This window comes from Theropithecus gelada, chromosome 18 (assembly GCF_003255815.1).
Source record: "Theropithecus gelada isolate Dixy chromosome 18, Tgel_1.0, whole genome shotgun sequence".
NCBI lineage: Eukaryota > Metazoa > Chordata > Mammalia > Primates > Cercopithecidae > Theropithecus > Theropithecus gelada.
Window position 1 is genome coordinate 8,460,019 of NC_037686.1, and position 144,179 is coordinate 8,604,197.

Here is a 144,179-nt window from a genome sequence, read left to right on the forward strand (position 1 = left end):
GCATACTGGAAGAGTTGGTCACTTTAATATCTGATCCCCTCACAAGTCTGGTTCTACATCTTGTTTCTGCTGTTTTTGTTATTTCTGCTGCTTTTCTCTTTTGGTGACTTGTTGCCTCATTTAAAAAAAAAAGATGATAATGCTCTCCTGCTTTTTGAGACTTCATCTGTGTGGGGGTCTGAGAGCAGCTCTGAGATAGAATTCAATGGAGTGGATAGGAGTTTGCTTTAGTCAGTCTCCTGGGGGTGCTACCAATCCAGGACACCTTGTTTTTAACTTGTTATTTTGAAATATTTCAAATTTACAAAAACAACTGCAAAAATGCTACAAAGAACTTTCTTTCATGTACCTGTCACCCAGACCCCCAAATGTTAACATTTTGCCCCATTTGCTTTGTTATCCTTTTCTGAACCATTTGAGAGTAGATGCATGCACTATGCCCCTTGATTTTTAAGTATTTCAGCATGTTTTTCCAAGAACAAGAACATTTCATACAGTCCGTTATCAAATGTGGAAAATTTATTTTGCTACAATTAACATATAAAGTCCACATTAACATTTGCCAGTTGCTCCAATAAAGTCCTTTTCAGCAAGAAAATATTTCTAGTCCTACATTAGTTTCTATACCCCTTTAGCCTCCTTCTATATGAATAGTTTTATTTCCTTGACATTTCTGAAAAGTACAGTCGGCCGGGCACGGTGACTCACGCCTGTAATTCTAGCATTTTGGGAGGCTGAGGCAGGCGGCTCATGAGGTCAGCAGATCAAGACCATCCTGGCTAACACGATGAAACCCCGTCTCTACTAAAAATACAAAAAATTAGCCGGGCGTGGTGGCAGGCACCTGTAGTCTCAGCTACTCGGGAGGCTGAGTCAGGAGAATGGCGTGAACCCAGAGCTTGCAGTGAGCCAAGATCGCGCCACTGCACTCCAGCCTGGACAACAGAGCGAGACTCCATCAGAAAGAAAGAAAGAGAAAGAGAGAAGGAGAGAAGGAGAGAAGGAAAGAGAAGGAAGGGAAGGAAGGGAAAGAAGGGAAGGAAGGGAAGGAAAGGAAGGAGAAAAGAACAGAATAGGCTACGTATTTGTCGAATGTCCTCCTGTCTGGATTTATTTGATGTTTTTTCTTATGATTAGTTTCAGGTAACTGATGTAGCCATATAAATGATGTTCTCCCTTCAGTAGAAGACCACTTGAAATATATGTAACTGCTGACCTTGGCTTTTTTTTTTTTTTTTTTTTTTTTTTTTACTATAAAGCAGTATGCACTTTTACCTCAATGCAGTGTAAGGGCTAGCTGGTGTTCCCTGTAATCAGGGAGGATCTCTGCCCTTTGTACAGTCAATGTAAGTCAAACAGACCTTCTTCCCACTTCATTTTGCAGGATAGGGTTTTTGTTGTTGTTTTCTTAATTCATCCTTTGACACAGTTATGTCCCTTGACAATTCCCTACTTCATCTGCAGGTCTCTATGCTCAGACTGCTCCTATGCCCACAGGGCATCATAACTTCTCTGAGGTTATGAAAACCCGAAGCTCTAGGTTTTCTGGAAGTGGCAGCACTCCTCAGGGGTGCAGGCAGTCTTAAGTCTTGCTTTGTCTCATCTGAATTTGTGTTCCTCCTTAGTTGCAGGCCTCTGAGGTTTTTCCGGATGTTCTCGTAAGACTAATTATGCATTTAGAAGTATATTATCCATACCTTATGTTGCATTTTTAAGTGTTTTTTTAATAGTGTGAGGGTTTTCAGAATAGTCAGCCACATTGCCAACACATATTGAAGACATGTGCTTTCATGTCTATTTCCAAACTCATTCATTGATTTCCTTATTTCCTCACCTATTAATTTATTCAGAAAATACTTCTGAGGAACTTTGCCAGGCATTAGGAACCCAAAAGTAATCCCATCTCCTTTTTCCCTCTATTTGGTTATTCCCTCCCTCTGAATGAAACCTAGAAATGTGTTCTAAGCCAGGTGAGTTACAACCACAAGGCTTACTTTACCCTGATCATCTCCACAGAATCTGTTTCTCCTCTCAGCTCCACAGCACTCCTTTTCAAATTCAGTAAGTCCCTTTCCCCATCCTGCTTTCCATAAAAGCATGAGTTGAGCACTTAGTGTGTGTGCCAAATATTATGTTAGGTTGAGGGTAATCAACTTCCCTGCTTTAAGGAACTCATAGAATGATAGAGACTGCAAACATGTAAACTGTTGACTGCAAAGATGAACTGTGAACTTGTTGCAATAATAATAAATAATGATAATAACAAACACTTAATACAGTATAGCACTTCCCTGTGCCAGGCACAGTTCTAAATGCCCCTTGCGTATTAACTCATTTAATTATTAGAACCAGCCGAAGGTGGTTAGGTATTATTTTCTACTCATATTTTACCAATGAGATAACCGGAGTACAAAATGTTTGGTAGAAGCTAGGAAGCTTCAACTCACCTTTCCAAGGCTTGAATCATGGCAGTTGGACTTCAGGTCTGTGCTTTTGGTCCTCATGCAAAACTGCAATCAGAAAGTATGTACAAGGCACAGCAATTGATCTACAGGCCTCACTTATTGATGCAAGTGCCTTAAAAACAGCCTTTAACCTTCTCATATTCGCGTCCTCCATAGGATGTAGTTCATGCCTTGCTCCTGGCAGGTGTTAAGTGCATGTTTGTTGAATTGAATTTTCTTGAACTGGCTCATGGAGAGTGGGATTTAAACAGCACTGGCAGAAATAGAATTCTGTTGATATCACCCAACAATGGTCGTCTATCTCTATTGAACAGGCAAGGTGAAATGGAAGGCAATTCCCACGTGTTCGCTTCTGTTGCTTGCTGACCAGAAAGGACTGAGCTGCTATCTATGAAGAAAGACCCAAAAGTCACCTGCCCACCTGATTAGGCTTCCAACACATTGAAAGGCCCCTGCTCCTTAATGTCTTCTGAGGTCTTTTCAAAGAACCTGGAATTATTTAAGGCTCTTATTAAGACATTGCTGTGTCCAGAAAAATAGACATTTAGCAATTACCACCCAATAACACCTTATCTCTAATTAATTTCTTAATGTAGCATGTTTATTAAAGCTTCAGTACATATAATTTGACAAGGGAGGAAGGAGGAAGAAGCATGACCATAGAAAGATCAAAGAATGCAACCTGATAAAGTGGTCTTGGGTAGCAAGAAGGCACTTTTTTTCCGGCACTAACCGTCGATGGGGACTTGCTTAGAATGGAGAATGGTGTATAGAAGAAAGACAAAGATATCACCGATGATGTGCACTTTTTTCACCACCTGGACACTGCTTCCCTTTGCACACCTTTGCTGCTTTAGCCCAGTCAAAAGCCAACTGTCACTGGGGATTTGGGATTTGACATGGGAGAAGATTATGGGCTCATGAAGCAATTAATGATTTTTACTAATCCATAGCCATTTTTAAACCGTGTCATGTACTAGACCTAGTTACCTTTATGGAACAAGGCATCTCATTACAATTTTGTGTATATTACATTCAAAACATATTAACCTTATTTAGCCATAGTATATTTTACAGTATACAGTTTTACATATGAAATTCAAGACTGTATGACTTGAAGAAAATGCCACTACTCAAACAAACACTAAACTTTCTTAAAATTTTCTGCACTTAGAGTCTTCATTTCCCTATGCTTAACTGGCACTATTTCCTTGAATTAGAATCCCTCCACAACCTAAACCTTTGAGGAAATAGGGAAATATATTTATAAACTAACTTTGACTTTCAGCATCAGTCATACTGGCTGCATCTTTGTTCGATGTATGTGTCGTGTTTCTTTCATGTTCCTACTTATCACCGCTGTATTCTCAGGGCTCAGCAGACTGCCTGTTCTTCCAGTTCCTGTCGTATACCAGCTTCAGATCCTTGATCAGTAGACTATATGGTTCACTATGTGTATCCCAGTATACTACAGATGGCCAAAGGGTATTACCAGAATGAACATTTCAAAAATTCTATTGGTGATTTCTTCCTGCCTGGGCAACCCTCTCTCAACTCTCCTTCTCTTGTAAATCTTACCTGTCTTTTAAAATCCAGGCTCAGATTTGACCTTCATTATGGAATCCTCTTATCTCAACAGGTTTCCAAAATGTGTTCCAAGAAACATGACTTCTGGAAGATGCTAGTGAGGTGTTATAAACAAAAACAGATATGTGGTCAAAGAGATTTGGGAAACATTTTATTAAATAGAGTATTATCTGCAGATATTCTCAGAATCATTTTATGTCAGCGGATATACTGGGTCTTTAATAAATGAATGGGGAGTATTACATTTCTCAGGAATTTTGATGAGAGAGCTTTTTTTTCCCCATAGTGTGCCAGTCAGAGTGTTCTCCAGGCATATATTGAGAAATTTGCTGATTATTCACTCCTCTGAGCACCTATAGAAATTACGGTCTATAGTACACTACTTAGCACTTATTTGGTTACTAAATATATTTTCCTATTTTCCCAAAGATTAGTATTTATTGATTAAATCAAAGTACAAGATAAAAACACTTAATATGGATCTAAATTAAGTAAAAAGGAAAGAAACAGGAAATTTTAGTGAAAGGAATCAAACAGATTATAATACTTAGGGAATATAATTGCCTTTGGTTTTCTAAAAATACGTGTGAAAATTAATACGTCAGAGCGATTTATTTCTCAGGAGAATTATAGAAGGTAAATTTAAAATACTTTCTAACACCAAATTTAAGAATGAATATGGCAGAAGTATTTTTATATAAAGGACACTGAAAGATAAATTACAAATATCTTCACTCACCTTTTTCAAAAATTTGGAGAAGCACTATTTAAATGAGTGGGGCTTGGAGAGAAATGTATGGAGGAAATGATGTTAAGCTATAAAGCTATGAAGGAATTTCTGTGAGAAGCTGAGGCAACAACCAGAGTATTAGAATATACCATCAGCTGTGGGCAGTGGAAACCCAAAGTTAACTTTATTTCAAATAAACAAAATCTTGACTTCCCTTTTGCCTAGAGGTACAAAGCCTAGGACTGGCTCGTGGTTCCCTCCTGTGAACCCCCCCCCCCCCCCCCGTGGACTGGGCTTCTTTCTACTTTGTTGCTTCGCATCTCGAGTGTTACCTTTGTCAGCATCCAAGATGGCTCAGTTGCACATTCTCCAACCAGCCAGTGCAAAGGGAAAACCATGGAGAAGTAGCGTACCTCCCTTCTGCACACATCACAATGGACTATACGGTATCATGTGGCCAGATCCGGCTGCATGGAGATCAAGAGACATAGTTTTTGCATGGTTGTGAGTCTGATAAAATAAAGAGCCTCTGAAAAAGAAGAGACAATGGATATTAGAAGACAATTAGTAATCTCTGCCATAACTAGTTTCCAGCTCTCTTTCCTGGTGTCTAAATTAATGTGGAGGAAATAAATATGTACTTTACAGCATTTCTTGAAATGTCCTAAATGAGCTCTGGACAAACACTACATTTACTTTAAAATAATTCATAAAAACTACAATTAATGTAAATATTTTACGTCACTTGATTAGGTAGAAGTTCTCACCATTAGATTCCAGGTGGGAGGGAGGGAGAGTGGACACTGCTGTGGAAGAGACACAGGCCCTTCCATCTCCAGCTGAAGCCACGCTGGCATTGGCACCATAGTGGGGAAGTCACAGAGCTGCTTTAGGAAAAATCTTGGATTAGTCTCAAGCTTTTTCTCGACTCTAGAGATGCCCAGTTCTAGGCCATCTAGACGGTAGGACTTGACATTCCAGAAATACCACTTTAGCCTTTGCATCAGTTAACCATTACCACAGTGATACAGCATAGCAAACCACTTCCAAACTTAATGGCTCCAAACAACAACCACTTATTTATCTCCCAGTTCTGTGAGCCATAAATGTTGGCTGAGATCAGCAGGACTCTCTACAGCCGCCGTCAGATGTGGGTCAGGTAGGCTGCTCTGTGGCTGTTGGCCAGGCTCGCTCCCACGCCTGGCCTTGGCTGGGAGAACTAGGTAACTTGGCGCTGCTCCCCATGGTCTCTCATCCTGAGCAAGCCAGCCAGGCAGAGGCAGGGGTTGGAGAGAGGGAGGATGCCTGCAAGCCACTTCTGGCCATTTCTGTGAGCAAGGGCAAATCACAAGCCCTATCAAGAGTTAAGGCGTACGGAAATAGACTGCACCTCTTGATAGAAGGAGCTGTGAAGTCACGTTGCAAAGGCCTGGATAGACACAGGGAGGAGCGGAGAGATTTTGTTATTTATCTACCACCATTATTAGTTTGATGTTTTCTGGTTCTAGTAAAAATATAATGCTTTATGAAGGTTAAATGTCATTTTACCTTAGTATAAATAATTTTCTAGTTTTTTTCCAGAAAGTATGAAAACTTGAGGAGAGAGAATGTTCATTGCCATCGCTGGGTTACATTGAAAAAAATGGGGATATATAATGCAGAAAATACTGTTTGTTAAGATATAAATTACAGGCTTCCAATTTTTGTTCTCAATCACCTCTGTTGAGAGGTAGTATAAGTTAACAGAGGAACTTATGTTACTGGTGATGCATGTATATTCCTTTAAGTTATTATGAAAGCATTATTATATTACTGTGAATAAAGGGCTCTGAAATGAAAGTACGTGAATTGAATTCTCACGCTACTCCTTGTGGAAAACCACACAAAAATATTTATGACACCGGATACATTTCTAACCTCTGAGCCTCAGTTTCCTCATCTGTAAAATGAGATACTAATTGTATCAATCTTATAGAATTGTTTTGGGACTTAAATAAGATAATGAATGCAATGTTCTTAAGATAGTACCTGGCACTTTGTAGTGCCCAACAATGACAAGCTCTTTTTAAAATTATTATCACTAACACAGTGCCACTGAAGGGAAAGAGTTTGACTTTTCTGTAAATGCAGATATATGTAAAATTCAAAACAAACATTAGGACTTTCAGTAGAGCAAGCCACATTGAAGACACATGTTTACTGCCACTTTCTTCTTTAACAATAAAGAGACATTGGTATGAAAAAGAAGGCCATTATTTTGGAAACTGAGAAGCCAATGAAAAAGTAAATAACTGGATTCATGTCCAGAGAAAGCTGAAGACTTTGATGGAACTGTAGGAAGCCTGGACAGGCAGATTAGAAATAAGACCCACAGATTCCTTCTGAAGATACAGGAGCATGCATGTCAGAGAATTGATTGTGTACTCTAAGAAGTAAAAAGAAACCTTACTGCAAAAAGTAGAGATTTATGAGATGTTCAATATCTTGAGACTCTCAGGAATAGCTAAGGGGGGATTGCATTACTGAAAACAGAGAGATTCAGTGAAAAGTCTATGACTGAAAAGTAAGATTCCGGTCCTCCCTCTTCACTTGGATCTGGGAAGAATGCCCAAGGATCACCAAAAGTATAAGGGACCCTCTGATACGGAAAAGAAGGAGCAGAGATAAAACAAGAGACTCAGAAACAATAGACACAATGCAAGAGGCAAATGTAAAGTTCACAAAATTATGTAACTCAGATTTCTCAGTTAGATAACAGAAGATGTCACATTAGGGAAATAGGAAAGCACAGAAGAGGAACATTCAGAGAACAAAATAGTAGCCCTTGGAAATCAAATAGACATAGATCTAGAAATGCAAAGTTTAGTAAGAGGATTAGAAGGTAAAAATAAGGAAATCTCACAGAAAGTAGAGCAAACAGATAAAAGACGGAAAGCAGAGAGACCACATAAGGAACTTAGATAATGATTTCAAAAAAGTCTATTTTTAATTAAGCAAGTCCCAGGAAAATAGTGTCAAGAAACAGCAGGGAGAAATTTATCAAAACAGTAACTAAGGAAATTTCTCAAACTGAAGGATATGGGTTCCAGACTGGAAAGGCTCACCAAGTCCTTCAGCACAATGGATGCTTATATTTTAAGTTATGTAGAATGTTACGACTTTCTAAAACCATCTGAGTATATTTTAATAAAAACAAAATGTTAAAAAGAAACAAAATCACTAGTATGTTGAAAACAAAATAATACAAAAAAATGCTGAAAGACCATACTGCTCTATTGATTTTAGGTATGAGATCAGTGCAGTCTTCTGCCTGCAATTAATAAAGTAAAATAGTGGAGAGACCCTTATAGCCACAGGTTTCAAGTCGTGTCAGACTGCACCAGAAAATTTGTGAAAAACAAGCTTGAATGGGAATGGGTTAAAACCAGGCAAGCAAAAAAGAGTCGCTCAACTGGAATCCAAAGCCATGGCAGAAATCAGGAATATTCTATAAAATGCATCAGATTGTCTTGTAGGATTTGGCAAAATGCTCAGATTTCACAATCTTCAGTGTCATATCTTTAAAGCACAGAAATTGAGAGTCTAATTTGAAGCACGATATGTCTCCATTTGAATCTAGGCACCCTCTCTTACTGGCTGTGTGACTTTGTACAAGTTGATTAAACTCTCTGAGTTTAACTTACAGAGCTATTTTGAAGCGACATCTAAGTCACTTAAATTAGAGTCTAGAGTATAGTACATGATCAGTAAATAACAGCTCATCCTCATTATTTACTTTATATTAATTGGGTTTGATAATTTGCTGGTGTTTTCATATATTCAAACTTTAGATGTCAGTTTCCTCATCTGTAAAATAGAGATCATATTGGCATTTAACCAAGTTATGAGTATTAAAGGAATAAATATAAGTAGTGTTTATAGCACCTAGTAAATGCTAAACAAATAATGTTGATGATAGCAACAACATTACTAATTTTTAATGATTAAGAATCATGTTTTAGGGTATTTTATTTTGTGTCCAGCCTTTTCATTACAGGACAATTAAACATCTTGTCCACTAGTGACCGGTCTCTTTTTCACTGAGCAGTCTGTTACTTGTAGCCTCTTTGGTAACCATGCAGTCTAAGCTCTTTTTAGATAACAGAATATTATGAAAAATATGTCTTTCATACTAATATTTGTTTTCCCTAAAGGGAGCTTATTATTATATAAAATATATGACTATAATACATTAATTCTGAAAAATAAAAGTAGAAAGCAAAACATATTTAAAAAATATAGCCTCACCACCTGAGTAAAAGCACTATTTTTGGTGTAATACTTTTAGAAATTTATTCTATTTATTTTTATTTATATGAGAATGAGGAAGTAATGTGAATTTTTCTTCTAACTCCAAGACCATATCATGTGTATATTTCCATATTCTAAATATCATTTCTAATGCTTGCATAGTAGGAGTCATAATTTATTTCTTTTTCTGTTGAGAGTGGTTTAACTTTTTCCCTCACCTTTGTGTCTTATAATTTTTGATTAAAAGCTAAACAATTTGTGTAGAATAGTGGAAATGGGTCCACCTGTTTTTTTGGTAGGTCCTTGATGTAAATGGTTGAGTCCATCAGGTAAGCTGGGGTTGAGTTTTCCTGTTGCTGTAGTTACTTTCAGTGCACCCCAGATTTCAAATTCCTCCAGCTGTGGGCGGCTGCTATCTTGTACTTAGTGTGAGGCCTGGAGTGTGGGCAGGTATTTTTCAGGCTCCTGCTCCATCTTTGGTTTACAGTGGTCCCTTCACATCCAAAAAAGCAGTGATCTCTCTCTCCATACTCTTGGTCTTCTCTAAGCAGTGACTTGTTAGATTTCTTGTGAGGTTGAATATTTTACCAAACTGTTGGTTATTTGCTCCCTTTCTGTTCCTATTGCTTAGTTTATCATTGCTTTTGCTTCCTTGCTTGTTTATTATTAATAAGCACACTTATACAGGTGTAATAGAAAGTTGTTATGACGGCCGGGTGCGGTGGCTCACACCTGTAATCCCAGCACTTTGGGAGGCCGTGGTGGGCGGATCACCTGAGGTCCAGAATTCAAGACCAGCCTGACCAACATGGAGAAACCCCGTCTCTACTAAAAATACAAAATTAGCCAGGTGTGGTGGTGCGTGCCTGTAATCCCATCTACTCCGGAGGCTGAGGCAGGAGAATGGCTTGAACCCAGGAGGCAGAGGCTGCTGTGAGCTGAGATCGCACCATTGCGCTCTGGCTTGGGCAACAAGAACAAAACTCCATCTCAAAAAAAAAAAAGAAAGAAAGAAAGGAAAAGAAAGTTGTTATGAATTTCACCTTCAGAGAAACATGGTTTAAACAAATTAACAAGAAGAGCATCACATACCGAATTCATCTAGAAAATTCTGTATTATGTACACTTAAGAGACCTCTCCCTAGACTGCACCCTTGGGTTAGGTATGTGGCGTGTCAAATACCAGCCCTCCACTTTCTGCACCATGACTTTTTAGCCCTGAGAATCTCTCTGGAGAACCCTAAACCAGAACTGGAATAAACTATGCTGTTTTGTTCTCTCATTCTGATTTAGCTAAACAGACTTCAGACTTTAGGTAAAACCGACACTTGCTGAGTGTCCTTTCTCCTGCCTCCATCTGACTTTGGAATCCACCTCACAATGTTTTCACTCTGTACTAGCTTCCTTCATTCCTAGCATGAGGCTGAGGCAGTTTTAAATAACCCAAACTATATTTTTAATGTCTTTTCTTTCAATGCTGATGGATAATCATGTGAACTAGAAGCACAGACATTTCTCATAAGCAACATCCACATGGTATAACATTTTGAATAGTATATTTGAAAACCTTCCATTGCAATGGTTTTCCTCATAGTTCATTCACAATATGAGTGGTAAAACTTAGCCTGGGAAAAGTTAAGAAGGCTGAGGAACAACTTTTATCAGAAGAACATTTTCCTAGCACTGATTATTGTCACTGTTTAGTACTTTCTACCCTCTTTTGAGAAATTATTCTGATTCATTTCTTCACTTTTTACATTTATATTTATATTGCATTTACTTTTCGTATGGTACATCATAACATTAACTATAATATATTCATTTGGATCATATCAAGTATAGGAATACCTATTGATGAGAAATTTTTTCTAGCTTTATTGACTAGAAAATATGCACATTCCGGAAATTTCCAAACAAAAGTTAACTTTTTTTTCCCAGTGAATATCATTTTGATAATCTAAATCTTTCCTTTCTAAATTAAGAATCATCTTATAAATATAACAGGAACTGAATAACCTAACACATTCCACGTGGGTGATTTCATATTTCTTTTGCTTTTTTTGCATTAAAATTATTAATGAAATGTTAAGCTAATGCTTTTGCATTCAACTTCTTCAGAGGTTTATTTTTAAATGAGAAGGTGGGAAGAACAGAGTCTGTACATAGCTATCCACCTCTGCAGCAAGGGAGCAGCATGAAACCACAGCTACATAACTATTGAGGGGACTCTTTAAAATCTACAGTCAGTGAAATAATTATGTAACTCAAAATGTGCATAGGAATCTCAAATGTCATGAAAAGTTCCATATCCAAAATGCTTGTATAATACAATTGTTTTCTTATGTCCCCTTAAAAGCTTCCTATGACTATAGTCAATATGACAGTTGTAGGGATATAACTAAAGTTCAAAGCAAAACCTCATTGCAAACCCATCAGTGTATGAATTTGAGTGTCGAAGTTCATTACATATTGTCAAGGGACTCCAGGGAAAAGAGTGAGAGAAAATGCTGACTGAGGGGAAAATCTCTCTCTAGAATAATTTTCCTTAAATATTTTATATCTAGAACATTTAGAATAGTGTGAAGTCATGTGAAGATTTTAGTTTTTATTGTTAGATTAAGAATTGTATAAGTGGTCCCTTGAAATCACTAATGAAAATGCTATAAATATCAGTTTTGGTAGATTGTTCCCTATACAAAACACATTAAAATAAGTTGTAACTTATGGTATTGCCAAGTTTTACACTTCTACAAAAGCTGATTCTGTATTTAGCTAAAAATAAATAAATAAATAAAAACTTCTAGGGCTGAGATCAATTTAATAAAGGACCTCAGTCAGGAAACAGCTCCTTCTTAATTTCTCAGCACCAACATGAATTTGATGGAAGTTGATACCAACTTAAGTAGGATTGGCTTCAGGACAAACACGTGGTACTCTTTCTGTTTTGGGAATTACTAATATGTTTATTTTATTTGGAGATTGTTTTCAATAAACTTATATTCAATTGATTTTGTTCAGTTGAAGATATTGGTTCTTCGAAATACCAACCATTTCTGTCACTATGGAGACTGCAGTACTTAACCACAGTGGTAGCTAACTGGCAAAAAAAGAATGCTTTTTAATAGGCAGCAAAATGAATCTCATTAGTGCATGCCACAGCCTGCACAAAAGGTATATGATTGTCATTCTTCCTTCAAGTGAAGCACCTGGGCTAATGATGCAGCTAAGGCAAGGGGTCTTTTATCTGTTTTTGTTGTGTCTTAGTTTTTGGCTACATGTCTGCAAACTCTTCATCACCGACGTACTCCTTTAATATGAAGAACAATTATATACAGAAAGGTGTGGTCTTTCTCCATAGTCACAGTCAATGCATTGACAATCACTTGGAGTGACCTATTCCTGGAAGACATAAATGAGGTAACTGTCTACAGCCTTATTTAGATCCAGAAGCCCTCTCAGTTAAAATAATAAACATTATGCCTACCATTAGTTGGGGCAGGCACTTTATATATAGTGCTTCGTGCATGTTCATAGGAACTCTTCAAGGTACTATACGCATTTCCTCTTTACACGTAAGAAAACGGAGACTCAGGAAGTTTAATAATTTGTTCAACTAAGTGGCAGAGTCGGTGCTGATCTTAGATTACACCAGGAGATTCACTCTGTCCCTTCAATATTCAATTAAGGCAACCCCAATATAATACTTTTTACCTTGTAGAATAGCAACAGAAATAACTACTTTTTGAAAGTATTCTATTTTTCCCCCAGTGTTTGACATTCATCTTTAGTGCTTTTGCTGTTATTTCTTCCAGCTTCTAAATAGATGCATTTGAAAATGTTTTTTCTCCTCTAACATTTTAACTTTGTAAGAATTGAACAATACTGAAATATGCTATTTTATTTTATTTATTTATTTATAAAGTCTCCCTCTGTCACTCAGGCTGGAGTGCAGTGGTACTATCTTGACTGACTACAACCTCCACCTCCCAGGTTCAAGCAATTCTCCTGCCTCAGCCTCCCAAGTAGCTGGGATTGCAAGCGTGTGCCACCACACCAGTCTAATCTTTGTAATTTTAGAAGAGATGGGGTTTCACCATGTTGGCCAGGCTTGTCTTGAACTCCTGACCTCAGGTGATCCACCCACCTTGTCCTCCCAAAATGCTGGGATTTACAGGCATGAGCCACCATGCCTGTCCCTGAAATACGTGATTTTAGACTAATAGGAAGTCATGTATTATTATGCTAGCATATTTACATGTATTACCACTTGTTACAGGGTGAATTGTGTTCCCTAAAATTCATATGTTGAAGACCCAACCCTCAGTCCTGCAGAATGTAAGCTTATTTAGAGACGAAGTCTTTTTATTTTAAAGTAAGTTTTATTGTGCGTACTTAAAGTATCCAGCATGATAATACAGAATACATAATAGATGGTAAAGTGGTTACTATAGTGAAGCAAATTAACATATTCATCATCTCACAGTTACTCATTTATTTTTCATTTGTTTTTGTGGCAAGAGCAGGTCTTTAAAGAGATAAGTAAATTAAAATGAGGCCCTTGGAGTATGGCCCTAAGCCAGTGTGGCTGGTGTCCGTAAAAGAAGAGGAAGAGACCAGGACTGGGTACACACAAAGAAAAGGTCACATGAGGACACAGAGAAAAGGTGGCCCTCTGCAAGCCCAGGAGAGAGGCCTCAGGAGAAAACAACCCAGACAATACCTCGATCTTGGACTTCTGGGCTCCACAACTATGAGAAAGTAAATTTCTGTTGCTTAAGCACCCCAGTCTATGTATTTTGCTATGACAGTCCCATGAAACTAATAGTCTACATAATATGCTACTTATGTATATTCCTGGTATCCTTTTAGGGAAAAAATGTAAATGGGATCCCAGTTCAAAGGAGGTGCTTGGAATCTGTTATCTCTTGGTTAAGTCTATCTATCTGATTCCTGAAGAAGTGTGCTGTGTATACTCTATTCTAGAAAAAGAGAGAGAAGGAATCCGAGAACCTTCACACATTTTTAAATGTGAATAGCACCTTAAGAAAGAAAAATTTCAAACAAAAAAACCAAGTGTCCATAAGCACTTTCTTCTTGAAAAATAGATAGATGATTGGTCTCTTAGATCTTGTTCTTGATATAAATAAAATACAGAATACAGAAGATAGGTGACTTTTAGTCTAGAATGGGGAAAATGCAAATATACTTACAGTGACTACTTTTTCTACATCCTTGACACTGCATCTCAGTTCTCCCTTTGTCCTTGTTTATATCCTAATGGATTTTTTTTTTTTTCAGTGTACTTTCTGCTAGGGATCTTTTATCTTCTGAAGGTAAAGGCAAATTTCTTGATGCTGTCTGAGCTCCATCAGTGAGCCAGAAAGGGTCTTACCTTTTGAGTTAAGCCACTGGCATGTTTTGTTTGTTGATGTGTGCGTCGTTCAGTAATATGGGGAATGAGAATCCTCTCTAGACTGTGGTAGGAGGCAGTAGGCAGGGTGGGGAACTGCACATCCCACCCAGCATCTTCAATTCTGCACAGCTGATGTTTACTGCTATTCGACCCACGATCCCCATTATTCTCCTCAAAGACGCAATCAGAAAAAGCTTCCAAAAAACCTATGTGTAGTTAGAGGCAAACCACAGGCAAAAATGGAAAAGAAGAATTTTTTTTTTTTACAAAATTTGGGTTCAGGCGCAGGCATGGTAGCTCACGTCTGTAATCCCAGTGCTTTGGAAAGCCGAGGCAGGAGGACAGCTTGAGGCCAGGAGTTCAAGTTTACGGTGAGTTATGATCGCACCACTATTGTACTCCAGCATGCGTGACAGAGCGTGACCCTGTTTCCCCATCTCTAAAAAACAAAAGGATGGGTTCATGATGGCTCCTTCCATTTGTTTCAGGAGATCATCTGTCTCCTAGGTTCCTAGAAGCCTGGAGTAATGATGCACCATTTCCCAGTTCTTCACTTTTCCATATTAACTGTCACAGAGGGGGGAAAGGAGTAGTAGAGGAGGAGAAAATCCCACTGACAACATCGTTAATCTCCTCTTTAAGGCTAGCTCACATGCTACGTCCTTTATAATACAAACTCCATGTCCCCAGCTGGAAGTAATTATTTTCCTCTCCTGGATTCCCATATCCCCCCAAATCCCTCAAAATGCAAACTCTCTCATGGTCCTTGTTACTCTGTTTTGCATTATAATAACCTGTAGTGCCACTTAGTAAGCTATTGTCTTTCAGCTCCAAATCCTTCTGTTCTTCAGTCCTCTGCTTTGTGCTGCTGGCTGGGGCTGCCACTCTGCAAGCCACAGCACACTTATGCCAGCTGCTCCCTGTTAGACTGTCTAAATACGGAACAATGGCAGGAGACAGGAGAGCTAGAGGAGACAGGAGAGACTCACTCTTTCCTCTTAGCTTTCTGTTTCTTGTAGCAGTGAACTACAGGCAGTGGAAGTTCATTCCAGTTGCAGGGGTTGAATCCACTTTGCAGTTTTTCCCAAAATTTGCAGAATTAGCTTCACTATGCCCATGTCAGAGACACAAGCCTAGCAGCACTCTCTCTTCAGAGATCTGACTTCCGATTTCACTGGCCTTTTCCTCCTTCAAACTTCCAAATTTTAACAATTCCATCTTATTTGGTTGTTCTCACAATCCTCGACCTGCTTCCGGTAGCTACCAACTCTGTGATAACCTGGTATTCTCTTTTTGCCTTTTCTGTTCTTACATAACCTAGCTAATAGTTCTTTTTCAGCAAATTGTCCCTGTTAAAATAACAGACGTGATTTCTGTCTCCTTTGAGAAGTGTTCATGTTTTCTTGCCTACTGATCCATGAGTTTCTGAACCATACCAGATAATAATGAAAATGATACTATCAGTGTTAAGCAATTGTTACATGCCTTGCTCCATGCCATATCTTTACATGCGGTGTCATTTATTCTTCACAACGTTCTAAATCATGTTTTATTGGCCCCATTTCACAGATGAAGTCATTAAGGCTAAAAGTTAAGGATGAAGGGTGATTCTAGAATCAGGATTTTAGTCTGACTCCAAAGCCCAAGCTCTTAAGTATTCCATTAACTTGTCTATTTCATGTTTGCACACTAATTCTCTGCTTCGTGTCCCTATCAGACACATAGTATACTGCCTTTCTAGAGTAGACATTCTGGGAATGGTTGCTAAATAATGAGTATGGTAATTAAATATGCTGGCTAGGCTTATAATGCATTCCTTTGAGAAAATAAATCTTAAACCTATTTGTTGTAAATTACATCTTGTGGTCCAGAAGATATTTACCTTCTGCCAGTAAGAAGCATGTGATACCAGGTTGACAACCCATTCATGTCCTTAGTTGCCTAAATGCTTATCTTTGTAGGCAGGGTTTGAATTGTAGGATCAATCATTCCTCTCTAGATGTAGACCTGACCTTTGAACAAGGTTTGAACTGTGCAGGTCCACTTCAATAAATCTCTCTTGCCTCCCCTCCTACCTTTTTCACCTCTTCTGCCTCTGCCACTCCTGACACAGTAAGACCAACCCCTCCTTGTTCTCTTCCTCCTCAGACTACTCAACATGAAGGCAGCCAGGATGAAGATTTTCATGAGGGTCCACTTCCATTTAGTGAATAGTAAATATATTCATTTTATTTTTCTGCCTGTCTGCGAGTGGAAAGAAGAAAATTTCGTTCACTTAAACTATGTCAACACATGCAAACAATTAGAACGAATATAGTTTTAAATCATATACTACAAAATAACCTATGGAAACATGCAGGTGGCTAGAGTGAAATGTTCATGTTTCATTAGTTGGCCATCTTCAGTACCAATGCTTTCCAGACTTCATTTTGCATATGAATAACCTGAGGACCTCATGAAACTGCATGTTCTGATTCAGAAATTCTGGTCTGTAGCCCTTAGTCTGCCTTGGCCAAAAGCTCCATATCATGACTGTTCCCGGTGGAACAATGACAGTATCACTTATCCATCACTTACTACATGCAAACTACATTATCTCTAATCTTCACAAGGATCCCACAATTTTATGATTAGTATTCTACCTTTGAAAATAAAGAAACAAGCTGGGCGCGGTGGCTCAAGCTTATAATCCCAGCACTTTGGGAGGTCAAGAAGGGCAGATCACGAGGTCAGGAGATCGAGACCATCCTGGCTAGCACAGTGAAACCCTGTCTCTACTAGAAATACAAAAAATTAGGCAGGCGTTGTGGCGGGCACCTGTAGTCCCAGCTGCTCGGGAGGCTGATGCAGGAGAATGGCTTGAACCTGGAAGGCGGAGTTTGCAGTGAGCGGAGATTGCACCACTGCACTCCAGCCTGGGCGATAGAGCAAGACTCCGTCTCAAACAAACAAACAAAAATAACAAAGAAAAAACAAAGAAAATAAAGAAACAAAGACTGGGAACAAGTTTAGTAACTTGTTCACATAGTCACACAGCTGGAAAGTGATAGAATGGGAATTCAAACCCTTGTCTCCTGACTTCACATTTTTGCTCTGTGCTCATCCAACAGTGCAACACCGTAACCAGCAAAGTGGTAAAAATAGGACATGAGACTTACATCTGTAGGTTAGTGCTGTAAGACATCAGAGTACTTATTTTTGGTAAATTCTTTGGTATTTTGAAGTCAAGTGGTTTTAAAGGTTTTGTGAAATTCATTATTTAAATTTTAAACTCTTGTTTACAACTTGTCTAAAAATTTCACAACAATTTCAGTAGGGTTGCATAGTTCAGGGTATTGGTTCTAATTGAGCAATTTATTAGAATAAAACTGTGATGTAGTTAAAGGGTGTGTGTGTGTGTGTGAGTGTGTGTGTATATATATATAGATATGTATGTACTTTTTTCCTGTCAAACTAGGAAAAAATACAGTTGATTGGGAATTGGATGTGAGCATTAGTGTGCCATGCTAATTAAAGGCTAAATCCATATTAACACCAGTGACTTTTAACTGCTCTATCAGTTATGGTCTACAGGCTGAAGCCAGATTAATGAAAAAGAAATTTCACCAGCAGCCCCAAAAGATTTTACCTATAGATGTAGATAATGAGTGTTGCCATGGATACAGTATAATTGTATTACCTAAATAGAATCTAAGGGAATTAGAAAACAAGAGACAAAGAAATAAGCTTAATTATTCATTTTTTGAAAAATCTCTACAGGCAATTTAACAGTAAAGTAGGGTGACTAAGGAACACATACATTTCATGCCCATATGCCACAGAAATAACTAATTAGGCACAATGTGCCAGTACTAATTATAGAAATGATTGCTGGAAGAAGGAAGGCTGAATATAGAGTATCTGGCAACTTGATGGTCCTCTTGCTATGTAGAGTGTGCTGAATGTTGCAAGTGGCTGATTGGTTGTTTTCTTTTCTGCATAAGAATTGGATTGTAACTGGTTTAATTTTTTTTTGGATAACTTCCTGATTACTGAAGAGGATGCTGAGGCAAAGAAAGCAAAGTAAGCCTCTGGGGATGAAGAAAAGAGGAAAAAATATGACTTGGTAGTTCTTATTCAAGAGCAATGCTCTTGTGTATTTTCTTTGCTCAGATGATAGAACCCTCAACCCCAGGAGAAGAGGGTGGTATGAACATTGTGGTCAAAAGTTACACATAAGCTGGATGCAGTGGCTCATGCCTGTAATCCTGCCACTCTGGGAGGCTGAGGTAGGAGGGTCATTTGAGCCCAGGAGTTTGAGAGCAGCCTGGGCAACATAGTGAGACCCTGTCTCCAAAAAAAAAAAAAATTAAAAAAAAAAGTTACTCATGGCTTTAATGTAAGTTCTACCTCCCAACTTACCTGTCCTCAAATGTCTTCAAAACATTGCCAAACATTCCACAAGGAATCATTTTAAGTTAATGAGCTGATGTCATTGAAGACTAAGGTTATCAAAATAAGCTGTTCTTACACATTAGCCTGAATTGAATTAAACCACATTCCCAAAACCTACATGAGAGAGAAGAAACTATTGTTAGTAGAGGGGTGTGTGGTAGGCAGGACTTTGAGATGGGCCCAAGATTTCCTCTCCCTGGTGTACATACCCTGCCTACTCCCCAAGCCTGTGAGTATGATGGATTTTACTTTAATGTTTACATTTTGTTATATGACATTGTTGTCCTTAAGTTAGAGAGAGTTAGTCCCCAGTGGATCTGACCTTACAAAAAGAGCCCTTCAAATCTAGGTCTAGAGGTTGAAGATGAAGAAATTTGGAGATTCCATGCATGAGAAAGGCCTGAAAATGGACGAGGTTGAATGACAAGGACTTGGGTGACTTTAAGAGCTGAATAGCTCCTGGCCGACACCTAGCCAGGCAAGGGACCTCAGTTTTACAACCACAAGGGTCTCAGTTCTGCCAACAAGAAGAATGAACTCAGAAGCAGAGTTTTCTCTAGGGCTTCCAGATGAGAGTTTAGCCTGGCCTCACCTGGATTTCAACCCTGTGATCCCTGAGAGGTCTCAGAGTATATAACTATGCTGTGCTGGACTTCTGATCTACAGAACTGTGAACTAAAAAAGTCGATGTTGTTTTAAAGCACTGAGTTTGTAGCAGTTTTTTACATAGCAATAGAAAATTAGTACAGGAGTGTGGAGATGAAGGGGCCAGAGAAGACCTTTGAGTTGCAGATCAGGAGAGAACCTGTAGACTGAGGGGGTGAGTGGGAGGTGGCTGGAGGACAGCACAAACATGGACGGTGAAGGTGAAGGCTCTCAGGTGGACAGAGAGCTCTGGAAGAGAGATGAAGGATTCATGAGCTCTGAGCCCCTTTGGACTCTTCCCTCTGTCATTCCCCACGTTCAGTTAGCCCATGAGGCATACTACTTCTACTCTCACAGGGCTTTCTCCGTCCAGTTCCTTGTGTTAATCCCCTGGTATCTCCTTTTTTGAATTTGACCCATAAGTTGGGTTCTAGTTCTGATTTACATTATGAGTTGGTTAAATGTGGTTGAATCAGTATCCCAATCTAGAGCTCAGTTTTTCTTTTTTAATTTTTAAAATAAATGGATCGACTAGTAGGGATTTTGATATGGTTGGTTCTGTGTCCCCACCCAAATCTCATCTTAATTGCAATCCCCATATGTCAAGGGAGGGACCTTGGATCACAGGGACAGTTTTCCCCATGTTGTTTCGTGATAGTGAGTGAGTTTTCAGAAGATCTGGTGGTTTAAAAGTGGTACTTACCCTTTTATTCTCTCTCTTCTGCTGCCTTGAGAAGAAAGTGCCTGCTTCCCTTTTGTCTTCCGCCATGATTGTAAGTTTCCTGAAACCTCCCCAGCCATGTAGAACTGAGTCAATTAAACCTCATTCTTTCATAAATCACTCAGTCTCAGGTAGTTCTTTATAGCAGTATGAAAATTGACTCATACAGATTTGAGTGTTTTCTATCAATAACATTTCAAAATCAGAGACTACCGTCACTGCCCTGGACTTGTCTTCCCTATCTCTAGTTTCTCTTTCAATTGATTGTATAAATCTGATCTCATTATTCTTTTCCCCAAACCTTTAAAGTTTAAACTCCTTAGGATGTAGAGGTAAAGGGGGAAATGTTCCCCTCTGCCTTCTGAAGGCTCACTGGAAATAAACTGGCAATAGGGGAACTAATAGGAGAATAAAGCATACAAATTCATTTAACATGCATAAGCATGGTGGGGTGGGGTCACAGGAAAACGATAACCCAATCACACAATGAGGTTCACATGCTTATATATCTTTCTTCATAGGCAAAGGGGAGATGAGGAAAATGTGGCAATTTTGATGGGTAATAAAGAATTTTTAGGGAAATTGAATGACCCAGGAGACAGAAATTAGCTTGTAAATGATTCTCTTTGTAAATTAAACAGTCCAGAGAACAAACGATAGTTCAGGACAAAGTGTGCCTGAGCCTTAGGTATAGGGCTCAATTTCCATCTCTTTTCTGTGATATTAGATTTAATCTTCTCTGGTTAATGAAATTTCAGGGAAAGAATTCAAGGCAATACTGTTCCTCTTTGGCAAGTCCAGTTTCTAGGTAGATAAGAGAACTTCAGGAACAGCCTCATCCTGTGCTTTGAGAGAGATAAAGGGTTGAGAGGCAGGAGGTGGGGGAAGGTCAGAGAGACTTTGAGCTTGCCTCTATAGTTCAGTATGTCAAAGTGCCGTATTTGGGGGTATCAATTTGTGGGCCCCAACAATATTATTCAAAAATCTTTCATGAACTGACATCAAATGTCATTTTAGTATCATACACCACTATTCATCCTCAAAGCACTTAAAATTCTAGGCAGTTAGGATATTTCATTATTCTCAGATATAATTCCAGGTTTCCTCATGCTTCACTGATGTTTCTTTTGAAATGAAATATTCCTCAGTCTGGTGACTGAATTCAACTAATTCATTAAGATCTAGGTCAAACAATACCTCTTCCAAGAAGTATTTCCTATTCCCTTTAACTAAGTACAATAGCCACCTTCTCTGAATACTCATTTGACTTTGTAATTATTTTTTGTAACTTTCATCCTTTATTAGAGTATTTAATGGTAAATATATCTGATATATGTATGTGTTTATATATAATGCACATGTGCACCTTTATATCTGTTCGTCTCCAATTGATTATAAACTCCTTGAGGACTAGAAACTTACTTATTTGCTGAATCTCTGTATTTTCAACAGCATTTGGTAACAGGGCTTAGCTCAGCCAAGCATTGGATAAAATAAGAAATACTAATCATTTGCACCTGTGTTGCATCTGGTCTAATATTCTGCTGTTATAGTGAACTTAAAGGACATTTTGTAAATGATCTTTTGATCTATTTGGTATTTACCTTTGAGATTAGAGGTTTGCCCAAATAGCTTGGATTTCTCTTCTCTAATACTTACATGACTATGTATGTATGTATCTATATATGTATACAAACACACAAACATATGTTATTTATTTTTTAATTTTTTATTTTCTTTGAAATAGAGTCTCACTCTGTTGCCAGGCTGGAGTGCGGTGGCATAATCTCAGCTCACTGCAACCTCTGCCTCCTGGGTTTAAGAGATTCTCCTGCCTCAACCTCCCAAGTAGCTGGGACTACAGGTGTGCACCACCATGCCCAGCTAATTTTTGTATTGTTAGTAGAGACGGGGTTTCATCATGTTGGCCAGGATGGTCTCCATCTCTTGACCTTGTGATGTGCCCGCCTCAGCCTCCCAAAGTGCTGGGATCACAGGCGTGAGCCACCGCGCCCAACCTATATATGTTATTAATGCACCATTTGGAATTCAGCTTCTGCCATTTTTGGATATTTTAGGTAACAGAAATCTTCGGCTTAATTCCCAGTATGCAAAGACAGACTCCATTTTATGTATTTTAAATTTATTTCTTTCCAACTTTCCCAGCATCCTCCTTCTATCACAAACTTCATGACAATATAAATTTAAATTACATCTCTCTACTTCCATGACTGCACACTTGAGGATAGACCTTCTCAGTTTTTACTCATGGGGTAATCCTTCTTTCCACTTGACCATTTCATTTTCCTTGTTGTCGTACTCTTCTAGGGCCATCTATAGCTTACTTGAAGGTTGACACAAGTGTGAAGTTTTTCAAATATCCATCCATGATTATAAAACTGCCCTGTTGTCAGAGCTCAGCAAAATCATTGAATAAATGCCTATTGAACATCCTGTAAAAAAAATTGTGTGATATTGAACAAACATTTCAAAGAGAAACAAAAATGTCCAGTTTTCAAGAGACCCAGTTAGTTCATCAATAACTCCTCCATGTGACACACCAATAAACAGCTTGAAAGCTGGCAACTCAGCTGTCTGTAGTGCATGCCAAGGAAACAGATGGTAGTAATGCAGGAAGAATGGTTTCCATCACTTGGCATTAGGTTCTTTTGAGTACGCACCAAAATGGAGAAGAAATCGACAGGCACCGGGGTGCCTAAAGCAACCTTTATCGCCACACTTGTCAGCTGCAATATTTTAAACACACATTCATTAAAAACCCTTTGGACTCACTCTACTTTCTCCCAGGATCTCAAAGGACTTATGTAGAAAGAATTACCCAAGTGATAGATGGGAAAACTAAGATCTTGAATGAAAGATGATTGAAGGTAACTGGCTCTCAATCAAACGTTGAATCATTTCCAAAATCAGCCCCCAGAAGCTAAGCTTTCCATGTCCTCCTTTTATTCTAGTATGTTCACAGAAACAGCCACACCACCACACTGATGCAATTACATCATGTATTCCCACTTGTACTTGTTGTAGCAATTCCTTTTGTCTTCTGTGTTGTTTTTAAAGAAAGGAACCATGCAAAAAAGTAAAGCAGTAGAGCTAGCAGATGTTAAGAGAGCGAGGCTTGTTCTTTAGGATGTAAGAGTCTGTCTGTGATTACTTCTAAACTATTTCAATGCGTCTGAGTCAGTCAGTTATCAGCTCAGCTAGCTGAGTTGCAGAAGGAAGCAGGTGGTATTGCGAGAAGAATACACAGTAAAATGCTTTCCTGCAACACCAGAGTTTCCTGCACCTTAATACCTCCTATGTCAGATATACTGTATGTCCAAAATTGGCCCTGAGTCATATAACTGGAAAACTGAGGTTAAAGTCATTTCTAATTTGCTTGGTTTTGTATCCTAAGGTTCATAATCTGTTACCACTATAATAATAATAGAAATAACGGATAAATTATTGCTATGAATTCTGGAATAATTTTAAAAGAGGAAGGAGGAATGAGTGGGTGAGGTAGTTTTGTTTCCTAGCTCACTTTTTTCTGTAACATTGGACACTGAGGCTGGGCCTCTGCAAACTACTTCCCAGACACCCTTGCTAGCTGACTTTGGGTTAAGTTCTGCCAATAGAAGACACTATTGGAGGAGATTAGAACGTAGAAAGAGTGGAGAATTAAGTTCCTTCCCATTTTTCCTGTTCCCATCAGTGTCACTCCAGCAATGACCATTGACTTGGCAGCCACTTGGCTTCAGCATTTCCAGAATCGGCCTTATTTCTCCCCCTGAAAAGCACTAATACAACCTGGCAATGACCTCTCATTATGGTCTGAGCGCCAGCAACATGGAGCTGAGTTCTTGAGACCCTCCACTCTTTCTTGTTCCCCCAGCTGTCTTTAACCCCATAACCCCCATTTACAATAGGAAATAGCTGCATCCCTGCATCAATGCTGACTGAAAGAGTGGCAAAAAGACAAATTAACTTGGAACAGGAATGCTCAGGAAAGTTCAACAGGCAGATTTTGGCTCAGCATAAGGAAGTATGACTTGCTAACTGTAAGGGTTGTCCCTTAATGGGTGGAAAGAGCTCTCCGTGGATGGAAGCAGTCAGCAGGAGCTAGATGACTTGTCAGAAGTGCTATAGCAAAAACAATGATATATATGTTTCCTAGGAGGCTGCCAAAGGTTTAGAATATTGGTAATATATATATGGTTAGATTGGTGATACATACGGTAAGATTAACATGCATAAAATTAATACGTTGATGGGGAGTAGAAATTGGTACAGCATTCTTGAAGGTGAATATGACAATTATTCAGTTACTATTTCATTCTGGAAAAGAATACAGAAAATAAGTGTAATATCACTTTAAAAGTGAAATTATCAGAAAAAAATTCTAAGGATGTATGTATTGTTGACAAAAAGAGTCAATCTCTGTGAAATATTTGAAAAGACTTACTCTGAGCCAAATATGAGTGACCACAGCCCCTGACACAGCCCATAGGAGGTCCTAAGAACGTGTGCCCAAGGCGGTCGGGGTATATCTTGGTTTTATATATTTTAGGGAGGCATGAGACATCAATCAAATACATTTAAGAAATACATTGGTTTGAGGGGCCGGGCGCAACCCCCCACTTTGAGTTCTTCCGCCTTTCTGAACCAAACCAATCTATTTCTTTTCTTCTTCTTTTTTTTTTTTTACATGGAGTCTCACTCTTGCCCAGGCTGGAGTGCAGTGGTGCGATCTCGGCTCACTGCAAGCTCCGCCTCGTCGGTTCACGCCATTCTCCTGCCTCAACCTTCCGAGTAGCTGGGACTAAAGGCGCCGCCACCACGCCCGGCTATTTTTTTGTATTTTTAGTAGAGACGGGGTTTCACCATATTAACCAAGATGGTCTGGATTCCTGACTTCATGATCCGCCCGCCTCCGCCTCCCAAAGTGCTGGGACTACAGGCGTGAGCCACCGCAACCGGCCTTTTTTTTTTTTTTTCTTTTTTTTTGAGACGGAGTCTGGCTCTGTCTCCCAGGCTGGAGTGTGGTGGCCTGATCTTGGCTCACTGCAAGCTCCGCCTCCCGGGTTCACGCCATTCTCCTGCCTCAGCCTCCCCAGTAGCTGGGACCACAGGCGCCCGCCACCACGCCCAGCTAATTTATTGCATTTTTAGTAGAGATGGGCTTTCACCGTGTTAGCCAAGATGGTCTCGATCTCCTGACCTCGTGATCCACCCTTCTCAGCCTCCCAAAGTGCTGGAATTACAGGCATGAGCCACCGCGCCTGGCAGAAGATAACTTTTTAGAAATTATTGTAACCCTGGTGAGTTCTTCCTGACCATGCACAAAGACGAGTGCACTGCAGTAGGGACAGAATTTGATGGACATGGGTGGGCCACTCCGTACAGGAGACGGACTTATTACTCAAATAGACCTCAGTTAAGGCTCCTACTAAGGGGTTTTTCAAAGGTAATTCGGGGGAATGGGTGGGATGGCTGTGCAATGGGTGCTTGCTGCTGATTGGTTGGGTTGGAGATGAACTCCTAGGGAATTGAAACTGAGCTCTTGTGCTGAGTTGCTTCTGGGTGGGTCCAGATGGAGCCATGGGTGTCAGACATGCAAAAAACCTGAAAAGATACATCAAAAGGCCAATCTATAATAGTGTTGTTATCTGCAGTACTCATTGAGGAAGTTGCATGTTTTGTGCCTAGTCTACACCTTAGTGTAATTTAGGCTCCTCACCTCCCCATAGGCTGGTGGTCTCTCATTAGGTTTACTAAGGTACTTGAGTTTTGGGGAAGGGCTAGTATCATTTAAACTAAGTTAAATGTCTTCCAAGTTAGCTTGCCTACTTGAAGGCAAGAGGGAGATAGGCTACATCAGGTCTCCCCAACTGCCATAATTTTCTCACTGATGATTATGTCAGTGAGAAATCGCAAAGACAAATTCATTATCACTTGCCAAACATTATCCCAAGCCCTTTTTGCATATCGATTTTTTTAATCTTCATAATCTTTCCATGAGAGGGATATTATCCCTATTTTGCCAATGAGAAAACTGAGGCATAGAGAGGTTAAGTATCTTACCCAAGATATGAAGGGGCAGAGCCTAGATTTTAATCCAGGGAATCTGGCTCCAAAGTCCACATTTGAACCACTTGGTTATAAATGAAAATATAGCCACAGTATAACTTTCAGTGAAAAAGGCATATTATCTAACTGTGTGCAGAGATTTTCATTCTAAAAATATAAATACATCTTTAGATTTGCATACACACATGGTAAAGTGAGTATAGTGGATATTTCTTCTTTGTATTCCCTGCATATCCTCCTTTACTTGGGAAACAGCCCCTGTGCCTTGTGGAGACAACGTTCCATCCTTCACTTTGCCTCACAACTCTACGTGAGGATTTCAATCAGAGCCCCTGACTGGGGTTCTTGACCCACTGGGTGTAGGAGTGAGTACAGATAAGTCTCACCTGTCTAGGACCATCACCTACCTTCCTAGCTTGTGCTGATTTATCCAGGGAAGATCATGCAGCCCACAGTGGCCAAACTCTCTTTCTCAGAAACTGAAACCAAAAGCCATTCCCCGAAGCCTGGACATTGTTGGAATTGAGCCACAGTAAAGACAGCTGACCCCTGGAGAGTCCATATTTTCTGGTAATCAGATTTAAGCAGTGTTGAACAGTGCTTCCCTGAAGCCTGGCAGCTCGGCATTTCCTTTGATTATCTGAATAATTCCAGCAACAGTCAATGAAATTTTGGGGTTTGTTTACATAAGCAAGGATTGTTGCTGCTGCTTCCAAAAAAAAAAAAAGAACTTTATCTGATCTTGTCTGGAAGTATGCAAAATGTTAACAGTGAATGAAGGAATTTTGCATAATTTTTGTCTTTTTTACATATGACAAATACACAAAAGTGAGGTTAAAAATGCCTAAGTTGATTTTGCTTCCTATTTATTTATATAAAGTTCTCTGGGATCTAATTGTAGTTAATAGAGCCTAGAGCACACATAGGCCGGACTCGAGTAAAGTAGACTTACAAGACTTTGGATGATGATAAACACGAGTCATGGAAATGCCTCAGAGTGAGATTAAAATTCAGAAAGTTTCAGACCAGAGGGTAGAACAGACAGTAGAGAGTGGAGGTGGATGTGGGAAGGGAACTCATGACAAACCATATTTCAAAATCTCTGTATTATCTTTTAAGCTATGACTGATGTAATAAGCACTCATGGAACTTTGTGGTTTGCCTACCTGAACACATTATTAAAACCAATTAGCTTTCATGATTTGTGTTACAAAGAGCATTTGCCATACTTTGCCTGTGTTGGAACAAACATGCCAGGGCATCAAGGTTTTAATCTTGCATACCAACAAAATAGGCAGGCTGATGATGTAAATGAGTTATGAATAAAATAAGTGTTTGTGAATGGAAATTAACAAACAAAAATATGTATTCAGTCATTTCTAAGCAATGGCCTTTTTGATTTACCGCCTATTTAGTTTGGTATTCAGCAAATCTTAAAATTCATTCATAGCCTGTAATTATTTGAAGTTTCTCCAGACCTTTTGAATTAATTCCACAAATGGCTCTTCGGTGCTCACTATCAGTCATGGTACTAGGGAGTGGAGATGCAGAGTCACCTAAGACTCAGCCGCCATCCTCAGTACCTTCACACTGGAAAGGGGAGATGTGGGAGACAAATTTCATTACATACCAAAACTTTTAAATGTCCAAACATAAGACTATACAACAGTCATACTGATTTAAACGAAAAAACTATGCTCTGTGCCTACTGCTTACATTTTTACAACACTCTTTAATAGCAGATGCTATTATTACCATCCTCATTTTACTGGTAAGGAAATTGGACACAGAGAGTTAAGTAACTTGCTAAGTTTACAACATTCAAACACTGTGGACTCAGGATTACACACACACACACACACATACACACACACACACACGTCTGTAGCTTTGAACCACTGCATATAATTTTTCCCAATCTGTACTTCAGTGAGGGAAGATTAACTCTATCTGCAGGGATAGAAAGTCAGGATCTATTATGGATAGAATGATTGTATCTCCCCATATTCGTAAGTTGAAACCCTAACCCAAATGTGATTGTATTTGTAGATGGGCTCTTCGGGAGGTAACGTGGTTTAGATGAGGTCATGAGGAAGGGGGCCTCATAATGGGACTAGTGCCTTTAGAGTAGAAACTCCTGGCAGTGCACTCTCTCTCTCTCTCTCCACCAGCATGCACTTGGGAAAGGCCATGTGAGCACACAGCAAGAAGGTAGCTGTCTGCAAGTTAGGAAAAGAGCCCTCACCAGAACCAGACCATGCCGATACCCTGTTCTCAGAGTTCCAACCTCCAGAAATGTGATGAATAAATGTTAGTTGCTTAAGCCACTGAGTCTGCAGTATTTTGCTATAACAGCCCTAGCAAACAAGGACAGGATCACATTATAAAAAGAGACACGAAGGCACACACATTCTTTCTCTGTCATGGAACCCTTATGTCTTGTCACTGGTCATTTCTCTAGGATGCAGGAGGTTTACTAGGAATGCCCTTGTGATCATCACCTACAGGGCAGCTCAAGAAGCAGGGCTGGATGGAGATCCACTTGCACCAAAGGCCTCATTTGATCCTCTCCAGAGCCCTACAGCTGGGGTGGTCCTCCAAATAAGGTGAGAAGTGGGCAACTTTACACCCCTGCATAGGCCACTCCTTGAATGGCAGCTTTCTACACAAGGGGCTGTGACCTTAAAGGAGGCATCTCTAATCCAGGGTAGGTGCCAGAGAGGGTCCCAGCTGAGGGTTGTGTCTGTGCACACTGCCAATTATAGAGATTTGGGGGCTCCTATCCTGGAAAGGATCTGGGTGGGACACCACAGCATTCCCTAAATCTCTACCCTCTGTCTCCTGGGCCCCAAGGTTTCCATGGTTTAAGATCCAAATATAACTTCAAGTGGCATTCGTGTGCACTTTTGAATGATAGGAACATTTAAGTTCTGGAGTAAAATCTAAAATAACTTCACTATGTGTTTAAAGACTCACAGACACTAATGTGGATTTAAATCTCACATTTTCACCACTGCTCTCTCAACGTCAACGTTAAGGCAGCAAAATAAGATTGTATTGTCTGTATAATTTCGCATTAGCTGATGATCACTATAAGTAAGATGAATCTGGAACTTCCAAAATTCTGGCAAGATTTGTGTCTAGAAACTCAAGGCAGGCAGGATTTTCAGGACTTTATATAATAAATGGTGAATAAATGTTGCCAATGTTCATTCACTTCTACTACTGTACAAATCAGGTCTCTGCCTTTTAGCTTTTTAATACTGTGATGTATCTTCCTGACATTTAGCATGAGAGAAGCATTCTTCTGCCTACTTTTCTGACATCATTGTAATTAATGTTGGTGATACTTGGAGCAGGTTAACCCCTTCTTTTTTGGAAGGCAATTGTTCAAAAAACAGCTTGTCACTTATGAATGTGGTATACTTATCTTAGATGCTAAATTAGGATTGAAATTCTAGATCCTTCTCTCAAGAGAAATGTATTTGGAAAAAAACACCAAATAACAATACAAAAATAAAATCACAATATATTTTGATAACTTTATAGTAATAATGAAGCTTGAAATGAAGGCATCATGGAAGCGGGCCTGCAGAATATTCAAGAATGTCCCTACAGAATCACTGCACCCATGTGGGATCATCACAGGGCCATAGGAGGGGCAAGTTGTATGTATGAGCCAGCTGAGCATCAGGAGGTAGTCTGGGACTCACCCACACTGCATATCCATGCAAGTCTCCTGTTAGGGTTTAATGGATCTCTTGCTAGGGAGAAGGAGAGGGGTGTTGGGTTTTTTCACCAGGGTTCAAGCTCACATTTGGTAGTCCTGGTCATTATGGCATAGTGTCTGATAATAGACAGTCAGGCTTGTTTCTGCTTACAGTTGGCCTGACTCACTAAATCAAAATGTGCAGATTCTGGATAGAAAAAAGAAACATCCCAATCTACTAATTTAAAATGGGAAACGTAACTACCAGGTAGATTAGAAAATTGAGTTAACATACCCCTGCAGGCTTCCCTTATAGGCAAATATACCCTTGTAACCTAACACTGTTATAATTAGTGAGCTGACATTGACATCCAGCCTGATACCCAGGACTGCCTTAGGTTTATACCTAACAATGATTCCTGGAATCTGTGTCAGCCATTCAGTGTTGTGACGCTGAAGGCACAAAGATCAGTTCTTGCTGTTTGACTCACCTTGCGTAATCACCATTCCAAAGACCCCTCTTTTATCCAAACTTAAAAAAAAAATAGGTTAGGAGGCAATTGGTATAGTATTCCCTCTTTTTACATTCCAAAGTGTTTTTCGAAAGCTATACCAACAAAACAAAAGACACAACAACAACAAAAAGTAAGTAATCAATAAAAATAGGTAATTCACAATATAGCAGACTGTATTTAATGATTGTTTCTTTGCCAGGAGAATAATAAACGATGTGACCACAGTTGTAGGAAGAAATTTATTTTTTGATGTTTCTTTATAATATAAAATGAAAGGTGGCTAAAGAATCTAAAATGTTCATTTGGGTGTCTCCAAACAGTAAAGGAAACTATGAAAGAGTGCGATTATGCAATAACTTCACAGTGATAATCGTGGTAATTAGTAGAAATTTGTCTTAAAACAGGATAGGTAATATCAGCTTGTAGCTGTATTGCGGTGTTTTGATATATATATGCACATAACAGAGAATGTGGGAGTTATGAGCCAGGAATCATATATACATATATATGATTTTATATATATACACACACATATATGTGATTTTATATATATACACACACACATATATATGATTACACACACACACACACACACACACACACAATGCTCCAAGGCAGGACTCTACTCTTCTCTCACCTTTCTACTGTGGGTCATAAGACCCTCCCGAGAGAGGGTTCCACCCTATACCCTGGGGGAAGGAAGGCTGCTGCCATGAAGCTTCCATAAAAACTCAAGAGGACTGGGTTGGAGAGCTTCAGGACAGCTGAATACATGTAGGTTCTTGGAGGGTGGTGCCCAGGGAGAGCATGGAAGCTCCATGCCCCTTCCCCCGTACCTCGCCCTACACATCTCTTCATTTGTATCCTTGGTAATATCCTTTATAATAAACTGGTACATGTGTTTCTCTGTGTTCTGTGAGCCACTCCAGCAAACTAATCAAATCCAAAGAGGGGGTCATGGGTACCCCAACTTGAAGTCAGTTGGTCAGAAGCTCTGGAGACCCAGACTTGAGATGGCATCTGGGTCTTGGGAAGTGTTGCGGACTGAGACTTCAACCTTGGGATCTGATTCTATTTCCAGGTTGACACTGTTGGAACTGAATCGGAGGTCACCAGTTGGTGTCTGCTGCAAGTGAACTGGCTGTTCACTTGGTGGTAGAGATGTTACTGGAAAGGGGTCCAGATTCAGACCCCAAGAGAGGATTCTTGGATTTTGTACAAGAAAGAATTCAGGGCAAGTCATAAAGTGAAAACAAGTTATTAAGGAGGTAAAGAAATAAAAGAATGGCTACTCCATAGGCCAAGCAGTCCCAAGGGTAGCTGGTTACCCATTTTTATGGTTATTTCTTATTATATGCTAAACAAGAAGCAGATTATTCATGCCTCCCCTTTTTAGAGCACATAGGGTAACTTCCTGACGTTGCCATGGCATTTGTAGGCTGTCATGGTGCTGGCAGCAGCGTAGCAGTGAGGACAACCAGAGGTCACTCTTGTCACCATCTTGATTTTGCTGGGTTTTAGCTGACTTCTTTACTGCAACCTGTTTTGTCAGCAAGATCTTTAACCTGTATCTTCTGCCAACCTACTGTCTCATCCTGTGACTTACAATGCTGTAAACTCCTGGGAATGCAGCCCAACAGGTCTCAGCCTTATTTTACCCAGCCCCTATTCGAGATGGAGTTGCTCTGGTTCAAATGCCTCTGACAGAGATATCCACAACATATGTTTGGTCACAGAAGTCTGTGTTGCTGACTGTTGTGGTGTGAGAACAGAGGAAAAACACTGTTTGAGAGAGTTTCCCAAAACATGTGAAGACTCATGAGATGTCTGGCTCAGGGAGCATTCAGCGTTTGTCTTCATGGCTTTACCATATTAACTAATATTTTTTCTCAAAACACTCCATGTCTTCCCCATTATCATTATTTTAACATTAGAGTCAGGCTTCTTATCAACACATTTCTAACTTTGATTTTGGTTTCCCTTAATGGTCACTTCAGATGGAATCAGGGATAAATGCTTAGGTCTAGCAAGTAGGGCTTTAAGCCAATGAGTCTCTCTTACTGCTGGGCTCTCAGTTAATCTGCATGTTTTCTCTCTGTCTCTATATTTCAACTGCATCTTTTCATTTTTTATGAAAAAAAAAAGTTGCCTTGTGACAAAAGCCACAAGGGCTTAAGTCAAGCCCTAAGAAAATATCATTAGTTCAATTATGGAAGAAGGACTGAGAACTTGCAAAGTGGGTCACAGAAGGAAGAAGAGGTTATTCTACTTGTTGATCAAAGTCTGGGGGCCCTCCTTTTTAATATTAGCATTTGCAGGAAGACTAAATACAGCAAATGAGGAAGAAGTTGAAATATATAGAAAAGGGAGACATGCCATAATTTTATGAGTCTTAATTTCTTCTTGGCGCTTATGTATATGTAATTTCCCAATATTCTGTATTAAATATATATCATCTTTGCAGTTAAAATGACTTTGAATTTCAAAACAACATTTAAAGTAGGAAATGCTATGAAGTCATAAACTGAGACTAACAAGGAAAATATCTCACCTTTACAAGACTGGAGAGATCAGAATCACTACCCTATCTATAAGCAGGTAGGAAGAAAAGACCAGTAAGCTTTGTTTATTTCATCTTATATTCACAATTCACAGTGCCTAGCCATGTGGCAGGCTCACATTATGTATTTGTCAAATGTCTTAATGGGTGACTCATTAATGGGTAACTTAATGAACACATTAAGGAGGAGGATATTGCTCCAAGCTGCAGTCAGTACCACTGGAATTTTTAGTACTGGATAGAAATACCTTTGCTCAAATTGTCCTCCTGGGGTCTAAGACATTTCTGGAATTTCCACATTTGCCCATCTCCTTGACTCTGTTGGAGGCATAGAGTATTCCTGTGGGTCGACAGGTGAGCTGCCCTGTGAATGAGGCACGCTGACTAAAGTGCTGATTTGGTATACATCTTTCACCGCAGGGATGCCAGAAATATCGCAGGAACAGAATGGCAAGTTCTGCCTGTTGCCAAATTTATTTTGTATTTTCTGCCTGTTAAAAATGAAAATGCATGCAAGCAAGAGCACTCACTCTTCTGACAGGAAGTGATTAGGAAGGAAGAGGCTTGTATCTGGGAATAAAATTTTTAAACATCCTAAAGAGTGCCATGAAGTATGCAAATTTTAGCATCATCCTTAGGCCCTGGCAAAAGGGGTTCCTGCCTTGCACTCTGACTTTAGGAGACCCCGCTCTGGCTCTTTACTGGCTACAACTCTTCCTATGGGATGAGAAGTCTGTAGAGCCATGGGTTGTTTTCCCCAGTAGTCTTTGCTCCCTCCCTTCTAGACCACACCATGGTGTCTCCTGCCCAGACAGCCTAAGATCACTTACAGGGCCTGTGCAGTACCTCCCTGGGAACCATTTTCTTAAGGGTAGGCTATGCTGTGGGTGTTCATGCCCGGGTTTGAGTGGCTACCAAGGGTAGCTGTTTGCAGTGGTAAGACTGAGAGTGGAAACCAGTTGGGGTGTCCACATCTGCTGTGAGGCCCCTGGTGCTGTAGGAGACCACGTGCAATGGAGCAGGTGTTGGCTATTGCCAGGGCAGGAAGAGCTGTGTGGCTGTGTGTTGCAGGCTTTCCTTACTGTGCCATATTCCTGAGTGGGCCTCCAGCGACTTTTGGAATTTAGGACATGGCCCCCCAGGTCATTATGAAGGCATTATTTTTCATAGTAAGAGGATAGAATAAATTTTAATGGTTGTATAGCTTGATTTATATCTTTTAAATATTTAGATATGTAGGATGAAAGCTTCTGTGTACTCTTCTCCCAGATCTGGCAAACAGTACCAAGACTGGAAACATAAACCCAAATACTATATATATTTGAAGATATTTTACCATTTCTTCTTTCCTTTTCAGGAAAGGTGTTTGGGTAGTAAAAACATACATTAGGGTATGGTGTTCCTTATTTGCTTTAGAAAGAAGAAATGAATTTGACTTGTTTCAATTTTAAAAGGAGCAAAAAATGAAAGACTGGTTTAAACCATTGTATCTGGGATTGTATGATCGTTTTCAGGACTGGTCTTTCCCGGGTAAAGCTAAGATATGGCCCAGCTGTGCCTGCGCTATCTTTTCCATTTGACCTCTCCTTCCTACACATTTGGGCTCAAATGCTGCCACTCTTCAGAGTGAACTTCTTGACAGCCACCTATGCTAGAGGGCTTCAAACTTTCTTTGTTCATGGTGTGTTCCCATCATTTTTCTATGGATCTCCTAGGCCAAAAGAAATACTCAACATTTCTACTTAGTGAGTAGTTAGGTTCAGTAAGTTTATTTATGTCTGGATGACTTAGCCATTTGAAAAAATAAACTGAAAGGAAAAATAACATATTTTTGAAAATTCTTAAATGACTCCAATTTCTTGCTAATGGAACATTGGTCACCTGTTGGACACCACACAGCTTCTCAAACATTGGAATCAGATTGGACACTCCCAGTCTCACTTTCCGTTCTGTGTTGATTTGTGTGCAGTACTTGCTTTCTCAGCAATTGCAGAAAATCCAGTTTGGCAAAGACAATGTTATCTAAAAAAAAAATGTGGTGCGATCTCATATTGAAACTGTGAACTTACTTGAACTAGTAGTTTGCACGAGGTCCAGCAGTTCTCAAGTACTGCGTGTTTCCCTCAAAAATGGAGAATATCCCATAGTACCACTGTGAGTCCACTGTAATACACTGTATGCCTTGGTGCACATTTTGAGAACCACAAATGTAGCCATTTGTAGAGTCAAGAGTACAGAAGAGCTTGAAAATGATAGGTGATCATTTTCCTTGTACACTGGAGCAAGCCATGCCAAAACTCTATTACTGATTTCAATAAATTTTGATTTGTTTCATGAAGACATTACAACATTATTTTAACGATGGTATATTTTTGGAAAGATGCTTTTGAAAATTAATATGTAATATTGATGATAATCTAACACTTGTTTAGTACTTGAAGTTTACAAGGGCTTTCATTATATTTTGCTGTGTTATAGCAAGTAGAACAATTCCAGAGAGGAAATAGGTCCTCTGCAGAGCCTCTTGCAACCCCACCTACCCAGCGAGGTCCTCCTCAAACCCTGCCGTAAGTTTGCCCTGAGACACAAGTGATTGTACTGTTTCCTTTCCCTAAATATTCACACTTGTTTGCTTCTAATTTCCCTGAGTGCGCTTTCCATATTCTGCCTTGAGTTTCAGCAAACTTTGTTACTTTTATGGTATCACTTCTTGGGTCATAAGCACTTTGTTTTCACAAATCACTTCTACTTTAATTTCCTGAAAAGCACCTTGATCTAGAGCACCATTAGCTCACAAAAACTATTTGTGGAGTAAGTGAATGAACAGTTGATGGAATAAGAAATTCCCCTGGGCATTTCACCCAAAGGACAGATATTGGCACTAATCTGGGGTAAAAGGAAAAATTGGTTTAATTTTCCTCACCTTTAGATCTATGTTCCAAGTGCTAGTTAGCCTATTTTAGAAAAGAATAAAAGAAGAGAGAAACACTAAGAACATTATTATTTCAGTGAAAATAAATATGTAGCTTTCTCAAGCCCACAATACCACCAGGAGTGTATTTAAAGCAAGGGCAGTTTCTTAGTATGTCTGAGAGAAGGAGGGTCATCTGGAAAGTGTATTTTCACCACTGTAAATTTAAGTGGAGAGCTACACTCACTCTTTCCCTAAACACTCAAAGAGTTTCTTAGTTATTTTGAAAATAGTTGGCATAAATGCATAAATTTTTATGGATCAGGAAGTTAAACCACCAAGAGACTAAAACTTTTGGCCCTAATCACACAGTTAATTTCAAAAGCAAGAACTGAATTCAGACTTTCCGTTTTGCAGTGCAATTCACAGACCACTGTGAATACTATGAAACAAATATTGCTTTCGAGTTCCTATTAATACAGTTCAGCAGAGCATAATACCTAAAGCAGCTAAAATTCAGTGTTTTGTATCTGTGTTCCCACATAATACAGTCAATTGTCTAGTGAGAAACATTTTAAATCAAAAAATTTAATTATTACTCCCAATTGAGAAGTGCATCAGCCTCACAGGTAAATCTCTGCCACTGTTTTGCATTTGTCTGCAAGATGGATTACTGGGAGTTTGGACTGAGAAGCAGGAAGGAATACTGAACAGGTGATTAAATGGAACTTTTTATAGTTTTTCCTGAATTAGAGGTTCACTGTTTGGATACATTTTGTCTTTAAAGTGGTATGGATTCCTAAAACATTAGACCAATGTATTTTTTAAAAAAATACAACTAAAAGTATATTCCCAAATCGAATACAAATGACTTAGATTTTTGACCTTTCTAATCAATCAGAGTTGCAGCAGGAAACAGAATTTACTCCAGATGTTTCAATAAAGAAACTTCAATGAAAGGACTGCTTTTGAAGATGTAGTCAGGATGAAGGGATGATGAAACACATAGCAACTATCAGAGGAGGAAGCTGTTACCCTCCCCTAGGCAAAGCTGGAATTGGGTCTGAGGGCTGCCTGGTGGGAGCTGGAGGAATGTAGTTCCTGGCAAATAAGTGGCACCAAGCAGGGTAAGAATTTGGAAAACAATCCATTTTCTCTCTCCAGGACAACTGTCTCTTGCTGCTGCCTCTCACTGACCCATCCCAACTGAAAGTTGGCTGCCAAGAGAACTCCAAAGACACAATGTACAGAATTGTGCCTCCAGGCAGATTAAAGGGTGTGCAATGGGAAAAGGGAATTCCCATAATCATTTATTCTTTTCACAGATCACTTACATACCAAATGTAAAACCATAATATGATAGAGCTTAAAGTATATTAAAGTCACCGATCCATCATATTAATAGATGAGAACACTATGATTCAGAAGCATAAGATTTGCCCTTCCCAAGAGTACTGCCTGTCCCCTCTGTTCAGGCTTCTTATTGCCAATAAACAGGACATAGGTAACAACAGAGGTTTGTGAAAATCATCTCAAATAACACACTGTGGAAGCTTTGTTCTTTCGCTCTTTGCAATAAATCTTGCTGCTGCTCACTCTTTGGGCCTGCACTGCCTTTATGAGCTGTGACACTCACCGTGAAGGTCTGCAGCTTCACTCCTGAGGCCAGTGAGACCACAAAACCACTGGGAAGAATGAACAACTCCGGATGGGAGGAACGAACAACTCCAGAAGCACCGCCTTAAGAGCTGTAACACTCACCGCGAAGGTCTGCAGCTTCACTCCTGAAGTCAGCAAGACCACAAACCCTCCAGAAGGAAGAAACTCCAAACATGTCCAAACATCAGAAGGAACAAACTCTAGACGCACCATCTTTTTTTTTTTTTTTTTTTTTGAGACGGAGTCTCGCTCTGTGGCCCAGGCTGGAGTGCAGTGGCCGGATGTCAGCTCACTGCAAGCTCCGCCTCCCGGGTTCACGCCATTCTCCTGCCTCAGCCTCCCGAGTAGCTGGGACTACAGGTGCCCGCCACCTCGCCCGGCTAGTTTTTTGTATTTTTTTTAGTAGAGACGGGGTTTCACCGTGTTAGCCAGGATGGTCTCGATCTCCTGACCTCGTGATCCGCCCGTCTCGGCCTCCCAAAGTGCTGGGATTACAGGCTTGAGCCACCGCGCCCGGCCAACGCACCATCTTTAAGAACTGTAACACTCACCGCGAGGGTCCGCGGCTTCATTCTTGAAGTCAGTGAGACCAAGAACCCACCAATTCCAGACACAATAGCATAGGTGTTTCATTTTTCATTTCCCTATCTATCTATTGATTGATCAATCATCTGTGTATCATCATTATCATCATCACCATCATCTAGCTAGCTATTGTACAAAAGTGTAACTGGAATAACATCTCAGATCCTTCACAATTCTTAGCACAACTCATATAAACATGCACTATTTTAGGCCTACACTTTGACGAATTTTGACAACTGTATGCAGCCATGAATGACACCACAACTACTACAGAAATATACTTCAAGCACTGCAAAATGTTTCCTCTTACATCTTCTTAATCAGTCCCCTTCACCAGGTTATAGGTCACCACAGATCTGTTTTCTATTACCATTGACTGGTTTTGCTGTTTTATACCTGGAATCATACAATAAGTGTTCTTTTGTGTCTGACTTCTTTTGCTCAGCATAGTGTTTCAGGGACTCACCCATGTAATTGTTTATACCAGTGGTTATTGCCTTGTCATCCCTGTCTATCTACAGGCTCTGCATCCATTGATTCAATCAAAGTTCAAAAATATTTTAAAAAAAGAAAAATAACACCACAGCAACAATAGAAATATAAAAGAATGCACTATGACAATTACATACATGGCATTTACATTGCATAAGGCATTATAAGTAATGTAGAAATGATTTAAAGTATTTGGGAGGATGCGAATAGGTTATATGCAAATATTACACCATTTATATGAGGGACTTGAGCATCCATGGATTTTGGTATCTGCAGGGAGTCCCTGAACCATTCCCCCATGTATACCATGGTATGACTGTGTATGTTAAGTGTATTTTTAAATATAACTTTATATGAAGCTCCCAAACTCTTCTCCAAAGTGGTTTTAACAGTTTACACTTAAGTTAGCAACAAATGAGAATTTCAGTTGTCCCACATCCTTGACAACACTTGGTGAGGTCAACATTTTTAGTTTAAGCTTTCCTAGTCAGTATGTCATTGAAGTTTTAATTTGAAATTCCTTGATAACGCATCATGAGGAGAACTTTTCCTATTACTTATTGGAGGTTCATGGATCTTCTTTTGTGATTTGTCTGTTCCAAGATTTGTCTCCATTTTTGATTGGTTTATTTACATTCTTATTGAATTCCAAGAGTTCTTTAAATATTATGGATAAAAATCTTTGTCAAACAGATGCACTGAAAAGATTTTCTTCTAATTATATGTCTTCTATTTTCATTATCTCAACAGTGTTACTTTAAGAGCAGAAGCTTTACATTTTGATTAAGTCAAATTCATCAAATTTATTCTCTTTTATATTGAGTGCCTTTGGTGTTCTCTTTAAAAAATCTTTGTGTAACTCAAGGTCACACAGATCTTACTTTACATTTTCTTCTAGAAATTTTATAGTTTTAGTTATTACTAGGTATATGATTCATTTTGAGTTAATTTTATGTATAAGGTAATGATTATGGTTGAAGTTCTTATTTCACAAAAAAGAACCAGCTAATAGCATATTTTATTAAAAATTCAACTCTTTTCTCATTGACTTACTTTAGCAACTTTGTTGAAAAGTTTGTTGAAAACAAGTGTATGTATAAGTGTAAAGCTCTCTCTTTCTCTCTGAACAGAGCATTTTAAAAGAGTATGTGTTCTGCCATTATATACAGTGTATATATGGACTCTATTCTCTTGCATTGATCTGTATGGCTACTTTTATGCATTTACTATCCTACATTAATTTTTGTAGCTGTGTTGAAATCATGCAGTACAAGTTCTCCGACATTATTATTATTATTATTTTTTGAGACGGAGTCTCGCTCTGTCACCCAGGCTGGAGTGCAGTGGCCAGATCTCGGCTCACTGCAAGCTCTGCCTCCTGGGTTCACGCCATTCTCCTGCTTCAGCCTCCTGAGTAGCTGGGACTACAGGCTCCCGCCACAACGCCTGGCTAATTTTTTGTATTTTTAGTAGAGACGCAGTTTCACTGTGTTAGCCGGGATGGTCTCGATCTCCTGACCTCGTGATCTGCCCACCTCGGCCTCCCAAAGTGCTGGGATTACAGGCGTGAGCCACTGCACCTGGCCTCTCCGACATTATTTTAATTTTTTCAAAACTGTTATTACTATTCTAGATATTTTGAAATTCCATGTAAGTTTTAGAATCAGTTTGCCAACTTCTACCAAAAAAAAGTTGGGATTTTGATTGACATTATATCAAATTTTTTGGAGAGAATTTATAGCTTAATGATATTAACCTTCTATGTATACTGTGAATGCAGTATATACCTTTTTTAAATCAGGTTTTCTTTATTTTATTTCATACACATTTTTCAAGTGTCAGTGTATGAATCTTAAAATATTTTATTGAATTTATATCTAAGTATTTCAAGGTTTTTGTGCTGTTGTAATTATAATTTTGTTTTATTGTGCAGTTGTTTGTTGCTGTAATTCATAAATGCAATTTATTTATTGGTTGACTTTTCATGTGTAGTAACTCCCTGAACAAATCAACTGTTCAATTCACTTAGTTTTAACAGTAGTTTTTGTTTTAGATTGTTTTGGATTTATCTCTGTGCTTAATAATATTGTTTGAGAATAAAAACAGTTTTAAACTTTTCTTTCCAATCTATATACTTCTTCATTCTTCTTCTTGCTTTATTGCTTAGACTAGGATCTCCAGCACAATGTTTCATAAAAGTGATATTAACAAAGTGTATGTTCTTCATTAGTCTTGATCTTAGTGGAAAAAGTTTCAATCTTTTTATTATATATAATGTTAGCTGCAGATTTTCTGTAGCTTTTCTTAAAAATTCAAGTTGAGAAAATTCCGTTTCTTTTTTGTATAAGTCATTGACGGGTGTTGAATTTTTCAAATCCTTTTTCTGGCATATTTAGATTTTCTGCATTTTTTTTCACTTTTAGTCTGTTGACTTGAATAATCATATTAATTAATTTTTGAAATATTAACCCAACTTTTCAGTCCTGGGATAATATCTACCTGATCATGATTACTATCTTTACATATTGCTGGATTTGCCACACTAACATGTTGAAGATTTTTGTGTCTATAATCGTGAGAGATACTTACTTATACTTTTCTTTTTTGGTAATATATTTTTCCGACTTTGGTATCTGGATAATGCTGGCCTCATACAATGTTTTAAAAACTATGTTTTCCTTTTATATTTTCTGGAAGAGTTTGTATAAGATTGGCATTATATACTTCTTTTAATACTTATGAACAAAGGTATCTAAACCTGCAGTTTTCTTTGCCAGCAGGTTTTAAATTATGATTTTGTTTTCTTTCAGTAGGTATAATATATTCAGATTTTCTACTTTTTTGTGTGTCGACTTTGATAATTGATGATAGCCTCAATATTTGTTCATTTGTTCTTATAACATTGTTCACTTTTTTTATTATCCTTTTAATGTCTTTAGGATCTAGGGTGACACATCCCTATGAATCTCAATTAGCCTAGTTGGGTGGTTGACAATTTTATTCATCTTTTCAAAGTCTTTTAGTTTTGAATTCCTGGATTTTTCTATATTGTTTTCTGTTTTATTAAATTTATTTTTTTATTATTTTCTTCTTTCTGATTGTTTTATGTTGAATTTGCTTTGTTTTTGGTTGCTTGAGGTAGGTATGTAGATATACAGTTGATTTTATAACATCTTTTCTAATACAAGCAATTAAAGCTGTAAATTTCCCTCTAAACATTGCTTAGTTACATCCCATAAATTTTGATTTGCTGTGTTTTCTTTAGAATTCTATTCAATGTATTTTCTTTATTTCTTAAGATTGCTCTTTTGATCCATGGATAACATTGCTTCTTTGATCTAAGGCTTATTTAGAACTATGTTGTTTAATTTTCTAATATTTGAGAATTTTCCAGTATCTTTCTGTTATTGATGTCTTTTGAATTTCATTTGGTCACAGAGCATACTTGAATGATTCAGTCTTTTGAATTCATTCAAACTTGATTTATTGCCCAGTGTATAGTCCATCTTTGTACATGTCCCAAGGGCATTTTAAAACAATGTATAATCCACCATTCTGGAGTATCATGTTCTATAATTTTTACTTTAGTTGATAGTGTTGTTCAAGTTTCTCTATCTTTACTGTTTTTTATAAACGTCATAGTATTTAATATTTTACCCACAGTAGAACTTCGTCAAAAATGTGAGTCAATCTCAAAACTTGCATCTGCTTTATTAACTAAGTTGGGGTAATTTTCTAAATCCTTTGTTGTCATTTTAACAATGTTCACAGCATCTTTACCAGAAGTAGACTATGTCTCAAGAAACCACTTACTTTGCTCATTCATAAAAAGCAACTCTTCATCTGTTCAAATTTTATAATGAGATTGCAGCAATTAGTCACATATTTAGGTTCTACTTCTAATTCTAGTTCTCTTGCTACTTCCACCACATCGGCAGTTACTTCCTCCAATGAAGTCTTGAATTCCTCAAAGTCATCCATGAGGGTTGGAATTAACTTCTTCCAAACTTTTTAAATGTTAATAGTTTGATCTCCTCACACGAAACATGAATGTTCTTCATGGCACTTAAACTAATCCTTTCCAGCTTCCCAATGTAATTTGCCAGGATCCACCAGAGGAATTACTATCTATGGAAGCTATAGCATTACAAAATATATTGCTTAAATAATAAGACTAGAAAGTTAAAAATATTTCTGATCCATAGGCACTGGGGCCAACCAATGAATGTTGTGTTAGCAGGCATGAAAACAACATTAATTTCCTTGTATATCTCCACCAGAGCTCTTGAGTGATGAGTAATATTTTGAAAGTAATCTTTTTTTCGAACTGTAGGTCTTAACAATGGGCTTAAAATATTCAGTAGACCATGCTATAAGAAATGTGCTGTTATTCAGGCTCTGTTGTTCTATTTATAAAGTACAAATACAGTAGATTTAGCTTGATTCTTAAAGACCCTAGGACTTTCAGAATGGTCAATGAGCATTGGCTACAACATAAAGTCACCAGCTGCATTAACCCCTAGGAAGAGAGTCAGCCTATCCTTTGAAGTTTTAAAGCCAAGCATTGCTTTTCTATCTCTACCTATGAAAATCCTGAATGGGATCTTTAAAAAAACTTTTTTTTAAAATTATACTTTAAGTTCTGGGTTACATGTGCAGAATATGCAGGTTTGTTACATACGTATATACATGCCATGGTAGTTTCCTGCACCCATCAACCCATCATCTACATTAGGTATTTCTCCTAATGCTATTTCTACCCTAGCCCCCCATCACCACCTGACAGGCCCTGGTGTATGATGTTCCCGTCCCTGTGTCCATGTGTTCTCGTTCAACTCCTACTTATGAATGAGAACATGTGGTGTTTGGTTTTCTGTTCTTGTGTTAGTTTGCTGAGAATGACGGTTTTCAGCTTCATCCTTGTCCCTGCAAAAGACATGAATTCATCTTTTTTTATGGCTGCATCTTATTCCATGGTGTATATGTGCCACATTTTCTTTATCAGGTCTATCATTGATGGGCACTTTGGTTGGTTCCATGTCTTTACTATTGAGAACAGTGCCACAATAAGCGTATGTGTGCATGTGTCTTTATAGTAGAATGATATATATACCCAGTATATACCCAGTAATGGGATTGGTGGGTCAAATGATATTTCTGGTTCTGTCATCGGGGCTGGAATGTCACCCAGGGAGGAGTGCAGTAGGCAATCTCGGCTCATTGCAACCTCTGCCTCCTGGGTTCAACTGATCCTTCTGCCTCAGCCTCCCGAGTAGCTGATATTAGAGGTGCCCACTACCATGCCCCACTAAGTTTTATATTTTTAGTAGAGACAGGGTTTCATCATGTTGGTCAGGCTGGCCTCGAACTCCTGACCTCAAGTGATCTGCCTGCCGTGGCCTCCCAAAGTGCTGGGATTACATGCATAAGCCACCACTCCCGGCCTTATTTTTACTGATTTTTTGACTATTTGTTCTATCACTTATCTAAAGGAGAATGTTGAACTCTCCAACTGTAATTGCAGTAAACCCCTTGAGTGCCTTCTAGTATTATTGTATTTAAACATTTTTATCACAGTTCTATAAATGTTATAATTGTGGATAGGTTAGTAAAATATAAGTTACTTTGCTATTAGGAGAATCACAACTCTCATCTAGGTTACTTTTAGTGTTTTCTAAGGTAAATAGTTTAAAATATATCTTATCTGTATTCTTTTTACTTAATACCACACATCCAGAAATTAGGGTAATAAAGCATTATAATTGTAAAAGAAATATTTTTCAATGTTATGTTGCGAAATTAACAAAGTCTTCAATTTATATAAATGTGTTTCCTGTTGTGGAAATGAATGAGAAACAAAATAGGAATTCAAATGGGAACAAACAGGTTATTTATTTAGGGCTTGCTATACAAAGGGAGTCAGTCACTATCCCTTGCTTTTAGCAGAAACTAGCAAAAGATACTGATTTTTCTAGTCTAGAGGCAGACTAAAAAAGGCAAAGCAGAAATCTGTTGCAAGTGAAGCAAGTGACTTGAGGTAGAATTGATGGCAAGATGGTATTTGTGCTAGATACTGCTGGAAAGCAAGGGATAACAATTTTGTTGGTGGCCAGGAGGCCTGGAGAAAAAGCTGATATCTTCATCTATTTGGTTCATGCACTGGCAGGATGGGAGTGTTACAGGGCTCATACAGAGTATGAGAAAATCTTTGCAACTAAGGCTTTCAGATGAAAAGTTTCAGCCCTTCCTTTGCTTCTGGCTTCAAAGGATATTAGGGACATTTAGGTAACAGTAGGATCTCCTTGAACTTTAATAGGCTCTGCTCAAATTGTTTTTCCTATGCCAGTGGAATTTTCAGCCCACAGAGTATCAGGTATGGCATCAAGGTCAGCTTCTGAAATATGCATCAAATATAATGGAGAAGAAAAAAGTATATGCAGAGCAGACACAATTGGTTTATGACTATAGGAGACCTCTGCAACCTCAAGAAATAGTCTCTCTGTTGTACATTCACTATTATAGTTCCATCTACAGAGTAAGTCCCTATTAGATTTGTGGGGGTGCTATCATGGAGCAGGAAGAAATGTTCTTTGCCCAAGGGTTACAGGGAAGGGCTAGGAGATAGAGAAAATATGTGGGTTATTTGAAATACTACCACCTGTGTTGTGTGTTTACACTGAGGAAAAGTAAAGAGCTTGAGCAGGGATGGAGGGTTGTTGTAGAAAGAGCAGGGCTCTTGTCTACCAGGAATTAATGAGTAGCCATCTCTATTTAGAAGTAATTTATCTTGAGTGTTTAAGGGTCGAGCAGTATATTGGGTGCTTTTTCCTTTCTCAGAGCACCCATATTGATCTGAATGATGGAATTTTTCTATGTCTTGGGTTTTCTTTTGTCAGCTAGGGCTATCTTTCTTCTCCAGTGTCCCTCCTATTTACGATATTTGCAAGTGACTTTGTCAAAAGGTGACCCATTGGGAAGGGAACCAAATAGCTGATCAATCTGTAGGGTCATAAATGTATTGAGGGACTGTCTCATTTTTGTTTTAAAGCTCCTTCAAAGTGTTTTGCCAGGTGTCGTAGACTACATAAAGGTCTTCTGTCCCATTCTAATTTATGCTTTGGAATTAGGTCTCTAATTTCAGTTTTAAGTCCCCTGACAAAATGAGATGAATTGGCCACTGTTTACATTGGCACCTTCTTTAACCTGTAAATGTTTTCAGAAGGTATTTTATAGCCTACCCCCCAAATCTTCTATAGTTGCATCTTCCCTCCCCTCCCCGCCCCCCACCGCCGCCCAAGATGGGGTCTTGCTCTGTCGCCCAGGCTGGAGTACAATGGTACAATCTTGGCTCACTGCAACCTCTGCCTCCCAGGTTCAAGCAATTCTCCTGCCTCGGCCTCCTGAGTAGTTTGGAATACAGGTGTGCACCACCACACCCAGCTAATTTTTGTATTTTAATAGCGATGGAGTTTCACCATTTTGGTCAGGCTGGTCTCGAACTCCTGACTTCATGATCTGACCACCTCAGCCTCTCAAAGTGCTGGGATTACATGTGTGAGCCACCGCACCTGGCTTAATTGTATCTTTTCTCTGTTTGCAGAGCAAATTATGTTTCAATCAATTTGCATTGAAAATATCTCGGTATAGTTTTTTTAGATGACTTTGCTCTACTTTTGGGCCCCTTTTGACTGATTTATTGTGGAAAGAGGGATCTTTTCAGTCTCTTTGCAGGTTAGCCTAATCAGCTTTTGCCATTCAGCATTTGGCATCTGAGATTTCAGCCAGCATGTATACAAGTCTATATAGGTCAGGTAACCCTGAGTTACCCAAAAGAGTTTGAAATTTTTCTATGAATACTTCCTGGTCTTCTCTGGGTGTAGGGAAATCCTTATTTGTGGCACTTATTTAATCTAGGGTCCAGGTTTAAATTCTATACTCGACACATACCTGGTTCATAGAAGGGATGAATCCTTAGAGAAAATGGCATTTTGGGAGTATTCGAAGAGTTGTTAGGGAAAGGTAGGGAGTCCGGACAAGGGGAAGAGGGAAGAAGAGGAACAGGAGAGAGAAGAAGCAGCAGCAGAAAGAGGGAGATTTGAATATAGGGAGGCAACGGGGGGACAAAAAGGGGGCAGATTTACTAGGAAAAGAAGTCTAGCTTGGGCTGCTTAAATTTGTCCACCTGCTTATTAGCTTTGGCCAAAGATTCTTTTATTAAAACAAATTTGAGTCAGAATTTTGTTTGGGAAACTCTGCATATCAATCAAGAAATGTTGCCCATTGGGCTTGTGAAATCTTATTTCCTTCTTTGTTTAAAAAAATAAATTTCAACTTTTAGTTTAGATTTATGTACAGGTTTGTAACCTGGGTATATTGCATGATGCTGAGGTTTGGGAAATGAATGATCCTGTCACCCAGATAGTGAACACAGTACCCCACAGTTTGCGTTTCAACCCTTGTTGCCACCCCTGCAGTAGTCTCCCATGTCCTTTGTTGCCATCTTTATGTCCATGAGTACCCATATCCCTTCTCTTCTCTTCTAAAGTGTCTCTCAAATGAATAATATTGTTCAATTCAATGTTTCTTAAAGGGACTCATGAAGACCTGAATCTTCCTTGGTGTATTTATGGCATTTAGAAAGATAGGTACGAGAATTAGGAGTGTTATGAGAGTATGTATAAGAAGCAGTTTTTCCTGGTGGTGGAGATGATGTAGACTTAGACCACCCATGAGAGCTGGTGATAGAATATAGCACTGTGCACTCGTGTCTCTGACCCTCACACCGTGACAGTTGGCCATCTCCAAATGTGGACCTGACAATGTGCACCTCCCAGGAAGCAGGAACCTGAAGAGAACACTCACAGAATCAGAGCAAGCTCTCAGGACACAAAATTGAGACAGGAGCAGAACCTCATATAGTTTTACTGGTGACCCAAAGCACAGTTTGTCCAGGTGGACACCAATTTGGAAGGACTGCATGCTTGTTAGTTTGTGCAGCTGGCTTGAAAACAGAGTTACAGGGTCTGTGCCTCTGTTCTATCTACCCCGCGATTCTCTTTTTTTATAAGGAACGATGCTTTTAAACTATACAGCACCCGACAGTAGCATAAAAGAGAACGAATAAAAGATTTAAAAGGGCCACCTAATTCTATCAAAAATGCCAAAGAAATGGGAATCAATAACAAAATGCTGGCCCCACACTGGGAATAAATAGCCGAGGGACACAATATGAAGGACATGGAGTTCAGACAAAGTTCTGGCCTCTACTAAGTCAGTGCTGACTCCATCAATCACAAGCAGCAAACAACAAGGGAATCCACCCGTGGGCAAAGCCTGGGGTCTGTGGCAATGGACAGAGCAGACTGGCTTGGGGAAACCTTCAGGGAACTGTGGAAATAGGTGAAGACCACCTCCATGAGTGAAATAAAGGCTATTTATTTAGCTCTTGCTATAGAAAGGAAGTCGGCCACTGTCACTTGTGTTTGGTAGACTCAAAGGCACGCAGGAGAGTGGGAAAGTGTGGTAGTGGGGAAGAAAGGAGGCTTCAGGTGCGCCCTGACTGGAGGCTGCTGGCCTGAAGAAGCTGCGGGCAGCTAACTGGAAGTAGGCATCTTCTGTGATTGGCATGGGGAGCATGTTTAGCTTATTCTGGTTAGTCCTATGTTGGAAACAGGGATAAAAATGGAGAAAGCTGGCAGTCATTGAGAAAGTACTGATTGTTGTGTCATGCAAAAGTTGTGGGTCGGAGTTCTATGGTCTCATTTGGTCTGGCTATTGTTCATTTTGTATATTCAGTCTTGTAAACCAAAAATAAATTTCTAAGTCCCTCAACTAACTGAATGGGCCCCCTCCTCTCAGCCAAGGGCTTTCCAAAGTTAACCAGAAAAACTAGTTCAGCCCTGATGGGAAGAGGAGCCAGAAATGCCTCATTTTATCCTACCCTCCTCCCTTTGGAGTTTAGACCAGCATTAACATTAAAACAGAGATTTTAAGACTGATCAAATAGACTCTTCATAGCAATAAGACACCAAATTCCAAACTGACTCTAATATAGCATCACACAACAGATAGCGAGCCCTGAAAGTACTTTACCCTAAAATATATTTCTTTGACATGTTTTGAAACGGCTCCGTAAAGCTGTCTCTTGAGAAAATCTGCATTCTGTAGAAAATCCCTATCCCTTTCCAGGTCTTTTCTCTGATCTCAGAGAGAATTAAATAAGAGTCTGGCACCGTTTTAAGTCTGATAAGAAACATTTACAATCTATTCTCTCTGAAGGCTTCATCTGCATAATAAGGACCTTGGTCTCCACAATCCCTTATCTTAGCCCAGACATTCCCTTCTATTGATTCCACATCTTTAGAAAATAAATTAACTCTTTCAACCAATTGCTAATCAGAAAGTCTTTGAATTCACCTCTGACCTGGAAGGCTAGCCTTGCAACCCCACCCCATTCCTTAATTCCCCAATCCCCACCAGTCCTGCCTTCCAGTCGAAGTGCCTTTCCTAACCAATGTTCATCTTACATTTACATTTTTTTTTCTTTTTCTTTTTTTTCTGTTTTTTTTTGTTTTTTTGTTTTTTTGTTTTTTTTTGTTTTTTTTTTTTTGAGACAGGGTCTCACTCTGTTACCCAGGCTGGAGTGCAGTGGCACAATCTCGGCGCATGGCAACCTCTGCCCCCCAGGTTCAAGTGATTCTCAATTCTTGTGCCTCAGCCTCAGGTGCAGCTGGGATTGCAGGTGTGAGCCACCACGCCAAGCTACTTTTTGTATTTTCAGGAGAGACGGGGTTTTACCGTGGTAGTCAGGCTGGTCTCAAACTCTTCGCCTCAAGTGATCCACATGACTCGGCCTCCCACAGTGCTGGGATTATAGGCGTGAGCCACCGCACCCAACTTATGTATTGCTTTATGTGTCTCCCTAGAACCTATATATAAAACCAAGCTGTAGCCTGACAATCTTGGACACATGCTCTCAGGACTCCCTGGGGTCATTGTTCCTTGTATTTGACTCAGAAAAAAATCTCTTCAAATAATTTTCAAGTTTGACTCTTTTTGTCAACAATGTCTTATATTTATGTATAGAACCCTAAAATATTATTTCCTTTGTATGTTATTGAGGGACCTTTCAGTGTCATAATTAAGTAGATGACAACAATGACAAATTTATTTGCATCACATAGATAATAAAGTATGTACAATACATTAAACATTTAGTTATATTTTAAATTAAAACAATAAAATAAACCCAAACAACTCTTCAGCCTGGAAATTAATCTCAAAGAAGTTCTTAAAGAAAAATCCATTTTTATCTCCCACAAATATCCTAAAACATCATTTCAGTGTCATTGCCACTTCTCTTTGAGGCTGTTTCAAAGTGAAAAAGTGTGATCCTACCAGGTGCGAGCTAAACCTCTTTACAGAGAGAAGGCTGACCTAATTTAGACTGTTGCACCACTGACAAGTGTTGTACTGTGTGACTAAGGAGCAAGGAAACCTAGAGGGCTGAAACTGGAAGAAATCTTTGGAATATTTGCTTCTTCCCTGCAGCCAGTAAACTGAATTTTTAAACATAGGAAATTTTAGCACCCTCAATATTCTGGCTGACAACTGTAGGCTCATAGCTCATTGCCAAGGGGAGCCTGACTGGCCAGCAGAGTAACAGTGCTCCCGGGAACATGATGTACCTCTTTCGTTGTTGCTTTCAGTAATCCCTGCCCTCCTTCCTCCACCTCTTGCTAGTCTTTCACACACACCTCCTCTAACACCTCCATTTTCATTTAAATTTCTCCAGGGCAATGCAAATCAAAAACAATTTTTTTCCCCTGAGCTTGACACAGAAAAAGATAGTTCACCTTATCTGGCTCCAAGCCTACCATGACTGACTAGTTTTAGAGTTCATGCCTCTGACTGTTTCAAACTTCATTTCATCTTAAAGAGCACACATTTCCTCATATGAAAGTGCATTTTAAGCACTAAACAAACACATGGCAATGCTAGTTTTTGAATCAGTTCGGTTTTACATTTGACTCGGAAAGATATTTTTAAAAAGAAATATGGGAGAATGAAATCCTAGGACACCAATGTGGAATTAAGATTATTTTCACCCATGAATACAAACCTTCCAAAATGCCCCAACACAATTGGGATCACAGTCACTTCACCAAAGGGAGGCATAGCAAAGCCTCAGGCAGTTATTGAGGCTTTGGTTCCAGGAACTCTGCAGGTTCCAGGAACTCTATGTGTTAGCTAGTTAGAATGTGTCATCTTATGATGTGGTTACATATGAAAAGTTTCATCATTGCAAACAATTCAGTATACAATTACGGAGAGAGAAACATCAGTGCAACAGGAAAAGTTAAAGACTCTCACTTAATTTACGTAGGATATAACATGATCTCTGGTATTGGTTTTAAAATACCACAGCAAACAAAATGGGGAGAAAGAGACTTAGATTGGCAAAATAGCAATCACTGTTAAACTGCATGATAAAGTATTTGTTATATGATTTTTTTTCTGTTATTGTATATGTTCAAAATTTTTTACAATAAAGGTTAAAAAACACCTCCCACCTTGGCAAGGGAACTGTGAAAGATAAGAAGCCATATGATATCATGTGGGGCAAACTTAGCAGGTACTATCTGCCTAGCAAAGGATAGGTAGTTCCTGGGTCAAGTGCCTGGCTCTCTTGGGTTCTGAGGTCAGGGAATTCTCTCTTGCTTATTACTGTCTGTGGCCACCTGAGAAGAGAAACCTAGAAGATGGCCCCTTGAGGGACTGTATTTTTATTGGCTTACTTTCTGTTGACATGTGTTCAGAGTCTAGACATTGCTTTAGGGATTTAGCAAACACAGCACTAGTAGCTGGGTTCTCTTGGGCAACACAACTCCATTAAAAACTAAGGTTTTTCATCTGTTTCTACTTTTGCACCCCTGAGTTAGTAAACAAGGTGAGAAATCTTTCCAGGCGCTGTGGTAGAATGCTCTCCATGTTGGATTTGGCTAACTGTTTGTACCTGGTGCCTTTTAGCTTTTCCTTTCTCTTGTATTTCCTATAAACTAGAAGTTGGGAGAAGGCAATACTTTCCAAGAGAAGTATAATGTGAGCCCAAAATGAGAGCCATATACGTGATTTTAAATTTTTGAGTTGCCACATTAAATATGTAAAAAGAAACTGAAAATTAATGTTAGTAGTATGTTTAACTCAATATATCTAAAATATAGTCATTTTAATATATAATAAATATAGTAATTTTTAATGAGCTATGTTACTTTTTTACTTTTCATCCTAAGTCTTCCAAATCCAATGAATACTTTATGCTTATGCCATATCTCAATTAGAACTAGTCACATTTCAGTAGCTCAGTAGGCACATGTGGCAAGCACTACCATATTGGATGGTACGGGTCTAAAGTCTTATTGCATTCAGAATAAACAGTTTCAGAAACAATTATTCAGAACTGGGTTTTTCTTATCAAATGGTGTATACTCCACCATTTAAGTTAGTAGAAATATCATTTTCTTATCAAAGACTCACTTGCTATCTAACCATCATTTTAAGTAAAATATAATCCCATGTGCCAACTAGAAGTATGTGGGTAGGAAAATATTTTAGTTGGTTATAACAGACCAGTTAGGGAAGAGCAGAACATTAAGAGGACTGTTTTAGGTGACACGGACTCCTCTACAGGTATCAGTAAGTTTGAGGAATTTTAAAATTTGATAACATGGGGTAATGTTTTTCAAACATTCATGTGCCAAGACAGTCTCATTAACATGTCTATTTTACAAGTTTAATGTAAAATAATGAGCTGCTATGCAGCAGACAATAGTGTATAACCTAGCAATGCTAGCAAGGTATAAAGTTGCAGCAGGAACTGATGCTAATTCTGTGAGTTTTATATCATAAATGCCTTAGCCATTTCCTCAGTGCCTGCATAAAGAAACCTTATAACCCAATAGACTTAAAGATTATCTCAGTAAAATTGACTGATGTGTCACATGTTGCCTTTAAAAAATACTACATTTGACTATGTCTTCTTTCAATGTATGCATTCACCACTTAATGATATATAAAAAGTGCTTTGGTAGAAATTTTGTTAGTAAATTGTTTACTGAGCATTTATCATGGGTTCAAGTCAGAGATAACAGCTCCTGTGTAAAGTTGGTTCCCATTGAATTTGACAAGGGACTGAGCGGAATGGAACACTCCTCATTTCTTGAGCCCATTCTAACTAGGATTGGCTGACTGCCTCCATCGGGGGCTGACTTTCTTCTCGGTATCCCTGCCCCTGGGTAGGACATGTAGGGAGTTGTCATCATGGTTTCTGACCTTTCCTCAGCAAAAGGAGGAATGCAGGCGAAGAAGAGACAGCCCAAAGAGACGGAGGCTCTCCGTATACAACTAGGGCACCAGTCTCCCACCCCATTTCTCTTAGACCTCTAGAGTCAGGCCATTTTTGGGGGGCCCAAAATAAGGCACTAATATGTTCTTTTTTAAATCCATACATTTATTGTGTATATAAAGACCTACCCCTTCAAAGAGTTCAGCATTCAAAATGAGTTAAGCTTTGGAGCTGGTCAAGCTCTCTGAGCACTAAGGGCTGCTGAGGATTTTACTAAAAGCCTGAGAAATAAAAGGTGAGGAACTGTCTCTGTTGTGTTCTCTACCTATAAAGTGGAATTGAAACAGCCTCGTTGTTAAAGGTTAAAACCTTTCAAATTCCTTGGCTACAATCACATACCAAATCATAAAATATTATTTTGCCCCCTTTTTAGTGTGTTGAGAGTAGCTTCAGTTCAATGCCATAAATTACTACTAAAGGGATGAAGAAATGAAATCTGCTTTTATTCAATGAGCGTGTGATTCCAGTTTACAGCCTCTGCCATATTGTGCCCTCTCTGAAGATCATTTCTCATTTTCCCAGCATACAGTGTCTATTACTAAGGCAAAGGAAAATCAGTTGGAACCCCCCACAAAATAGAAGTTGGTTTCTAATTATCATATGTTGTCAAAGAGCTTATCAATGTGTGAACATTGCCCTTAGCAAACTGGTACACTACATGTACATATTGTATGTAAAATATATAATCTTCTCTAAGCTAGCATAAGCTTTTCTTCCATGGGTTAACTAACGTGCATAAGCTGGCTTTATGTCACAGAACAGAGGGAACAGAGTTGCCGTGGAAAGAACAAAGCCCTTAGCCCTTCTTTATGTTCAAGTTAGTGGCATGTGGCTCATGAAGAGGCAGTACAATGCAGTGGAGAGAGTAATGGCTTTGATTCAAAAGGCCCAGCTAATTTTCTCAGCTCAGCCTGTGTAATCTGGATGAAATCAGGCAAACATAAACCTCTATGAGTGATAGTTTCATACTCTGTAAAATGGGGATGAGGATACCTTTCTTGTAGAGATGTGAAGAGGTTTAAATGAAATGATATACCACTTCATCTCCCATGATTCAATATCCTTCCATGACACCTACTCCACAATACCTAGCTTGACATTAATCCAACAGCTGATTTCTCAATGCCTATACGCAGCTGATTGAGTCCTACTGGAGAAGACTTCACAGCGTGAAATCTCCAAACTGAAGGAAAAAGCTTATTTTAAATAGGAGGGAATAGTCATTAATATATAGATGTTAAGGTCTGGATGTCACCCCTGGGTTTTAAAACAAACTAATGATATATAATCTTGTGGGGCCTTTATCAACTGATACTCTCCAACCTAAACTGGGTGCCCTGGATACCTGGTATTCCTTCTGTTTTCCTAGTCAAGCTTGTCTCTTTCCTTTCTCTATGCTATTTTTTTTAAAATTTATTTCTCAAACCCTATATGCTATGACGTAATTCCAACTCTCAGCAAATGACTTTGCCTCTTCCTGTTCTTGGAAAAGAGAGAAAGAGGAAGAGAACAATATAATGGGGAGTCTCTGGACTTTATCTGCCCTACACTTAATCTTACAGCATTCCCATTCATTTTTTGTCTTCTGTCTTCTCACTGTGGGAGAACGGGCGTGTTCAAGACTAGTCCTCTTTAAGTTCTGGATCCCATCCACTTTCACCTCCTGAGGACCTAGTCTGTCAATCATTCACTCTCTTCATCTTATTCTCATTTCTCCCTTTAATAGTGACACCTAATTATGTTCAGTATCTTCCTTAGATCTGAGTTCTTTCATTGCTGGGAGTCAATGGTCTTCACTTCCCTTTCCCATCAAACTTCTGTGAGAAGCCTCATTTTCTGCCTCACTTTTATTCGCTCATCAACCCACTTTTATTCTACATTTTGACTTTTATTCTACATCTTCATAAAAGCTATTTTTCCCAAGACCATCTATAATTATCTTGTTTTAAAATCCAGGGGTCATGTCCAGGTCTTTACATTAATTTCTATGTACTCAGGAGTACTCTCTCCTATTTAAAATAACTATTTTCCTTCAGTTTGGAAATTTCACACCCTCCTTGATTTTCCTCTTACTTCTCTGCCTTCATATTCTCAGCATCCTCTGCCATTGCATTGCTATGATGTGGTATTCCTCAGGTTGCCATCCTGGGATTTCATCCTTTCTCACGTCTACACTATCTTCCTGGGTGATTGCACCCACTTTCAGATTTTCAGCTAGGAATAATGAAGCTAGCAGCTATGACTCCAGAGCAGTGTGGTTACTAAGACTCTACAGACAACAGTACTGTTGGTGTAATAATTCAGAGAGACCCCATGAATGGGGGAAATTTCTCTCTCTGGTGATTGTGTGTCCAGAATTGGTTCCTTCCGGTGGGTTCTTGGTCTCACGGACTTCAAGAATGAAGCCACAGGTGCCTGGTATTTAGCCCCCAAATTCTAAGGAAAAATAGGACAGAATAGCGAGCGAAAGGGGTCCAATGATACTCATCGCTTGGCGATAGTAAATGGTCCCTTCATGGTCACCAAAATGTGTCTGGAATTGGTTCCTTCCAGGTGGGTTCGTGGTCTTGCTGGCTTTAGGAGTGAAGCTGCAGACCTTCGCGGTGAGTGTTACAGCTTATAAAGGCGGCGCAGGCCCAAAGAGTGAGCAGCAGCAAGATTTATTGCGAAGAGCAAAAGAACAAATCTTCCACAGCCTGGCAGGTGACCTGAGGGTTGCTGCTGCTGGCTCCGGTGGCCTGCTTTTATTCCCTTATTTGGCCCAACCCACATCCTGCTGATTGGTCCATTTTACAGAGAGCTGATTGGTCCATTTTACAGAGAGCTGATCGGTCTGTTATACAGAGTGCTGCTTGTTCTGTTTTGACAGAGTGCTGATTGGTGCATTTACAAACCTTTAGCTAAACACAGAGCAGTGATTGGTGCATTTACAATCCCTTAGCTAGACAGAAGAGTTCTCCAAGTCCCCTCCTGACCCAATAGCCCAGCTGGCTTCACCTCTCTCTCAATTGCAAGGAATGCTATTGAAAGATAAGGGGTTAGAAAATATTAAGTCAGAGATCACACAAACTGAAAGCCTACAAACTATCAGAATTGCTCTGGCTCCTTCTATAACTTAATATTCATAAAACTAAAGAATTCTACAAAGTATATGCTATTAGTTGGCTTACATATTCAGGTGACCTTGATTTATAAGAGATGTGTTTTCTCTGTATTGAAGGGCAAATGCTAATTTTTACCTAAAATGTGTATCCTTTGCTTGTGAGAAGAATGCGAAAGTCTTTGTTTGATTAACACTACATAATATGTCTTCAAGTTGTCAGGACTGTAAATATTCAAATGAGAGAAGTCATTGTGCTTTAGTAGCAGGTACACCCTTAGTTCTGGCTAATGAGCACAAATATAAAAGCCTAATTATCACTGCTGTTTGACACTCCATGGAGTGTTGACAGCAAGTAGGATCCCTTATAGGGTGTAGAAAAAATGCAAATCTCTGACCTGAATGAAGATGGATAGTCCTTAAACATAATACAGTTTTAATTGGTATCCAAATGTGTCATTACATTTGCAAAAATTAATTTTGAAAACAATTCTTGTCACAATGCCGTATTAGTCTCAAGTGTTAACACAAATGAAAATAAAGGCAGTATTTGTCAAATATATTTTAATCACTTATTCTGTAGATAGAAATACATGACCGATTTTCTATGTTGGGGAGTACAGTCTTCTGAACTGTTGCTGAAGCTAGGCTTGATGGTAGCTGTAGAAGATGCACTTCTGTGTATGGTCTTCTGCTGTGTTCTGGCATTGCAAGGCTAACTGTGGCCTGGTCTCTGCCTCACCACTTCTATTATAAGGCCTATAAGTGATCCATCTACATCAACTGAACCATGGACAAGGTTAGAGGAAGCTCCATGACCAGTGTGATCAGTGTGATCAGTTGCCGAAGAATAGATGGTCCCAGTGAGGCAGATGACTTAAGATGATGAAAAGCTCTTCACCAGGCAGACAACAAAAGAAGTGGATGGGAACTAGGTCATGCAGAACATCATTAACAAAGTCATCTAATAACTTATTGTCTAAATATGGGCACTTTTGATAGTTAAAGGGAGTTATTTAATGATAGTGCTGGAAAAACAGACCAAAATTGAGTAAATAAAAACAAAGTATCACTCTGTAACTTAGTACTCCCATTTTTCTAAGAGAAAGGGAATGAGTTTTTTGTTTTGTTTTGTTTTTTGTTTGTTTGTTTGTTTGTTTTGAGATGGAGTTTCACTCTTGTCACCCAGGCTAGAGTGCGCTGACATGATCTCAACTCACTGCAACCTCTGCCTCCTGGGTTCAAGTGATTCTCCTGACTCAGCCTCCAGAGTAGCTGGGATTACAGGCGCTCACCACCATGCCCAGCTAATTTTTTGTATTTTTAGTAGAGATGGGGTTTCACCATGTTGGCCAGGCTGGTTTTGAACTCATGACCTCAAGCAATCCACCCATCTTAGCCTCCCAAAGTGCTAAGATTACAGGTGTGAGCCATTGGGCCCAGGCGAGTTATGTTTTAAATTACTTTTTTTTTTCTATTCCTTTTCTCCTTTTTTCCTGTTCCCCACTTCCTACTTAGCTGTTTAGAAATGCAATTATAAACTTTACCTTCTCTTTACCAGACACTCCCTACACAGCAAGCTTATCTAACTATGTGCTCACTTAGAAGCTCCAGAGTTGGAACTCTCTCCGACCAGAAGATTGCCTCAAGAGACAACAGTTAATTTAAAATCTAAAGTATGTGCATGATGAAATTCTCTCCCACTTTGAGAGCATCTTGAGACAATAGCCATTTTACAACCTAGTTCTGCCCACAATAGCACCGCTCACTAGACCACCTGGTGGATAAGGCACTGAAGTGAGTCCTGTAGACCCCTACCTGCTTGCTCTCTCTCCTGCATACTGTTCATGCCAAGTTCCCATTTAAAGCCCCTGATTTCTTTCCCCCAAAGCTAAACAGTGCCTTTAAAGGCAGGAGCCTGTACTTCTTCCCCTAAGCTAAGCTTTGAAACAGAGTCACTTTCTTTATACCAGACCTTGCTCTTGTTAATCGGACTCTGCTATGGCAGGTGACTGAACCTGTATTTTCATTACAACCCTACTTTTATGCCATGCTTGTGTGATGAAAAGAGGCTAAATGGGCTTAAGGTTGAACAGTGAAATGAATAAATTTGCACTCTTAAAGGTCATTTTTAGTGGTAGTGCAGTAAATAGGTAGGAAGAAAAAGAGTGTGGTCACAGAAAAGTCACTTGGTTGATTACAAAAAACCATCTTCTGGATGACAGTGCTAAGAGCCTCTTCTAAGGCAGAGACCATGAACAAACAGAGGAGGCAATAAATTTGAAAAATATCTAGAAGTTAGAATCAGTAGGGAAGGTGACTAGAATTGGAATATTAAGAGGAGGGAACATTCTGGACCACTACAGAAGTTCCAGGTTGGGTGACTCTGCTGGTAATGGTGCAACCAGTTATAATAAAGATCTTAGAAGATTGGTGGGTGGTGGCAGAGGGAGAGCATAAGATTAGTCTTTGTAGACTTAGCTTGATATGTTTATGGGACATTGTTTTGTAGAAATGTCTAGTAGTTGATTGGAAAGAGGAATGGATGTTAGAAGAAAAGTCGAAGTTACTGATGAATACATGAAACTATTATGATTACCAAACCACTCATCTTCAGAGGAATGTTCCTTAGTGCAAGTACTTGCTTGAATTCCTGCAAAACACTCTTTGGTTTTTCAGGATTAATTATTTTGATGTGAATGTGTCTACTAGAAATACAACTGTAACAATACTTTTTTCTTTTTGGAGACGGAGTCTCGCTCTGTCGCCCAGGCTGGAGTGCAGTGGCGCGATCTTGGCTCACTGCAAGCTCCGCCTCCCAGGTTCACGCCATTCTCCTGCCTCAGCCTGCTGAGTAGCTGGGACTATAGGTGCCCGCCACCATGCCTGGCTAATTTTTTGTATTTTTAGTAGAGACGGGGTTTCATCATGTTAGCCAGGATGGTCTTGATCTGCTGACCTTGTGATCCGCCCGCCTCGGCCTCCCAAAGTGCTGGGATTACAGGCATGAGCCACGGCGCCCGACCTGTAACAATACTTTCTATTGCATCTGTGCTCTATAGCAAATGCATTTTCCCCCTATTCTTATAGTTTTACTTCAATGCATTTTGCACAGGTTGTTTCCAAAACAATCTCACATAAAACTAGAAGAATTGTAGTATCCACTGACATACGTTGAATAGTGCTAAAATAGCAGCATTAGGCCTAAAGTTGTGACCCACATCACACATTCCCTTCTATTGTTGCATCTATCATTGTCACTGAGGCACATTTAGGCATGTTGCATTGAAACAATCTAACTAGGAAACACTACCATAAGCTCAAACACACAGACCCTCATTCATTTACTGTTCAGTTATTAAGACCCTATTACATTCTCAGCGCTTTAAAAGATAGGATTCAGTAAGCAAGAGGTGCTCTTTCACCACTACTTACAATGCAGTTGCAACATTGATTTTGGTTTAGAAGATGTAAGGTTGTCCTATATGACTCTTAATTTCTATCTCTGACCTTGCTATAAATACATTTTTGTCATTTTTTTTTTCTGGGTCGCAGCCTTTTCAAGTTGGAGTAGTATAAAACTTAATTAGGGGACAAAATTTTCAAACAGCAAATATTTAATGTATAACAAGTTTGATAATGTCACCCTCCCACTTAGACTTTTTCAGTGGCTCCCAATCCCTCTAGGATAAAATATAAACTCTTTGGCATGTCATAGAAGGTCAATCGTGATATTTCCTGAGCCTGTCGCTCTAACTTCTTTGAACTCTACCTTCTCCTGCACTTTCCTCTGTCCAGTTATATGGGCTTCTTCTTCACTTGCATTGTTCACAACGGTCCCTTTTCTTCTCATTCTGGGTTATGCTTTGTTCCCTCTCCCTTGGTAGCTCTTCTCTTTCTTGTCCTAGATAACTCTTACATGACCTTCAAGATGGTGTTATTGAAACATCTCTGAGAAACATTTTTTTATTTCCAAGGCTGAGTTCAGGGCTCCTCCTACTTGCTTTTATAACAATCTGTATTTATTTTTATTCCAGTTCCTACCATGCTTTTACTATCTGGGATTAATTTATCCCTTGCAGTAGATAGTTTCTTGAAGCCAGTAGCCATGTTTTAATCTTAATATCCCTACCACTTTGCTCCATACCTATATTATGTAACTTTGAAATGATTCCAAACACCCACATAATTTGCAACATGAGGGATGTATATTTTGCTGTAATAGAACTTGGAGTGCATTCCTCCTCTTCTGGAGAATGGGACATCTTATCAGACTCCACATGTATGAACATGGAATATACTTCCCCCGCCCTTGGGAATGTGATATCACACTTTAATCAGACACCATATGTGAGCTACTGACCTCAACTACTGGACTTCAAACACGGTAAACTCAGAAGTTTGGCAGACACTGTAAGAGCTGAGGCCATGAGAGGCTGCACTTTCAGCTGCCTTGCCAAGACTCACAGCTTAGGCAGCCACAGCACCACACCTTGTTAGCCTTTGAGGTTATCTCCAAAGCCTGGCCTGGCAGCACCAACACCACCCTCCAGCTTTAGGTTCATCATGGATATCTGCTGTGTTGGATGCCAGCTCTCCTGAGAAACCTTTCATATAAAGATACACGTTAACCTTTAATTGGACTTTACTTTCCACAGAGGTCGGCTTCCATCCTAATTGATTAGCTAGAGTTTAATAGCTTTGGAACTCACTGTCTGGAGATGTACCTCGTCTATCAAAATCAAATGAATTTCCTGTGAGTTTGTTCTCATTGTTCTCCCCCTCTTTAAGCACTGGGAACCTAACAAAAGATTCTCTTTGTATTAAAATAAACCATCTGTTTCATGAAATCGTACTTTGATCATCTCCTTATTTTAACCATACAAAAACAACCCGGCACCTGGGAGCTGTTCAGTACGTGTTTGCTGAATGAAGTGATGAGTGAATGAGTGAACACACTCCCCTATGGCATCTTGCCCTCCAGGACTTTAGTATTTCTTGTCTCCTTCCCTCCCAGTCCCTTTTAGTTCACTCTTCACTAAGTCAAATTGAGGAAAACGTCTCCCGGCACCCATGTGTGGTGCAGTTGTCCTTACAGGGCAATGTTCAGGAGACTCATGTGTGCCTTGGCATTAGCCTGCTCCCAGCTTGCCTTTTTGTAAGTCCTTCTTAGAAGAATGCTCTTTACTGCGTGACCTTATTCCTAGATAAGTAGAACAATGAGAGATGCAGTTCCTGTGTGAGTTCTTGCATCGATTCAGAGGTGAAAGTGGAGTGCTAGTGAGTTTTCACAACCCAGGCACCTGTCCCAAGTCTTCATAACCACAGATAACCTTGTTGCTGGCCCAACTTCCCAACAGCTACGTCTCCCATGAGATGATGGAGACAATTAAGAAATGGCTACTTTGGAAATAATTTTGATCCAAAGAAGGATTTGTTTGTAAATGAGAGGCATATGATGTGAGCCTGAGGAAACATGGCCATGTTATCTTAAAGCAATGTTATCTTAAAGCACCTCCATCTTTAGGAGGTGAAAGAAGTTTTCAAAGGGGCTTTATAAAATTTTGAATACTGCTGGGCACAGTGGGTCATGCCTATAATCCCAGCACTTTGGGAGGCCAAGGCAGAAGGAATCACTTGAGGCTGGGAGTTAAACACATGAGCAACTTCTGAGCAACATGGAAAAATCCTATCTATACAAAAAAAAAAAATTAGCTGCACATGGTGGCATGTGCCTGTGGTCCCGGCTACTCAGGAGGCTGAGATGGAAGGATTTCTTGTGCCCAGGAGGTCCAAGCTACAGTGAGTTGTGATTGCACCACTGTACTCCAGCTTGGGTGATAGAGTGAGACCCTGCCTCAAAAAAGAAAAAAATGTTGAACTCTATAAGTGACAGTGGGCATTCTAATGCTCTATATTTTGGTGCAATCTCACAACAAACCCAGGTGGTAGGTTTTCTAAGTATCAAAGAAATGATTTCATGAGTCTATGCCACAAAACTCCAGAGGAAAGAAAGTGCCGGAGACAGTCAACGGCTTTGAAAGATTAAATTCTGCCTAGATCACTGCTTTTAACCTCAGCAAGTAAGAAAGGGACATGAAACCCAAAGAACCCACACAACATGATAAGTCAGGTAATGCCCCAATGAGTACACCTTTTAAAATCTATATAAATTCTTTATAAATTTATAAATTTATATATATAGAAAATAAGAAATAAAATAACCACAGACAAATAAAACTTTTAAAAAATTATGTCAGGAAGAATCGGTAGCAAAAATAACAGACTTGCAAAGGAGTGCAAAGAGGAACTGCAAAGGGCAATTTGATGTATGTTCAATGCAGTAATTCTCTATTACTACATAAAAACTCACTTCAAACACCTGTTTATTATCTTACAGCTTCCATGGCTTAACTAGGTCTGCTTATGACCTCACAAAGCTTCAGTCAAGGCGTTGCAATCTCATTAGAGGTTAGAGTCCTCTTTCAAGCTCATGTGGTTGCTAGAGTTCATTTCCTTGCAGCTGTACAATTCATGGTGGCTTGCTTTTTTCAGGGCCAGTGGGAGAGAGAGGATCTTTGCTGCTTTGAGTCTCTGAGCTCAGGGAAAGCCTAAATTCTCTTTGAAAGAGCTCTGTGGATGAGGTCAGGCCTTTCCAGAGCAAGCTTCTTTTCCATTGGCTCAATATCAACTAGAGACCTTAATTACATCATCTGAAAAGTCCCTTCTGTTTTACCATATAAACACAAACATGCGAGTGACATCCCATCACTTTTGCATATTCTATTGGTTAGTAGCAGGTAACAGGTTCTGCCCACTCTCCAGGAGATGGGATTACCCATGGATGTGACTCACTGGGGGTCACTGCAGGATGTGTTTGCCACATTTGGGGAGAGGAGACCTGGCTCCACTCACTAGAACAATTATCAGGCACACAGGACGTGGCAGGTACAGTGTTAGACATGGGGATTCTGAGGTGAGTAGATCACTTATCACTTTCCCTGCCTTACTTGAGATAGTTTTTAGTTTAGTGCAAAATACAGGCCAGATATTTGGGGCCAATGAAGAGAAAACAAATCTCTGTCTCTTATTTTGTTTCTAACTTCTTATGAAATCATGGTGAGGGTGAATAATCTTCAAACTGAAAAGAACAGACCTAGAGCAGGGAATGAAGAAGAAGGCAGATAAAGGAATACTCTAGAAGCCCTTAACTATCCTGAATGCATCAATGATAATTTGCCTTATAAATATTGAGAGGTGACACCGTGCTGGCGGCCCTTGCTCGCTCCCAGCGGCTCCTCGGCCTCGGTGTCCGCTCTGGCCATGCTCGAGGAGCCCTTCAGCCCTCTGCTACACTGTGGGAGCCCCTGTCTGGGCTGTCCAAGGCTGGAGCCAGCTCCCTCTGCTTGCTGGTAGGTGTGGAGGGAGAAGGGCCTACGGGAACTGGGGCTGCAGGCAGCGCTGGCGGGCCAGCGTGAGTTCAAGGAGTTCCAGGTGAGGGAGGGCTCAGGCGGCCCGAACTCCGAGCAGCATGCCAGCGCAGCTGGCCTGGGCAGTAAGGGGCTTAGCACCCTGGCCAGCAGCTGCAGAGGGTGCACTGGGTGACCCACCTAGGCAGCACTGGAATTCTCGCAGGGCCTCAGCTGCATCCCCGCAGGGCAGGGTTTGGGACCTGCAGTCCGCCATGCCCGAGCTCCCCCCACCCCCCACCCCGTGGTGGGCTCCCGGGCTGCCCGGAGCCTCCGTGAAGGCACTAACCCCTGCTCCGCGGAGACTGGTCCCACCAACTGCCCAAGGGCTGAGGAGTGTGGGCACCTGGCGGGACTGTCCAGCAGCTCCGCTGGCCTGGCACAGGATCCACTAGGGGAAGCCAGCTGGGCTCCTGAGTGGGGTGGAGACTTGGAGAACTTTTATGTCCAGCTGGAGGATTGTACATGCACCAATCAGCACTCTGTATCTAGCTGGGGGGGGGGGGGGGTGTGTGGATGCACCAATCAGCACTCTATATCTAGCTAATCTGGTGGGGACTTGCAGAGCTTTTATGTCTAAGAGAGCTTTTATGTCTCCCTAAAAGACTGCAAATGCACCAATCAGCACTCTGTCTAGCTCAGGGATTGTAAATGCACCAGTCAGCACCCTGTCAAAACAGACCAATTAGCTCTCTGTAAAATGGGCCAATCAGCTCTCTGCAAAATGGACCAATCAGCAGGATGTGGGTGGGGTCCAATAAGGGAATAAAAGCAGGCTGCTGAAGCTTGCAGTGGCACCCTTCCACACTGTGGGAGGTTTGTTCTTTACAATAACTCTTAGTGCTGCTCATTCTTTGGGTGCTCACTGCCTGTATGAGCTGTAACACTCACCACTAAGGTTTCCAGCTTCACTCCTGAAGCCAGCCAGACAACCAACCCACCAGAAGGAAGAAACTCCGAACACATCCAAACATCAGAAGGAGCAAACTCCGGCCACACCATCTTTAAGAACTGTAACACTCACCTCAAAGGTGTGTGTCTTCATTCTTGAAGTCAGTGAGATGAAGAACCCACCAATTCCGGACAGAATATCATTGAAGGTAGGGAGAAAACTTATAAATAAGGATGCTGAAGTGTTGTCACTGATCTTTGCGCAATCAAGAAAAGAAGTGCTGGAAGACTGAGCTAAGAAAATATTCTAATGAAAATGCATGCAGCAAATATTTTTGGGAAGAACTCTGTGTGTAGACAACAGGTTCAAGCTCTGCAATTACGTTTGGTGGCCTGGGCAATCCGTGGAACTCGTTTTTCTCCTATGCCAACTTCAAAGATCTGGACCTGATGCTTAAGGGTTGTCCCTGAGACACTGAGGGGGACGCACATTCTTCTAAAAAGGATGTGGAAAAATATGGTTATACTTCTCTTTACTGAAAGCATACAGCACTATAGGAAATAAGATTACATTCCAGAAAACTGGAACAATCTCACTGAAGCTATTTATATGAACTAACGCACCTCCTTCTTTTCTCCTAGTTTTGATGCTAGGAATAAAGGGTGAGGGAGGGGAGGAGAGAGAAAGAGAGACACTAAAAGTTAAGGAGCTGATATTTATAGCCAGTTTTGGAAGCAGATCTTAAGCCTTGCTGTCTTCATAATAGGCATTTTCAGACCCTGAATTGCAAGCTTAGCATTTTCCCAAGAATAACCTAACAGAGCTCTCAAGATAATTCCTCAAAGGCCAAGGACCTAAAATATCTGCCGCGTGTTCTTCTGTCTCTTTCCAGAGCAATCAGGGATCATTCTTCAGCGTCCTGAAGAGTGTTTTCTTTGCCGGTGCTTTGCAGGCAACACAAGCGCCGCGCAGCTGTGCTCCTACTAGGCCTCTGCGCGGAGCCACCTGACTTCCTGCCGGGAACTGAGCTCCCGCGCACCGCTACTCCGCAATCCAGAGAATTTGCTTCAGTTAGTGGAATTTGCAGCAGTATGTCCCTTGAGTGTCCTTGTCCGAAATGATTTTTCTCTTTCTCTAGCCTTTCTGAGTCAGCTGTGTTTGGACTTGAAACGGAAGCTATGTGCAGCCGCCTCAGAGGTGTGACTGTGCCCAGAAGCAGCGCACGCTTCATAGGGCTGCCGAAGGGAAAGCTGCTTTTAGTCCAGGAGTTAACCTCTTGGAATTCAGAATATCTGGGCTTTATCCAAGCCATGCATCCGTTTTCCCATCTAAAACCACCCACAACTTTAAAAAATATAAAATAGAATAAAATAAAGTAAAATCTGTTAGATTACCTTTCCCCTGATGAGCCTCCTTCCCTATCATGGCAGAAGAGAAATAGCATAAAGTCTGAATTTGTTATCAAAGCAAGCAAGATCCTGTGATTTGAATGCTGCTCAACCTCAGCTTCTATTACCCTCTTAAACAGAACTGGAGCAAGTTCAAAATCATATGTAGATCCCCAAATACATTCTATTCTCCTAGGGTCTGTGTAAAAGATCCCAGTTTTCTCAGGCATAAAAGTTTCTCCCTGCTTGCCTCTGCTGAGCTTCTGTTCACGTCTCCAACCTGACTTCAACACTAACCTCCGTGGTGGATGCTTCTCTTACCCTTTCAACTTCCCCAGACCACAAGCACTTTCTCTTCTTTGCCCTTGCACTTGTTATTTGGAATGTAACGATCTGCTTTCTTGTTTCCCGCCCCTATACAACAAAACTTTAAAAAAATTGTGGGAAAATGGAATTAAAAGATAAAATTTAAAAATATAAACTTTATTTCTCACCATAAACTCCATCAAGTTCAAGAAACTTTTGTGAATGATGATACAGTCATTTAGCCCATCCCTAAAGAACTGAGGGTCTTAGGAATTTAACCATGTCAATGCAGTCTTTTTTACATTGTTAACTGAAGAAAAAGGGATGCCCTTTACAGATTATTTTTTTTTTAAGATTAGGAAACAAAAAGAAATAAGAAGCCAAGTCAGGACTATAAGGCAGACGCCTAATGATTTCCCACTGAAACTCTTACAAAATTGCCCTCGTTTGATAAGAGGAATGAGCAGGAATATTATCATGATGGAAAAGGGCTCTCTGCTGAAGCTTTTCCTGGGTGTTTTTTGGCTAAACCTCTAGCTAACTTTCTCAAAACAGTCTCATAATAATAAGCAGATGTTATCATTCTTCGGCTCTCCAGAAAGTCAAAAAACAAAATGCTTGAGCATCCAAGAAAAAAGTCTGTGGCAGTGACCTTTGCTCTTGACTGGTTTGCTTTTGCTTTGACTGGACCACTGCCACCTTTTGGTAGCCATTGCTTTGATTGTGCTTTGTCTTCAGGATTGTACTAGTAAAGCTGTGTTCTGTCTCCTATTACAATTCTTCAAAGAAATATTTCAAAGAAATACTTGATCCCACTTGTTTTAAAATTTCCATTGAAAGCTCTATTCTTGTCTGAAACTAATCTGGGTGCCACAGTTTTGGCATCCATCACATGGAAATTTTGCTCAACTTTAATTTGTCAGAATTGTGCAAGCTGAACCACCTGAAATGCCTATGATGTTGACTATTTTCTGCTGTTGATTGTTTATCCTCTTCAATGAAGGCATGAACAAGATTAATTTTTTCCTTGCAATTGATGTGGATGGTCTGCGACCACAGTCTTCATCTTCAACATCCACTTGTCCCTTCTTAAAATAAGTTATCCATTTGTAAACTGTTTATTTCTTTGGAACATTGTCCCCATACACTTTTCATAAGGCATCAATGACTTCACCATTCTTCCACCTAAGCTTCACCACAAATTTGATGTTTATTCTTGCTTCAAATTGTAGCAGTATTTATGTTTCTCTGATAGAGGCACTTCTCAAACTCATGTCTCATCCTTCTTGGTGCCTCAAACTAGACTCTGTTCAGACATGTTATAACAAGATAGTACAAGATCATTTTGGTATAAAAAATGAAAATCTATGTAGTTTTTTCATAAAACACATTTTCCATAATCCATTTGAAGACCTCTCATATTTAAGCACAATGAGAAGTGGCACCCTATCTTTATAACCAAATCCATAAGTACTTTTACTTAGCAATAAATATTTATTAAATGAATGATGAATGATCTTTACCTCATGTACAAAATATCATAGGGAGGCCATAGAAGGTGGAAAATTTCCAGTCGTCATACAAAATATTTCTCTTTGAACTCCATAGACTGATGACTGTTATCTTGAGAAAAGCAAACCTTAAAAATCTTATTGTTATTTTACCAGTGTTAGCCACAAGATCTTGGTATGTAACTAAGGCATGAGACAGATCTTATACTTTTAGAGGCATATACTGACAGATCTTATACTTTTAGAGGCAATTCCTGAGAATAATTTAGAATTAAGAATATGTATAATATGTACTCTAGGTATGACTATGAAAATCATTGAGAAGCAGTTTATAATTGAAGCAGTGGAAAACATGAAGCCAGATAAGGTTTTGCAAAAAGGAATTGAGACATTTTAAGTTGTGTTTGTGGCAAATTTACCAGGGAGTGACTTGGGAAAGTGGCCTATTCCTTTTTTCCTCCCAATGTGGAAATTCCTTTCACTTCGTCACTGACGTAGGACCGCTTAGCTTCTATTTAAACAATTATAGTAACCAGGAGCTTAGGATTTTATAAGAAATAGCTCTGATTGTAAATATACTTTTTTTTTCATATTTACTTGACCACTTTCTACCTACAACTTCTGCCTATTTGCTGTAATTTTGAGTCTTGGAAACTACAAAGATGAATCAGCTTTACATGTTGGGTGAGGGCAGTGATTGGCTTTACTTCAAAGTCTTCCTTGTTTCTGGCAAAATATCCTGGTTAACTTGTGTAGACTCTCACTAACAGACTCTTACTAATTTGTCAAAGACCTCTTTAAAATATGTATATCTTACCTGGTATATTCTAAACTTCATAGACTAAAATACAGCTCTCCTTACTTTTACTCTAAAATTCTATTATTTATTAAAACTTGATATGAAATTTACCTTTACATTTTGGTTGCATTTATTATTTCATGTTTTCATTATGGCCCATGAAAAAAATCCAGAATTATAATTTAAACTGCTGCTCAATTAGGACTCACTAGATCTTCATTTATGCATTTAAAATTTAGAGTAATATCTTTATCTCCTTTAATATCTGTTTTGTTATCTTCATCATAGCTATTCTATCAATCGAAATGATCTTGAAACTTGATTCTGTCAACCTTCATAATAACTTTTCATGATAGCTTTGTTTGGTACATGAATTTGATAAAATTATCTTCTAATCATATGTCATCATCCAGTTCCCTTTACTATTCATTTTCAAGCCCTCAATATGAGCTAAACACTGAAGGGATGAAAATGAAGTAAGTGGGGGAGGCCAAATGATTTCTTCTCAGGAGTATAAAATGACTCTGGGGAATAGTCATTTTGTAAGTAAACACAACCCAAGGTGCTACTGTATACCTTAGTGGAACATGAACAAGATCTGGGGGAGTGTAGAAAAGGCAGTTTCTTTCCCCTATAGGGTCAGAAAAAAATGTTGTGGAGAAGGTGGCATTTGAAGTTAAAGGTCATGAATGTTGAATAGAATTTCACCAACGTGGGACCACTATATAAATGATATTATAGACCAGGAGAATATCATATAGCAAGGATGTAGGGATGGATAAATTTAGGACATTTTGGGGCATGAAGTGGTGTGAGGAAGCTAAGGGCCCATGGATAGAATACAGCACAAGATAAGAAGGATTATGTACTAGAGCCAGATGGTTGGGGCTTGAAAGCATGCAAAGGAACTTAGGGTTATGCTAGACCCTTGGAAGCCACTAAAGACTTTAGAGCAGGAAAGTGATATAATTAGATTTGGTTTTAGAAAGACTATTGGCTCTGTGTGGTATATACTGAAGCTAGAAAACCAAGAGCAGAGTTCAGGGGCTCTACCAATAATAATAGTAACTATAAGTAATACTGAAATGACATTTATAATTTATATGTTGCTTTTACATGTGATCACATCGTTTAATGTCAAAGTTCATGTAAAGTAGCACTGTGCTAATAGGCATGAAAAAAGGATGAATTTGATGCCATGGAAGAGGGGTAGAATAGAGAGAACTTGGCAACTAATTATATGTGGAATACTAAGAAGAAAGCAAGTTGCAGGTTACTCTGGGGTTTCTAAACAAGTAGCCTGGAAGGAGCAGGCACACTCAAATGGAATATGTGAGAAGAGTGTAATGAAGGATATTTACAAAGATGAGGGCAGAGATAAGGGGAACCTACAGAGGAGAGTGCTGCTTGCCAGAGACATTACCATAACTGGGCCTGAAGGAGCAAGGCAAGGGAGTGGTTACCTGAGTAGTTGCCTGAGTGATTACCAGCCCCTCAACCCCAACAGGAGCTGTGGACTTTAGTAGAAGAATGTAGCCAGCCCAGGTTTACCCTGAAGGCAGAGATGTAAGGAAGTGAACACGTCAACCCCACTGTTGCCCTGCTGTTGTTGCTTATTGGCTGATATCAACCAGAAGCCAGGGGACAAGGAGGTTGGCTGGCCATGCCCCTCTATCCTGTATCCATATAAACCCCAAACCCCAGGTTCCATGAGCACACGAGTACACGAGCAGATGAGGAGATGAGCAGAAGAAGAGCAGAAGAATGGCAGAATGGTGTGACAGAGAGAAGAGAAGGAGCATCTGAATGCTGAGAGGAGTTCAGCTGGGAGCATTCAGAGAGGAGATCACCCACATTGGATGGCCAAGCTCAGGGGAAAGATCATCTTCCCACTCCATCCCCTTCCCAGCTCCCTGTCCATCCCACTGAGAACCACTTCCACCACTCAATAAAACACCCATATTCATCCTTCAAGACCATGTGTGACCTGATTTTTCCTGGACACTGGAAAAGAGCTCAAGATAAAGAAAGCTGTCACACTGCCCCTCTGCCCTTATGAAAAGACAGAGGGTCCACTGAGCAGTTTAACACTTAAGCTGTCTGTGGATGGCAAGGTTAAAAGAGTGCACTGTAACACACACTCACTTCGGCTTCTGGAGTTGCAAGCACCCACCCCTTGACACTGCCATGGGGCTAGAACCCAGGGGCACTCGCCCTGGCTCCTGCACATGCCCATCTGTGTGCTCTCACCTCCCATAAGGGATTTGAGCATGCAGCCCAGTGGCCAGATGAGCCACACCCCTGTCACACATCCTGTGAGGGGTGTCAGGGAACCTTCCTGTTTCATTGCCACCATTCATTATGTCAGAATTGTTGGTAAGAATTTATTGACTAAGACAAGGCTTGTGAAACAACTAGACATGCCTTCCAGCTTGTGTCATTGTTGCCCATCCATTGCTAATTTTGTGGACGCATCAACATTGCGTAGGTAGTTGTGTCACAATCTGAGAATCCCCCTAAGTGCATGTTTTCTTCTCTCCAAAAGTACTTTGTCACAAAATTTGTGGAATCAACATAATGACATGCCCATTGTCCATGGAAATTCCAAAACCAAGTAAATTTGTGAAGACAAAGCAAAATAGTTAATCTGATGTAATCTCTTAGTGAATGCTTTTGCATTCTGACTGAAATCCAGATTTTTTTACATGAGCACAAGCTCCCTGTTTCATGTTAGTCCTTTTATTGAGAGCTAATATCAAACCTGTCAGTTTACAGTGTTTTGTGTCTTTTCATTTATTAGAGATAGAAAGACAAAGTGACAGACAGACACACATGCACACCCACATCACAGAAAAGAGAGATAAAAAAGGGAGCCTATAAAAATTAATGTTCAAATGATGTAAATTGGCCAAGAACATATATCTTTCAGGATATTGATCTATTCATTATTCCAGCATAGATGGAAGCCACTAAACTTAATTAATGCAGCACACAACTTTAAATCCTCTGAGAATTACCCACTGTCTCATGCTCCTTTTGATTCACATACCTGAGAATTTCTTCTCCACCATCACCATTTCCTTTAAAGCCATCACACAAAAGTATTGTTGTAAGTAGTGTAGCTGCCTTCATTTGCCTATGACCCTATTAGTTTCCACATCTGTATTACAGGATTTTTGTAAAAAGAAATGATGTCCTGGTCACTTCAGTTGGTGTTTAGTAATGATTGTTGAATGGATAAATGAATGAATGAATGAACAGATGAAAGAATAGTGGAGGAAATGGTAAAAAATGGCTTCAGTTTTGTTTCTTTGTGTATCCTTGGAACTAATTTCCCTTTTCCATTTATAATAATGCTCTATACTTTCATCTGTCATTCACATCTTTTCATAGCTACTCTGTGGTAAATGAGATTTTGTTAGTGGCCATAAAACAGTTGAAATCTGCAATTTCATTAGGCATTCAATTTCCACCATAAAACTTAATGACTAAGCAGATGAACATAGAGATGATTTTGTAAGGATAAAGTGCACAGACATACACATCATAATTGCAAGGCTACTGTAAGGCTTAAGCAATTCAGACAAGCCAGCTGCTCTGAAAAGAAACAAGTATGCCTTCCTGACAGCTTTTATCAGCTAAATTGTGCTTACAGCTCTCTTTCAATGCACACTTGATTTTGATTGGGATATTCTAAGTATATCATGTGGTAAAATCACATGGCCCCATAGCATTCTATCTTTTCAAAAAGCACTATGCTTGTTGATTAGTCCAATTATATATCTCCCTTTGCAATTCCCAAATTTATCTCCATTTCACAGATGGAGAAACTAAGGCAAAGTCAATTTAAGTAATATGACAAGTTGTTACCGTATTAGGATTACATCTAATACAAGAAGTATGTGCTTATATTACATCACTAGTGAAATGTTGCTAATTCAATTTATGTAAACTGATAATAGTTCTTGTGAAAGTATCACAAGGCAGGTACTCTCACAGAGTGTTAATGCAAGTATACATTAGTACAGCCTTTTTGAAAGACCACTTGGCAATACGTGTTGGTGGCAATATGTGTTGGTGGCAATACAAATATTCATATGCCCCAACGGTGTAATTAAAGTTCTAGGAATCCAACCTGAGATAAGAATCCTTGATGTTTTAAAGGATTCATGCACAAATACAGTATTATTTTTGGGCCCCTATCACAATGTTGGGCATATGACAAGTGCTTTGCATTATCTCACTTAGTGTACATCTTTCTCATATGACACAGGCATTCTTCCCATCATTCACATAAGCAAGAGACTTGAAAAAAAATGAAGCAACAACAATAAAAGCATCAGGTAAGAATCCATAGCCACTTGGCTGCTGGAGAGAATTAGAATCCAACATTATTGATTACAGAACATTTAGAAACTAAATTCTCAATATTATAATATATGAAAACTATAGACTTATGTTAGAAAATTATCAATGGACAGGCACAGTGACTCATGCCTGTAATTCCAGCACTTTGAGAGGCAGAGGCAGGTGAATAATCTCAGCCCAGGAGTTGGAGACCAGCCTGGCAACATGGAGAAACCATGTCTACAAAAAAAAAAAAAAACAAAAAAACAAAAAAACAAAAAGTAGCCAGGTGTGATAGCACGCACTGTAGTCCCAACTACTAGGGAGGCTGAGGTGAGAGGATCACCTAAGCCCAGGAAGTCAAAGCTGCAGTGAGCTAAGAATGTGCCACTGCACTTCAGCCTGGGTGACAGAGCAAGAGCCTGTCTAAAAAATTTAAAAAATAAAAAAGAATAGAAAAAGAAAATGAGTAATGACTAAAATGATGCTTTAAGTAATTTTAGTGATGTTTATTTGTGATTTGCACCTTAAATATTTACTGAGAACCTATCTTTTAATATGTATTTTCTAGATACTAGGTATATACATATATGAATCTGGAGATTAGGCAATGATATGGACAGGAAGTAGGGAAATACTGGGTAAAAGAGGGTGGTTCACTGGCAAAGGCCCTGATCTCAAGCCTGGAAACCTGTGGCCCTAAATGGGAACAGACACTCCTGTTTTTGCACTCAAATGTTGCCTTTTGGCCTGCCATGCTCCCCATCCTGTACCCATATAACCCCCAAACTCCAGCCTCCACAAGCAGAAGAACAGAGGACAGAAGAGCAACAGAGTGGCAGAGAAGGAGAGAGGAGAATGAGTGTCTGAACACTGAGAGGGGTTCAGCTAGGGATGGTTGGAGAGGACATTGGCTGCAGGATGGTTGAACTCCAAGAGATCATTTTCCCACTTCATCCCCTTTCCAGCTCCCCATCTATCCCTCTGAAAGCCACCTCCATCAAACAATAAAATTCCCTGCATTTACCATCCTTCAATTTTTCTGTGTGTCCTGATTCTTTCTGAACACTGGACAAGGACCTGGGTATTGGGGGAACCCACCCCCAATATTTCAATGTAGGTTCTTTCTATATTCCCTGAGGGTCGGCCGGCTGAGAAATAAAGAGAAAGAGTACAAAGAGAGGAATTTTACAGCTGGGCCTCCAAGGGTGATATCACATATTGATAGGACCATGATGCCCACCTGAGCTGCAAAACCAGCAAGTTTTTTTAAGGATTTCAAAAGGGGAGGGGGTGTAAGAACAGGGAGAAGGTCACAAAGATCATATGCTTCAAAGGGCAAAAAGGACAACAATGGTCACATGCTTCTGAGGCCAATAAAGTTCACAAGTCAAAAGGCAAAGCAAAGATCACACGGCAAAGGGCGAAATCAAAAACTCCTGATAAGGGTCTATGTTCAGCTGTGCATGTATTGTCTTGATAAACATCTTAAACAACATAAACCAGGGTTCAAAAGCAGATAACTTGTCTGACCTCCAATTCACCAGGGTGGGGTTTTTTCCCCACCCTAACAAGCCTGAGGGTACTGCAGGAGACCAGGACGTATTTCAGTCCTTATCTCAACCGCATAAGACAGACACTCCCAGAGCAGCCATTTATAGACCTCCCCCCAGAATGCATTCCTTTCCCAGGGTCTTAATTATTAATATTCCTTGCTAGGAAAAGCATTCAGCGATATCTTCCCTACTTGCACATCCGTTTATAGGCTCTCTGCAGGAAGAAAAATATGGCTGTATTCTGCCTGACCCCGCAGGCAGTCAGACCTTAGGGTTGTCTTCCCTTTTTCCCTGAAAATAGCTGTTATTTTGTTCTTTTTCAACATGCACTGATTTCATATTGTTCAAACACACATATTTTACAATCAATTTGTACAGATAACACAATAGTGGTCCTGAGGTGGTGTACATTCTCAGCTTATGAAGATAACAGGATTAAGAGATTAAAGACCGGCATAAGAAATTATAAAAGTATTAATTTTGGGAACTGATAAATGTCCATATTAAAATGAAATCTTCACAGTTTATGTTCAGAGATTGCAATAAAGACAGGCATAAGAAATTATAAAAGTATTAATTTTGGGAACTGATATATATCCACATTAAAATGAAATCTTCACAATTTATGTTCCTCTGCTGCGGCTCCAGCCAGTCCCTCTGTTTGGGACTTACAATATTATTGTTTGGGACTTACAATATTATTGTGTGGGAGTCTACATCTCTTTGTAGGTCTCTAATAACTTGCTTTATGAATCTGGGTGCTCCTGTGTTGGGTGCATGTATATTTAGGATAGTAAAGTTTATCATTGAATTGAATGCTTTACCATTTTGCAGTGCTTTAGAATTGAATCTTTTACCATTTTGAATTTTTTACCATTTTGTAATCTTCACTTTATCTTTAGTGATAGTTATTGGTTGACAGTCTGATTTGTCTGAAATTAGGATTGTAACCCTTGCTTTTTTCTCCTTTCCATTTGCTTCATAGATTTTTTCCCATCCCTTTATTTTGAGTCTATGTGTGTCATTGCAAGTGAGCTTGGTCTCTTGAAGACAGCACACTATGGCATCTGGCTTCTATATCCAGCTTGCCACTCTGTACCTTTTATTTGGAGCATTTAGGCTGTTTACATGTAAGGTTAGTATTGCTATGTATTGATTTGATTTTGTCATCATGCTCTTAGCTGGTTCTTATGCAGGCTTGTTTGTGTGGTTGCTTTATGGTGTCACTGGTCTGTGTACTTAGGTGTACTTTTGTAGAGGCTGGTAATGGTCTTTCTTTTCCACATTTAGTGCTTCTTTCAGGAGCTCTTGTAAGGCAGGTCTGGTGGTAACAAGTTCCCTCAGTATTTGCTTGTCTGAAAAGGACCTTATTTTCATTCTGTTATGAAGCTTAGTTTGACCAGATGTAAAATTCTTGGTTGGAATTTCTTTTATTTATTAATGTTGAATATTGACCCTGAATCTCTTCTGGCTTGTACAATTTCTGCTGGGAGGTTCACGGCTAGTTTTATGAGCTTCCCTTTGTAGGTGACCTGTCTTTCTCTCTAGTTGCTATTAACATTTTTTCTTTTAGTTTGAGCTTGGGCAATGTGATGCTTTTGTGTCTTGGGGATGATCTTGTGAATTATTTTTCAGGGGTTTTCTACATTTCCTGAATTTGAATGTTGGCCACTCTAGCTAGGTTGGGGAACTTCTTATGGATGATATCCTGAAGTATGTTTTCTAAGTTGCTTTCATTCTCCTGATCTCTTTCAGAGATGCCCAAGAGTCATAGATTTGGACTCTTTATACAGTTCCATATTTCATGGAGGTTTTGTTCATTCCTTTTCATTCTTTTTTTAAAATTCTTGTCTGTCTTATTTCAGAAGGTCAGACTTCAAGCTCTGAAATTATTTCCTCAGCTTGGTCTGTTCTGCTGATAATGCTTGTGGTTGCATTATAAAATTCTTGTAGAGTATTTTTCAGCTCTATCAGTTTGGTTATTTATTTTCCTTTACTGGCTATTTTGTCTGTCAGCTCCTGTATCTTTATATTGTGACTCTTAGCTTCCTTAGATTGGATTTCAGTATTCTCTTGGATCTTAATTATCTTCACTCTTATTCATATTCTGAATTATCTTTCTGTCATTTCAGCCATTTTAGTCTGGTTATTAACCCTTGCTGGAGAACTAGTGTTGATTGGTGGAAAGATGGCACCAGAACTTTTTGAGTTGTCAGAGTTCTTGCACTGTTTTTTTTCTTCTCACCTTTATGAGTTGATGCCCCTTCAATCTTTGAAGTTGCTGTCTTTTGAATTTTTTTTTCTTCTTTTATTGTATTTGATGCCCTTGAAGGTAGAGTTGTGATATAAGGTAGATTGACTGTCTTCATTTTTGGAAGATTTTAGTGACCAAGGCACAGCTCAGTACTCCAGGACTTCATGTTTTAACTCTGGGAGACTGGTATTGGGCCCTGCTTTGTTCTCTGGCCCCTCGATGTTAACAATCTGTTGCAATAGAAAAGTCACGGTGCTCCGAGACTGTTGTTCACAACATTCCAATTGGTGATGTCACTCAAAGCATATCTTAGGTGGTGGCAGTGGGATCCATCCTTGTTTGCACATGCCAGTATCAGCTGCATCTGCAGCATGGTGGGGTAAACCCTTGTCAGTTGCAATAGGGTGCTAGCAGGTGCCAGGGTGCCAGCCTCCATGTGGGCATTTGTAGCAGCAGCTGGCATTAACAGCATAGCATCTGTGCCAGTATTCACAGAAGCAGTAGGCCTTCATGTATGCATTTGTAGCAATGGCTGGTATTGAAAGTGTGGCTGGGGGGACATTCCATCTGCATGCTGGTGACTATGCATGTTCATGAAGGTAGTGGTTTCAGCATGAGAGCAGGACTTAGGTGGGTGCAGGACTGCGTGTGCTCTCTGTGCACATTCCTGTAGGTGTCAGTGGCCATTCAGGGCAGGGCAGGTCCTCTTTTCTTCATGCATAGTGGCATGGCAGGGTGAAGATGTGCATGTGTACTGGCAGGGAAGGGAAGGCATGGTTTGTACTTGCACATACATGCTGGCAGTGTCGGGGGGGGGGCGGTGGCTGTGGGCAAGTGCATGCAGGCAAAGCAGCACAGTGGAGACTGCAGTGGGAGGAGGGTGCAGGCTAGCTGCTGCATGTACATTGGGGCTGCTCTGCTGGAGCACTCTGCTAGTCAGGTGTGGTCCACCATCATGGGAGCTATGATGCAGACCGCTAGGAGGTATCTGGGAGCTGAACCACAAGCAGGCATGGCTGGGATGGGGCCCTAGGAGTATCCAGCAGACTGAGAGGTGATCAGGTTGGACTGGCCCAGTCTCATAGGCAAGATTTCTCTGTGGAGTTTGGTCTGACAGTTCCCCTAGAGCTAATGTCTCCTATGGGAGTGAGTCAAGCCTAGGGAAAGGAGTGACCCTGGCCATGCTCCTCTATAGATGCTCCCACACTAAACACTCTGGGTTCTGCTCTGGCTGGAGTTCTTCCCCTACCACTTCTCCGAGCAGATCTTACTGCCAATTTAAGTGTCCATGGTGGTCAAGCGGTCTCCTCCTGCCAAGATTCCAGAGGCCCATGGCAAGAGCAGGTTTCTCCTTGCCTGTTCAACACACCCCCTCCCCAGGAGTTGTTAGGGCCCAGGAATGTGTCCTGGTGTACAGTAGCAACATTCCCAGTTTTCTCCTACTTTAGTCCAGCATCTGTGTATTCACTCCATCTATTCTCAATGCCTTCCCTCTGAAGATCTGCTTAGAGTGCACCAGTCTTCCCAGTGCCCCATTCCTTGGTGGGAGATGTTCCTCCTGTCTGTGTCTAGTCAGCCATCCTGCCTCTTCTGTACACTTTCTTGTTTTTTGTTTTGTGTTTGTTTGTGTGTGTTTTGTAAGATAAAATCCAATTGTTCTTTCACCATCTTTTGAGAAAATTATGTTTCTTCCATTTAATTTTATTGGCATTTTTGTCAAAAATTATTGACCATGTCTGTGCCAATATATTTCTGGACTCTCTTTTCTGTTTCATTTATTTATTTGTCAATCTTTATGCCAATGACACAATGTCTTGATTATAGTAGTTTTATGCTAACTCTTATAATGATGTAGTGTAACTCCTCCAAATTTATTCTTTTTCAATGTTTGTTTTGGCTATCCTAAAGTCTTTGCATTTTTATATAAGTTGTAGAAAAATCTTGTCAGTTTCTATGAAAAAAAGTGACTTCTGGGATATTCTTTGAAATCGTGTTATATCTATAGTTCATTTTGGAGAGAAGTGACATCTTAAAAATATTGAGTCTTCTTATCCATGAACATGGTATAGATCTCCATTTATTTAGGCCTTCTGTTATTTCTCTTAGTAGTGTTTTTCAGTTTTTAGTGTGTAGAAATTACATATATTTTATTAGATTATTAGATTTGTTCCTAAGCATTACCTATTTTTATGCTGTTGTAAATGGTGTTGTTTGAAAATACTATGAGCCCTGTATAAGTTTTGGGAATTATTCTCTCTACTTCTTCTGGGTAACTGTTTCCCTGGCCTCAGATAATTTTCTCACAAATGTGCTAATTAGTGCTTGGTGAATAACTCCAGGGGACTTGCTGTTGATCTCTGGAGTTCTCTCTCTAGGGAGTTCTCTCATTTCTGGTAATCTTCCCTGTGATATATAGTCGACCTGGAATAACCACTTCCTCTCCACTCCCAACTCCTTCTCCTCAACTGAAGCAGATCTCTGGGTTTCTCCTGGGATTTTTTGTCTAAATTCATTGGAATCTCTCTCCAGAGAGCAAGGTGGACAATCTTAATGTTCACTTTATTTGTTTCCTCTCTTTCAGGGATCACTGCCCTGTGCTGCCTGATATCCAATGTTTGAAAGTTGTTGTTTAATACATTTTGTCTTTTTGTTGTTATTTTAGCTGAAAGGGTAAAAGCAGTCTCTTCATCTCAGTCAGAAGCAGAACTCCTCTTTGCTCATTCCTCAATACCCCATTTGAGGATCACCCTTCTCTGTAAAGAATGCTTTGATAACCACTGTGGTTGGCAAAATAATGTCTTCCAATGATATCTATGCCCTGATCATCAGAACCTGTGTATATGTTACTTTGCATAGGAAAGGGGACTTTGCCAATTTAATAAGGTTAAGAATCTTGAGAAGGAAATATTATCCTGGATAATTCAAGCGGGCTCAATCAAATCACAAATTTTTTAAAACTTATGGACCTTTCATAGCTGCAAAGATAAGACAGACGGCAAAGTGAAAGTATGTTATCTGATGTTGATAGCTCTGGCTTTAAAAAATGTCAAAAGGAGGCCAGAAGCCAAAGAATGCAGGTGGACTCCAGATCTAGAAAATGCAAGACCTAGTTCTTCTCTAGAGTTTCCATAAAGGAACACAGTTCTGTGACACTTTGAGTTAGCCCAGTGAGACCTATGTTGGACTTCTGACCTACAGAGCTAAGATAATAAGTTTATGTTGGTTTAAGTTCCTAAGTTTGTAGTGATTTGTTTCAACAGCAATAGAAAACTAATATATTTCCAGATAATTTTAAATTTTAAAATGGAAAACTTCAAAAATATATAATAAATTATAGTTTTTCATACGAATAATCCACCTTATACTGCCACTATATCAGTATCCTTTGCCAAAATATTCTGTTATACATATGTTTTCAACTGAGGTTTCAAAAACTCTAATTCCAGGCTTACATTTTATCACTGGTGTTCTACTTTTATTAATTTCTCAGCCATTTGTCATTTATTTGCCACTCATGCTATCCCCTTGGTGACAATTTTGGTATATGGGATATCATTGTGTTCCTTCCACTGTACCACCATAATAATAGTTTTTACTTAGGGGAATAGTTTGTGTCCCCCCAAAAATCAGACTAATTTAGAAATCAGAGTTTTGGGAGTATAGTCCTCATGTTATTAGTGTATCACTTTAGGCAGTTTCACTCTAATTTACAAAAATCATGTTTATTTGCTTTGGAGACAATATTTACTGTTCTTCAGCCCTACTGCGGGTGGAGGTAGAGAAAAGATTAAACATCCTTTTGTTATTGGATTTTTTTTTAATTTGACAATGAAAGATTCATAGAGAAGGAAAGGATTTTATATAGAGACCAGGAATTTTAATATTAATCAGCATACAAAAAAATACTATATATGAAGAATACTTTTGAAATTGAAGTGAATTTTACAAATACTAAAATGCTAGATTTAAGTGTACAATTGCTTAAGTTTGGTCAACTATGTACAGCCGTGTAATCACCACTTGAATCAAGATATAGGACAACCCCATGCCCAGAGAAAACTCCCTAGTGGTACTTCTTACAGTCTATTCCTACCTCTGCACAGGCAAACACTGTTCTGACTTTCATCACAATAGTTTAGTTTTGGCTGTTCTTTATGTGGGAATGGGGGAATTATGCAGTATGGGCTTTTTTGTGTATAGCGTGTTTCATAAAACATAATGTTTTTGAGATTTATCATCATTCATAATACTGTGGCATGTATCAATAGTTTATCCTTTGTAAAAATGAATTTTATTTTCTATATTTAAGGTATATAACAATGGTATCAGATATACATATAGACAGTAAAACATTACTATACTGAAGCAAATTAACATTTTTTCTTTTTGTGTGAATAGCAGCTAAAGTTACTCATTTAACCTGAATCCTAAATGAAATATAATTTTATTACCTATAGTCTCATGTTGTACAGTAGATCTCCAGACTTGTTCATCCTACATATCTGTTGCATGGTATCCTCTGACCTATATCTCCTCATTTCCCCTTCCACCCGCCAACCCCTGGTAACCATCATTTTGTTCTTTCTCTGTATATTTATTTTTTTTGGCTCCACATATAAGTGAGATTATACAATAATTTTCATGTCTGCCTTATTTCACTTAGCATATTTCACTTAGCGTATCACTTATTTCACTTAGCTCAACTGCATTGTGACAAATGGAAAGATCTCATTCCTTTTTAGGACTGAATAATATTGAACAAATCAAGATATAGAACAGCTACATGCCGAAAGAAAACTCCTTTGTGCTTCTTTCAGTCTATTCCCATCTCTACACAGGCAAACATTTGATGCTGAACAAATAAAATACACACACACACACATACACACACAATTTCTTTGTCCATTTGTCTGTTACCAAACTCTTAGGTTGTTTTTGTATATTGGCTATTGTGAATAATACTGCAGTGAGCATGGGAGTGCAAATATCTTTACCAGGTGGTGATTTCAATTCCTTTGGATATATGCCCAGAATAGGGATTGCTGGGTCACTCCAAAGTTTGTTTTAAAATTTATTTAAGAAATATCATACTGTTTTCCATAATAGCTGTACCAACCCACAATCCCACCAACAGTGTACAAGAGTTTCCTTTCCTCCACACTCTCACCAACATTTATTAACCTTTTTATAGTAGTTATTATAATGGATGTAAAGTGGTATTTCATAATGGTTTAAATTTGTATTTCCCTGATGATTAATGATGTTGAGCACATTTTCATATACCTGTTGATGATGTTTATATCTTCTTTGGAAAAATGTCTGTTAAGGTGTTTTGCTCATTTTTCATTGGGGTATTTGGATTTCTACTATTGAGTTGTATGAATTCTTTCTAAATTTTGGATATTAGCCCCTTATCAGATACATGGTTTGTAATTTTTTCCCTGATTTGTAGGCTGCCATTTTATTTTGTTCACTTAATGGTGTCCCATAAGTCCTATAGGCTGTCTTCACTCTTTTTCATTCTTTCCCCCACTCTGATTCATTTCAAAAGACCTATCTTTAAGTTTACAGATTCTTTCTTTTTGCTTCATCTAACCTGCTATTGAAGCTCTCTATTGTTCTTTTTTATTTCACTGATTGGATTCTTCTTCTCCATTTTTTAAAAAATAATCTATCTCTTTGTTGAATTTCTCACTCAGACCACGAATTGTTTCTGATTTAATTGTCTATTTGTATTCTCTTGTATCTTTTAAGTTTCTTTCTTTTTCAAGTAATTCATACGTTTTTACTTTTAAAGGTTATTTACTAGAGAATTATTGTGCTCATTTGGTGGTATCATTTTTCCTAGTTTTTTCATTTTTCTCATGTCTCTGCATTGATGTCTGTGCATCTGGTGGTGCAGTCACCTCTTCCAAACTTTACACAGTGGCTTTTGTAGGAGATGTTCATTTGAAGAAGGGCCTGAGATTGTTGGTTGAGCAGGGTGCAGTGGCTCTGGTTCCATGTGATTGCAGTGATGTAGTCTCCAGCAGCTTCTTCAGTTGTGATAATTGGTGATTCTGTGAATGCCTCTGTGGTCTAGGTTGCAGGAGTTTGTGGCAGTGATGGTGGCTCCATAGGTTATTAGGGCAAAGGCTTTAACCTATTAAGGTTAGATCCTCCTATTCTGGTCTTCCACACAGTGGGTCATCTCAGCTGAGGGGGGCTCTCTTGGTGTTGGATCTGACAGAGCACACAGGCAGTCATAGCAGCACTGGGATACAGGGAATACATGCTTAGAGGAGCTGTGTAGCTGGGTTCCTCAAATCAGAGTGTGTGACACTGTTATAAGACCTGGGATTCAAGACATAGGTTCTTTCCAAGGCATGAGTGGTGGTATTAGTCCATTTTCACACTGCTATAAAGAATTACCTGACATGCTAATTTATAAAGTAAAGAGGTTTAATTGACTCAGTTCCACATGGCTGGGAAGGCCTCAGGAAACAAAATCATGGCCAAAGGTGAAGGGGAAGCAAAGCATGTCTCACATGGTGGCAGGAGATAGAGATAGTGCAGAGGAAACTGCCCCTTTTATACCATCAGATCTTTTTTTAAATTTATTTATTTTTTATTATGCTTCAAGTTCTAGGGTATGTGTCCACAATGTGCACGTTTTTTACATATGTACACATGTGCCATGTTGGTGTGCTGCTCCTATTAACTCGTCATTTACATTAGGTATATCTCCTAATGCTATCTCTCCCCCCTCCCCCCACCCCACGACAGGCCCTGGTGTGTGATGTTCCCCTTGCTGTGTCCAAGTGTTCTCATTGTTCAGTTCCCACCTATGAGTGAGAACCTGGGGTGTTTGGTTTTCTCTTCTTGCGACAGTTTGCTCAGAATGATGGTTTCCAGCTGCATCCATGTCCCCACAAAGGACATGAACTCATCCTTCTTAATGGCTGTACAGTATTCCATGGTATATATATGTGCCACATTTTCTTAATCCAGTCTGTCATTGATGGACATTTGAACTGGTTCCAAGTCTTTGCTATTGCGAATAGTGCCACAATAAACATATGTGTGCATGCGTCTTTATAGCAGCATGATTTATAATCCTTTGGGTATATACCCAGTAATGGGATGACTGGGTCAAATGGTATTTCTAGTTCTAGATCTTTGAGGAATTGCCACACTGTCTTCCACAATGGTTGAACTAGTTTAGAGTCCCATCAACAGTGTAAAAGTGCTCCTATTTCCCCACATCTTCTCCAGCACCTGTTGTTTCCTGACTTTTTAATGATTGCCATTCTAACTGGTGTGTGATGGTATCTCATTGTGGTTTTGATTTGCATTTCTCTGATGGCCAGTGATGATGAGCATTTTTTCATGTGTCTGTTGGCTGCATAAATGTCTTCTTTTGAGAAGTCTTCCTTTGAGAAGTGTCTGTTCATATCCTTTGCCCATTTTTTGGTGGGGTTGTTTGTTTTTTTCTTGTAAATTTGTTTGAGTTCTTTGTAGGTTCTGGATAGTAGCCCTTTGTCAGATGAGTAGATTGCAAAAATTTTCTCCTATCCTGTAGGTTGCGTGTTCACTCTGATGGTAGTTTCTTTTGCTGTGCAGAAGCTCTTTAGTTTAATTAGATCCCATTTGTCAATTTTGGCTTTTGTTGCCATTGCTTTTGGTGTTTTAGACATGAAGTCCTTGCCCATACCTGTGCCCGAATGGTATTGCCTAGGTTTTCTTCTAGGGATTTTATGGTTTTAGGTCTAACATTTACATCTCTAATCCATCTTGAATTAATTTTCTTATAAGGTGTAAGGAAGGGATTCAGTTTCAGCTTTCTACATATGGCTAGCCAGTTTTCCCAGCACCATTTATTAAATAGGGAATCCTTTCCCCATTTCTTGTTTTTGTCAGGTTTGTCAAAGATCAGACAGTTTTAGATGTGTGTATACCATCAGATCTTATGAGAACTCTGTCACTATCATGAGAACAGCATGGGGGAAATCACTCTCAATGATCCAGTCACCTCCCACCTTGTCCCTCCCTCGACATGTGGAGATTACAATTCAAGATGAGATTTGGGTGGGGACACAGAGTCAATCCATATCAAGTGGATTCAGTTCTTCTACTAAGCTGGAATTTGTAGCTCTAAGGCATATCCCAGCATATTGCAACCCATGGAGCTGAGATGTAGCTGTGATTTTGACCATGGAGTGGGCAGGGCACTCTACTGGCACAGCTCTGGAGAAGAAAGGGGATTTTGGAAGCTGGGACCCTGGGGAGCACAGCACAGCTGCAATTTGAGATCCAAAACCAGTAGGACGCATTGTCAGCTCAAACTCCACAAGATGAGTACCACGTAGTGGTGACTCTATACCCTGGAATAGTGGGACATGACAGTAATGAAGCATCTGTGAGGCTGGGTGCAGCAGCAAGGACCCAAGAATGGCAAGACTCTGCTGTGGTTTGGGTCCTGGGAGGCTGGGAGCAGCATGGCAGTGACTCCACTCCCTAGAGAGATGGGGTACCTCAGCAGCTTAGACTGTAGGGGAAGAGGGGTTAATCCTGTTCCAGGTAGGTGGGGCACTGTGGTTGTTAGGCCTGGCGGGTGGAGTGGCACAACTCAGCCAAGGCTATGAGTACCTGGGATGCAAAGTGCCACATCTCCTCAACTCCAGAAAGTGTGTCTCCAATATAGGTCAAGAGAGCCTCCAGACCTCTTCAGACTGGGTTGCTGCATCAGCTGTAGTCCTGGAGGATGAAAGTGCTCCAGTTTTCTAAAGGCTCAGAGGCTCCCCAGCACTGCCTCACCTGGGGTGCTGGTGCAGGGATCAACAGCTCTAGTATGTCAGAGGCCTGAGTTCCCTGTGGGTTGGGGTCTTGCCTCACCTATGGCACTGGGGGTGTTCAGGACCCCTGGGTGAGGTCCCTGCAGGATATGGCACAACTTTATCTTGGCCCTGAAAGGAAGATACACCAGTGACTGAAATTGAGGTTGTGCAGCAACTCAGTAGTAGCTTGATCCTGGGGTAGGGCATAGCTGGAGCTTGGCTAAGAAATAGCACATTGTCATGTGGACATACTGTAGTGGCGACAAGCCTCAGGGATGAAGGGGTGAGGCAATGGCTATACCCCCACAGCAGGAAGCATTCTAGCAGTGTCTCTGATTCCAAGATGGTGCAGTGCAATAGCACCACACTGAATGGTGGTGGTGGGGAACAGTGTTTGCTCCTTTTTTGGGGGGCGGCTGAGCATGTGGATTTTGGGGAGCTCCTTCAGTTGGGTTGAGAAACTGTCAGGACTGCAGGAGTTTCCAGTAGTGAAGACTGCAGTGTTCAAGGTGGTAATGGGGGCTGCTGGAGTCTTCTTTCTTACCTTTTCCCTACCCTCCTGATTCTGAGCTCATCCTGCTACTGTGAAGTGCAGGAATCCTTGGTTCTTGACTAACTTGGGAGAATGAATTCAGCCAAGGGACAATTAATAATGTAAGCAAAAGGTTTATTAAGGAGATAAAAGTATACTCCAAGAGAAGAGTGGGCTGACCCAGCTGGAAAGCAGCTCTGGCTTTGTGTGGCTGGAAAATAGCTCCAGGCTGATCCAGCGGGAAAAATAGTAGCAGTGTTTACTTAAAGAGACAGTAAACTCTGAAAGATGAGACAGAGAAGGCTGCTCAATAGAATGAGCCAGCAGCAGCTAGTGCTGGGGGACTCTATGAGAATCTTTTTGTTTGTTTGTTTGTTATACTCGGCCATTGGAAGGTGTCACTTGCAATCATGTTTTAGACATTCCTCTTGGGCACACATGCTCTGTGATTGCACATACTAGTGAGATACATGTCACATGTCTCATTAGCATTTAAATTCTCTACCCAGGGGTGTGTGTTTTTTACTATTATAATGAGCAAAAGGCTACTTTAGGGTGAGTTATTGGAGAAATGTGCATGCTTGTCAGCAGGGAAAGTCTCTATCATGGTTACCTCCTGCTAGGGCCTGATAAGTCCCCTTGGGGGATACAGGAGCCCAATCACAAGGCCAGAAGTAGCCAGTGTAACCGTTGTCTCCTTTGTTAACTGTCAATGGGCAGCATCTCCTGGACTTCCTTCCCCAGGGGCTCCCTTGCCTGCTCATTTCTGGCTCTCTGCCTACTCTAACAATCTGACTAAAGGGATGGGTGGCAGAGGCAAGCTGTTTCCTTCTCTTCCCTATGTGGCCATCCTGCATTTCTGTGCTCTACAAGATTTCTGCTGCTTCTTTGCTGTTCTCTGGAGCTCTCCTGTAGTTATTTTGGTGAGAATTTAGTTGTTTATTTGTGGGGTGTGTGTGTGTGTGTGTGTGCGCCTGCATGTGAAGAGTACTGGAGGCTTCTAGTCAGCTCTCTTGTTTATGTGCCAAGATAGTTTTTTTTGTTGTTGTTGGTCTTATCAGATTAGCTCTATTGAAGAACAATTTATGGATTCTGGGGGATAAAGTTTCCCTGAATTTCTCAGTGCTCCTCTAAGAGATCCTGGTGTCTTGAGACAGAAATGCATATACTATAAAGACAGGGAGTGTTTGCAATATCTTCCCCTAGAAACATTTATTTTTCACATACTTTGAGTATGTAGCCATTTGTCTCATTAACTACTCTATCCAAAAGGACAACACAACTTCTATTCCCTAAGAGGGCCAATAGTTAAAGCTCAAATGAGACCCCCAAATCTTCCAAGGTGCCCAGAAATCTGAAGTGCCATCTCCCCAGTATTTGCATGTCAAAAGGGATGAAGCCCAGATCTTGAAGACATTTCTAGGTCAAAAAAGTCAAGACACATAGGACCATCTGGCTTTTGGAGAGATTTTACTGACATTCCCAAAGGTTAAGATTAGACCTGGGATACATTTCATCCTGTCTCTAAGAAACAAAGATTTATCTCTCTTTTTTGGAGAAGAGAGGGAGGAAGCTGCTTCTTTCCTGTGTATAAATAGAGAGAAGTCATTGTTCTCCATCCCTGGTCTGTGAGGTATAACCACAAGTTGAGATTGCATAGAAAGTTTAACAGGTTTGAAGATGAGGAATTCAAGTATACATGCTTAGTAATTTAAGGAAGCAATTTAATCGTTTTTTTTGTCTATGGTAATCTGTTACAGCAACAAGGGAGAATACACCCCTTCTATAAGCAGAGTTAGTTGTCTTCCTTTCTGTGGTTGTTCTGGCACTTTCTATAATGCTGTCATTGTCCTTTCCTGTGCAACTATGCCTTTGTTTCCTGTTTTAGTGAGCTCGTTATTTCTGAAGCCATGTCGTGTTGATATTTGTGACTCGTGCTCTGTTCCTAGTTGGAACCTAAGTATATGGTGAATAAATGGATGAGGTTTGAGAGAATATTATTTATTCATCATCCATTAAGGTTCAGTGTCCCATGGGTCTAAGTCATCACATTGGTGAGGAATGCCACCAGCTCTAACCACACATGATTCTCAGATTCATGTGCCTGACACTTGCAAACTGTTTTTAAACAATATAGTGAATTGAAAAAGATCTCCACTGGCAATGTCTGGAAAACACAAGCTACATGCACTTTATTTTCAAAAGCAGACCTTTTCTGCTACAAGAGTGTGAGCTTTTTTCATTTTTCACTAGAAGATTGTTTTTAAGTGATTTGAAGATTAAGAATTCAAGTATACATGTTCAGTAATTTAACAAAAAACTAATCATTTATTTTTTAAAAAAGAAAAATGACAATTTTACTATGCAGAGAGTCTTTCTGTATTGCTCCAAAATATTTCTCAACAACATACATTGGAAATATTAAGTTAAAAATATAGTACTTAATACTGACAAGGTTGTAGTAAAACTGCAGTAGACATATATGTTGCTGAGGTGTTGGTTGGTAAGAGATTGATTAACTCAATAGTCCCAGAGTAACTAATCAATAGAAAATAATTAAAAATATATGTAATAAGTTACCTTGAGTGGATATGATCAAGTGGATAAGATAGGAATTACTCCCTCTTTTTTTTTTTTTTTTTTTTTTGAGATGGAGCCACACTCTGTCTTCCTGGCTGGAGTGCAATGGCACAATCTCACAATCTCAGCTCACTGCTACCTCTGCCTCCCGGGTTGAAGTGATTCTTCTACCTCAGCCTCCCAAGTAGCTGGGATTACAAGCACTGGCCATCATGCCAGGCTAATTTTTGTAGAGATGGGGTTTTACTATGTTGGCCAAGCTGGTCTTGAACTCCTGACCTCAGGTGATCCGCCCTACTCGGCCTCCCAAAGTGTTAGGATTACACTCAAGAGCCACTGCGCCTCGCCTAGGAATTACCTCCTCTTATATCTCTTCTGTATGCTAGAGAATCTTATAGTTTCCACACCTGGAGTTTAGTTATATATAAACTAGGACGGTACAATTTGTATTCTATGTTGGTGGGAACTCCCTAATAAAACCAGAATACAGAGAGGAAAGCTATGGTTTTTGAGATAACTGTCTTTGATTAACATCCTCCTCAAGGCTGGGTGGCAGATGCAGTGATTATTTCTGATTCAGAATGATGCTGTGCTTGACTCTGTTGTAAATCAACAACCCCAAATGAAGCTTCAGAAGCAGCCTCAGAAGCAAAAGTTTTTCTCTAACCTTCTTTTGCCCTCCTGTCTCTCAATCTCATTCTTTCCAGAGACAGCCATAGAAACTGGACTCCCTCTACCCTAAGGCAGGTCATAGAAACTAGAAACACTTTTCCTTAAAGCCAATCATAGAACCTAAAAATATTATTATCATTTTAATTAATTAATTAATAGTTTTTAGATGGAGTCTTGCTCTGTCACCCAGGCTGGAGTGCAGTGGCATGATCTCGGCTCACTTCAACCTCCGCCTCCCAGGCTCAAGCAATTCTCCGGCCTCAGCCTCCTGGGTACCTGGGATTACAGGTGCCTGCCACCACGCCCGGCTAATTTTTTGTATTTTTAGTAGAGACAGGGTTTCCCCATGTTGGCCAAGCTGGTCTAGAACTCCTGACCTAAAGTGATCCACCCACTTCAACCTCCCAAAGTGCTGGGATTACAGGCATGAACCACCACGCCCGACTGAACCTAAAAATATTGATCTAGCTTTCCCCCTGCCCTGTGTAAAAACTGGTGGTAAAGAAATTGTTGGATCTACCTTGTTTGACTGTAGGTTGTGAGACCCCATTCCAGAGAGGATCCTGCCCCACACCCAGAAGGACGAAATATATGTTCAGAGAAGCCAAGAAGAATCTAAATAGATAGGTCTTGCTGGGCTCCCCCACTCAGTCTGTTAACATGCCCATTCTGTCCAATCATACTTCTACACAGCTGCTCATACTTTGTTTAACCTAAGCATAAAGATGCACAATTTTCCCTGAATCTTTGATTCTTCATTCTGAAGGTTTCCATGTTCCTGCTAATAATATTTGCATGCCTTTTCTCCAATTAATCCACCTTTTGTGAGTTTATTTATTTTATTGATTTATTTGCAGTGAACCTTCAGAAGGCAAGGGAATCTTTCCCTTGGCCCCTAGACCCCCGATATCCTTGGAAAACCTCTATGATCTATAAAAGAAAGTTATTATAGAAATAATGTGACTACAATATTAAAAGCCAAACAAAATCCCAAAACTTTCAGCATTCTCAGAAATATTTCAGTATAGAACAAAACTATCCAAATATTAGGTAATAAGGTGAAACATCAAATAATTCTGATGTATTTATAGCAGTATTATTAAAAATGTGTTATATGTACACCAGTTTATTGTGATATTATCCATAATTAATAGAAATATTCTATAATGATTTAGTAAAATATGGAGACATCAAATCCTTCCTCTGTGTTCACATGGCATCCTATATTCCTCTATTTTAGCATTTTTTACTATATAATGTTTCTTGTATCTTTCTTCACTTGCTGTGAGCCCCCTGAGAACAAGGAGTATGAAACAAATAAACATCACCAAAATTATTTTCTTGGATATCCTCTCAATTCCTGTGCTCCTCTTTTATTGTTGGAGCTCATAAAGTGATACCCAAAAGTATAGCTCTTTGGCATGCTAAGTACTTTGAACTGAAGGACATCGGAAGGACCTCAGAAGCAAAGCCTCTTCTGACCTTCTTCTGCCTGCCTTTCTCTTGCTTCCTTTTCTCCCCCAAGGCAGACCACAGGACTGGAGTTCCTCTTCCCCAAGACGGATAGTAGGAACTAGAAATACAGATGACCCTGGAACGATGTGGGAGTTACAATGTGTATGTGCTCACTGTTGACTGAAAGCCTTACTGATAATATAAAGTCATTTAACACATAATTTGTATGTTATATATGATATACTATATTCTTACAATAAAGTTAGATAAAAGAAAATGTTATTATGAAAATTATAAGGAAGAGAAAGTATATTTACTATTCATTAAGTGGAAGCAGATCATCATTAAAGTCTTCATGTTGGGTAGGCTGAGGAGAAGGGAGAAGAGTGGTTTGTTTTGCTGTCTCGTGGGTAGCAGAGGTGGAAGAAGCAGAGGAGGTGGAAGGGGAGGCAGCAGAGGCAGGCACACTGGGTATTATTTTATGGAAATACATTGTAACTTTGGTCTGGCTTTTTCTTGCTTTTCAATTCCTCTAAAAATGTTTCTCTATGGTATCATTTACTTTATTTTCAGTACCCATATCATCGAAGGGTCTGTGTCATGAAAGGAGTCAACAGCGTTCTCGTATAATCAGAATCCTTCTGGCAGAGTGTCTAATGCCATTATGTTTTTGGCACTGCTCCTTCTATGTCTTCTTCCTCATTGGCACTGCTTTGAAAGTACTCCTCTCCATCAAGTCATTTTCTGTTAATTCCTCTGGTATACTCTCTCTCAACTCTTGAATTTCTCCAAGACCCATACGTTGAAATCCTTCACTGCATACGTTTTTTGCATATCTGTGGTCTCTCTGATCATTTCCCTGACTGGCACTGCTGAATCCCATGAAGTTGTGAATATCTGTTTTCTCCAGAAGAAATTATTGTTTCAGGCTTGATGACTTTCACAGCTTTCTAAATCAATGATGGCATCTTCAATGGTGTAATCCTTCTAGACTTTCATGATGTTCTCTATATCAGGGTCCTCTTCCATAGCTTTGACAATTCTTTCCACAGAGCACCATGTGTAATGAGACTTAAAGGTCCTTCTGACCCCTTCATCTAAGGCTCACCTAGAGATGTTGTGTTCGAGGGTGAGCAGACCATTTCAATGCCTTCGGTGTTGAACTCATGAGATTCTAAGTGGCCAGGGTTATTGTTCAACACCAAAAGAGTTTTAAATAGAAATTCCTTTCTGGCAAAGTACTTCCTGACTTCAGAGACAACACAATGATGCAACCAATTCAGAAAAAGGGTTCTCCTCGTACAGGTCTTCTTGTACAACCAAAAGACTGGCAGTTGGTGTTTGTATTTCCCCTTTAAGGCTTAGGGGTGACTGGGCACAGTGGCTCATGCCTGTAATCCCAACACTTTGGGAGGCCGAGGTGGGTGGATCACCTGAGGCCAGGAGTTGGAGACCAGCCTGGCCAACATGGTGAAACCCCATCTCTACTAAAAATACAAAAATTAGCTGGGTGGGATCACACCTGTAATCCCAGCTACATGGGAGGCTGAGGTAGGAGAATCCCTTGAATTTGGGAGGCGGAGGTTGCAGTAAGCCGAGATCATGCCACTGCAGTCCAGCAAAACTCTGTTTCAAAAAATAAAAATCAAATAATAGAAATAAAGAAATAAAAAGAAAGGCTCGGGGGTTAGCAGATTTATAGAAAAGCACAGTCCTGATCATAAACCCAACTGTATTTGCACAAAACAGTAGAGTTAGCCTATCCCCTCCTGCCTTAAATCCTGGTATGTCCTTCTCTTCCTTACTACTAAATCTTCTTTGTGGCATTTTTTTTTCCAGAATAAAAAAATGTACTTTCATCTGCATTAGAAACCTGTTTAGGCAGATAATGATTTTCTTAATGGAATGGGAACTCGTCTGCTCCCTCTTGAGCAGCAGAAGATGCTTCTTCACAAGTTTGATATTTTTATTAAAGTTAAATATCTTTTTAAAATTATCAAACCATCCTTTGCTGGCATTCAATCCTTCATCTTTAGGTCCTTGACCGTCTTTCTGATTTAACTTGTCATATAATGACTGCTTTTTCCCAAAATATATTACAATCTATAGGTATGCCTTTCTTATAGCAATTTTGCTTCAGTGATGGCTTCACATCAATGATCCCTATGCTGGATTCATTTATCTTGAAATGGTGGACAACTGAAGCTGCAGACCTCAATCTATGGTACGGATCAAGCAATTCAGCTTTTTCTTATAATGTCATGAGTTTTCTCTGCTTCTTGGGACAAATTCCAGCATCACTAGTGGCATTTTGTATGGGTCCAGTGATATTATTCCAAGTTTATGGTATTGCACTAAAAATGAAGAAAACTACTCAAGAGCTGCTGGAGAAAACTTTTTATTGCAGTACTGCTCATGTGGAGATGATTAATGTCACAGGGCATTTTAAGCAGATACAACACCTGAGCTCACTGCAGTAGCAGCCAGGAGGTGGCAACAAAATTACTGCAGTAGGTTGGTATGTACTAGAGTGAATTTTATGCAGTTATGATTCAATACTGTGTCTTTACAATAGTTTACATTTCTGTTGACTGCCAGTGGTGCTATGTATGGTCTGTAAGCGTTCATGTGCATAAGTTTTGATATTTAACTTTTTTACATAACAGATTTGCATATATTTCATGGTAGTAAATGATACAATAGACTAGTATCTACACATATTTTATACATTCATGACATACGTAACCTTTTATTAATTATTTCAGTACTTCTAAGGCTACATGGTTTGTCTGAGAGTTTTTGCAAATTACCACAAATCTTGAAAACATTTCTGAGATGTTTATTGAAAAACATCAACATATAAATGGACCCACGCAGTTTAAACCTGTGTCATTCAAGAATCAACTGTATTACTCTAACCTTCTACCTTCCTTTCTGTGTAGAAGATGGTCATAAATTCTCTGGCCTATTTTATCTGATAGTAGATCATAAGACCCTCATTTCCAAAGGGGTCCTGGTCTATACCTGGGAGAAAGAAATGCTGCAAACAGAAGTCAAGAAGAATCTGAATAGGCAGGCCTTGCTGTCTTTCCCACATAGGTCTATTACCATTATATCACACCATTTTTGTCCAATCACATTTCTACATGGCTGTCCACTCTTTATCGGACCGAAGCATAAAAATCGTTTTCTCTGAGTCTTTAGGTCTTCATTTCTGAAGGCCCCTGTGTCATGTAAGACTTTGATTAAATAAACCTATCATGCTTTTCTCTTTTTAATCTGTCTTTGTTGTTGTCATTCTTATAGGAGTGTCAGCCATGATGCTTCTGAAGGGAAGGAAAGGTATTGTACCTTTTCCACCCCTACACTACGTAATCCTAACTTGCCAAAACTACAATCCAAATTCATCATCAAATTTCTTTCTACAAGATTATTTCCATTAGCTCACAAAGGTATCTTACCCTTGGAATTAAAGCAAACAAAAAAAAAACAGCTCCTCTTTACCCCATTTCGTCTCCCATTTCTGTATCATTTCTTTGTTCAATATTTTTTACATAAATTGAATGATTTTTTGCTTCACTGTGCTTTCATGGTACTTGGCACTTATACTCTCTTGATAAGTATGTTGGAAAATATAGGCTGGGCACAGTGGCTCACGCCTGTAATCCCAGCACTTTGGGAGGCCAAGGCGGGCAGACTATTTGAGGTCAGGGGTTCGAGACCAGCCTGGCCAACATGACGAAACCCTCTATCTACTAAAAAATACAAAATTTAGCCGGGTGTGGTGGCATGTGTCTGTAATCCCAGCTACTTAGAAGGCTGAGGCAGAAGAATCTCTTGAACCCAGGAGGCAAAGGTTGCAGTGAGCTGAGATCATGCCACTGCACTCCAGCCTGGACAACACAGGGAGACTGTCTCACACACACACACAAAAAAAAGTGTTTTGGAAGATTTAATTGTGTAGTTAGTTACATACAATGATAGCTATAAAGACTGAATTGGACTGGGAAGGAGGTAAGTACAGGGAAGTCTTCCTTGAGGAAGTTATGCTTGAGCAGAGAGCTAAAGGATGAAGTACAATTAATTGGGTAACTGCGCAGGGTTGGGTAAGATATTTTCATTTCAGAAAGAGAGATCTGCATACACAAAGTCTCTATGACTTCAGTAGGCATGATGCCTTTAAGGAAATGAAAGAAGTCAAAGTAATTGAAATGCAGAGAATGAGAAGAGGAGTGGCCTAAGATAAAACCGGGGGAATTGTGTGGGCAAACACCAGGCCTGTAGTCTACTTTGTTTATTTTGATCTTTATTCCGAGAGCGCTATGAAGCATTAGGCTTTTATGCAGAGCAGTTACATGATCAGATTTGCTTTGTTTAAGACTACTTTGACTATAGATAAGAACTCTGATTTCCCTAAATTGCCCATGTTATGGCACAAATATAGAATGATAATATTTCTCCCATCCCCTGGTCAAAATGAGGGGATTTAGGAGTATCTTGATGAGATTTGATGAAAACAAATTATGAACAGTTTCTTTATATACTCTATTTATAGTAAGTAAAATGAAATACAAAGTGCTAGGACATATATTTAAAATTGAATTCGTAAAATACTTATAGCATAATACCAAAGCTCTAATTTGTGAAAGGCACTTGCATAAAATATATTTGTTAGAATGGTCAACTTGCAGTTTACTTGGACGCCAATAAAATGGCATGTCAGACAGAAGTAAATACCGGTCTATTTGATGCAGAGAATTGGGTTTGTCTTGATCTGTATCTATTGAAACTTCCATCTGGCTTATTCTTTAGGACCCACAAGCTGGACCTTGGGTTGTGTGTGTACTGTGTTCCTTGGGCATCTGTGTCTTATACATGACACTGCCTGGGAGCCTCTGGGTTCAAGAAGAGATTGGAGAAAAGCCAAAGTGGTTGTGCAGGTGCCTGGGTTCATGGGTTCATGGACCCCTGTAGCGTAGCTAGAGCAAAATAGTAATTTGGATTAGCATAATAGGAGTATAGATACTGAGAGGGTACAGATTCACATAGATACTTTGAAGGTAAAATTGATGACAGATTGGATGTGGGAGATGAGGGATAAGGTGCGAAGTATGACTTCTAGGTGTCTGGCTTGCTGAATGGACAGTGGTGCGATTATTTTAGGTAGAGGTGCATCAGATGGTGGGAGGTATCATTAAATCAGTCTTAAACATGTTACATTTGAGACATCCATGTAAATACATGGTGTAAAAAATTCTATTCCTTGCTAGGCACTCTGCTAAATACAGCCTATCATTTATACCCCATTTTAGTCACTATATCCTATAGGATAGATTCTATTATTATATCTGTTTTCCAAGTGAGAGAATTGAGAACTGGAGTTTCCAAGTAACTTGCCATGGTTACAGCAAGGAAGTAGTGGAGCTTGATTTGGGGCCCAGGCAGTTTTCTTCTAAAGCTCATTATTTGCTGTGGTTTGAATGTGTCTCACTAAATGCATGTGTTGGAAATGCAATACCCAATGGAACGGTGTTGGGAGGTGGGGCCTAATGGGATGTTTAGGTCATGAGGGCTCCACCTACATGAATGGATTAATTCTGATTATAAAAGCACTTTAGGCTGTGAGTTTCATCTCTTGCACTCTCGCATATTGTCTTTGTTCTTCTGCCAAGGGATGATGCAGCAAGATAGGCCCTCAACAAATCTTCACCCCTCAGTTTTGGACTTCCAAGCTTCCAGAACCGTGAGCCAATAAATGTTTATTTACTATAAATGACCCAGTCTATGGTATTCAGTTCTAGCAGCACTAACAAGCTAAGACACTGTTTAATGCTGTTCCTCTCTCTGTGACTATCCTCAACCCAGTCCTCACCTTAGTGTCAACCCCACCTTCTGTACAAAACAAGAGATATCTTGATTTATTTTTTCTCTATGTATTGACCTCTCAGGATTCTCCATAGATAACTCTCCTGGTCATAAGGGTGGAGCCCTCATGAATGAGATTAGTGCTCTTATAAAAGAGGCCCCAGAGAGCTACCCTTTTTCTACCATATGAGGATACGGTAAGAAGGCACCGTCTATAAACCAGAAAACAGGCTCTCATTCTCCAGACAGCTACATTGAATCTGCAGGTGCCTTTATGTTGGACTTTCCAGCCTCTAGAACTGTGAGAAATAAATTTCTGTTATTCAAAAGTCACCCAGTCTATGATGTGATATTTTGTTATAGCAGCTGGAATGGACTAAGACACTGTATTTCATTTCTTTGTTTGTTTCTGGTGTTTTTAATGTGACCCCACCATACTTCTCTTCTTTCCTTGCTTTCCTCTGTGCTCCTCAGCTATCAGTGTTCGGTCCTCATCTTTTCCCTCCTGTTTTTGTGTTCTCTTTCTCCCAGGGCTCACCCTTTCTTTCAATTTCTAATTATTACTTTATGGGGGCTAAATTATAAACTTTGACCCAGTACCTTTTGTTGCAAGCTTTTCCACAGTCTTTTGTCCCATATGTCCAACCTTTCCCAGTTAATTACACATGGATTAATCATTTATCATGTCAGATATATGATACATATGATATCTGATATATGTCTTATATCACAGCCCCTATGATGTGCCCTTTTTTGCAACGGCACCACCCACTTCCATCACACCACAGTCACTTGTTTCTTCCCCCAGGGGTGCCAGTCCCGCCTCTTAGCGGCCACTCCTCGCTGACCAGCTGTATATCTGGAGTTTCAGACTCCCCGCACCGCATCAGATCTTGGATAGAACCCCACACTGCAGGTTATGGCTTCTGGCAAACTAAGCTCATACCTAGGAGCCAGATGACGAGGGTAGTTGATGCCCTTTGGAGTGATTTTTTCACTAATGAGAAATAGGGGTGTGAAGGGAGACAGGTAGATTGATTTTCTTTCCTCCTCTTCCCCACAGACTAATCTGGAGCATGGTTCTTTCTCACAGCCTGATTAGAAAAGTCCTGTGAACTGAAAGAATACACCTGATAAGGCCCCTGCTGTGTCTCTCCTTCACTCCTGGTGAGACTGTAGCCAGTACAGGAAAGAACTGCTGCCTCACTAAACATCCTTTCTTAGCCGCTTTGTTGTATTTTCATCCCCACCCCAATAATGCATCAGCACTTTAATAATTGCCTCAGGCTCTGTTTTCCGGAGAAACCAGGTTAATTTTAAAATTTAACATTTTAAAAAAGAAAAGGGAATTTTTTTTTCATCACTCAGTTTGGCTTTTGTGTCTGTTAAACCATAACAACATCACTAACCCTGAAAACCCTGTGTTCATTTCATATCACTCATTCTTTCTTTTATTGGTAAAACACAGACTCTCAAAAGCCCAGTTGGTTCTTCCTTCATACTGAGGCATCCTCTCTCCAAGGCACCGTGGGTACCACTCTGGTCTAGGCTTACATCAATTTTACCTTAATGACTGCACAGGCGTTCTGCTTTTTGAACCTGATTCTCTGACTCCAGTCTCCTTTCTATAATCCGTCTTGCACACTCTACCGCTGTACAAGACGGCTCTTCCTTAAATTTCATCTTCATGTTGTTTCTCCAGGGACATCTCCACCCAACACATACAATGTAACCTTCAATGGTGTTTTGTAACCTATTATGAAAACTTGAAACTCTTTGAATTTGAAGGGTTTTCAATTACTTAACATTCTAGTTCATTCTTCTCTTTCTGGCGCAGTCACAAGCCAGGTTGTTTTAATCCTGCACCTTTGCTGATATTATTTATTTGGCCTGAAGCACATTTTCCTCATCTTCTGTAAATCTTCCCTGCCTTCCAAACCCCAGCGTAAAATAATCCGCTTCATGAGGTTTATTATAAGAACTCTGGAAGACAGTGCTGTGTACCTACTCTTAAATTCATTTAGCATTAATCATCTGTAATATGTAATTACTTAATTGCATATTTCTTTATGCTGCTCATAAACAGTTTGGAATTATAGTTCTGTTTTCTTAACTAGATTACATTTTTTTAACTGTGGAAACTGTCTTGTTTTTTCATAGGGCCTTAATTATATGGGGCACAAAATAGATGCTTTGTTGATTGTGTCTTTGAAAATGAATAGTCTATGTACAATAACCAGAAGTGCCTTGGTTAGCTGAAAGCTAGGTAATACTGCCTGATTATAATGATCAATAATAGGGACCATTCAATTTAATGAGCAAGGTGGATATTGGGTGCCCACCATACATCCTTATGAATGCCACTCTCAAAAGGTGATCCAATGATTGGAGACCAAGCATATATACCTCACTGCTGTTACAGAAGCAGCTGTACTCTTCCTTCAGCCTGAATGATCCTGCCCTTGATAGGCAACAATTACATTTGGATAGGCAGTGTGGAAATTAGAGGAGCAAGTAGCATTCCAGCCTTATATCTCCAGCACCATTTTGAAGCCAAGTTAAACTTTTTACTAGCCAAAGTACTAGTATGAACCAAGCAAGAGGCAAGAGAGTGGATCACAAAAAAGCCAGTGTGGCTGTAGTGTGAACTGATGTGTAATTACTGACTGGCTATATACTTGGGTTGTAAAGTGTATAAATTCGTGTTAAGAAGTATGGATTTATTCTATGTTAGTAGTGTACCACCAAAGCTTTTTAAATAGAAATCTGACCACATCTGTGTTTCAGAACGATAATTTTTGTAGCAGTACAGCAGATGGGAAAAGTGGTGGTGGGGAAGCCAGTTTAGAGGTTTATGTTTCTGTCTGGTTTCTGAACTGTGTTTGGGAAATGTTGTGAGGCCCTTAGAGATGCCTCGTGGGCCACTTCAAAGGACAATGAGGGTGAGTGGGTGGGAGTCTGGGCCTCCAATGCAACTTCTACCTGACAAGATCTACTTATATCTATTGCAATTGGCCTTCTAAGTACAATTTAAGTAAAATTTTCTGAAAAGAAAATATATTGTAGCTTTAAAAAATTGGAAAACTCCTAGTTTCCTTAACTAGCAGACTTTGGGGCAGTTGTTGGACAGATTTTAGAAATATTTTGAGGTAGATTCAATTGTACTTACTTATTAATAATACGAGATTTAAAAAATGAGGAGTCAAAGAACATTGGGTGATTTCATGGAAGTGATTGCATTAACCAAGGTATAAATCATTCCAAGTGAAGAAGATTTATAGACAGGGAGATTCTCATCAACTCATTGAGTGGGAAGTGCCTCTGAGCAAGGATTTGCTGAAGAGATAATTAGAGATTGAAATCTGGATCTCAGGAGTAAGATCAGATATAGGTTTGGAAGTCATAAACATTAGATGGGCTTGGAAGCCAAGGAGACAGATGATGCCATCTAGAGAGAAAGTAGAGACCAGAAGAGCTGAGGTAACAAGCTGAAGACCAAAGTAGCATCTAGGCTATAAGGGTCATCTATCTACCTACAAGGATTCTTCAGCCTTTGCAATGTTTTACATTTGGTTTTTAAATGTATTGTTAACTTTTAAAATTCAATATTTCTTGCAAATCAAAACCACAGTGAGATACCATCTCATACCAATCAGGATGGCGATTATTAAAAAGTCAGGAAACAATACATGCTGTCGAGGCTATGGAGAAATAGGAACGCTTTTACACTCTTGGTGGGAATGTAAATTAGTTCAACCATTGTGGAAGACAGTGTGGCGATTCCTCAAGGATCTAGAACCAGAAATACTATTTGGCCCAGCAATCCCATTACTGGGTATATATCCAGAATGATTATAAATCATTCTGCTATAAAAACACATGCTTACGTATGTTTATTGCAGCACTATTTACAATAGCAAAGACTTGGAACCAACCCAAATGCCCATCAATGATAGACAGAATGTGGCATATATACACCATGGAATACTATGAAGCCATAGAAAAGAACGAGTTCATGTCCTTTGCAGGGACATGGATGAAGCTGGAAACCATCATTTTCAGCAAATTAACACAGGAATAGAAAACCAAACACTGCATGTTCTCACACATAAGTGGGAGCTGAACAATGAGAATACATGGGAAGGGGAACAAAACACATCAGGGCCTGTCAGCGGGTGGGGGCCAAGGGGAGGGAGAGCATTAGGCCAAATACCTATTGCATGCGGAGCTTAAAAACTAGATGACGGACTGATAGGTGCAGCAAACCACCATGATGCATGTATAACTATGTAACAAACCTGCACATTCTGCACATGTATCCTAAAACTTAGAGTAGAAAATAAAAAAATAAATAAAAAAAAAGAACATTCAGTATTTGTGACTTCCCTGGACACATCAAAGGGGTTATTGATACTGGGCTACCCTTCTCTCATGGCCGCCATAGGCCAGACTGTTGTTGAGTGGCACCCCCTGCAGCTTGGTCAATGCTCTGCAGTTGAGCACCTCCCATCCCACCAGCTTGGCTGGCTGCTCCCGGTTGACTCAATTCCTCCAGACGCCAGGTATTTGAGATTTGTGGGGTTTTTTTCCTTCTTCTTTTAAAAAAGCTTTTATTTTCAGTTCAGGGGTACATGTGCAGGTTTGTTACTTAGGTAAACTTGTGTCAAGGGGGTTTGTTGTACAGATTATAGTATTGGAAGTCCTGGCCAGGGCAATCAGTCAAGAGAAAGAAATAAAGCGCATCCAAATAGGAAGAGAGGAAGTCAAACTATCCCTGTTTGCAGACAACATGATCTTATATATAGAAAATCCCATGGTCTCAGCCCAAAAGCTTCTTAAGCTGGTAAACAACTTTAGCAAAGTCTCAGGATACAAAATCAATGTGCAGAAATCACTAACATTCCTATACACCACCAACAGTGAAGCTGAGAGCCGAATCAGAAATGCAATTCTATTCACAATAGCCACAAAAAGAATAAAATACCTAGGAATAGAGTTAACCAAGGAGCTGAAAGATCTCTACAAGGAGAACTACAAAACATGGTTCAAAGGAATCAGAGATAACTCAAACAAATGGAAAAACATTCCATGCTCATGGATAGGAAGAATCAATGTTGTAAAAATGGCCACACGGCACAAACCAATTTATATATTCAATACTATTCCTATTAAACTACCACTGAGATTCTTCACAGAACTAGAAAAAAACTATTTTAAAATTCATATAGAACCAAAAAAGAGCACAAATAGCTAAGGTGATCCTAAGCAAAAAGAGCGAAGCTGGAGGCATCATGTTACCAGACTTCAAACTATTCTACAGGGCTATAGTAACCAAAGCAGCACGGTACTGATTCATTTGAGTTTTCAACTCCTGAGGGAGAAGAATGCTGACAAGGGAACCTCTGACCACCAATATTTATTATGAAGTAGAGCCAGTAAATGGGATTATTTTGATTATTTATTTTCTTATTTTACTGTTTTGTTTCTTACTTGTGTAAGCCCAAGAATTAAACTAAGTCTTTAGAGTTAGGGAAGTCTTTAGATTTAGGGATTCCTCAGTCCAACAAACCTAAATTATATTGCTGCTCCTCAATCCTACTGTTTGCACCACCATCATGCAAACATTACATAACACATGTAGTAAGAGGCAAAATGCTGTTAATCTATTGGTAGAAGATAACACATTAGGATATAACATAATCTAATTTAATTTAATAAAATATATGTTGGATTTGGAGTTGGATAGGAAAACAGTGTCATAATTAAGGGCATGGACTGTGAAGTCAGACAGTTTGGGTTCCAATTGTCACTGCTAATTACCACCCGTGTGACCTTGTGCAGGTCTTTCTGTCTCTTGTTTTTCTCACCTGTGAAAGGTAGTTGTAAGGATTAAATGTGTTGCTACAAGGAAAGCCTTTTGGGCACCTCAGGTGTATAATGAGTGATCAGTAAACGTTAGTTGTTGCTGTTACTTTATCGAAAATGATTCACTTCTTACCATCAACAAACCTGATGAGCCTACTGAGTTTTTGTAAACCTGTAACCAAGCAAGCAGGAAATGAGAATTTAGTAGCAAATATGTAAATATGACGTATTGTTATTGTAACCGTAAATCTTAAATCTTGACTGAAACAGCAAAACACCTTGAGAGTTAAATGTCTGTGGTTCTGAACAAATCGCTGTAGACATTTATTTTCACCTTTCAAGAGAAAAGCAATTTATTTCTGTTTAGGAGCTGTTGATGCAATCCCTAAAGTATTAGTTATTCCTTACATTTGAAATTTTGTGTGATTAATTCAGGATAAAACAATGAATCAGAATTTAGATTACCAGCTCCATCAAGATTTATGGAATTTACATGGAATTTATAAGAAAAGGAATATTTGCAGAAAGGTTTTTCTCCTCTATCAGAGTGTTAAGTGAGTCAGTTACATGTTCTTGTAAATTTCTATTCAGCATCTGAATTTGCTCTCTAGCTTCATTTAAAAATCAACCTCAAAAGCCAAGAGTTTAATTTTGGGGTCCAAACCTCATGCATATTTATCTTTGGAAAGTTGATAGAGATGTTAGACATTTGAAATGAGATAAATAATTGAGTTGAAATGAGGCTTGGGATTAAAGTTTTAAAGACCTTGCTTAAAAGCATTTGTCCAGATTGTCCTGGAATTTCTGAGAGACTGGGTGTTGTTGGGATGAAATGAGAATTTGGAAGGCTGCTTGGGTCGTGTCTGCTCTTCAGCTGGATCTATCTAAGGCAGGACCTGAAGAAGACACATTAAATCATGTTTCTCTGCCTTAAATATTTAACAACAAGTGTTTTGTTCTGATGACTCTTTGAATTAGAATCATAGAATTTTATAGTTGGAAGAGCCCATAGAGATAAGTTAGAGCAAGACTTCATTTTGTAAAAAGGAAACTGAAGCACGATGTTTGGGTTACTATAGGAAGAATGATTTGTATGTATTATCAGTTAGTCATTTTAGCTCTTCAAAAAAAAAAAAAAAAAGGCAAAGTGTAGTGATTACTTAGAATCTGATTAAAAAAAAAAACTTTGCTTAAACCAGTCACATACAAATTGGCTATTCATTTAGATGTTGGCCCAGACTGTCCGGCATGTGCAGGAAACATTTAAATAGTCAAATAGCTTCCCTATTAACTAGACAAGCTAAATCTTTTGTCAACCTTATTGAAATAAAGAAAGTTGAGTGTGTATGCTTGCATCTAAATACATGTATTTATGTATCTAAATGCATATGTGTCCAAATATATCTAAATACATGTATTTAGATATGTATATGTGCATGTATATTCTGTCCCCCTAGGCGAAGACTTCCAGTAAGAGTACAAATGATTAAAGAAGGCTAACATATTGGAAACATTGAAAGATTATGCCTAGAGAAAATATAAGGACTAAAAACAAAGATTGGGAGTAAGAGGAAAAAAAGGCAAGAGTTACCTCTATGCAACAGATTAGGAGGTTAAAGTGCAAAGATGTTAGGCAATTTGTCAGTAAGTGGCAGAGACAGAAATCTAAGCCAATTTTCCAGATGGCTATCTTATCCACTGAGCCATACCATGCTTTTCTATGTGTCTGCACGTCTCCTGAGGGCCTTGTTAAAGCAGATTTTGATCCGTCCGTCTGAGATGGGGCCACGGATGCACATTCATGGCAAACCTCCAGGTGACTGTAATGCTGCTGGTGTGGGCTCACACTATTAGTAACAAGGGGCTATATTCTCTGTCCTTAATGTGCACAAAACTAAAAGCCAAAAAACATGTTGCCTAGAAAGTGATTGCCTTTAGAATGCTCATCTGCAGCTCTCAAGAAAATGCAGGGCCTCAACTAGAACAGAATTGTGAAGCTTTCCAGGCTTAATCTCAACATCTCAAACTTCATTTTGTGTCTTTCCACTACTTGTGGTCCAACATGAGGGAACCAACTCTGGTTTTGCTTTTTCCTTGTCAAGACCTACCTTTAGGAAACTCAGAAATTATTTCATACTGAGGAGTGAATGTATGATCCCAACTTGAATTGAGAGGTCAACACTGAGTTATATATGCAAAAGGTTATTGGAGGAATGCCTGTGAAGCATACAGGGGAGAAGGCAGGAGTGCGTAACGAGAGCCTTCAGACTGGTGAATGTTTCAAATATGAGAAAGGAGAGGTGGAAGGAAGGATTGGGCTAGGAAGAACCTCAGACTTCAGTTCTAAGTGCAGTTCTAAGGAACTTTCCATCAGGCTGACAGAGAGGCCTTGAGCCTTTCATCTCTGAGAGATGGGCCTGCACTAATACACTCACCACACTCACCGTCTGGCTGGAAGCAGCTGGGTAGTGCAGCCTCAGCATGCACGTGGTAGTATATCTAGTGCACCAATAGCTGTTTTGTCAATCAACTATGTTCTATGTTCCCTGCAGTAAGAGAGCTGAGCAGTGCAGTTTCACAGCCATCAAAGTCATCTCTCTGAGCTGCACTGACCTGCCACGCAGGTTCACGGGCAGCTCCCCCATGGTTCTCACTGGCCACTCTTCCTGAGAGGCAACTTGGAAGCAGAGATCAGTGGGACAAACTTCAACTCCTGCAGTCAGTCTCAGGGGCTCAGTTGGTCCTCATCTTTGGCCATGTCTGTTTTTCACTCTAAATCGCCCACACCCTTAGCTATTTACTTGTCATTCCTGGGAGGTCTGAGTCTTGGGCACTTCTCGGGCTGAGGCTGCAGCATGTGTTCTTTAACAGCGACAAGGAACAAGAGAGTGACAAAAGGGGCCCGAGTAGATCACCTGGTTCCTACAGGTGTTCCTTCCTGCCCTCATTTTGTAAAGGTGGCTACAACCCCTACTGCCAATCAGGATCATTTACCTCTGCCAAGATGGTGACACTAATCCTTGCCTCTTCGACCATGGAGAAGAGGACTCCCACGTGCTCTGGCGGCAGCTTTAGCTTGTGGTTCCATGGGACCTAGCTGTGTCTTCTGGAAAGAAAACTCCCCTTTGGTATCCAGGACCTCCAGTACTGCAGAGTCCAGAGATAAAGGGATGAGAAACCCCAAATCCCCCAGCAGGTCACTTAAAGTGAGAGTAGATGGGGCCATCCGATTTTCCACCGTGCGATTTCCAGATTAATATTGCCCTTCTATTGAGGACACAATGCCATATAGAGGTATTTGATTAAATGCATATAATCTTGCATGTATCCTGAAGGGTAGTACCCCACCCATCTACAATGTTGCCTCTGAGCTGTGCTTCATTTGTGTCTTTAGATGCTATTCCATCATTCTTTGAGGCTGACTGCTTCTGAATGATGTGGTATGCAACAGAAGCAGCAGATCTTATTGTCATGCGTCCACTCACTCATCTCCTTCCCTAGAAAGTGGGAGCCCTGGCTACATGTGCTGTGTGTGAGATTCCATGCCTGTGGATCAGGCATTCTGTAAGTTCCAGTTAGTGGTGTTGACTGAGGCTCTGCAAACAGGCTCTGCAAAATTAACACCAGAATAGGGATCTATTCCTATAAGAATAAACAACTGGCTTTTCCAAGATAGAAGGGGACTCATGTGGTTGACTTGCCACCAAATGCTGGTTGGTCTTCTCAAGGAAGAGAGTCACTTCAGGGCAGAGCACTAGTGTCTGTGGCTGACAGGCTGGACCTTCAGAGGCAACAGTCATTAGATCAACATAGATAAGTAGAAATTCATGCTTTGGGCCCTGTATGTAGCCTCCATCTCTGTCACTGTGGCCACTCCATTCACATGCTCATCATGATGACAAAGTTTATCTAATATCAACGGGCTGAGTCATTTTGTTACTACTTGACTGTTCAACCCCTCTTTTATTTTGAATGGTTTCTGATGATGCTTTGGATTTCAAAGTATCAATATCAATTCAGGCTTGGTGTCCAGGAGTCTCCAGTATGTCTGAGTATTTCTCTTTCCCTAGCAGAGTCACCAAAGTAATGACCATAATTCCCTTTGGGAAAGAAAAAATGGGGAAACATTTGAATGTATACTGGCTACAGTTTGGTAAATTCCTCCCATCTGGTCAGTGGATTCTGGATCTGAACAAGGGATTATGATATTTTACTGGGGCAACTGCCCTCAGCTTCTTGCTGTGTGATTCTTGCCTTTGTCTGGCTACGGAGATAAGCATCTTCCTTGTTGACTGCCCCAGTGTTTTGCCTCTAGGGATGCTGAGCTCTGTTCACCATCTCCATACCTCCATGTGAGTCAATTCATACCGACTACCCCTCTGAATTTTCCAGTTGTCAGAGGAGCTCTAGCCTCCCAGCTTCTGATGTGTAAGCACCACCACATGGTCCTCACTCCCCAAACCCCTTGAGCACATGGGTATTAATAAACGCAGCCCTGTGGAAGCTTCTCTTGCTCTCAGCCTTCACATCAGAGCAGAACTATTACTGCCATTTTAGTGATGCAGGGGCCCTCTCCCCGGCCCCCTGCATCCAGCCCCCTCCAAAATCCATTCCCAGGGACACTGCCTTAGTGATTGCTGCTATGTGCAAGTTGATTTTTGCAGTTCCTTCAGTATATAATCTCTTTCGTTCTTTCTCAGGCCCAGCATATGCCGGGTTTTAATTCTATTATCAGCCTGGCACCCAGGAGAAGAGGTGAGAGTAGCTCTTGAGGGAGGCACCACACCTTTGTGGGGCTCTGCGCCACCTTCTAGCATGGAGGAAGTACTAGCCGCTAGAAGAGAAGGGTAGGTCATGTCTGCAAGCTCTGAGGGTTGAGATCCACAGAGCCAAACTCCCAAGGAACACCTGTCTGATGTCATATCCCATGTTTCAGGGTGCCAGGTTTTCTCAACCAAGGCTCCAAACTTAGTAGCACAGGCTGCCTTGGCTGAGCATGTAAATTTCTCCGGAGCTCTGTGTCTCTGTCAAGTGAACCTGCTCCTGAGCTGAGTCAGACCTCTCACCACAGGAGATAATGGGCTCTTTGAAAGACACCAAAAAGGCCCTCTGGCACTCACTCTTATTTTTAATTGTTTGTTCCTGGCCCTCTGTTTCTCATTATGCTTCTGCTGAGTCTCAATACAACTTAGCAATAATCAGCCGGCTCTGCCATCCTAGTAGCAATTGCTCCTCATATCTTTCAAGTGTCTGAACCATTTCTGTGGAAAGGGCATCCCCTCCACCAGGATGTTTTCCCAAGTCAACAACAGAGAGTTCTGCAGCAACTGGGCCACTGTTTATGTGAGGGTCTATGCGTGCCCCACTCCATTTGGCATGGTATCCACCTTGTCTACTGGGCAGTGAGTGAGGTAGCCCTAAGCTCTCTCTTCAAGCCCTGTTTTTTAATACCCACACTGGAACCAACTGTGTTAGCTTGAATCCTCCACAAAGCAGGCAGCACGGTGGGATCTGACATGCAGGGCATTTATTGAAAAAATGCCAGGAGGGACTATGGGAAGCGTAGGAATGTGCAGGAAGAGGCGTGGTCTGACACTTATGAAAGGAGTTGGGGTGGAAGGCAGTGGAGGAGACGGCAGAAAGAGCATCAGCCACAGAGCAGTTTCAGGACACGTTCCATCTGGCTGAATCAGAGTCCTCAAGAGAAGTCACCTGTCTGGCAGGAGTGGCCCTGCACTAGTCCCCAACTGCTCAGTCCTTGGCTGGGAGAAGCCTTGGGGTGGGGGGCCTTGGCATTAACATGGTGGGAGTCCAGAGAACCCAGCGGCCAGGAGTGGTGGTCAGTTAAGCTTCCTACAGCAGAGCTGAGCACCAAGCACTTTCCCCATGACACTAACAATGACTGTAATCGGTTCCTGATTAATGGTTACCACATACTGAGCATTTGTTATATGCCAGGCACTGTGCTAACAGCTTTTGAATGCTCTCTCCTTTTAATCCTCACAACATGTGTAATGATCATCCCTATTTTTCAAAATTGAACTGAGGCTTAGAGAGGTTAAGTAATTTGCCAAAGGTCATGAGGAGTTGGTCCTCTTAATAATCCTATGCAACTTTCCATTAAAACAATTTTGTATGATCAACCACATATCCTGTTTCTGAAGGTCCACCAAGTTTTTGGACTATAATAGTGAGTCATGCAGCCTGGGTCCTCCCATCACAGACTTTAAATCCAATAAGGGAAATAGATGTGCAAATACACAATTTTAATATGGTTGGGAACTGCATAGAAAGGCCCTCAGGATGCCATGCAAGAGAGGACTCCAGGAGGATATGATATCAAACTGTGACTGGAGGGTGGGTAGCATTCAGCCAGGTGAGAAAAGGTGAGCATAAGGGAGTACTAAGCAAAGGCCACAGTGTACACAAATGCTTACAGACCCAAGAAAGCATAGCTCCTTCAAGGTATTTCGTGATAATGGACATCATTGCATGTTGTTAGTAATTTCAAACTTTGACCTATATGGGCACGCATAGAACCACAGTAATGAGCAAAACAGAAAGACCCTCATATTCTCAAAAAGAATGTATGACATAGCATAAAAATTGTCATGTGAAGGAGAAATTGACATTAAAAATTCATGGAATTGAATTGCATTATATTTAATTCAATTAACTCGTTTTGTTTTTTGAGACAGTCTCCCTCTGTCACCCAGACTGGAGTGCAGTGGTGCAGTCACAGCTCACTGCAACCTTGACCACTTGGGCTCAAGCTATTCTCCTGCCTCAGCCTCCCAAGTAGCTGAGACTATAAGTGCATGCCACTGCACCCAGGTAATTTTTAATTTTGTTGTTGTTGTTGTTGAGACAGGGTCTTATTATGTTGCCCAAGTTGATCTGGAGCTCCTGGCCTCCAGCGATCCTTCTTGGCCTCCCAAAGTGCTGGGATTGCAGGCATAAGCCACTGCCCTAGGCCTAATTGACTTAAGAAGTTTTAAACGTGTCCTATTTGATTAATATGATCAATTTCCTTGTTGAAATTGCTCCCCTCCAACTGACTGCACATTATGCCCCATGCTGACATCGCTAAAGTAACACATAGGTTGTTTCACTCTGAAACTCAGTACAATGGTTTCCTATTAATCCTCAGAGAATCAAACTTTGTATCTTGACCTTCAAGATCCTTTAGAAGAAAGGAATTTCCAGTTAAAGTGGCATAAAGAGGTTGGTGATTCTTCTGATAGAACTGTCAAAACTGTCAAAACCAACCATTTTCTGGCATTGGAAATTGACCAGGGCAGAAAAGTTGAAGCATTTGTTTTTGAAAAACTGATAGACCTCTAAGAAAGGACAGATGACCTTGCCTAGGAAGCCCTTCTCACCTCCTAGTCCTTAAGGTGGAAAGGGAAGATTTTCAAGATGATATTGAGCACAAAGTCAGCAGCTTTGCTGCCAAGAGGGGTGCTCTCCGAGGATCTGGAGGCAAAAATCTGAATTTGGGGATAAAGGTGACAGATTTTTATCTAAATGGGAAATAATCCAATCATGTATTTTGTTTGATAAAGAAATACAGTATAGACATACAGTATAATACTACTGAGTTGATAAAGGAACGAACTGCCGATACAAGCTGCAACATGGGAAAACCTGAAAAATGCCGTGCCAAACGAAAGAAGCCACTCACAAACCACATATGTCATGTGAATCTATGTACAATATCGAGAAAAGGCAAAACTGCAGAGACAGAAACAGATTAGTTGTTTGCCTGGGGTGGGTATCAAGGACTGAATGGAAAAAAAAAAAGGCCTCAGGAAATATTTTGGGGTAGATATAAATGTTCTAAAACTGGATTATGGGAATATTTGCACAGCTGTATACATTTCCTAAAACTCACCAAACTTTATACTTAAAGTATTAATTATACAAGTTATACTTTAAGTATAAAGTGTACTTTTAACTCTATAAAGCAAAAGTTGGTGCGTTTTATAGTATGCAAGTTATACCTCAATAATGGTGTTAAAAATTCTCCAAAATCTTGCTTCATATACACATCCAGACAACTTCCTGAGACCATCCACCCTCCCTTCCAGGCAGAGACTTTGTCCAAGCTGACCTCCCTGCTGTGTCTCCTTCCTCTTCTTCGCCAGCAGCCGCAGCACACTCATCCTGTAAGCAGGTGGTATAGCCAGCGTGTTGCCCTGCTCTGCTGAACTGAGCATGGGTACGACTTGCTAAAATGATAACTTCCGTTTTTGCTGCAAGAAGCCCTCTGTTTGCCATTGTGGGCTGAAAAGATACTGTCATTTTTCACATTTCCTCTTTCATGAAAACTTCAGAGAACACGGCCCAAGTCCCATTTTCTTCACTAAGCCTTCCCTGGCTATTCTAGTTCACAGTGATTTACAGCTTAATAAGGAGTCACTCTCTAATCATTTTATTCAATATCATTTCAACAATTTTATTGAAAGCCTACTATGTGCTGAATGCTATTAAGGAGCTAGAGAAAAAGTTCCTACCTCCGTGGAATGTATGTTCTAGCAATTTTATATGGTACTAATTTTATATGGTACTACTAATTTTATATGGTGCTATATCCATGAAATTTTGTCTGTGCTACTTTTGTTTCCATTGTTATAGTGTAATTTGTTCTTTGAGAATGGAGACTCTCTTACATCTTTTTCCATTATCACTAACACTGTCTTTAATACAGTGTAAACCAAATAATAAGTGTTTAAGGAATATTTGTTTATGACTTACTCAGAGATTAAGTAATAATAATCGGCACCAAATTCTGAGACCTAACTATATGCTATATTCTGATCTGCTTTATTTATGGGATACCATTTAAGATTCTTGTAATATTTGAGATTTGTATTATTTCAATTTACTGATGAAAAAATTAAAATGGAAAGAAATCAAGCAACTTTCCCAAAGTCACATAAGTACTAGATGATGGAAATATGGCTCAATTTTAAGAGTGTCTCATTCCAAAACTTTGCTTTTAGCCATATGCTATCTCCATGGCATATTTTAATTTATCTTTTTTGTAGTTATATAAACATCTTTATTTAAAGCCATCAACATACTAGACTGTGTTTCAGTTTTGAAGTGGTAAGCATTTAACAGCTAAATGTATGTGTTGAAATTAACCGCTTGGAGACAATACTCCATAGATCTCTCACGATTTTGCACGTCTTAAGAGAATATGTACTTTGATCTAGGCTAACTTTCCAAGGATTATTATATAGCAAACAACCTTGAAAAATAGAATTGTCCCTCTCTGGAGCAGATGGAAGATGTTTTAATGTAAAACATGTTTTTAATGTTTTTACATTAATGTTTTTAATGTTTTTTACTAGTTACAGGGGTATCCAATCTTTTGGCTTCCCTGGGTTACGCTGGAAAAAGAATTGTCTTGGGCCACACATAAAACACACTAACATTAATGATAGCTGATGAGCTAAAAAAAAATCGCAAAAAAAACCTCACAGTGTTTTAAGAAAGTTTATGAATTTGTATTGAGACTGATTCAAAGCCATCCTGGGCCACATGTGGGCTGTGGGCTGCAGGTTGGACAAACTTAGTCTGGTATAATAAAGGTAATGTCATTTTCCAGGACAAAAATGTCTGTCAGGTTTGCTTTCAGTCCATTATAAAATATCAGGGTTTCTCAAGTTCTGGCTTCCTCAGCTGGAACACAGAGCCCACTGGGTGTACAGCACTGACCTGGCCTGCCTTCACATCATCCCCACGGGCACTAGGATGCAAGGGTAAACAAGAGAGATACAAAGTTCATGTCATTTGCTGGGCTCTGGGAATAGTCCTTTGTCTCTGATCTAGGAGACTTCTGTCTTCTGCCAGCATCCACAAAATACCATGGCAGGCTAACTTGTTAGGCTGCTCTTCACAGTTTCTGACATTAACCCTTTTTTATTTATTTAACCCTTCTTTACTATTTATTTAACCCTTCTTTACTATTTATTTATTTAACCCTTCTTTACTATTTATTTACTATTTTTTATTTATTATAACCCTTCTTTACTATTCTTTAAACTAGGCAATGTGTCTTCAATGTACATGCTTCATATGATCAATCTCAGACAAAACCTGGAAACATTGGAACTTTTAACAATGCATTTTGGTAGCTTTTCTTTTTTTCTCTGTATTACTTCCCCCTTCCTTTTGGATTCTTCTTATTTCTCTGCTTTGTTTCACCTCACCCTGCATTTTAGCTGTAAAAATAATATCCCTTTTCACACCTTAGAGTAGAATGAATGTGTTCTCTCTCTCAGGGATATTTACATTTTTAGTCTTAATTTGACATATAGAAAGAAGGCTTTGTCTCTAGGAACAGCAATTTAGAAATTTTTAATAAGGGAATAGGGAGAGACTTATTTGTAGTAAGTAAGTGACTAGGGGAGATTCGTTCTCTGTGTTTCTGAAATCAAAACACTCAATGATTTTCAGCTCTGCCCACATGTCGGGAAAGTTCGGGACGTACTCCGAGTTTCAATCTATGCGTATTACTTGGAAGTATATTAAAAGTGTCATTCATTAGGGCAAGTAAAAATAGCTGTTGGAATCTAAATTTCTGAAAGTCAGTAGCCTAGTAGATGTCTATGTCTTAGTCATGTCGAGACCCATGTGTGCTTGGCACGTGGTCTACATCGTGGTTGCTCCAGGACCCAGATTTGTAGGCTTCTTTCATTCAATTAGCAGAGGATGAGAGAATCCGCAGCAAAGGCACAGCCTCTTCTTCACCACTTCATCTGGGATTGACACAGAGTCCTTTTACTCAGGTTCTATTGGCCAAAACTCAGTCATATGACCACATCTAAATGCAAGGGGGACTAGCAAATATAGCTTTGCCATATGCCCAGGAGGGAAACAAAACAGGTTTTATTGAACATGTGGCAATCTCTGCTTCAGAATTGGTACCCTGTTGTTCTAGAATAGCGCAGTAATGTTGGATATTTCTGACAAATGCTTATGAATAATTCACTTTGACACAGTGGGGAAATGCCATATGCTGGGTAGATTTGTGCTATCTTCAGTTTGCATCTGGGTTACTTTCCTTTTCATAGTAAAATAATAACTTACATTTTTTCACATTACATTAAATAAAAATTGCATTTCACAAACAACTGGCATAGTATGACACCAGTTTTGTAAAGTGGGAGTGTGTGCTTAAAGGAAGACTGGAAGGGAAAATATCACAATGTTGTTAGTGGTTATCCCTTTGAAAAGAGAAACCATTTCTACCCTGTTCTATTTTCCTATGTTTTCTGAAAAGTTTTAGGATAAGCAAATACAATTTTCCATCAGAAAAATAAAATGTTTTCATTTAAAACAATAGCGACCAACTTACATATGGAGTGGCTGGGAGCATCGGGTACTTCCACCTGCTTTATTTCATTGATTGTGTTGTTTGAGTGAGGCAGGCATCAGTATTATTATGCCCATTCTGCAGATGAGGGAACTGAAATTCAGATGGAGCAAGTGATTTGCTCAAGAACACACAACCAGAAGAGGCTGATCTGGGACTTAGACCTTTCCAAGCATAAGTTTTTCCCACGATATCAAGTTGGTTTCAGGAGCCCAGAAGTGAAGTATTGTGGTGTTAAATGGTGTTAAATGTTCTTTTTCTAGTTTTTAAAGAAGAAAAACTTGCACAGCAACTTTTTCTGGGAGATTCTTCTAGAGCTCCTACTAGAAAGACGTATAAGAAGTTTCACTGTGACTTGTTCAACAAAATGGCATAGAACCAGGAAAAGAGAAGTGCTGGGTGCTTTTAGGGGTTTTTAGTGGAGGTCTTTTTGATGGAGAAATTATAGTGTAGGATCATCTTTATCACCTCTATCCACTTTGATAGAGCTTGCTTTCTGAGCTCTGGTAGCTGTCTTTACATGACAAGGATGGGAATAGTTGCCAGGCCTTCTTGTCTGTGCCACATCTGATCCAGATGGCTCTGCACACTCCAATTTTAGTTTCTATTTTGTTTTCACCTCTGAGGGTGGAAAAGAACAGCCTGTAACATTGCTGTGGAGAAATTTCTGGAGCAAACTCTGCACGGTGACTGCACAGGAAAGGCAAGGTTACCACCGTTCTGGTGTGCTAATTAGCCTCTTATAATTGTCACAGTCATCAGCCTCTCCAGTCTGCCAGGTTGTGGGCAGTGGTCTATTTCAGGGGCATCTGGTAGGAACCGGAGAGGATGATTGGCGTACGGATGATTAAAGGTATGCCACCAGACTGGACGTCTCTTTAAGAAAGCTTACATATGCTGAAGGGCAGAAAGATAAAAAGAAAGTACGCCTTCCTAAGAATCAGTGTTTGGAGTGGGTTGGTAACTAGTCATTATGTTACTCAAATGGCATGTCCAGTTTGAAGCTAGTGGCAGGTAAGGTTAGCGTCAAATAAGCAAATCCAGAGACATTATAGCTTTTATTTCAGCTGCCCCAAGCTCCCGTCCCCTCCCACTCTCTCTTCCTTTAACCTTCCCCTAACACCGCTGCATTATGGCAAGGGGTGGCAGAGAGCATGTTATTTTGGGTGGCAGACTAATTTTTGTCGTCAGAGAGCTTTCTCTAGCGTTTTTTTCAGAGCTTCCTGAAAGCCTGGACCTAATGTACAAAAACAAGGAAATCAGAGCTTGACCTTCACCTGCTCAAAGGCTGTGGCAAAGCAGACAGTGGAAAGGGTAAATTCTCTGGGCCAAAGCATAAGCGTCTGAGTGTCACCAAGAGCACATGGGGCATATGACATCTTCTCCAGAGAAGACATAGTATTTCTGATTCTATTCCTGAAACTTAGCTTAAAAATTGAGGGTACTCCAGAAAATGTGTTTCCCAGCTAACTAATTGCCAAAAACTTAAAGGAGTCACAATAGAAATTATTCTCCAAAGAAGAAATGAAGTAAAACAGATACATACACGCCTAGAATGTTTCAGATCCTGTCACACTAGCTACTTGAAGTGTTATATAATTTGTTTCCTTAATAATTTGCAAGTCTGTCATTAAGTCAGAATGCAAGGGAGAGAGGAGCTCTGATGCTAATTTCTAGAAGAGAAATTTAAGGCAGATGTGTGCACCAGATGTTGTGGAACAGTGGCAGTTTTCATGCATATTTATGTGAGATTGGTACGTTTTATTATTATAAAACCTCTGTTTACAGAGTGAGAGTGATGTGACCTGCTTGAAGGAAAGAGTACAAGTTAGAGAGAGTTTTAAGTGGTGCTGAGGTAGGATGAAACTTGCATATAAGAAAATGGTAATGAAACGTTGCCTTAATCCTTATTTTGAAGAGGCACAAAGAAGATCGTAGGTTTCTTAGTCCAGTTCTACCTCCTGGCAGTTAGTTGGGGTTTGTAATGAGAGGGTACCCTGGGAAGAATAAAACCTGTCAATGAGACACAGCACAGGGAGGGCATAGGCTGAGTCCTCAGACGACTCAGGGGGAAGTGTTCCCACAGCTGAGAGTACACAAATCTTAGTCCTTAAGGGATGTGCCTTATGGAGTTTCTGCCTGACCACCCTCAAAAACATCTCTAGAGACACCAGTGAGAGGTATGTAAAGTGCCTGGACAGGAATCCCAAGACCCAGAAAGTCCTACATACTTAGGAGCTGTGTGAGTAGAGGTTAAACTGTCTAAGCCTCATCTCTTTGTGCAACACAATGTGTGCAGTCTAGTGTCAGGGCTCAGAACACTGTATCCCAAAGTCTGACATGTTGGTCTGAGCAGAAGGTCACTAACCTCCTCTGCCTTTGTGCACGGGGACATGAAAATAATTCTCCCTCCCTTCTCCCCTGAGGATCCTCTTGTGACATGTGCCCTGCCCTATACCCAGAGGAAAGGAATGAAGACAAAAAGACACACAGAAAAATACGAACAAACAGAAATTGCAAAGTTCCTCCCAGTTTGTTTATACCATACCAACTTTTTCCAATCACACTTCTACATACATCACTGTCCAGTGTTCATCAAACTGAAGCATAAAACTGCAGTCTTCCCTGGGTGTTTCTGACTTAATTTCTGACAGCTCCTATGTCACGTAGAACTTTGGTTAATCAATTTCTTGTCTTTCTTTCTTGTTAATCTCTCTTATATTATAGGAATGACAGCCATCCATCTTGCAAAGGCTGAGGAAAAGAGATTACTTTTTCTCCCCTACAATATAGAGTAATACCTCACCCACTTTTATTAAACCCAAATTTTATCTGTATACATTAAATGAAATTTTCTACTACAGGAAATATTCAGTAACATTAAAAATGCAGAGAAATTTCATATTCTTGGATTTTCCCCAGAAACATAGTGCAGGCCTACATCTGTGAATACAACTGCCATTTGGATAATGCTTATATTTTACAAAGTGATCGAGTTAGAAGGTTAGAGAAATGAATCTCTAACACTTGCTTCCTAAAAAACTCTATTTGGATACCAAAATGCTCAGGATTGCCTTAGTGTCTGACTGATCTTATCACATAAGGGCCTGTGTGGTCTTATATGAGAGTGGGAGGTCTTACTTAGGAAGACTTAGTTTTACTCTTTCTGTTGATTCTCATGTAGTTGTCAATACTGGAGAGCATTCTTAGGTACTGATACATACAGGGAGCTTAGCTTAGGGAGCATTTGTTTAGCTGCTACTATCCTCTTACTATCTAGTGAGATCAAGGTCTTATATTGGGAGAGATGAAGAGGGAAAATAAACTTGTGGAACTTTTCTGGGTGTCAGCAGGATGTCCTATAGAGCAGTGGTCCCCAACCTTCTTGGCACTACGGACTGGTTTCATGGAGGACAATTTTCCATAGACGGGCTGGCAGAGGGGATGGTTTCAGAATTATTCAAGAACATTACATTTATCATTAGCTTCTCATAAGAAGCATGCAACCTAGATCCCTCACACACGCAGTTCACAATAGAGTTCATGCTCCCACGTGAATCTAACGCTGTTGCTGATCTGACACGAGACATAGCTTACCTCCTGCTGTGCAGCCAAGTCCTAACAGGCCACGGACCCCTCCGGGGTGGGCAACCCCTGCTGTAGAGAAGTAAAGCAGCATGAAGATCTTGGGGATTTTAGGGCAAAGGATGATAGGAAATGTGGAAGGAATGGTGGAAAAAGGTTTGTGGTTTGATATAAAAAATTAAGTATACCTATTTTCCAGAAGCCTTGAACTGCAGTGATTCATAAAATTAAGCCCCTCGTTTTAGTCTATTTGTCAAATATTTAGTGTTTGCAGTCATGCCTTAAGATTTCTGAGATGGTTTTGTTTCTTTTACTTCTAATTGACCTCGTACATTTTTAAGTACAACTTTTGTCCTCCTAACTTTCGCATTTAGGTAATTCATTAACACCCATCTGCCCTTGACTCATTTGTCTCGACACCTTCACCTTTGTGGTAACTTTCGCCTCAGATTGCCACCTGTTTTGTTTCTTTCATCAGAAGTAGTTTACTGTGTGAATGGATCCCTGAATGTTAAGTACGGGCACACCTCGTTTTACTGTACTCCACAGAGACTACATTTTTTTTTTTTTTTTTTACTAATTTAAGTTTGTGGCAACCCTACATAGAGCAAGTCCGTCAGCACGATTTTTTTTTCCAGCTGCCTGTGTTCTCTTTCTGTTTCTGAATCACATTTTGGTAATTCTCACAATGTTTCAGATTTTTCATTATTATTCTATCTGTAATGGTGAGCTGTGATCAGTGATCTTTGATGTTACTATCATGATTGTTTTGAGGTGCCACAAATCACACCCATATAAGCCAGTGAACTTAATTGATAAATACTATGTGTGTTCTGAGTTCTCCCATGACCAGGCATTTCCCCACCTCTCTCCCTTTTCTTGGGCTTTTCTATCCCCTGAGATACAACAATATTGAAATGAGGTCAACAAATACCCCTACAGTGGATTTTGAGTATTGGAGTAGAAGAAGAGTTGCATGTCTCTCACTTTAAAGCAAAAGCCAGAAATAATTAAGTATATTGAGGGAGGCATGTCAAAAATTGAGATAGGCCAAAAGTTAGGTTTCTGGCCTCACACAGTTGGGCCCACACTGAGAATGTAAAGGAAATGAAAAGTGCTGCTCCAGGGAACACAAGAATGATAAGAAAGTAGAACAGCCTTATTGCTGATTTGGAGAAAGTCTGAGTGGTCTGTATCAAAGCAGCTTCAGCATTCTCTTAAGCCAAAGACTAATCCAGACAAAGCCCTTCACTCTCTTCAATTATATGAAGGCTGAGAGAGGTAAGAAAGCTGCAGAAGAAGAGTTTGAAGGTAACAGAGGTTGGTTTATGAGGTTTAAAGAAAGAATCCACCTCCATAACGTGAAAGTACAAAAGGAAGCAGAAAGTGCTGATGGAGAAACTGTAGCCAGTTATTCAGAAGATCTAGCCGAGACCATTAATGAAAGTGACTACTCTAAACAGCACATTTTCAATGTAGACAAAACAGCCTTGTTTTGGAAAAAGATGCCCTCTAGACCTTTCATAGCTGGAAAGGAGAAGTCAATACCTGGCTTCAAAGTGTCAAAGGGCAGGCTGACTCTTGTTAGGTCCTACTACCGTGGGCGACTTTAACTACCATAGCTTATTTACCACTTGGAAAATACTAGGTTCCTTTAGAATTTTGCTACATTGTCTCTGCCTGTGCTTTATCAATGGAACTGAAAAGCCTGGATGACAGCCTATCTGCTTATAGCATGGTTAACTGAATATTTTAATCCTACTGTTGAGACCCACCACTCAGAAAAAAAGATTTCTTTCAAAATATTACTGATCATTGAAATACAGCTGGTCGTTCCAGAGCTCTGATGGAGCAATACAGGAGATGAGTGTTGTTTTCATGCCTGCTAACACAACGTCCATTCTGTAGTTCATGGATCAAGGAGTAATTTTTACTTTCAAATATAACTATTGAAAAAATACATTGTGTAAGGCTATAGCGGCCATAGATAGTAATTTCTCTGGTGGATCTGAGAAAAGCAAAGCAAATTAAAAACCTTCTGGAAAGGATTCACCATCCTAGATGTCATTAAGGACATTTGTGATTTGTGGAAGGAGGTAAAAATCTCAACATGAGCAGAAATTTGGAAGAAGTTGATTCCAATCCTCATGGATTCCTTCAAAGGGCTCAAGACTTCCTTCAGTAGAGGAAGTCACTACAGATGTGGAAATAGTGAGAGAACTAGAATCAGAAGTGGAAGCTGAAGATGTGACTGAATTGCTGCAAACTAATGATCAAACTTGAATGGATGAGGAATTGCTTCTTATGGATGAGAAAAGAAAAACGGTTTCTTGAGATGGGATCTACTTCTGGTGAAGAGGCTGTGAACACTGTTGATGACAACAAAGGATTTAGACTAGTACATACTTAGTTGATAGAAAGTAGTGGCAGGGTTTGAGAAGATTGAATTCAATTTTGAAATAAGTTCTACTGTTGAGAAAATGCTATCAAACAATATCACATACTACAGAGCAATCTTTCATGGAAGGAAGAATCGATGGATGCAGCATACTTCATGTCTATTTTTAAAAATTGCCAGCCTGGGCAACATATCAAGACCTCATCTCTATCCCCCACAAAATTAAAAATAAGTTAGCCCAACATGGTGATGTGTACCTATTTGGGAGGCTAAGGTGGGAGGATCACTTGAAGCCAGGAGTTTAAGGCTGCAGTGAGCCATGATCACACCACTGCATTCCAACCTAGGCAAGAGAGTGAGACCCTGCCTAAAAAAAGAAAAAAGAAATTGCCACAGCCGCTCCAGCTTTCAGCAACCACCACCCTGATCAGTCAGCAGCCATCCACACCTAGACAAGACCCTCCACCTGTGAAAGGATTATGACTCTCTAAGGGCTCAGATGATTGGTAGCATCTTTTTTTTAGTGTTAAGGTATTTTAAATTAAGGTATGTGCACTATCTTTTTAGACATAATGCAATTGGATACTTAATCAACTGTAGTATAGTGTAAATGCAACTTTTATATACACTGGGAAGCCAAAAAAATCTGTGTGACTCATTTTTTTCGTGACATTTGCTTTATTGCTGTGGTCTGAACTTTTGCTTTATTGATGTGGAACTGAACCCACAATATCTCAGAAGTATGCTGGTGTTTCCATTACTTGGGAACAGTTTTAGCACTTTAAGATGTATAGAGCTTCTGAAATTGAGAATCAATGTCAATTTATTTGACCGCTCCAATCAGCTTCCTTTACTTTCCCACTTTACCTTGTTTCTCAGTTCAAGGTAATTTACTGTAAGTTTTTTAAATTTAATTTTTAATTATTTTAAAATTATTTCAACAGTTTTTGGGGAACAGATGGTGTTTGGTTACATGCATACATTCTTTAGTAGTAATGTCTGAGATTTTAGTGCACCCTTCACACTGCACTCAATTTTATCCCTCATCCCCTTTCACCCTTCCCCAAGAATCCCCAAAGTCTATTATATCATTCTTATGCTTTTGTGTCCTCATAGTTTAGTTCCCACTTCTAAATGAGAATATACAATGTTTGGTGTTCCATTCCTGAGTTAAATCACTTAGAATAATGGTCTCAAACTCTATTCACATTACTGTGAATGCCATTATTTCATTCCCTTTTGTGGCTGAGTTGTATTCCATTTTATATACATATCACATTTTCTTTATCCACTCATTGGCTGATGAGCATTTAGGCTGATTCCACGTTTTTGCAATTGTGAATTGTGGTGCAACAGACATGTGTGTGCAGCGTCTTTTTCATATAATGATTTCTTTTCCTCTGGGTAGGTACCCAGTAGTCGGATTGCTGGATCAAATGGTAGTTTTACTTTTAGTTCTTTAAGAAATCTCCATACTGTTCTCCATAGTGGTTGTATTAGTTTACATTCCCACCAGCAGTGCAAAAGTGTTCCCTTTTCATCACATCCATGCCAACATCTAATTTTTTTTATGTTTTAAAAAATTATGGACATTCTTGCAGGAGTGAGGTGGTATCTAATTGTGGTTTTAATTTGTATTTCCCTGATAATTAGTGATGCTGAGCATTTTTTTCATATATTCATCGTATATCTTCTTTTGAGAATTGTCTATTCATGTTCTTTGCTCACTTTTTGATTTGATTATTTATTTTTTCTTGCTGATTTGTTTGAGTTCTTTGTGAATTCTGGATATTAGTCCTTTGTTAGGTACAGAGCATGTGAATATTAACTCTCATTCTGTGGGTTGCCTATTTACTCTGCTGGGTTTTTTTTTTTTTTTTTCTGTGCAGATGATTTTTAGTTTAATTAGATCCTATTTATTTATTTATTTATTTATTTATTTATTTGCGTTTGCTTTTGGGTGCTTGATCATGAGCTCTTTACCCAAGCCAATGTCTAGAAGGGTTTTTACAATGTTATCTTCTAGAATTTGTATGGTTTCAGGTCTTAGATTCTAGTCTTTGATCCATCTTGAGTCGATTTTTGCATAAGGTGACAGATGAGAATCCAGCTTCATTCTTCTACGTGTGGTTTGCCAATTATCCCAGCACCATTTGTTGAATAGGGTGTGCTTTCCCCACTTTATGTTTTTGTTTGCTTTGTTGAAGATCTGATGATGGCTGTAAGTATTTGGCTTTACTTCTGGGTTCTCTGTTCTGTTATGTTGGTATATACACCTATTTTTATACCAGTACCATGCTGTTTTGGTAACTATAACCTTGCACTATAGTTTGAAGTCAGGTAATGTGATGCCTCTAGGTTTGTTCTTTTTGCATACTCTTGCTTTAGCTACATGGACTCTTTTTCGGTTCCATACGAATTTTAGAATTTTTTTTTTCCAGTTCTGTGAAGAATGATGATGGTATTTTGATGGAAATTGCGCTGAGTTTATAGATTGCTTTTGGCAGTATGGTCATTTTCACAATATTGATTCTACCCATTCATGAGTGTGAGATGTGTTTCCATTTATTTGTAATTTCTATGATTTCTTTCAGCAGTGTTTTGTAGTTTTTCTTGTAGAGATCTTTCTTCTCAATAGTTAGGTATATTCTTAGGATTTTACTTTAATTTTTTGCAACTGTTGTAAAAGGGATTTAGTTCTTGATTTGTTTCTCACCTTGGTCATTGTTTGTGTATAGCAGTGCTACCGATATGCTTACACTGATTTTGTATCTTGAAGCTTTACTAAATGCATTTATCCAACCTAGAAGCTTTCTGGAGAAGTCTTTAGGATTTTCTAGGTATATGATCATATCATGAGTTGAAATGACAGTTCGACTGCCTCTTTACTGATTTGGAAGCACTTTATTTCTTTCTCTTATCTGATTGCTGTGGCTAGGGCTACTATAAGTTTTGCAATTCCTCCTAAAATACTTCACCAATTGCTCCTGTACATCTCATCTTTAAGCCTTTATTTGCTTTCTCTGTTTTAATTCAACTCTCCTAATGGGGTTCTCTTTGCAAATAAACAACATAACTCTTTTGTAAGGGTCTCAGACAGTACTGGTAGTGGAAGCTTTCCAAACACTCTTTCTGCTACCTAAATGCTGAATCAGACCCACATCCCATGACTTGGTCATTTATGAGGCATGTAATTCTAGGCTATTTAATGATAACTAGCATGTATTTAGTGTTCATCTGTCTGTCACTATTCTCAGTATTTTACATGAATTCAAGCTAGATGACAACCCTATGAAGTAGATATCATTATAGTTTTTATTTCCATTTTTATAGATGAAGAAACTGTGGTTCAAAGGGCTTAAGTGGCAAGGTGCAGTGGCTCACACTTGTAATGCCAGCACTTTGGAAGACCTAGATGGGAGTATCGCTTTAGGCCAGGAGTTCAGGACCAACCAGGGCAACATAGTGAAGCTCCAATAGGCCAGGAGTTCAAGACCAACCAGGGCAACATAGTGAAGCTCCAACTCTACAAAAAATATTTAAAAATTAGCCAGATGTGTTGGTGTGCCTGTACTCCCAGCTACCTGGGAGTCTGAGGAGGGAAGATCACTTGAGCCTGGGAGGTTAAGGCTACAGTGAGCCGTGATTGTGCCACTGGAAGGCCAGGCAAAACCTGCTCTCAAAGAAAGAGGGTAGGGGAATTAAGTAACTTCCCCCAAATCACAGAACTAGTAGGTAGATGAATTGGGATATGAATGCAAATAGTCTGGCTCTAACGTAAAAATTTTTAACTGTTTCATTTCTGTTTAATACATTTTAATCTGCTTTTGTTTGTTGTCCCAAAGTAATTCAGTTTGCATATCATGTTTATCTGGTTTTCCGTACATACATATTTTCTGCTACATCCTGAAAGTTTACTTTGATTTACTACAGAAACAGTACAGAAATATAATGTTTTGCAAATAGCAGAAGCTAGATAGGGAAAATATCAAGAAATGAAACAAAAGACCTACTTACTTAATGGGAGACTTGCAATCTTAATAGACAAACTAGACCTATATAAAAAGGAGATAGTCTCAATCTTAACCACTTACTAAAGGAAACTAGGAAAACAGATGAAAATTTCATGTTACCAGATGAGACAGGGTGACAAAGTAATATAGAAATCTAAAAAGGAAGATATTCAATAAGTCAGAGAGAAAACTAAATTACATTGTATTTGTTCATTTGTTTTGCACTCAGTGCCAGGGGAAAACCAGAATGGGGAAAAACAGTGAGCAAAATGGGCCCAAACCCCTCCCCTCATGGAATTTACATTCTAGTGGGAGTACAGATAAGACAAACATGTGTAGGGGAGAAAACATAATATATTTTTCTCACCCATTGTAAAGTTCATGGCTGAGACCATCATAACAAAAGATAGATTAACAAGCAAAAAGCACACAAATTTATTTAATAAATGTTTACATGATATGGGAACCTTTAGAAATGAGGACCCAAAGAAATGCAGAAAGTTTTTACAACTTAGGATTGATAAGGTTTGGTATCAAACTTAGGTTTGAGAAAGAGTGAAGAGAAGTACACTTTGAGGACAAAGGGCATGATCTAATGGTGATAAACTAGGGGGAACTGAGTAAGGCCTGTTTGCTCAGATTCCCCTCTGTTTCTGTGTGACATTTCTTTCTTCATGGCAGGGCACCTGTCACATGAGGGTCTTTAGAGAAGAAGAAAGGGAGAAGGTCAGAGAGTGACCTTCCAGGTTTCTACTGCTGCAGGGAAGAAGTGATGGGGCAGTTCTACTTTCTATGGTCTGCTTCAGGGGAGAAAGGAGATACAGAAGGTTAGAGGGGCCTTCCTATTTCTGCTGTTTTCTCAGTTTTGAAGGTGCCATATTTTGGGGTACTGTTTCCTGCACCACTTTCCATGGCAAGTCAATAACAAATCTATGTGTGTAACAAATCTATGCTATGTGTATAGCAATAAATATAAGGAAAGAAAAAAACAGGGAATCATGAAGAAGTTGAAATTTAAATACGAGGTCAGGGAAGCCTTCCTGAGAAGGTGACATTTGAGTAAAGACCTAAATGAAGTGAGAAGGTAAAACACAGGGATATCTGGCAGAAGATTGTTTTATGAAGATGGATTAAGTTCAAAAGCCTATGTAATTTGCCTTTATGTTTAAGGAATAAGAAGTGTCTGTGACTAAAGCAGAGAAAGTAAGGGGGAAAGTATAGTAGATGAATTCAATAATGGTAATAGGGTCCCCATATTGTAAAATAATCAGGCCATGATTAGTGCTTTGATGGAAAGTGACTATCCTAGGAGTGTGCCAGGTAAGAAAATTTATTGAGAGTTGCCCCTTGAAGCTACAGATAATATGTAATAAAAGCAACTGTAGGAAATCTCCTCTAGAAAATGGGATAACTTGGCACAGATTGGGATGATCAAAATAGAACATTTGAAGAATTCTCAGGTCTGTAGCTTCCAGTAAGCCTGTAGATAATGAGTATAAAACTTTAAATAAAATGCAAATGGTAACTATTTGAGGCAATGGAGAATGGTGAAAAAGAGGAGGAAACTAGAGGAGATTCCATCACTGAAAGAAGATAATCACACTGGGTGAAATTGTATTTATATTTTTTTAATCCCTCTGAGGGAATTTTTAAGTTTGCATGTAGCATTGCAGATAGAGATCAAGCAGAAAATGACAGTCCCATTGTCCTGAGGATCAGAGGATGGAGTCTGAGATTGCTAGAGTGCCTGGAAATTGGTTTGGGGAGATCCCAGGAAGGAGAGATTCTAGGAGGGATTTGTTTCCCTATGGCAGGGAAACATTCATGTCTGTATATAATCTTGCTGGCCTCTAACTTAAACAGGGTGAGATTTCAGTGATCTCACACTGTGAGATCGTTAGAAGAACTCTCTAGCTATTTTTCAGAGTTTCAACAGCTGCGTATCATAGAAATATAAAATTTGGAGTTTGAGTTCTAGCAAAATAGAGAGACTTGGAAAACACTTAGGGCTTTAAATTGAAACCTCAAGAAAACCGCATCTTAGAAGTAAAGACTATATTCCAAAGAATATGGTGCTGAATAATTCATAAGGGACAAAACTGCAATATGCTATCAAATTACAAAGCCAAGCTTCTATAGTGTTAAGATGACCAGTAAGCACGCATGGGAGAGACTTCAAGAAGTGTGGTGGAAAACAATACGTGGAAAAGTAAAAATTTTCATCAGATGGTTCTGCCACTGCCATGACAGAGAGATAGACTTGAGGATAAAGTCTTGATAAGATAGAAAGGCTTGGGGAACAGCTCAGGCTTTTCAGTCATATTCAGTAGAACATAAAACTAAGCCTCCACAAGTTCAGTGCATTCAGCCAGAAATTGACCTGACTTCTAGAGCAAAAAGTAACACTTTTTATAAGAATATTTTTCAAAACCCAGAAACTCTTCAATCCTGCCTAGAATAAAATAAAAAGTTACTAGATATGCAAAGAAAAAGAGAAATTTGTCATATAGCCACGAGCAGAAGTTGTCAATAAATCAGACCCTAGAATGACCCAGATATTGGAATTAACAGGGACTTTAAGACAACTATTTTAAATATGATCAATAATGTAAAGGAAAAGAGATTCTAATGAGTGAACAGATGGGGGATATCAGTACAGAAATGAAGACTTTAAACAAGAACTAATTGTATGTTGAAGTACAGAAAAACACAATATCTGTAATAAAAGGTTTACTGAATGTGCTTAATGGCAAATTAGAGATAGATTACCAGTTAATTACCTGTGTTTTCTATTTCCTATTTTTTTTGTTTTTCTCTTGCTTATTTGCTGCTTTATTTGGTACTAATAATTTTAAAAGTAATTATATAATTTCTTGAAGAGCTTATCAGACTTATCTTTTAATAATTTTTAGTAGTAACTAGAGATTACAGTGTGTCTTCTTAATGTATCACAGTTTAATTAGAGTTAATATTGTCTTTCTACATAAAATACAGAATTTCAAAATGAGAAACTTATATACATCTACCCTTCTGCTATTTTTAAAATATATTTTACATTTATGTATGAGATAAACTCTAAAATCCAATATAGCAATGCTTACATTAAATAATTCTTTGGTTGGATATTTATTACACATTTACTATCACTTGTGCTCATTATTCCTTCCTGAGGATCTGAGATTTTAATTTTTGTCATTTTCTCTCAGTCTGGAAAACTTTCTTTAGTCTCTCTTACAATGCAGGTCTGATGGCGTTGAACTTGGCTCATGTTTGTTCGTGCAAAAATTTTTCTGTTTTGCCTTCATTTTTGAAGCATATGGTTTTTGGCTATTGAATTTAGGGCTGATAGTTTAATTTTCAGCACTTTAACTGTCATTCAAATTTATTCTGGCCTCTATTATTTCTGCTGAGACATCACCCATCATTTTTGTCATTGTTCCCTTGTATGTAAGGGGTCCTTTATTTTTGTCTCATTTCAAGGTTTTCTCTTTATTTGTGATGTTAGAAGTTTGACTCTCTTGCGCTAGCTGTGGTTTTCTTTGTATTTATTATGTTTGAAATTCATTTAGTTTTTGGATCCATAAGTTAATGTTTTCCACCAAATTTGGGAAACTTTCAGGTTTTTAAATTCAAATATTGTCTGTCCCTTTCTCCCAATTTTCCCATTCCAGGTCTACAATTACATGCACGTTATACCATTTGGTTAGTATTTTCTAACATTATTCCTTCTATTTTTCCAATTGGATAATTTTTTTGGCCTGTCTTTTAGTTATACTAATTATCTCATCTGTGATGAAATTGGGATAGGGATGTGGTATGTGCGGAAGGAGTAAGAGACGCCAACTTGGGAGATCTTTGGAGGTAAGAGCTGCTCAGGCAAAGGAAAATTCATCTGTTAATCGTTATCAGACTGTTTTTTTTTTTTTTTTATTTAGTACCTTCAGTATACTCCTTTAGGCCTTACTGTCATCTAATATATATAAAAGATCAAGCAATCTAATAAAATTGGAGCAAAGTTATATAAGAGCTGCAGTTTTTAATTCACTTCTTGATATTAAAAAAAGTCTTCTCTGCAGTAAGCTAATTTATATTATCTCTCAAGTCATTGTTTTCACTTTTCTTTTGGGTTCTGTAAGTTTAGCCGCTTTCTAAGGTTTAGCTGGGGAGAGAGATGGCTAAGACATTTAAACTACTCTGACTACATATTTTATTTATCGCTGGAGAAAGGCAATATGGTGATGTATTATTAAATAAAGTAACTATTGTGAAAGAATTTTGAACATTCAAATAGTACAAACGTCTGCATCCTGATTTTCTTTTGAAATGTTGCTACCTATTAAATTTAATAAAAGAAATACGGAATCTTCAGTTATGTTTAAATACTTATTTGTCTAATTACCAACTTACAGCTTTGAACAAGGAACTAAACTTCTCCAACATTCAATTTACTTATCATAAAATTAGGCTAATAATGCTAATCTTCAAGTATTTTCTGGGTGATATTTTAAACATCATGTATCTGTCCCTTTCACATAATATATGATCAATAATTTGTGATTAGCATGATTGTTAATACTTTCATTGTTGCTTTAATTAGGTAGTCAGAAAAACACTGAACTACATCCTATTTTTCACTACATGAGAGAAGGGGGAGAAAAGAGAAGATTGTAATACTTAGCTTCTAACATTATTGAGTGTTGACTTTTGGCCAACAATGTGCTAATATTTAGCACATATTATCTCATTTCATTCTGTCACCGACCACCAACCTGTAAGTTAGAGTCTATAAATATTCCTTTTTTTTTTTTTTATTTTAAATCAATGAAGAGCTTAGAGGTATCAGTCAACTTATAAGAGATCTCAAGGATCATCAGTAGGACACACCACGGAAGACAACAAGAGAGGGTAGGCTTCAGTGTGTTGAGAACAGCTTAGAAATTAGAGATGATGAAAAGATCTAGAGAAGAGCTATATATATGTTAGAGTATTGCCTGGAGTTTTTAACTGAAGAGGGCGAGCTTTGTCAATTTTATTCCTGAGGCTGACCACATCCATCCTTGGGTGAAACATTGAATATGTTGATCTTATTGAGTTTAGCCCTATTTTCCTATTATAGGTGAATGTATCCACTTCATTCTTCTGGTTCAGCCTCTCTTGATTATTCCACATTAATTAAATAAGCTTTTTATAGAATACTTACTATGAGTTAAATGCTGTTCTATAAGTGAAGAAGTAGCAGTAAGAAAAAGGAAACAGTCCCTTTTTTCATGCATTTTACATCGTAGTAGGAGAGACAAGCAATAAATCCATTAGAAAATAAAAACATAAACTAAGGTCAAATGGTAAAAAGTACCATGAGGAAAAATAAACAGAGGAAGGGAATCAGGAATGCTTGTTGGAGGTGTGTGTACATGTAGTGTGGTTATTTTAGATAAGGTAGTCAGGGAAGGCCTCTGTGGGGAAAGCAGTCACTGAGCAAAATGCAAAGAAAGAAAGGAAGTTGTATTGGTCCATTCTCACACTGCTATAAGTAAATACCTGAGACTGGATAATTTATAAAGGAAAGAGGTTTAACACACTCACAGTTCTGCATGGCTGGGGAGACCTCAGAAAACTTGCAATGATGGCAAAATTTGAAAGGGAAGCAGGAATGGGAGCAGGCAAAAGAGAGAGGGAAAGTGTGTGTGAAGGAGGAACTGTCAAAAACTAATAAAACCATCAGATCTTGTGAGAACTCACTCGCTATCATGAAAACTTCATGGGGGAACCATCCCCATGATCCAATCATGTCCCACTACGTCCCTCCCTCAAACCATGGGGATTATGGGGATTACAATTCCAGGTGAAATTTGGGTGGGGACACAGAGGCAGACCATATCAGAAGTGATGTGAATGTTGAGGATATGCTCCAGGTAAGAGATTAGTAGTTTCACATCATTGAAGCAGAAAGAATATTAGGTTTTTGAGCACTTGCAAAGAGGCCAGTGTGATGTCAGTGGTGCATGAATGGGGCCCAGAGTGTTGGAAGATAAACCCAGACAGACCTAAGGGGCCAGATCATGTACAGCCTCAGAGGCCGTGGTGAAAATTCTGAATTTTATTACGATGTGATTGAAGCTATAGGGATGTCTTGAGCACAGGAATGATATAATCATGTTTGGTACAAATCATCACTCTGGCTACTGGATGGGGCCTAGACTGTAGGAGTCAAAAGTGAAAGCAGAAGCCTATGCTCACAGGCGAGAGATGGTTGTGGTTGAGGCTAGAAGAGCAGCTGTGAGTGGCAGAGGAGGAGTGACATGTGCTACATGTTTTGAAGACTGACAGAGGTTCCTGGTGGGTTGGATATGGGTGTGAGAGAATGGGAAGTTAAGGATAGGTCCTGACTTGCTCTAGCTTGTAAATGTTCACCATCAGCTTAGGGCAGATGACAAAAGGTAGACCACAAAATCCATCATGCTTTTAAGGAAGGGAAAATGCTGGTGGAGGGCCCAAGATGTACGTAATGGCAAAAATGTCCACCAGGCAGATTAACTTGGTATCCAAAAAGTGTGTGGCCCAGACAAGTAGTCAGTAGTCTCAAGGAGGTCAGACAACAAATAATGGAATATTGGTATTGGTGACTGGAGTCTGAGCCCTGAGAATCAAAGAGCTGACAACACCCTGAAAAGTGTGGAGGCAGCTGGAAATAGGGCTGAGTCAGAGTACTTTAGGGGCATTGGCAGGAGCAAGAGCAGTCTTTGTGTTACAGGGCTTTAGTATCTGGCAAGCCAGCACTCACAGAGAGCAGACAGATCCAACTTACGAAGTTTGGGATAGAAAGTAGGAGCTTGTCCTGGGAAGGAAAATGGATCTGAGTCCCCTGATCAAACTAGAATTATCAGAAAAAAAGGAAATCTGGCATGGATTAACTGAATATTTAACTACAGCTCTTTGACCTGTAAGAAAAGATTAGGGAAGTTCTCCATAGTTGGGGCAGCACCCTTGGAAGGCGAAGCCCTTGCAGTTGCCTGCGATGGGATAAGAGTGATAAGAAGATAAAGAACCAGGGAAGCTAGTAAGTCCAGGGCTGGGCATTTCCCTGTCAGGAAAAATTGAAGAAAAGAAGCAAAGCAAAAGCAGGCAAAGAGGTCAGCCATCTGCTGCTTGGGTAAGAAGGTCGTGTTCCCTGTCCCCTGTGGCTCTCCACACCTTGCTTCTGTATTTCCTCATTCACAAGGGTCTCCAGTTCTTCCATCCGTGAATATGATGACCTAAAATGACTGAAAATGTGTCATCCCTACTGTGACTTAGTCATACTGGATTTGAAGAATTTCATTCAAAATGTATGCTGATTTACTCTTAACCTCCCCCTCCCCGCAGAATAATTTACTCAGCTTGATTAGCACTTGATCTCTGGTTTTATTTGAGACTTGCTAGAAAATTGTAAACTAAAATTTACAATTAGTTTGGAATTCTCTCAAGTAAAACTTATGAAGTGATTGGGGATTGGGTCAATGGTGAATTTTTTTTTGGTGGTTGGGTAGCTTTCAACTGAAAGCTTGCTTATGTCAGGTTTCATTTATTTATTTTTTTTAAAGTCTTGTGATAGAGTGATTTTTTCAATGTCCTTCTTCATGGGCCTGTCAGGTTCTGGAAGCTGGAATTTTTTTCATGTTTATTTTTTTCTCCAATGATCTCATTAAATGGCTACACGTATCAATTGATCAATGAGTATTGCTTGAATTGAAAATACTATTTTCCATGTTTTATTTTTCTTAATTTCTTTAGTTGGCTTTGAAGTAGTACTTATGTTTTGACTTCTTTTTCCTTAAGTACATATTTCCCCTTCCCTGAGATTCATGCTGTTTGTTATCTTCTTTTCTTTGTTCTTAGAAAAACTTCAAATGGAATTGGACTTCAATCTTTTCTTCTGTAAATTTAAGTACCTTAAATTTATGTAAATTTAAGTTCCTTAAATTTATGTAAATTTAAGTTTCCCTAAATATTTAAAAAGAGATTGGGTTCACATAGTGTTTGCAACTACACAGAACTCGCTGTCTCTCTTTTTTATTACTTTTGTTCATTGTTGATTTATGGCAACTTGCTTTCTGAAATTCCTTGGCCTGGTTATCTCCCTCATTTTATGTGGGCAATCTTCTTTTCTCTCTATTTTGCTTATCTGCCAAATTTTGCTTTCACTCCCAGCAGTGTCTTTTTAGTGTGGAACTTTGTTCAGGCAGGGAGACTTTGGGGGTCAGTTTTGAAAACTCGTAAAAGTCCAGACTGCTCTAGCCCCTTCAGTCCTAGGGGAAGGAGTAGGGTCTCTATAGGGGCTTGCAGTCTTTTGTTCACCTGTTAGAATGAGTGGCACTGCTCAAACATTGTTCTAGGTGCTTCTATGAGGGTCTTTTAAGATTAAATTAATATTTAAATTAGTGGACTTTGAGTACAGCCAATGGCCCTCCCTAACGTGGTTGGGCCTCATCTAATTAGTTGAAGGTCTGAATAGAACCAAAGGCTGCCCTGCTCCAAGCAAGAGGGAATTATGCCTGCAGACAACCTTTAGACTTCCTTGGCAACACTGGCTCTTCCTCGTCTCCAGCGTGACTGCTTGAACTACAACTCTTTTCTGAGTTTCCAGCCTGCTTACCCCTTCAATCTAATTAGTGTGTTTGGGCTGCTAGAACAACAGGCTGGCTTATAAACAACAGAAATCTATTTCTTGCAGTCAGTTCTAGAGGCTGGAAAGTCCAACAGCAAGTCATCATTGGATTCAGTATCTGGTGAGAGTTTGCTTTCTGGTTCATAGATGGTGCCTTCTCACTGTGTCCTCACATGATGGAAAGGAATAGCTAACTCCCTGGGGTATCTTTTATAAGGACACTAATCCCATTCATAAGGGAAGAGACTTCATTCCCTAATCCCCTCCCAAAGACCCCATTTTGATAATACTATCAAATTAGGGATTAGGTTCCATGTTTGAATTTTAGGGGGACACAAATATTTAGATGATAGCACCTATAATATTTTGGTCATTTGAATGAGCCAATTCTTTATAATAAATATCTTCATAGTATATATATATATGCATACATACACACATTCTATTGGCATAAACCTCAAAATACATAGAAAATATCTTTACTCTGATTTTTCCATCTTTTGTCTTTCAATCACTGCTTTCTCATGCTGGAGTCTCATTAGAATGTGTCTCTTTGAGCAGCTCCAGAGGGAGGAATCTTCTGATCCAACTCCTCAAGACATTTTCTATTTTCCCATTTTACTAAAATTCCAGAAAAGCAATAGGACAAAAAATAATCATATAGCAGTAATTCTACAGGCAAAACCTAATGATACTATCAAGTTCCAGAACTGCAGCACTTTGTATGTTGCATGAGTGACACATATTAGAGGAGAAGAAAATTTAGCCCAAATTTCCTTCTATTCTGATAAATGTCACATGAGAGGTTTGCCCTCAGAAGCCAATATCTCTTACATTGCATATCCATGTTCTGATGCTAACTACAGAGCACACCAGAGTATTATTTGGAGGAAAAAAGAAAACTTGATGGCAGCATCTTTGCCAGTTAAATATGCCTTTAGTCCAAAGTCAGCTTTTAAAGCTACACTTGGCTGGAGAAATGTCCCATACAGAGAGGTTGTCTGTTCTTTTGAAGGCCAGCAGGTAAGCACTTCTATCTTTCAGGAATTTTTGGAGATTTGTTCAGGAGGCATCTCTAGCCCTTGTGCCTTAGGTGCAGCCAAACATCCTTTGAGAGCTTTTCCTATAATTTTTTATGATTTTATTTAATATTAAACATTGAACTCTGTGAATCTGGTACTTTTGCACTGAGCGAAGGACAAGTGTTATCCAGAATCACAGAAAACAGAATACTCCACGTGTATAACAGATCACTCTCCACGCAAAGTGCATTCCTGCATCTTTCACCTTGCATTCTTGCATTCTTCACAACCCAAGCATCCACTACGTCTCTCTCTCCAACCACAGCTTCATTAATCCCGCCCTGCTATAGTTATTGCTTCTTCAGCTCATGGTCAGTTCTCCAGGGAAGCAATACTTTCCCTACCATGTGCTCCTCCCAAACCCTTGTATCTCCGTGGCTTTTGAATTTCCTGGCCATGGAAATATTTACTTTTCAGGACTTTTCTAGAAAAAAAGTCTATCTCCACAAAGTCAACACAAAAACAAGCAAAAGTTGGAAAGAAGGCCTGGAGTGCTCAACAGTGTGATGTTGACCACAGTATAGCACTACCAAGCCAAACGCTTGCCTCCCTTGACTTCCCGATTTAGAAGGAAGCATGCATTAGCCTAGAAATGAAACTCCCTAACCAAAAGGAGAAACTTTGCTCACTGTTGACAGGATGTAGTCTACCAGTCATCAGTTGTACTTACCACTAAATCTTGGCCTAGTCTCCAAAATGAAGCCAGATTACCCTGGAGGTAGTGATCAAGACATTCTTCCAGGTCAAAGCTTTACTCTCCCTGTAGTGAACATTTCACAGGAGAAATATGTGATCGTCCATAAGCAAAGGGAAAACAGCTCTATCAACAAGATCTTACTTAGAAGCCTAAGTATTCCTGTTCTGAAAATACTTGTCTTGGCATTACTGTGTTGTTGTTCTGGACACTACAGTATCCAAGAGGGAATCAGAGCATAATAGAAGAGAGAAGGCAATGTCACAAAAAAGTAACAGGAAGTGAATTAAAACTGACAATCAACAGCTGGGAGTGGTGGCTTGTGCCTATAATTCCAGTGACTCAGAAGGCTGAATCAAAATTCTGACAGATTTGCTTTTTGTTTCTTCTTTACTTAAAAATGGAAATAGTATGATGTGAATAAATATGATTCTGAGATAATATAGTTCTCTGTGAAATTTATTTATACATTTAATATGTACCAGTCATTGCAGTTTGTTTGTTGCACAAGATGAATCCATGAAGCTTATGACTCTGTCCAGAAAAAGTATAAGAGCCCTGTATATGTTAAGTATAGTGAAGCAAGATGTACATAAGAATAAGATGATATAAACATGGTGTGAACACCCAACTAAATCTGCTTCTACTCCAATACAGCCTCATAGAGGGAAAATGGAAGAGAAGAGAGAAGTGAATGATGGAGAGAAACAATAGTTAAGTATAATAGGAGGCAGGGTGATTGAAAATGAAAGCATCATTGGAACAGAAATAGAATTCCTTCTCAGGAAAGACCATGTCTTGTATTACATTTCAGAATTTACTAATATCTGGAGAGTGCTGAAAAGATATTTGTTGGCTAGAATTGTATGTTCATGAATTCAGATATCTTCTGTCTCCAGTGATCACTGTAACCCTCATGGCAATGAAAATAATATCTGTATGGTGTCATCCACATAGTGGAGTCATAGAAAATTAGCATAGAAGTCCCCCCCAAATATTCTGATTTTATTTGCTTTAGACATTATTGCCTTACTATATATTCATAGCAATATTGATGATAGCAGCTCATTTGTCTATTGCAAAAATTTCCATTTTGAAGATATTGTTTTTGCAGTTTCTGAATTCCATGTTGGTCATCATGTTTTTAATTTTTGATTATTTAGTAAATAATAATTTGTTTTCTGAAAACTTTATAACCTTCTAGGCTTCAGATAATTGATAATTTTGGAGTTCTCTGTAGGTGGTTGTATAAGAGGCACACGGGCTCCGTCTAAGCTGAATAGGTTATATGAGTATGATGAGTTAGTTATTTGTGCATGTTATATGAGAATGAATTAGTCATTTGATAGTTTTTTTGGTAAAATCTATAAAATTAGTTGTTTATTTGTGCATGTTATATGAGAATGTGTTAGTTATTTGAAAGTTTTGTTTGTATAATCTATAAAATTAATTGTCAATTACAGTAGAAGGTATGGTAGTTTTCTTATTTCTATAGCAATGTAAACTCTAGAAATGGTTCTTAGGAAGTCTGTCTCCTAAATGATTCCCTGATTGTGACTTAAGAAACAACAGAAGATGCCTTGGTTCAATTAGTTTACTAGGAAGCCATTTAGTGCACTGATGGAAAAAGATGACTGCAACAGTGCAAGGCAGCATCCCCAGGTCTGACATTTAACAACTGCTTATTGAGTGACTGGTATGTGAAATATATTTCATTATTCTTTGATAAATGGCAGATGAGTTAGACCAAGGTGCTATACTTCTCAAGGAATTTACAGTTCAGTGGAAAAATCTTGAAAGGAAATTAATGTAAGAGAGAAGTAAATGTAGGATAAGTGAGTAGGGAAAATTTTGGAAAAAGAAAATATAAGTGTAATCTGACACATAAAGTCCTACTGATTCTTTAGCAAAGAGGAAAATGGTTAATTTTTATTAACTCTGGGGTCTTATAAATTATCTAATCTAACTGACAGTCTTCATGCTTAAATCTCCAGCACTGGCTTCAAACGCTGGGTTATGAATGGAACACAGACATCTCTATTTCTATAAAGCTTCCCCAAGTTATTCTGTTAAGTTGTCGAGTTGGGAATCAGCACTATTGTACCCTGGCTAAGGAGTAAAACCGTCTGAGATCAAATTTCCCACTGACAGAGAACTCACTTCTTACCAGGCAGCACATTCCATCCTTAGAAAATTCTTTAGAATAGAGAGATATGGTTATGATTCTTAATGGAAATTTCTCCATGAAATCTCAATTTATTGATCCTTGTTCTATACTTGAAGCCACATAATGCAATTTTTATTTCACTAGAGAGAGCTCTTTGTTTAATATGAATGGTTCCCTGATGGTATTGTACTTATTTGAGGTACACAATAACTTCTAAAATGGGAAAGTTTTGGGGGCATTTGATTATTGCTCAGATGTTAACTCTAGTAATGAGATAATTCAGCTTACTAATCTGATGTCAAGTTTCAGAATAAACAGAAGCATATTACTATCACCACTACTACCACTACCACCACCACCACTATTACTACTACTGCTCCTACTGCTACTGGTACTACTACTACAACTACCAAAACCACCACTACTACTGCTGCTACTACTAATACCATTACTGCTACTACAGGTGCCACTGCCACTGCTGCTATTAATATTACTACTATGACCACGATTCCTACTTTTTCTATCAATAAATATAAAAAGCGATAGATAATAGTTATTGAGCTAGGTGTTAGTCATCTTGCTACATATGGATTCTACCAATTTTCTCAGGTAGAAACAGAGTCATTATTAATGCCCAACTTTTTCATATACAAATAATTGCTGATATCTGTGTCATCTATTTTTAAAACTTCCCCATTTTCTCCACTTCTGTGCATCTTTTCTACTACTGCCCTATCTCAGTTTTGGACAACTACAATGGTCTTCCATCAAGTCTTCCTATATCCATTATTGCCTCTTTTCAGTTAATTTGCAACATTGCATCCAGGCTCTTTTTTAAAAGTAGACTTAATATTTTGCAGCAGTTTTAGGTTCACAGTGAAGTTGACAGGAAGGTAGAGATATGTTCCATGTGTTTCCTATACCCACACATCCACGGCCTCCCCCATTAGCAACATTCCACACCAGGTGGTACATTTGTTACAATCCATGAGCCTACACTAACACATTATTATCACCTGAAGTTTATACTTTATATTAGGCTTGATTCTTGATATTATATATTCTATGGGTTTGGACAAACATATAATGACATGTGTCCAGCAATAAAGAGTCATACAGAGTAGTTTCACTTCCTTAAAAATCCCCTGTATTCTTCCTGTTCATGCCTCCCTACCCACAATCCCTGGAGACCACTGATCTTTTTTCTCTCTGTGTAATTTTTCCTTCTCCTGAATGTCATGCAGTTGGAATCACACAATATGTAGTCTTCTCAGATTGGCTTCTTTTACTTAGTAATATGCATTTAAGATTCTTCCAAGTCTTTTCATTGTTTGATAGATTATTTCCCTTTATTACTGAATAATATTCCATTGTCTGCATATACCGCAGTTTATTTACTCATTCACCTCCTGAGGAACTACTTGATTGCCTTCAAGTGTTGGCAATTATGAATAAAGATGCCAGAACCATCTTGTGAAGGTTTTTGTTTGGACTCAATTTTTCAACCCATTTGGGTTTATACTAAAGAGTATGATCACTGGATTGTACAGTAAAAGCATGTTTTTTGTTTGTTTTGTAAGAAACTGCCAAACTGTCTTCCAAAGTGGCTGTACCATTATGCATTCGCACGAACAGTGGATGAGAGTTTCTGTTGCTCCACATCCTCACCAACATTTTGTGTTGTCAGTGTTTGGGATTTGGACCATTCTTATAGGTGTGTAGTGGTAATTCATTGTTGCTCTAATTTGTATTTCACTATTGTCTTATGATGTGGAACAACTTTTCATATGGTTATTTGCCACACGTATATCTTCCTTGATGCAATGTCTGTTCAAGTTTTTTTGCCCATTTTTAAATCAAGCTGTTAGTTTTCTTATTGTTTGTAGAGTTCTTTGTGTATTTTGAGTAACAGTCTGTTATTATCAGATAATTCTTTTACAAATGTTTTCTCCTACTCTATGGCTTGTCTCCTCATTCTCCTGACTATCTTTTGCAAAGCAGAGGTTGTTCATTTCATTAAAGTCAAGACTATATTTATTCCATGGCATATGTCTTTGGTGTTGTATCAAAACGTTATTGCCATACCCAAGGTCATCTAGATTTTCTCCTGTGTTATCTTCTAGGAGTTTCATAGTTTTGAATTTTACATTTGGCACTTTGATTTATTTTGAGTTAACTTTATGAAGGACATGAATCTGTGTCCACTTTTTTTTTTTTTTCGTATATGTGTTCCGGCATCACTTGTTGAAAAGACTATATTTTGTCCATTGTATTGTCTTTGTTCCTTTGTCAAAGATAAGTTGATATTTCTGTGTGTCTATTTCTGGGCTCTCTATGCTGTTCCTTTTATCTATTTGTCTGTTTTTCCACTAACACCACATTGTCTTGATTACTGTAGCTTTTAGTCAGGTAGTGTTAATTTTTCAATTTTGTTCTCCTTCAATATTGTGTTAGCTATTTTATTATTTTACCTCTCTCCTTGTTTGCTTTAGAACAACTTTGTAGATATCCAAAAAATAATTTGCTAGGATTTTGTTTGTGATTTTTTTGAAACTGTTTATCAAGTTGGGAAAAACTGACATCTTGAAAATATTGAGTCTTCCTCTTCATAAACATGGACTATTTCTTCATTTAGTTCTTTGATTTCTTTCATTAGATTTTTGTAGTTTACTTCATACAGATCTTGCACATACTTTGTTAGATTTAAAACAATATTTTATTTTAGAGGGAGTGATAATGTAAATGGTATTGTGATTTTAATTTCAAATTCCACTTGTTTGTTGCTGGTATAAAGAAAAGTAATTAACTTTTGTATGTTAATTTTATATCCTATGATCTTACTATAATTGCTTATTAATTCCAGGAATATTTTTTATTCTTTTGGATATTCTGTGCAGACAACTATGACATCTGCAAGGAGAGACAGTTTTATTTCTTTTTCTCAATCAGCATACCTCTTATTTCCTTTTCTTGTGTCATTACATTAACTAGGACTTCCTCTATGATATTGAAAAGAAGGGATGAGAGGGAACATCCTTACATTGTTTCTGATCTTAGAAGGAAAGCTTCTAATTTCTCACCATAACGTATGATGTTAGCTGTAGAGTTTTTGTAGATGTTCTTTATCCCTCTTAAGCTTCCCTCTGTGAACCCTGAATATCTGAGACAAATATTTAGTTTAGAAAGTTTATTTTGCCAAGGTTGAGGACATGCACTTGCGGCACACACAGCCTCAGGAGGTCCTGATGACATGTGCCCAAGGTGGTCAGAACACATTTTGGTTTTATACATTTTAGGGAGACATCACACATCAATCAACATATATAAAATAAACATTGGTTCAGTCCAGAAAGGCGGGACAACTCAAAGCAAAGGCAGGACAACTGGAAGCAGGGAGAGGCTTCCAGGTCATAGGTAGATAAGAGACAAATTGTTGCAATCTTTTGAGTTTCTGATTAGCCTCTCCAAAGAAGGCAATAAGATAAACATTTATCTCAGTGAGCAGAGGGGTGATGGAATAGAATGGGAGGCAGGTTTGCCCTAAGCAGTTCCCATCCTTTTTCCTTTAGCTTAGTGATTTGGGGGCCCCAAGATTTATTTTCTTTTCCAACTTCTATTCACAAATTTCTGAGAGATTTTATCATTAATAGGTGTTGGAGTTTGTCCAGGGCTTTTTGTTTGTTTGTTTGTTTGTTTGTTTCCTGCAGCTATTCACATGATCATGTAATTTTTCTTCTTTAGCTTGTTGATATGATAGATTGAATTAATTGATTTTTGAATGTTAAACTAGTCTTGCATAACTGAGATAAATCTGACATGGTTGTAATGTATAATTCTTCTAATGTATTGCTGGATTTAATTTGCTAGTATTTTGTTGAAGATTTTTGCCTCTATGTTAATGATAAATATTGGCCTTTAGTTTTCTTTTCTTGTAATGTCTTTGTTTGGTTTTAGTATTAGAGCAATGCTGGCCTCATAGAAAGAGTTATGGAATATTCCTTCTACTTCTATCTTCTGGAAGACATTATAGAGAACTGGTTTTATTTCTTCTCTAAACGTTTGATAGAATTCACCAGTAAATTCTTCTGGGCCTGGTGCTTTTTGATTTTTGGGGTTATTAATTATTGATTTAATTTATTTACTAACTACAGGCTTATTCAGATGGTATATTCAGGCTTATTTTAAAAAGCACAATCCTATCTTGTCACTGCTCTGCCTAACATATTTTAGTGATTCCCGATTGCTTTTAGGATAAAGTCCATATCCTTACGATGAATAGTAGCCTGCATGATCATGCCCTTCATTCCTCTGCAACCCTGTCTCACTTTGCTTTTTAGATCACAACTACATTGAACTTTTTTTAGTTCCTTGAAGATTTAACCTTCATGGTGTTTAATATCTGGTCTTTCATCTGTCCATAACACCCTTCTCCCAGATTCCTTTACCTAGGTAATAAAAATGCACCGACTCATCTTTCAGACCTTTGCCCTATAGTTATTCTCATGGCATGTGGTATATCCCTTCATATTAATAGTACCTACCTAAATGGAATTAACTTTTTATTGTTTTTATGTGTTTACTGCTTACTGCTTATCTTCCTTACCACACTATAAATTCATTGAAGGCTCTGTTTATCTTGTTCACTCTTTTATCTCCCTACACAAGCAATGACCATCACACATTAGTCATGCAGCAAATATTTGTTGAAAGAATAACTCTCACACTGAGGAAAGTACTTATGCTATCTTCCTTTTATGTATGAGAGAACAGAGGCATAGGGAGAGCAGGCAAAGAATTTATTTACGTTGCCCATAAAGTAGATGGGTAGTCTTGAAAGTCGAGTCCATGACTCTGTTCCACACATTATCAAAAAACTGGACTACAGCAAGGCCCTTAATTGGGGCTCCAGGTAGACTCAGGATATATGTGGCTCTCTGGAGATCTTTGAAAATTTTCAGTTTTTTAATAAATTATTCTATAGATAATTTTAAGAAAATGAAGAATTTATAAATGTGATTAACTTCTTAAAATGTCCTGGTACAGAAATAATTTTAAGAACCGCCTTCAAAGAGAACCTCTTTCAACATCTTAAAATGTCATCATTTGTTTTTCAACCTGTGGGGGAAAAAACTGTCAGTACTATGTTTGGCATACAGGAAAAACTCAAACTTGCCAAGAAATATCATTATAATGGTTTTGACTTTTTGAGAAGAGTAGTGCTAAAATTATTAATTTTGTCTTAAAATTAATCATAAGTGCTGCTACAAAAGGGGTGGGTTTTCTTCTGAAAACTTTTAGTAATGGTACAAACTAACTGATATTAACCAGCTATTTCAACTACATAAAGAACTTCAAGAGGAGAACTCTCACAGGTTTTTTAAAAAATCAGTTTTTCACTACCCAAAATTAAGCCAGGCTTAGTATTTGTTAGAGATAACTTTTTCATACATTTTATGTAGTGAGAGATCAAGAGAGCTATGTCTTCTCGGCAGTCTAAATGCATACATGTTTAAGCAGTAGTAATGAGCAGTTAAGTAATGGCATTAGAATGTTTGGACCCTGCTCTTTTTGTATATGCTTCAGCAAAAGCCTACTTAAAAGCGGGAAAGTTTAATGATTACAGTCTTTAGAACACACTCAGAAACAAATGTAAGAATCAGGGAATGTCTTGTTGGAAAATGGATTCCGGGTCCTGGGCAAACTGAAGTCAAAGACACCTGAAAGCAGACTCTAATTTCTCCTCCCAGGTAAGGGTGTGACTTTGTTAATGGTTAAATTGGGTCAAGAACCATTAGAGCCTTACACACAGTAACATACCCTCAAAAGGAAATGCATATATTGGGAGCGTTGGCCACTTAGGATGGAAATATAAACAGTAGGTGTAAAAGTTCTGCAGTGTAACAACAGTTTGGTGATTTCCTTAGCTCTGGAAGATCCTTATGTGTACTGAGATATTCCCTGAAATTTGTCCCGTTAGGACAGTCATACTGAGACATGCTGCATTAGGTCCTGCACTGTGTTTTAGCCTCCTTTTTCAAAAGTTCTGCAAACTTTTGTAAGTAAACTTGACATACATATCATTGTATGCATGTATAGGTGTGTGTGTGTGTGTGTGCATATATATATATATATATGCACACACACACACACGTTATCTCTTTCCACTTACATGTAACCCATCTAAAACCCTGCAGAAGTCTAAGTTCAAAATGAGACCCCCACCCCGTCCCCGCTTTCCATCACTCCTGGCTGTTGCTCTAAAAGTACAAAATTGGAGATAGAATTCCAAATTGTAAGTGGAATATTCCAAAGCTGGTTGCACCATCACATATCTTCCTGGGGTCTCCTGGAATTATTACAATGGGGGCAAAGTAATTTCTAGTGAGAGAATCTTTCTCTAAGTCCCATTTTCAGATTCTATTTCTATCTCAATCAAGAGACCTTGTCTCTAATATACTGAATGCTCAGGAGACAGCAAACTACTTACAACATAGGTTACTGTTAACATTATCTGTCTATGCTTTCTAGGGGTTGAAGTTCTGCAGTTGAGGGTTTCCTCCTGATACAGATTATTGTCTGTAACTATGTGTATCATAGTTAACAACCCAGAATATTTAATGAATGAAGAATGCTATTAGAAAGGCCACAATAGGGGGTGTTGATGGTTTTGCAAATTCTAATGCTTGGAAATTACCTAGAGGAATCAGATGTGGGGTGGAACATGCCAAGGCAGGCCTGCAGCAAAATGCTGCTGAGAGGCAGGAAGCAGAGAGCACAGACACCTGAAAATAGTAAAGCTCTATCTGTATGCATGGCTGGTGAAACAAACACCTTTCCAAAATGGATTCCAGCTGTAATACTACAAATAAAATAGACATTAAATATTTAATTTGGATAGCGTTAAGTGCTCAATTGAAAGCAGCAAGAGGATGTTTTTTAAAAAGCCAGGTGTCTCAACAATTTATAATTAATTACTTTTAAAAGACCACAAATCACTGTTTTCATCCATATTTTTTGGTAGACTAATTATTATTGGCTTTCTAAAGTGAGCTCTTGACTATCAGATCAACCTTCCTGTTAGGCTTTTCCTCTTAAATAGGATTGTAGCATAGACATTTTGTTAAACAGAAAAATGAGGCCATGTACAAAAATCTGTGTTTCTAGTGGATTCAAAACATAGTGGTAGCAAGTTTAAAAATATTCTTGAGTTATCCAAGAGTGTACATTTTAGTTTGTTATGCTTCTCTAGTGTTACTGATATTTTTCCTACATTTTATAAAATAAAACTGGAGAAAAATCTTCTCAAATGTAAGTGACTGAGGCAGGCACATATTAATAGTTAATATTAGTATGTGGTGAATGAGATATCTAAAACATACTGTTTTTAAAAACTGGATTATGTTTCAGTGATTGAAAAAAGAATTCTCTAACACATGTCACAGCCTTCACAATATATGGAGAGGCATTACTCAGATGGGAATTTTTGTCTTCTTATACAAAATGTAGGTTTGATTTTATCTTTCATGTTCAGCAAGGTGTAACAGCATAACTTCCAGGGATATCAAAAAGGAGAGGATTCTTTATTGATTTGTTAAT